Genomic DNA, 144,179 nt, shown 5'->3' with positions numbered 1-144,179 from the left:
TTTGCAAGTCTTCATTCTCACTTGTTACATCAGGGTAACAACAGAAACAATAATGGTCATAACAACAGCAAGAGCTCATCTTCATTAGGCTCTTACTATGTGCCAAACACCCATCTTGCACACTAAGTGCCTTAATTCATTAATTTTCACAACTCTTTGACATGGACTCTTATCAGCCTCATGTTACAGACAAGGAAATCAAGGCACAGAGAGTGTCACTTGCCCAAAGTCACACACTGGTCAATGGGGAATTCAGGCTGGAAACCAGGCAGCCTGGAAGCACAGCCTGGGCCTTTAATTCCATATTCTGCACCCTTCATGGGTTCACCCTAACATGCTGTTTTATTGCCTGATTTTTTTTCCCACTTGCCACATCATGAATATCTGTTCATGTTATTTCATATTTTTGCACAACATCATTTTAGGTGGCTGCTAAATGGTAGTATTCCATTGCCCGTTTTACAGATGGGAAAAGCGAGGCCTGGCTGTTTGCTAGAGGGCAAACAGTAAGAGGAACAACCATGCCCCGCCTGGGGGCCTAGGCTCCGTGCACCTGAGCATGCCCTCTGGACACAGAGATGCTGACTGAGCACATACCATGTGCAGGAATGTGCTGGCCTCAGTGGAGAATGGAAGACCAACAGGATTCTTACTCTTGTGGCCCTCACTGTCCAGTGAACTGAGCCATGCAATAAAGTCAGTAATTTTTTATTTGGACGAGATGATGTGAGATAACTACTAGAGAAACAATTCTACCCTGTGATATGGCGAATGGAAGGGCTGGTGATCATTTAGGAAAACTGAGGAGTTAAGATTTGAAGTGATACCCAAGTGACAAGAGGAGGGAATCACACAGTCATCTAGAGTCAGATTTATTTAAGTCTCTCAACGTAAAACCAAAGCTTAATGGTAACCCTAGGAAGGGCACTCAGAAGTATCATGTACCTACAAAATTCTCCTAACATGTAAGAGAGTGCAGGGTGGGAACAGCAAGGCTAGGGGGCCATCCTGGGTCTGTTCTCCATGCAGCCTTAGACAGTCTCAGTCTCCCCATCTGCAGAATGGGCTTGGGACACTTACCCGAGGGCAGGGGCGGGGCTGCTGTGAACATGAAATGGAACAACGTGGGAGACATGGGACACTCTAGTTGCTGTTGACCTTGACACTGAGTGTTTGGTTGACCTGGCTGTTGAAGGGTCAAATCTGCGCTATCGAGACATCAATATTCATCACAATAGTAGAATAAGGAGATTCCTGAGACCTCACAAGCTATACCTATCCGGGAGCGTGCTGGGCATTGCCACGTGTCATGATTAAGATTCAGATAATCCTTCCCACATCGTTTGCTAAGTCTCACCACCAGGGCAGCTTGGGACAATCTGAATAATGACTTTGGCTTCTCGTTTTATCTGTTTACTCTGGTAAACTGAGGGAGAAGCCTAACCAGGGCCCCCTGAGCACCTTTGACCTCTCTCAACTCTCAGGTGGTGTCATTGCTGAGGTAGAGGCTCGGAGGGGGGTTGGGGTAGGGATTCTTCCTCACACATCTTTGCTCAGGACAACAAATAACATTAACAACGGCCACTACCGTGCGGGCTAAACACTCTACATCCAGCGTCTCACTTGATCCTCTGACCTCTTGTCCTCTCCATTTTACAGATGCGGGGACTGAGGTTCCAAGAGGCTAAGGAGCTTGGCCAAGGCCATGCAGCCAGCCACGCAGCTAGCACTGTGCCGGGTCCCTTCCGCATCCCCAGGCCGGTCCTCACAGCAGGGGCCCCGCCTTCCCTGCACGGGGCCCGCTCCCCTCCAGGTTTCCCTGGTTAACTCGGACCTCGTTTGGACCCCAGTGCTCTCATTTCCTCAGCGAAATGTCCGTACCGTGGGCACCAGAGCTACAACTGCACGCCGCGCACACGATCATGGGCTTCCTGTACAACGTCGGGGTTGAGCCCAGCTCAGACGTCAGGCATCAGAGCTGGAGCAAGTGCCGCCTCTTACCAGCTGAGCGCCGGGCAAGTTCTCTAGCCGCCCTCCACCTCAGTTTCCTGGGCTGTAACACAAGGAACATAGGAATCACGACCTCACAGGGTGGCGGCAACGATGAAATTAACTGATGCTGCTACCGTGCTTGGGAAGTACCCTGCAGGTAGCACCCATAGGAAGAGGGCAGAAGGCCGACCCCACCCCCCCGCCGCCACCAGGCTCCACCAGGGCAGGACTGTGCCCGGCTCAGCAGAGCAGGCCTGCCACCAGCATCTGGAGAACTCAGTGAGATACTACGATCATCATCCCATTTTACATACCAGCAGTGAGTTCCTGCCCAAGGTCACCCGGCTGGTGGAGGGTCGCGCTGAGCCTGGCCCTGAATCCTGTGTGTGTCCCCTCTTGGCCACTCCCCGCTGCCCTTTGGGCCTTTCCCCCCGTCTGTGGGGTAAGAGGCCACAGTCTGGGTGGGAGAGGTGGCAGGGGCGTCGCGGAAGCTCAGAGGACGGCCCATCCTCACACCCTCTCCCCAGCATTCCCACCGCCCCGCCCCCGAGCCCGCACAGAGACCATGAAGATTTCACCTGGACCCTGTGGTTCCGAGCAGCTGGCAGCAGAGGAGCTGAAGGGCACTCCCGGGAGGGGGACAGAGGGGCCCGAGGCGTCCAGACCTCCCTGCCCTGGGCAGTGGGGTCTCCCGCCAGGCCTGGGGCTCCTGGGCACAGGATGAGGCCAGGGGACCTCCCAGCTGTCAACTGCCCTCGTGTTTTTAACTTTGTTCCTTCATTTCCCCAGGGCCTCGCGTGTGGCCTGGCCCTAATGATCTCCTGTGAAAGCTCCACCAGGGGTGTTTTCTGTGTCTTTAGAGGAAGGACTAACCCAGCCAGACCGTCTCCATTCCCCTCCCTTCCCCCCACCCAGACCAGACCAGCCCGGCCTTTTTTTTCCTCTTGAATTTAAGAGCCTTGCAGACACAAAGATCCTTTTAGCTTTTAACATATTTAATAATTTATTATTTATCTGATATTTTGGTAAATGTATTCCTCAGATCGTGCCTCTGCATCTCCAGTTTCCAATTTGCACCTACCTGACATGGTTTATATTACAATCCATTGATGCTCTCAAGGCAGGGTTTCCACCTCTTTTAACACTCCTTTATGGCCCTAATGAACTTCTATGCTTCATTTACTCAAGAAGATAGTTCTTTCCCCCTTTTATATTTTCCTGCTCACAGGCATACAAATCATATGTGTCACTAATACAGTGTTGGTTTTCCCTGCGTTGGTTCTTTTTTTAAACATGTTTGCCCTTCAGCCTGCTATTAACCAGTTTCTTCCCACTCTGAAAAACTTCCTCTTTTAAATTTCATCATTCAGTTTTTTTCCTCAGGGATTTTACCCTTTATTAAGAAGTCAAAACCAATTTTGGAGCGATCATAGACATCAAATAGTCTCATGAATCTTTTGTATCCTCCACTGCTCCTGACACAGGGGTGGGCACACAGCAGGGACACTGTAAACACTTGTTGCAACCAGGATGGTCGACAAGCGATTTTTGAAAGGCAGGGCGGTGCAATGGCTAAGTACACAGGAGCGAAATCTGACTGCGTGGATTGGTTTGAATGCTCATTTTTATCCCACATTAGCTGTGTGACCTCAAGCAAGTTACTCAAAGGCTCTGTGCTTTAGTTGCCTCAGCTCTAACATGGGAATGAGAGTCATTCTACCATCTTCCAAGGTTTGTTGCGAGGATTAAATAACTAAAGAGCTTAAGATGGTTCCTCACCGAGCAAGCTCTGAATAACAGTGACTTTTGTTATCACTGCCTGCCGACTATTTGCAACTTTCAGATATTATCGATTACCTTGGATCACAGATAGAATCAGGCAAATCATACTTCGCCCCTACCCTCAAAATTAAGAACCACACATGATGAAGGTAATAAGATCTTGTTCCTCACTGTCCACACAGGATTCAGGTGTGTGGAATGGCCCTTCTGTGTGACCTCAAGGCCAGCATGCATAAAATGGGAATGATGCATCGTCTCTTGCTGGGGAAAATACCTACAATCCCCGTTCTCAGATCTATCAATCACCTTCATTTAAATAATTTCTCGACTCGTTCGTCTAAACTGAATTGCCCACATACTAGTTCAGAACAGTTGCTAACAAGCCAACGGAAGCCATCGGTCGTAAGGATGGGTCGACTCAGGTGGCAGAGGCAGAAATGCCCACTAGGGGGCGAGCGCGTTCACTCCTTGCTCCCTGTGGTGGCTCAGTCCCAGAACCGGCTCCAGCCCCTTCTCTGTGTGCACTACCGCTATAATTCCCCACTGCCCAGCTCAGGAAGTTGTATTAACTCCATACCAGACCTGAGAAATCTCAGGCTAACCTGCCCAGGATCACAGCGCTGAGAGGAGAAACTGCAATGGAACCCAGATTTCTCTTACTCTACCAGGCTGCCCCCAGATCCCAGAAGAAGGCAGCCCTCAGCATTGCCCGGAGGAAGGGAAGGTGTGCAGACACCTGAAATATAGACACTGACAAAATGGTGGGTCACCCGCATCTTCCCCCCAAAACGAGCACAGGATTAGGCCTACGTTTCCCAAAGTGTGTCCCATGGAACATAAGTCCTGGGAGGTGCTCTGTGAAAAGGGTCTGGGGCCACACCAAGTCTGTGAAACATGGCATTGACTATTTTGTCTGAAATACAAAGTACACATTAGTTTGTTAAAGGTTCTCATAAGTCCTACAGTAAAGAAAACTCTTTGCTTGACTTTGTTTAATCATTAGCATTTCCCTGGCCTACCTGACATCTGGGTTTTTATATACATATGACATCTTTTAATGTTCACTTTGACAAATGCTGGTTTTGGCAAATAAGGAGCATAATGAAAGTGAAGAAAAGGAACTTTACACACGTGAATAATGAACTGATACAGATGTCTCAAGGACAGAGGAAAATGTGTCCAAGCAAGGTACTCATGGAAAGTCTGAATTATGAAGCAAACAGAACCAAAACCATAAAGAAACCTAAAGTCTTTATGATATGAAAAACCATTTCAGCATTCAGGATGACTCCCAAATATAATCCAGAAGACAAAATAAAATGGCAACCAGGTTGCTTCACACCATGGGGTACAAAACCTCTATTTCATTAGTTCATGCTCAGAGCTAAGATCTTCACATGCAATGATGAGATTGCTATGTTCACCAAAATGATCAGATGTTTGCTAAGACTCTGCAATGAATGGCTTAGAAAAGTACAGTCCATGAAGCATTATTTACACTAACCAAGACATGGAAACAACCTAAGTTGTAATGGCTTGTACATGTTTCCTTCATGAGTCTATAAGCTTCTCTTGCATATACCAAGAGCCTAAGTGCTATGGTTGGGGAGGACAGAGAAGCACCACTGCTGGAAAGGATGGATGGATGGATGGATGGATGGAGAAAATGTGGTATATATAATACAATGGAATACCATTTAGCCATAAAAAAGGGAATCCTGTCATTTCCAGGAACATTGATGGACCTTGAGGACAATCTGCTAAGTGAAGTAAGTCAGACAGAGAAATTCAAATATTGCATGATTTCATTTATATGTGGAATCTAAAAAACAAAAAAAGCAAAGCAAAAAAAAAAAAAAAAAAACCCTCGAAGAGAAAGAGATCAGATTTGCAGTTACCAAAGGGAGGGAGGGGCATGGGTGGGGAGGAGTTGGATGGAGGTGGTCAAAGGGTACATACTTCCAGTTATAAGATAAATACTGGGGATGTAATAGATAACATGATGACTATAGTTAACGCTGCTGTATGGTATATTTGAAAATTGTAGAAGAGTAAATCCTAAAAGTTCTCACCACAAGGAAAAAAAAGTTTATAACTATATTAAGTAAGGGTTATTATGTAAACTTACTGTGGCAATCATTTCACAATACATGTATATCAAGTCATTATGTGGTGCACCTTAAACACATACAGCACTATATGTTGATTACAGCTCGTTAAATGGAAAAACAAAAAGAATTTAAACCAGCATTTAAAGGATTACTCAGTTAAACAAATTCAAGAGAACTTGAAATAAATAAATAACCAAATAAATAAATAAATAAAAGCATCAAAACACACACACACACACAAAAAGAAAAAGAGAGAAAGAGGAAGGAAAAAAGGAAGAGGGAGAGGAAGAGAGGAAGGAAGGAAGGAGGGAGGGAGGGAAGGAAGGAACGAAGGAAGGAAGGAAGGAAGGAAGGAACAAAGGAACAAAGGAACAAAGGAAGGAAGGAAAGGAAAAGAGGGAGGGAGGGTGGGAGGGAGGGAGGGTGGGAAGGAGGAAGAACAGTTCACAGGGACAGATGGTGAGACCCATGGCTGGCTCTGAAACCTGCCTTCTCCAGTTCAGTGAGAGGCCAGCAGAGACAAGGAACCAGCTGCTGCTCCACGGCTGGAGCAGCTGAAGGACTGACCCTGAGTAGACCCGTGGTCAGCACTGGAGCCCAGCAGCTTGTGCTGACCTCATGCCTCAGCACATACAATAAAAACACTTGCTTTTCCTGGTGGGTTAAAGATAGGTGCAAATCCTTTGATACTTCTCCTTTTAGTAGGTGTGGTCTAATTTCCCTTCCCTTGGATCTGAACTGGCCCCAGTGACCTGCCTGACCAAGAAAATGCAGCAGCAAGAATGTTCTGGGACCTCTGAGGCTAGATCACTGCAGCTTCCGTCAGTCTCTTGGGACACATTCTTGGAACCTAGCCCCTCTTCTGTAAGGAAGACCATGCAGCCATGTGGAACTCCAGCTGAGCCCCAGCCGTGTGAGCGAGCCATCTTGGAAGTGGATCTGCCAGCCCCACTCATGCCATCTCAGCCATGGACTAGCCGACGCCACCCAGCCAAGTCCTTCCCAAATAACCTGACCCTCCATGCATGGAATATATGGTAAGATGGTTGTTTTAAGCCACTAAATTTGAGATCATTTGTTAAAAAGCAATAGATAACTGGAAAACAATTTTATTGAGCTACTACTATATGACAGGTGCCAAAGTAGGTGCTTTGTACGTTATCTCCTGTCATTTTCACTAGAGCCTCCATGAGGTAGATATTTAATGATAAATATATGAGAATAAGTTTTATCCTTGGGTGAATTAAAAAATTCACCCAAAGTCACATAGGAACACTGTTTTGTCTGCCTCCAAAATCTTTAATGACTAGGAAACTCTTTAGGGGAAGAATCCATGAAATATGCTAGGGATAAAATAGGTGGGAGAAAAGCAGAATGAATGGTGAGTTTGTGTGGGTGCAAGGGAATACACCTCAAATTCTGGCCTAAAATAAAAATAAAAGTTGTAGGCAATTGGAGAATTTTCATGAAAACACGCACTCCCTCTGGCTTCAGCTTTATCACTGCTATGCAATGAAATAGGAAAACGGAGGGAGGGAATATTTTCACAATGTTAAATATTTTTTTATTTTAAATTACCAAAGCTAGCATACCAACTGTGCCCTGATGCTTGTCTTTAATAACAGCACCCATGGACGTAGCATCTACTACAGGTAGGCATTGCTTCAGGTGTGTCACCTGTCAGATAACCACAGGCACATTTCCTTACATTTGTAAGTGCTTTTGAGTTTATAAACCACGTTTACCCACATGCTTATTTCAGCATGAGAGCAGATGCTTTTCCTGGGGAGCAAACAGAGCAAAATTAATCGACAATATTTATCAGGTACCACCTATGTGATTGAGAAATATGATCCTTCCTTGATTCTCCCTCCCCACTAGCTTATTTCCTTTGCTTTCTTACTTAACAGTTTGCATTGTAATGGCTTGTACCTGTTTCCTTCATGAGTCTGTAAGCTTCTCTTGCATATACCAAGAGTCTAAGTGCTATGGTTGGGCAGGACAGACAAGCACCACTGCTGGGAAGGATGGATGGATGGATGGATGGATGGAAGGAAGGATGGATGGATGGATGGATGGATGGATGGATGGTAGGAAGGATGGATGGATGGAAGGACTGTATGCATAATTAAGCGGTTAAGAGTGGTTATGACCTGTGGAATCACCCAGTCCTTACTACATTATTGACCATGTGATTGTGGGCTAGGGACTTAACCTTTCCGAATGGAAATTCTATTACTTACTTCCATAGAGTTACTGGGGATTAAATGAAATAATAGATATCTCTCATAGTGGCTGATACACTATTAACTCTCAAAAGCAGAAGCTGTGAAGAGGAGGAGGGGATGCTGCAGAGGGGGAAGAGCTGGAAGGACAGGAGGAAAAAGAAGTCAGCACAGGGAAATACCTGCCTACTGTAAGAAACAAGCAGATGTTTCTGGACCCTTCCCCTACGTATTTACATATAATGTGGTATCTGCTTTCTTGTTTGACCATTTCTTTACTAACTTGCTGGATTGACTGAGGCCACCCAGTCCCTCTGTAAAGCATGCTGACGACGCCCACAGCCCATGAAATGCTCAGAGCTGCTTTGCTCCACTTGAGTTCGCCCACATATTCCCACAAACTGAATCAATCTTTTGTTCCCCAAACCTGTGGCTGCCAGTTTAATTCATTCATACAACAGATATTTGAGCACCTGTGATGTGTGGGCACTGTTCTAAGCTCTGGTGAATAAGACAGAGAAGGCCTGCCCACAGGGACCTTCTATTCCAGTTATACGTCTTAGATTTCATAGTTTAATCATATATTATGAAACCTGTGGGAAAAAGAAGTTCTTGTTCCTATGAAAACCAAGTGAAATGTTTTGCCATGACTGAGTGGATGCAAGTTGCGAAAAGAAAATTGCTGTTGAATCTGGCGTGGGCCAGATGACCAGACAGTGTTGGAAGCATTGGTAAGAATCCAGGATTCTGCTTTGCAGGTGTATTAAAGTTCTTCCAAGCCTTTAAAGAAACCGAAAGCAGAAGTTAGAGATGACATATTACTTCAGTGCATGGCTTGTGCAGACAACAAACAAGACACTCTAATCAACAGACCTAGACAGCAAAGTGGGAAACTGGTGAGGCAAGCGAGGAACCCAGGGTGCAGAATTTCAGGAGGACTTGCCCTCAGCACCATGCGCATACAGGGTCGGCACCCGACAGTGAGTGCCTCCTTTTATTTCATGCCCTAAGTGCCTTACTTGCCTACCCCCTGGGGCCAGCCCGGCCAGGTGGTCTCAGATCTACGTATGTTTTAAGTTAAAACATTGAAGGGGTATAACGTTTTTAAATATCCATCATTTTATCAACCAACCAACTGGTTCCAATCTTATTGGAAAGGAGAGCTTCTGCAGTATCAAAAATATGTATTCAGCTGTACAATAATGGCAAACACTTATCGAGTGCTTTCCATGGATCAAGCAATGTTCTAAGTGCACCGTGTGTTAATTCTGTTAATCCTCTGCTTTGTTCTAGATACTACTGCTATTATTCCCATCTTGTAGACAAGGAAACGCACTACGAGCTCAGTTGCCTAGTCGCAGCGTCTGGCTGCAGGGTCTGAGCCAGCAGTATTTCTGATTTCTTTGAGGAACCCCTCACTCTCAGAGGCCACATGAGTCATGTGGGGCACGACTACCCCCGCCCCATGCTCTACCACTAGCCCTGCCCAGACAGTCAGCAGGGTTCCATCTCCCCGGCCAGAGTGATTGGCTCAGGAGTGGGTATGGATTCCAGCTGATGCATCCTGAGACCAGGGCTCCCAAGAAGAGCCACTGTCTTTTCAGTCAAGAGAGCTGCTAATGAAGTGGATGAGTTAGTTGGTGGTGTCCCCAAGAGGAGCCTGAAAAAGCCAACACAGAGAAGAAAGCAGAGGCAAGAGAAGGGGAGAGACCGAGTCCCAAAGCCATTGTCTGAGCTTTGGATCGAGCGCTGCCTAAAGCCAATGTACCCCTCGACTTTTCCACTGTACAAACCAACAGTCCCAGTTTTACTTAACCCTATTTGAGTTGGGTGTTCTGTCTACAACCAAATTTTTTCTAATTGAAAAATTTCTAACCACAATCCTCTTTTCTGGATACTTTGATCATTGAATGAGTATTTGTTGAGAAACTATTAGGTATCTGGTCCAAAACTATATGCTCAAAGGGCGATTATCCAGTTTAAGACAGTGGCCCTGCCTACCAGGAACTTACAGTCTCACTGGGAGAGATATGCCCACCCTACCCACCCCAACTCCATCAAAAGTTGGATAACATTAGAACTGCCGCAAGGCAGTATGTGCCAAATGCAAGGAGGGATACTCACTGCTGAGGAAGGAGTGCACTGGGGTGGCCTGAGAAGGTAAGGATGGGTCTTGGAGGACAGGGAAGATGCAGCTAAAAGATGAGTAGCACTTAGGCAGAAAGGAACAGAAGTGGTAGACCCCAGAAGCAGACGCTGAGATGACAATGCAGTGTGTGTATTTTATTTGGGAGATGAGCCCTGGAAATATGGGTAGGAAAGCGGGGTCAGGGAAGAGAAGGAAGCCAGTAAAAAGGGCACCAACAAGCTCATTACTACAAGGGCACTGGAGCTCTATCCAGCGTGCAACATGCTTGAGAATCATCCCAGCTGAGGAGAGGAGAAGGTATTTATCCGCAAACTTTCCACCCCATACTGGCTCCAGGCTGTTCCTGGGGCCATTACCTCACTGCTGGAAAATCAGGAACAGCCTGGGCAGCCAGGCACAAGTGCTAGTCCCACAGGTCTGCGACAGTCACCATTCTGCCTGACTGCCTTTGCACTGAGCCAGGACAACCAGGATTTTTGTCCCCAACGGTATCATAAAACCTGTCAAGTGTCTTACTGAAGCCTGGGCAGTTTGGGGCCAGCTGGGAGTGGGAGAAGGGATGTTGGGGAATGGGGTACTATTTTTTTAATGCTAGCGCCCAGGGAATATTTCAGGAGTCACATGGCAAAGGCAGGCAGTGAATCCAGACCGTCTCCCCAGTTCCCTCCCAACTCTGCTGATCTCTGATGGTGAATTAGGATGAAATAAATCTGCTCCTCCAGAGAAGCCCAGGTGAGCCATTTGATCACAGCCATTGGATTCGCCTTTGTCCTCTGCCCAGCACAGTGGCCCAAATCCCCACAATTATGGTTTTAAAAAGCTGCTGGCCTTGGACAGGTACTTCTTTCTCATTTGCAAAGTAGAATTAATGCCAATTTCTTGTTGGCAACCCACAGTGTGTTTGAAGCATTCCTTGATTTAAGCAAGAGTTCCTGCGTTTTAATGAAAGATTCAAGGAAGAAATCCACAAACTACACTAAGAATACAGGTGAGGGGGGAATGTCATTTAGGAAGCCCTTGAGTGAGAGGATTGATATCACAAGCAAGATCTTTCCTTCTTTCCTTCATTCAACAAATATTTATGGAATCCTTACTTTTTGCCAGGTAAAGTGAACAAAACAAGCTTCTGCTTTCATACAGAAATAAAAATATATACTTATATGTATATATTGTCAGGTAATTTGATGCTATGAAGAAAAATAAAGCAAGGTAAGGGGAGATATAGTGATAGGAGTGTGTTACTTGAAAAAGGCCTCTCTGAGCAGGTGGCATATGAATAGAGAGAGACCAAGGAAGGTGAAGAAGGTGGAGAAGAAGGTGGAGGAACCCAGGCAGGTAACTGGGGGGAAGGGCATTTTAGAAAGAAGGAACAAGAAGACATTAACATACTGGTTTATAGTTTTTTGTTGTTTTTTTTTTTGCCGTACGCAGGCCTCTCACTGTTGTGGCCTCTCCCGTTGCGGAGCACAGGCTCCAGACGCGCAGGCTCAGCGGCCATGGCTCACGGGTCTAGCTGCTCCGCGGCATGTGGGATCTTCCCGGACCGGGGCACGAACCCGTGTCCCCTGCATCGGCAGGCGAACTCTCAACCACTGCGCCACCAGGGAAGCCCTGGTTTATAGCTTTTACATAAAGCATGTGGTGCAGGTTGCATTAGCTTCCTATTGCTGCTGTAACAAATTACTACAAAATTGGTAAAATAAAACACATTTATTATTTTACAATTCTAGAAGTCAGAAGTCCAAAATGGGTCTTACAGGCTAAAATCAAGGTGTCAACAGATCTGTATTCCTTCTGTAGGCTCTAAGGGAGAACCTGTTTCTTTGACTCCTCTAGCTTCTAGAAGCCACCTGCATTCTTTGGCTTTTGGCTCTTTCCTCAAATCAGTCCAAACTCTCTCTGCCTCAGTCATCAAATCTCCTACTCTGTGAGCCTCCTGCCTCCTTCTTATAAAGATCCTTATGATTATAGTGGACCCACCAAATAATCCAGGATAACGTGCTCTTCTCAAAATCCTTAAATTAATCACATCTGTCAAGTCCCTATTGGAACGTAAGGTAATATATTCACAGGTTCCAGGGATTAGGACATGGATGACTTGTGGGGGTGGGTCATTATTCAGCCTACTGGTGTACAGCCAACGGTCATAATGCTGGGACCCCAGAAAAGGATGGCAAAATGTTAACTGTTGATGCAGGGAAATGGATACATGGGAGTTCATTACAAAACATCTATACTTTTGTACAAGTTCGAAAAATCCCATTAAAAAGTCTGAAATCTTTTGAGAAGGACCAGCTGAGGTTTAAGGGAAAACCTGGCTTTTGAATTAGAAAATTTAAGATCTATTTGCACATGAAGACATGTTCTAACTCATGAGTAATCAGAGAAACGCAACTTGAAATAATGAGATATGAAGATGGCGAAGATGAGAAAGTGGAATGCCACCAGCTGGCAGAGGTGTGGGGGTAGCGGAACCTGTGCAGCCATGCTGAGAGCAGCACGGCCCTGCTCTGACCTGGCGCCCAGCACAGAGGTCCTCACACGGACGCATAGGGCGAGTGCAAGGAAGTGTTCCATGCAGCTTCGTTTACAGTGCAGAGCTGGGGACAACTTGTGTGTCTGTCACTGGGAGCGTGGGTGGGTAAACCGTGGGGCTTGCAACCCACGGAGCACTATGGCGTAGTCAGAAGCAACAGGTTTGATGTACCCATGGCAATAATGGACCTTAAAGGCATCAAGTTGAAGGAGAAACAAAGTAAGAAACAAATTCTCTGTGAAAAGTCAATTCAAAATACTGTCCCACAAGACAAAAGTCCTCATTTGGAAAGACACATATAACCTAGGAAATGGGACTTCCCTGGTGGTGCAGTAGTTAAGAATCCGCCTGCCAATGCAGGGGACACGGGTTCGAGCCCTGGTCCGGGAAGATCCCACATGCCGCGGAGCAACGAAGCCCGTGCGCCACAACTACTGAGCCTGCACTCTAGAGCCCATGAGCCACAACTACTGAGCCCGCATGCCACAACTATTGAAGCCCGTGCGCCCAGAGCCCGTGCTCCGCAACAAGAGAAGCCACCGCAATGAGAAGCCCATGTACCGCAACAAATAGCAGCCCCCGCTTGCCGCAACTAGAGAAAGCCTGCACGCAACAACAAAGACCCAACACAGACATAAATAAATCAGCAAACTATGGCTCTCATGTCAAATCTGCCCTTTGTTTTTGTAAATAACGTTTTATTGGAACACAGTAACCCATTCGTTTAAGCATTGTCAGGGGAAGCTTTTCTGTACAAATGATGGTAACATGCCATACACTAAGGGCTTGATTAACTTAACCCTCTGTGCCAGAGGTTAAAAAAACAAAGAAGGTGGTAAGAAGATCTAGGCTTGAGTCCTCACTAGCTAACAGAGCCCTGGGAAGTCACGTTTCCTGTTTGTGCCTCAGTTTTGACAGCTGTAAAAATGGGGCAATATTCATCTTAGAGACAATATACCTGCAAGTGCCTTGTGAATTATAAATGGTTCTTCAAATGTGAAGGTTTCTTAGTATCAGGGTAACAAGAAGGTGGGAATGGTATCGCAAACGTGTCCTCCTATAATCCAATGTTGTCTTCTTCCCAGACTTCCTACTAACAGTGTCTTATCCTTTCTCTTCCTTGCCCACTCTATGGAGACGCTAACGATAAGGAAGTAGCCAGAAGGCAAGGCAAAGAGAAGGGAAACTGCAGACCAACAGGATCCACAAATGGGAAGCAAGCTGGGAAAAAAGTTAGAAAAGCTTATCAAGGGGAGATGGGTTGGACCTGACCGTGGCCACTGTCCATCAGGCCTCAGAAGAGAGCTGACTTATGACGTAATATCACCTCATGACATCTGATGTAGAGGGATGAGGGAAATTGGCAATTTCTGGTAACAAGGTCCAACAGCTACCATTGCTTAGATGCTGAGCACATAGCAGGTGTATGCTGAACACCTCACGTACATAACCTTATTTATCCCAAGTACCTCGTACCATGATCCTATATGACAGATGAGAATATTGAGGGTATCAAAGGTTCAGTAATTATTCCAAGGCCACACAACTGGGAAGTGGCAGAAGCAGTTCATTCAGTCCTCCCCAAAACCCTACGAGGAATCATCACCACCGCATAGATGTGAAGTCACACAGCTGCAAGTGTTTGGGGCAGGGCCTCAGAAAAGTGACGCCAAACGCCCCAACTTTCACCACCACTTCAAAACGCCTCCCTGAGACCCAGGGCCCAGACGACCATTTATTAGAAAAGCCCCTTCACTTTCTCATGCCCTGAGCCATGCCATCGAAGAGAACATTCTAAGAAGTAAAAGCACACTTGAGTGCTGCTGGAGACCTACCTGCGAGGGGCTGAGCAGCCTGCTGTGCACATTCCCTTCCTAAAGGCGTCCAGCTCCTTGCTGTCGGTAACTGAAGGGAAGGCTACCTGATGTAACTAAGAAGCTGAACTTTAAAGGGGAGATGGCATAAAGATAAGAAAATCAGCTTTGGAGGAGGAAACAGGACCCTAGGCCTAGTCGTGAGAACTTGGGCAAGTCGCTTCTCAAACTCTGTCTAGTTGGGTTTGCTTCTTTGCAAATGGAGACCTTCTTTCTTTCCTGCTTGAACCTGACCCACAGTTCCCAGTCATTTAAAAGTTAATCACAGTAATAATCTACTGGGCACTTGATGCTGGGAAGGGACTATGCCCTTTTACATACACTATATAATTTTATACTTAATATAAACGTATGAAGTAAATACTAAACTATCCTCATTTTATAGATGGCAAAACTTAAAGTAACTTCCTCTGTCAACTCAGGATTTGAATCCAAGACTGCCTGACCAAGAAGAGTCCATGATTTTAACCCAAGGTACCTAAACCCTAAATTCACATTAGAACCAAATGGGGAGTTTTGGGGGAAAAAAAAAAAACAAACCCTGATGTGTGGGCCCAATCTTAGAGATTTTGATTTCATTGGTCTAAGGTGGGGCTGGGTTGAGAACCACTGGCTTAACTGTATTACAAGGCAGCCCCCTATTAAAAACTGACCAGCTGCTCATGTTCCCATCCCACGTCCATGCACAGAAATGCACCAAGGTGCCTTAATACAGCTATATAACAAACTAACATAAAAAAGCTTCATAATGTGTGGTAAGTGACAATATTCTGAAGCAATTAAACATGGCTCTTATTCATACTACTTTATATAAATACAAATGAATATATTTGGCTTTTCAATTTTTAAAAAATCTGAATTTGAAAGGTGTAGCATTCTGATAGCATTTTAGGTTGCTGGGTTTTGTTGTTGTTTTTCTTTTTTAAGGAAAGATATAGTAATATAAATGAGGAAAATGAATCAAGCAATAAGAGAGAGCTCTGGTAAAAGAGAGTCCAGCCAACATTCCCACCCATACAGGAGTCCCAAATTGCAAGGATGACCCTTAGGGTTTTGTTATGTAGAAGTTTACATCAGGGTGACTTTTTTGCAAGGTCACAGTCAGTGAGGAAGGTCAAGGTGCAGTGGAGAGACTTACATTTTCCCTTTTAAATCCAGAATAAGAGTAATTAATCCTTAAGCTGTGCAACTAGACTTCAGCAAGTAGGTACTCCTCGCCAATTTCTAGGTTTAAGCTGAGATTGTCACTGTACATTAAAGTTGCATTCTGCACTCTCAAAAATAATTTTCTCACCTGCTTATTAGCTAGCTGTGTGACCCAGGCCATTTAGTATCTCTCAACCTTACTTTCTATATTGAGCAGTAGGAATAATACCCAGGGTTCTTCCCAGGGTTGCTGTTAGGACTGAATGTGTTCGTCTGTGCAAATCAGTCTAGCACAGCGGCAGGAAGAGAGGGGCCTCACCAAATATCAGTTCTCCACCTTTCCCATGAATGCTCATGCTTGGTTATTGGACATAAGGCATGACTCAAACATATCCTTGAAGGATCTTGGAGCTAACTTTTTCTGTTAAGAGTTCAAAAGTTTGTTTTAAATACAATCACAACTGTACCTTCACCATAAGCCTTGTTGATTGGATTAGGCTTATGCATAAAATAGCACAATCTCACATAAGACATGTAAGTGTTGTATGTTACCTGAGTCAGGATGAGCTAAAATATATTGTAGCAACAGAGTCCCCATACCCCCGTGGCTTCTACAAACATGGGTTTATTTCTTGCTCATTTCCATCTGGGATCAGCTGGGAACTTTGCTTTGTGTGGCCTCACTCTGGAACAGGGCCATGGCAGAGGGAGATTGGTCAATGGGAATCACACACTGACTATGCTCTTACAGCTTACAGTCTCACTTCTACACTGGCCTAAAGTGAGCAAGTCACATGGCCATACCTAACTTCAAGGGGGATGAAAAAAACTACCACCTGCCTGGAACCAGAAATATTTGGAGAATCACACTGATGACTACCACAGGGATCTTTACAGTTTACAAAGCATTTGTCACAATGATTGCCCAATTCTCAAAATATCCGAAGTAGCAATTAATTAATTATATGTGATAATTCAATTATAAGGAGTCAGCAAACACCAACAAAAACAGAGAAAACCCAATGTAAACAGTTTGGGCAACTCTGCCCACTATTCTGAGTGAAAGTGCCTCCAGCTTATGAAACGTTGAACTTGCTGTTTCCTCAAGACGTGTCTGCCTCTTGAAGTATGTCTTCGGTAATGAGTGGGATTCTCATTTTGATTGATATTCTCTAGTAAATGGCCTCTGAATGAAGGCCAACTATATCAATTCTCAGCTTAAAAACTGTGATCTTTCAATACTGAAGGAAAAACTGGCCATTTTTTTTTCTTGAAATAGCCCAGCATGCATCTCTAATACAGCACCTTCTTGGGGAGATTTAATTTGGACTATATAATGATTTTTGCCTTAAGGTCTGACTTCAGAGTCTGACCCCTGGATGAAAGATGAGACTTCACTTTATCCCTCTCCAAAAGATGAGGGAATGAACAAAGGCTCAGCAGTCAAATAACAAGGACACTGAGGAAGGAAGCGGCTAAAATCCCCGGCTCCTCAAGGCAAGTCCCCTGTGAAGGGATAGCTTAAATGCATCTCAAGAATTGTGTGGCCCTCTGGGTCTGGCCCCTGGCTCAGTATTTCACCCACCTCTTCCACCCTCAAGATCAAAGTGTGAGGCAGGAGGCTAAGAATAGTCTCCTCTTTTCTTAGTTAATCCTGGCAAGGAAGTGTTCTGGTTTCAAAGCCTGACCACTGGGTGTCAGGCTTAAGGGGGAAAGAAAATAGAGATGGTTTATCAACCCCACTTAATTATGCCAATAGAACCCAAGTGAGATTTGCTAAAGGATAGAAAATCGGCTGGCCCAAGTATGTCAATATGCCGGGGAATGCTCACTAAACTTTCACTCATCTGATTAAATCAATAAATATTTATCTTTTCTACATCTGTAGGAATAATTCATTAGATAGCACAGTGCTGTGCCCCTAATCCTCTCTTGATTTAAAGATTAAAGGGGGGGGGACTTCCCTGGTGGTCCAGTGGTAAAGAATCTGCCTTACCATGTAGGCGACGCAGGTTCGACCCCTGGTCAGGGAAGTAAAGTCCCACATGCCACAGGGCAACTAAGCCCTCCCACCACAACTAAGAGAGAGAAAACCTGCACGCCACAACTAGAAAGAAGCCAGTGCACCGCAACGAAAGATCCCACGTGCCGCAACTAAGACCTGACACAGCCAAAAATAAATTAAATAAATAATAAATCTTAAAAAAAAAGATTAAAAGGGAGTGGCCAATTTCTGTATCAAGCAATTCTAGAGACAGATCACCTGAAAGCTTCCTGCAACAAAACACCTGAGAATGCAGAAGAAATATAACAAGATCTTTTAAAATGCATAACAGAGCACAGCAGGAAACAGGGGAAATCCCCAAGATGGGGATGGGAGGAAGCAACCGACAATTCAAGGAAGGATTAGGTGAGTGGGTACACTTTGACATTTGCCAAACTTGGCAAGACAAGGACGGGAGGAATGGGACTAAGGGGTGGAGCACAACTGTGATTTCTACATAAAGCCTTGGCCTTCAAAAAAGCAAGCCTCTAGTGGCACAGATATGACAAGTTCAGTTCAGTTTTGCACTGGCTGGGGGTAGGGTAAGATGTTAAGGGAAATAACAACGCTGTAGAGATAACTGAGCTCTCCCTGCTCAGTTATCTGCTCTCCCCACCCTTTACCTCCACCTTCAAGGTTTGGAACCCAGGTCTCACTTAGGCTTGAAATCTTGGGCAGGTTACATAACCTCACAGCACCTCATAAATTTAGTTTATGTTAAGTGCTTAATTAACACAGTACTTGGTACATAAAAGTACCGTTCAAAAATTGTAGGGCAAATCAAAATGTGTTTGATATGTGTTTTTCTTCCAGAGTTCAACATATTTTTCCTTAAGAAAAAGTCAAAAAATGATTTCTTTCCTTAAGTTAAAAATAAAGAAGTCAAAATTTTCATTATTTGAAAACTGAACGAAAAAGTACACTCCATCTTTAGTTGTAAAGGACCAAGATTTCACATGCTTATACGATGCTAATCAAATTAGAAAAAAATAGCCTGACATCAGCAAAGGTTTGCAGCTCCCTCCACAATGAAATTACTAAAATAATACACACACAAAATGTTTTAGTAACTATTATCCAAGTTCCCTTAATGCCACTGGCATAGTTTAAAAACTAGTTTTTATTTGGGAAAAGAAAGAAATCAAAAGGGATTATAGGGCTTCCCTGGTGGCGCAGTGGTTGAGAGTCCGCCTGCCGATGCAGGGGACACGGGTTTGTGCCCTGGTCTGGGAAGATCCCACATGCCGCGGAGCGGCTGGGCCCGTGAGCCATGGCCGCTGAGCCTGTGCGTCCGGAGCCTGTGCTCTGCAACGGGAGAGGCCACAGCAGTGAGAGGCCCGTGTACAGCAAAAAAAAAAAAAAAAAAAAAAGGGATTATAAATATAAAAGCCACCATGTACATAATTGCACAGGGGGGAAAGCCCTCACTTGGAATGAGGAAACAAAGTTAACAAACTGAATGACCTTGAAGCAAACTTGGTTATTTCAGGGCCTTGATTTTCTTTGAAAATGAGGATTTGGAATCAATGGCTTGAGGTCCCTTCCGGCATTTCCTTTGATTTTGACGGCTGCTGCAACAGCGACAGAAGTTAGCCATTTGGCCCTCCCATTCCACAAGAACAAAACACGTTATCATTTTAAGAGTCAAAGAGTCAAATTCTTGTTTTGAATTTTAAAGCACTACATGACTGCTAATGTTAAAACTCCTCTCTTTCAAAAATCGAAAAGGTTGAATCATCAGAGGATAAAACCCATCACCACTGAAAACCAAAGTGGATTTTCAACCTAGTAGAAAATCTGAATTGACAAAGCATGCAAAAATTAGCTCAAATAGCTGCAGCCTTCCTCCATGAGTATCCTGGTAAAGGCCTAGTGGTTTAAGTGTTTATTGTTTATGCTGCAGAAAGCAATGAGGCTGGAAGCATGAATGTAATATGCCCAGAAACTAGAATCTTCATTCAACAGGGAAAGAGTTTTCTTCAAATAAAAATAACACAACTAAAAAATTCCAAATTCTTTTTTTTTTTTTTTTTTTTTTTTTTTTCTTTTTGCGGTACGCGGGCCTCTCACTCTTGTGGCCTCTCCCGTTGCGGAGCACAGGCTCCGGATGCGCAGGCCCAGCGGCCATAGCTCACGGGCCCAGCCGCTCCGCGGCATATGGGATCCTCCCAGACCGGGGCACGAACCCGTATCCCCTGCATCGGCAGGCGGACTCTCAACCACTGCGCCACCAGGGAGGCCCAAAAATTCCAAATTCTTAATCAAAAGGTTTAATTTTTTTCACAGGATTCTTTTTTTGGCGGGGAGGGGTAACACATGGGAGCAAACCACCAACTGTCAGTCATGTAATTCCAAAATTCCTGATATTTTACAGTCACTGGATTTACATACATTTGTAAGTGATGTTTCTCCACATACACATACAGTGAAAGACACTGTCCAAATAACTTTTGATGTAAAGTAGAACTTCGAAAGAGAAATCACTTAAGAAATCAAATCTTATAATAGAAATACTTTAAGCACAGCATTCACACATTTGACGGTAGATCCCAAATGCTTATCTAAACCAGAGGGAATGCAATTAAGCTGCCTTCACTCAAAATGGTGCCAGAGGGCAACTACCCCATTTACTAGCCACTGATAAGTCATGACAACACTATTTCACAGCCTGTCACCATACTTCTGAAGCCCCCCACCCCACCCCAGGATTCAGGATTTCCTCAACACTAGGGACTTATCTCAAAAGCCTTAGTTCAGAACAGTAAAATAAATAAAGATCGCAATGCCACATTCAGAAACTAGGTAATGGCTTGGAAGCAAAAAGGGGGCGGGGGAGAAATGAGGAACTGTCACTTATCTGTTTTTCTAAGTTTTCTATTTTTTAATAAATAGCAAAACTAAAAACACTAACTTAAAAAATAAATCTAGCAGACTTAGAAATTCTGTGGGAAACCCAATGGCCATGGAAAACTTTTAGACCACTTACTAGTAGGTCTTTCTTCAGATATATTGTTCAGACATAATTTTTTTTTTTTTTTTTTTTTTTTGTGTGTGTGTGTGTGTGTGTGTGGTACGCGGGCCTCTCACTGTTGTGGCCTCTCCCATTGCAAAGCACAGGCTCCGGACGCGCAGGATCAGCGGCCATGGCTCACGGGCCCAGCCGCTCCGCAGCACGTGGGATCTTCCCAGACCGGGGCACGAACCCGTGTCCCCTACATCGGCAGGCGGACTCTCAACCATTGCGCCACCAGGGAAGCCCCAGACATAATTTAATAATACATATGAACATGGTTACAGTATTTATATTTACTAACGAGAAGAACTTGGTAAAAGACACCATATTCCTTTTCACAATAAAAGTTTTGAAAGGATTCTTTAGATATCATACGTATACAAAAGCTATTAGTATTCATTTTTAATACAAAATAAGCTAATTTCCTTACTTATACCATTTAAATATTATTTTTCCCTCTTCCCTTATGGAACTGGGGGGAAAATACTACAGAAGAAAAACAACTGACGTTTCTGCTAAATAGTTCAAAAAGTCTTCCGTAAGTCTGAACACCTGCTCCTGCTTGCCTAGCTGGGTCTAAACCCTGTCAGGAGACTAAAAAAGGAAGGTCAAAACAAATAAGGTCTCTCCCTGGAAACCTCTACTGGACCCTCTGAGAGTGCACGACATCCTGAGTTTCTCTTGTAGACAAATGCTTCAGACATTTATTGTAATCAGATACTGACTTCAGTAGATTACAGCACAGGATCTATAAACAATCACAGTCACTACACTATCAATTCATAAATATAACGTGGATTATCCATGAAAAACTTGTGATTCCTTTCAATACATTCAATACATTCTTTCGGGATACTTCCCTGCAAGCATCCCCTGGCATATAATAAGGAAAAGAAAGCACTCAGGTTACTTAAATCTTCTTGTCATATTCACAGTAGTATCAATGTTTATACAGGGGAATCTCTTTCCAGGTGACTTTAGCTAAGAATCCTAATAGTCAGGGACTAATAAACAAGACAGACCTCTGGAAGGTGGTCACAATAAATATTTCAAAGTTCGTGTAAAGAATGGAGCTTTAGGGCTTCCCTGGTGGTGCAGTGGTTGAGAGTCCGCCTGCCGATGCAGGGGACACGGGTTCGTGCCCCGGTCTGGGAAGATCCCACATGCCGCAGAGCGGCTGGGCCCGTGAGCCATGGCTGCTGAGCCTGCGCGTCCGGAGTCTGTGCTTCGCAACGGGAGAGGCCACAACAATGAGGGGCCCACATACCGCAAAAAAAAAAAAGAATGGAGCTTTACTCAGGCCCCACGAAATACCCAATCATATTTGTAACAATGGAATAGGAAAAGTTGCTACTTACAGGCATCCACTGGACCAGGTGTTAGTTATATACTATTTCATTTAGTCAATCCAATCCTTTGGCAAAGTATTATAACCCATTTCCCTTAACAAATGAGGAAGCGGTTAGGTAAGTCACATCCAGTATTTCAAATCCCGTCGATCTGTTTCTAAAGCTCATTACACGATATTCCTACCCCATATTCCTCGGATAATCTGGTTTCTAGCCTGGTGGTTAAAAAAGGAGTAGGCGGGGCCTCCCTGGTGGCGCAGTGGTTGAGAGTCCGCCTGCGGATGCAGGGGATACGGGTTCGTGCCCCGGTCTGGGAGGATCCCATATGCCGCGGAGCGGCTGGGCCCGTGAGCCATGGCCGCTGGGCCCGCGCGTCCGGAGCCTGTGCTCCGCAACGGGAGAGGCCACAACAGTGAGAGGCCCGCATACCACAAAAAGAAAAAAAAAAAAAAAGGAGTAGGCATTCTAAGAAGTAACCCCATCACCAGTGAGGAAGCAACAATACAGTAAGAAAAGCAAACACAAGAAAGAAAGCCACAGTGGCTAGATTTTTTAAATATCTGCTGAAAAGTTACTGCATACCACACCTAATGTTAGGTACTAGGGACACAGTGACATGTGACACAGGCCCTGCCCTTAAGGAGCTCACAGCCTATCAGAGAAAAACAGCCTTAAATACTCAATACTCCAAGGACAGAAATGGGTAAGACAATCATCATAATGGCTCGAAATCACAGGGAAAAGCAGTTTAGCATGAATTAAGCAGGAGCGAACATGATTCACTTCGGTTTGGAAATATTTCTCATCCCCAAACTAAACAAGTAACTTTTGGATTACGTTCACTTCACGCTAGCGTATCACTGATCCACTTTAAAAACAAGAAATAGTTGCAGTGAAAATCCATACTACAATAAAGCAAGTTACTGGTTAAAAAAAAAAATCCCATGAGACCCTTGTAGTACCGCTCGAGCAAGAGGAGCACCAGAATGCAGTAAAGTTCCTTTTCCTATTTCCTTGTGAACATTACACCAGAACGGAAAACCAGATCCACCTTGCTCACACATGTGCCTATACATAATGTGGATAATGTTCTAAACTTAACGTGAGATCACAATCTGAGAACCATGCAATCAATCAGGGACTCCAACCAGGCTTTATATATCCAAGCTCCCTAGTACACAGCTCAGGGGAAATGCATCAAGCAGTGCAGGGAGCCCTTAGGCTGCCAGAGGAATGCCAGTTCCGCTGAGTGGCCACGTGACCTTGGACCTCAGTTGTTCTGGGGAGGAAAAAAAGGGGAGGGGGGGAAATGCAGTCTACCCTAGAGGTAGGAGATTGAGTTCTGATCAAGGACTCTTCAGAGTTCCTATGAATTATTTTAAAAGTTGCTATTGATTGCTTTCTCTTTTCCTCCACCATGCTCCCATCATTTCTACTGCCTTCAGTCTACCTGTTTCTTAGTGAAAACAGGACAATAACTGTCCAAGAGAGCTGTTCATGTAAAAGTCCTCTATACTAAAAGATATCCAATATTACCTTTCTCTATAGTAATTACACAAACTGTGGGAAATTTGGGCTTCAAAGACTTTTCTTAACCCTGATAAACAAAATACCTTGTACCAAAACTGACAGGAGCGGATCCCAAGCATCACATTACTTTAAGAAGACATCTCTAAAGCAATCAGGACTTTCTGTACAAACTCCTGTTTCTGAGGTAATTAAACATCTCTAATAAAGGCAAGGAAAAAACAGAATCAGGCATTCAAAGGTTAAAAAACACCTTTAAGTCATCGGTCCAGCCTCTCTCAAATGTAAAAAAGGTAAACAATAAGAAAATAAAATGTAAACTATATTTTAAATTACAAAAATTTCATTAATTAATCATGGGAAGTCATGATAGCACAAAGCAGCCAAATATAAAGCTTTTAAGAATTTCTAAGTAAATACTTTACAAAACAGTCTTCAGTACATGTTTTTGTACTAAGGAGAACTGAGGCTGTACAATAAAAAGCAAATATACTAAAGTAATACCATACGCTCACTACTGCAATTCAGAAATGAAATTCTAATCATTTCTTCTACAATTTACTGCACAAATTTATCTATCATTCCTTAAACATTAAAATGTTTCCCTTGTAAAGAATGTTAGCACTGGTAAATTCTCCCTGTGAGTCAAATACTAGGTTCTTTGACAAGGTACTATAATATATAATAGAACTAGTGCCAAAGAGCTGAAGTATTCCCCAGCATCGGACCTTAACAATTCTACTTCTTTATGTGATCTAAAATAAACAACACTCACCTCTGTAAGCATTAAAATAAATTTCCACTAGCATGCCTCTGATCGTGCCTCAGATTTGGCTAAGTCAAAATTTCTTTCAACTGCCAACAATTCTACATATGAATAACAAATTAAGCTGAAATTAAGACACCTCTCAGCAAAAACATGACATCTATTACCGAGTGGAGAATGTGTTCACCAATGCCATTAACCAAAAATCACAAGAAAACAAGGCATAAGGAAAATTCACTGCTACTTGATGAGTTTACGGGTATAGTTGCCATCCAAATCTAAATACATGGAATGCATTAAACTTTAAGTATAGGGCTTCCCTGGTGGCGCAGTGGTTGAGAATCTGCCTGCCGATGCAGGGGACACAGGTTCGTGTCCTGGTCTGGGAGGATCCCGCATGCCGCGGAGCAGCCAAGCCCGTGAGCCACAGCTACTGAGCCTGCGCATCTGGAGCCTGTGCTCTGCAACGAGAGGCCGCGATAGTGAGAGGCCCGTGCATGGCGATGAAGAGTGGCCCCCGCTTGCCGCAACTAAAGAAAGCCCTCGCACAGAAACGAAGACCCAACACAGCCAAAAATAAAAATAAATAAATTAAAAAAAAAAAAAAAAAAAACTTTAAGTATAAAGAACATCTGCTTTGCCTAATTTTTTTTTTTTTTAATGGCAAGATCTTAAAAGACTTTACCACTTTCCTCCATGCCTACTATAACCATCCTCAACCTGGGGCAGCCTTCTCCCTGTTTTCAGTTCCCAGGCTACAGACCACAGAAGAGGAACCTGAGCAGAGTGAATTTACTATCAGATTCCTAAGATCTAAACCTGCCCATGACGAAGGCATCCCTTTGATGATCCTTTGCTTACTCACAATCAAACCACTTACCAACTCTGTCACACATTACTCCCTTCCCTCAAGCCTAAACTTGATCTCCAGTGCACACTAAGATCAATACATTCCCCCACCCCCATCAAAACAGAGGCATTTAGGGCTTCCCTGGTGGCGCAGTGGTTGAGAGTCTGCCTGCCGATGCAGGGGACACGGGTTCATGCCCCGGTCTGGGAAGACCTCACATGCCGCGGAGCAGCTAGGCCTGTGAGCCATGGCCGCTGAGCCTGTGTGTCCGGAGCCTGTGCTCCGCAACGGGAGAGGCCACAGCAGTGAGAGGCCCGCGTACCGCAAAAAAAAAAAAAAAAAAAGAGGCATTTGAGTTAGGGTCCCTTAACCCTCTCTTCTATCTTCACCTTAGTCTAAGGAAGTTTTCTCATTTCCTAGGCTACCACCACCAAGCTTGGCCTCAACCCCAGTCTCTCTTAAGACACAGGTCCAGGATTTCCCTAAAAAGGTTAAGCTGGGTCCTTCTTTTAATATCCCTGCCCTCTTGATCTCAATCCTAACCATGCAACTTCTTGTAAAAAAGTAGCCTTGGCAAGCTTTTCCTAGTTCAAAACCCTCTCTCTCTCACTCAACAATGCCTAACAGAGGGCAGGTTGGCCATGCAAGGGACTCAGGCAAACTGAAGAAAATGTGCCTCCCTGCAGGGGCCAGACACAAACCCCACTGCGGATTACTGAGTGCCATGCTAAACATCAGGTAGGCCTGTCCTTGCCTGACCTATGAATATTTTGAAAAAACCTTATGTGATCATCTTTCCCTTTCTAAACAATGGCTCTACTTGGTTTGAAACACCCCATGGTCACATAAAACAGATGAGGAGCAGGCTGAAATCTGGCTCTTTGGGCTACCCATTTGCAGCCTCTGCCTTAAACACAAACTAGTTAATCCAATGATTTTGTAGATTCACAATTCTCATCTACCCATGAAAGTGCACTATCTAAACTGTTTTCTTGGTTTTTCACCTCTCCAATTCCCTTATTGTAGGTTCTATACTTGTAACCTCTGCCATTTCTCTCTCTACATGGCAACTAGGATCACAGTAAAAGGATCTGAAGCCTAGATTCGCAGTTGGCACACCAAACCATTTCATTCACTTGTACCCTAAACCAGCTATCTTTAATGACTCTGCTTTATGTCACTACTTTCTCTTGCCCTTTCACTCTTATTCTTCTGTTTGGGTTCAATCTTCTTACCTGGATTATAATGTTCTAAGTGGCTTCAGTGTCCCCCACTACTTCCAATCTATCCTCTATAGTGAACTCGGATCCACTTTTTTTTTTTTTTTTGCGGTACGCGGGCCTCTCACCATTGTGGCCTCTCCCGTTGCGGAGCACAGGCTCCAGGCGTGCAGGCTCAGCGGCCACGGCTCATGGGCCCAGCCGCTCCATGGCATGTGGGATCTTCCCGGACCGGGGCATGAACCCGTGTCCCCTGCCATCAGCAGGTGGACTCTCAACCACTGCGCCACCAGGGAAGCCCCTCAGATCCACTTTTAATCTAGCCTTTAAAGCCCTCCACAACTCAATCCCTACCTAAATTCACAGCCTCATTTGACCTCTATAGCGTATACATCATGCTCCAGCCAAAATGGCATACTTGCTGCCCCCTTAACACACCATCAAAACTGGCCCCTAATGCCAAGAGCACAAACCATTAAAGGGAAAAAAAAAAAAAAAGGATAAATGGGGACTTCATCGGTATTTAAAAGTTCTGCTTTTTGAAAGACACCCTTAAGAAAATAAGTCAACAGGCTGGGAAAACATTTGCAAAACATATCTCATCAAGAACTTGGATCCAGAATACATGAAGAACTCAACAATAAAACTAATTATAAAAAGGGCTAAAGATGTGACCAGTCACTTCACCAAAAGAGATGTGAATGGCAAACAGGCATGTGAAAAGATGTTCAACACCACTAAAGATTGGTCGTGCAAATTTCATCACAGTGAAATGCAAATGGAAACCAAAATGAGGGAGTACACACCTACTTAAATGGCTAAAATTTTTTTTAAAAATGGGGGACTTCCCTGGAGTTCTAGTGGTTAAGACTCCGAGCTTCCAGTGCAAGGGGTGAGGGTTTGATCCCTGGTTGGGGAACTAAGACCCCACGTGCCGCTCAGTGTGGCAAAAAAAAAAAGGGGGAGGGTGGTAATTACAAAACATTGGCAAGAATGAAGAGCAACGAAACACACACTGATGGTGGGACAGCAAAATAGTACAGTACTTTGAAAACTGTTGGGCAGTTTCTCATAAAACTAAACATGCGTTCCTAGGTATTTACACAAGAGAAATAAAAACCCATGTCCACGCAAACACCTGTATGCAAACAGCTTTACTCATAATAGCAAAAGCTGGAAATAACTCAACCTTCCAGCAACAGGTGAATGCATAAACAAATATGGTACATACATAATGGACTACTGAATATACCTATATATGCAACATGGATGATCCTTAAGAGCATTATGCCCAATGAAAGAAACCAGACACAAAAAAACTACAACCAGTCTGATTGCATTTATGACCTTCTGGAAAGGGCTAAACTAAAAGGACAGAAAGTTTGTGCACTTGCAAAGCTCTTGGGAGTTGAGCAAGGGGATTAGTGAACAACGGGACAGGGGGAAACATTTTTGGGGTGATCAAAATGTTGTGTATCGTTTATGGTGATGATTACACAACTGTATAGATTTGTCAAACTTCACCGAACTGTAGACCTAAATCAACAAGGCAGTTTGCTGTATGTAAATTATACTTCAATTAAAGCAGAACAACTGTCTCTGGACCATGACTCTTGGCCTGATAATGCTGTTAATTGTCTAAGAAATACTTAGTGCCTGTTGCAATCCTAATAATTGTTTGATGTGCAACTAAACCACAAAATTTCCTGATTACTTAACCCCAAAGTTGCAAATGGCTGCCTAGAATCCAGCTGTAAGAGTGAAGAAAAAAAAATCTAAAATTTATAATAGGGAGATTTAACACATAAATTCGAATTTCCAGCTTGGTTTAAAATACCATCAGGCAAAAAAAACAAAACAAACAAACAAAAAAAAACACCATGAGGCATTGTCACATGACAGAGCCAGGGATGTGAGCTTACCCCAGTCCTTAACCACTTCCAATGGACTCACACTTAACCATTTAACTTACTTGGCTGCTTATTTATCTCACTTTACTCAATACTTGACTAATTAATCCTTAACCCATCCTTCCTTTCTGATACCTATAGCTCTTTACCACATTCATCATACCTTGCTTTGTATTATGGATCTTTGAACACATTTTTAAAATCCCAACCAGACCATAATTCCAGATGGTCTCTGAATTATCAATCTATTTTTATAGACTCACACAATGCCTTCCAGACTTGGTACTTAATAAAATGAACAGTGATCGGTATTACAAAGTGATGTATACAAAAATTCTATGAAGGAATACCAGTAACAATACAACTTCTATCAGGGAGAAATGTTAAAAACAAGTTATAAATGTAGTTTTCCCATGAGTTCTCAATCAGGTTCCATTTACTACAGTCTATTATTAATTATAAATGAAGACTGTACAAAAAATAGCATCTTTTCAAACAGAATAAAACAGGCCCACGTATTAAAAGAATGCAAGAAACCTGCCAAATACAAGTAACTCCCAGGTTTGGGTTAAACTTAGCATATGACTGATAACAGAGGCTGCTTTTGCTAGGCTAAGTTCAAACACTTTAGAAATGAGCAATTAACAGTCCAAGCTAGAGAATTCACAGTAAGCCAAACAGGAAAGTTCCCAAAATCTAGCCAGTGTATATCAACAGAAGTACTTAAAAGTCACTACAGCAGTAAGTTCTCAATAAACACATTTGCCTTGATGATAGCAAGATAACTATCTAACCACTTGTATGATGGTTATCTTTTACCTATGGATAAAACATCCACCTATTTTATCCATAAGTATGGTACGAGGGCACCTCTAAAAATGCCTAGAACCAGACCACAATCCCCTCCTCTACTTTCACTAATACAGGGTAATATAATCTTAAGTTGCATTAACAGAAGCAATGGCATGTCTGGTCCCCTGGGAGATACAAGTTCCACGGCACTTTGCCCAGCTTAGACCACAGTATTGACTACAATCCAGAGAACACCCAGCAGAGGTTAAGCAGGAACATTCATGATATCTAGAAACCGTATCAGAGGAAGGCTGAGGAGGAAAACAGGCTATACAGCCTAAATAAGAATAAAGGAAGATGACAGTTAACTCAAATAACTAAATGGCATCATGCAGAAGAACAGCCAGGCTTATTTAACTTTACTCTAGAAGAATTAAAAACAATTAGTTACAGTGAAAGAGTATTCAGCTCAGCATTTCTAAGAGAACTATTAAGATGTCTTCTAAAGTAATGGTTTTGCTCTGAAGTATCTGAGCAAAGGGGATGGCCATTAAAATTATTCAGAAAAGAATCCCAACTATTTGCAGGTACCTTACAAACCTAAAATTCTAGAACTAAGTCATATACTATATTAAAAATTCAGCATAGAATCCTTTTATTTTTGCAATTCTGGCTAAATGGACTGATTACAGGGTATGTATTTTATCCTGCCCTATACCCCCAAGTTGTGTTCATTTCCTCGGCCTTTACAGGCAAATGTTCTACTTGCTGATCGTCTTCCTTCCTTATGCTACATATTCTGCACTCTGTATCTAGGGGTTCTGTATCCATGGTTGGTTGAATCTAGGGATGTGGGACCTGTGTTTACAGAGGGCCAACTGTACTATGCCATTTTATATAAGGGACTTGAGCATGCACGGATTTTGGTATCCACAAGGGGTCCTAGAACCAGTTCCCCACAGTTACTGAGAATGACTATATTCACAACAAAAAGCAGTTCTACTTATTTTAAACTGAGAGATAAGGAGACCTCTCCAGAAAATCTTCAAAAAAGATTTTCTGAATTACTATGGAGGGAATTTTAATATTTTGGTAGGCATGATAATAGGGAATAAAAAAAAACTCGGTTTGCTGTTTCCAGGCAGCCACTCCCAATGCACACTCATCACTTATAAGATACAAACAATACCAGCGATTCCCAGAAACTGCCAAATAACTACCTAACATTGTTCTACATATCGTTCTATAACTTGTTTCTCTATAAGAAAACCTAATGGTCGAACTCTAGATTTTAAAAAGCACAAGGTTAAAAAACACACACAACACACTGAGACCTATTTAAAATTGGATAGATGGCCAGATTATAAAGATATGCAACTGATTTACCAACTGTATACTGTGGTATAATTTTAACAGATAATATATTACTTTGGCAAGAGCTACCATTTTAGTGAAAACAGTCTTATCAAGTGCCTAGACTTTCTTAACCTAAAAAAAAATGCTAGCATATAATATTGCCAATAGTTAACGTAGGATAAATTTTTAAACAATTTAAATGAAACCTAAAATGTTACTTCAGCATGTAAATTACTCCATGGGAACAAAATTAAGCACTTAATAGAAGCATATTAACTCTTTCAAACCACTAGGCATCGTTTAACAATAACAGCTACCTACACTGAGAAGTATCCCAGTAACCTGAAATACTCTTAACTTGCCCAATTAACTCCCTTACACCATATACTAGTTATATGCCTCAAAGTATATTTAAATCCCAACTATGTACACCTATAAATTTAACATTTAAATATTTTTAAAGAGGGGAGAGGGAGAAGAGGCAAGTCCAGACATTAATGAGTACAGTATTTACTCTTCAAGTAAAAGGAACTGATTTACTAAGAACGCTTTGATGGGTCACACCCTAAAGATGGGTTGCATCTAAAGACCCTCTGATGGGTCATTTGTGGTTAAAAAAAGGGTTTTTAACTTGTCTGTGACCTGTTACAGGGAATGGAAAGTTCACATTTTAACACACTAATTACTTTGTACATTGCATAAAACACCCAACACTGAGAATTTAGTAAAACTGACCAAGATCTATAATATCATTTCCTATTGTCTATTTAATACAAACATTTGTTTCAGTGACTAGAGTGCTTAGGATGGTCTAAGTAAAACAAAAACATCTGCTAAAAATGTGGTAACAAAATAATAAATAATCAGTCTTATGGAACGAACTTTAAGATGAAGAGAAAACTATCCTTTTATTATTCTGTCTTTGGGGATCCATTTCTGAGCAAAAACTACATACTTTATCCCATTAGATCACATCCTGACCTAACAAAGTGCTAAGCTATGTTCTTTAAAACATTGCTGTAACGACTACTTTAAAGAGCAACCCTGTGGAAAGATGCTGAATATGTAATCATAGTACACTTACAGTTTAAGGAGAGAAAAAAAAAGTCCCACATTGGGGAAGAGAAGAAGCCATACTTAAAGAGACTAGAACAAAAATATCAAAGTGCTGTGGCCAAAATTAGTATAAATAGACTTTATTGAAGTCAGTGCCTCTGTACTGAGACAGAAGATTGTGTCTACATAAGCACAAGTTGTAACATTTCACAACTTCTAAAAGGAATGTCAACAATTACAACGATCATGCATACCATGGTCGATAATCACATTTTAGAAGCATTTTCAACCATTTCTAAAGAAATGCTTATAACATTGTTATATATAGAACTACTTTCAATAAACTGCAAAACATTGATCGACTTTTCCAGTATGAGCTACAGTGTCAACACAAAAGGGAGGCATAAATGTTTAATTTATGAAATCAGAATGGAATATTTACTGTAAAGAAAAATTAAAAAGCTTTCAAATAAAGGCCATTATTGAACCAACGTGAAGAGCACAACTTGAACTTTTGAATTCATTCATCTTTTAAAGCTGTCCTCTGAATAACTTCAGTTCTAAGCATTGAATTCAGTACTGTGAATATTCCTTGGATTGCAGTTTGGCAATGATGCGGTCCAACTGTCTCTTTGCTTCACACTGTGGGAAATTGCTCATGTCATAATACTGAGGGGCAATTTTCACCAACCTGTCCAGAAGGGGGGGAAAAATTACCAAATTAACAATTAAAGTACTGGAGTTGCTAATGGGATAGGCATTACTCATTAATATACTGATAAAGAAAGGCAAACCTACAAATCCAAATCAATGTTAAAATTACAAGTGCCTAATCCTTATAAACACCACTTTTGATATACATGTTTCTAATAAGCTGTAAATTTTCTGATGGTGGACTTTCCATAAACTTAAAAAAAAGATAAATTCTTATAAAAAATTCTTTCTTTACATTAATACAAAGATATTAACATAAGGTCATTCATTTCTTCACTCTAGAACACTATTTTGACCAACCTCTCTAAGGTTAGAGTACTGAAGGTTCTATACAAGAAACATCCTGGTATTCAAATGACTGGATCTTCTCATTTTCAAAGTTCTAATAACCATAAATATAACTCTATACCCCAAACAATACACTTGACTGAATCTTTTCTAACATTTAGCCATACAATTTTTTCTCAACAAAGCATTTAAGATAAAATGATAATGTCTTACACAATTTAAGTGTCAAAAGTCATAAATCAGTGTAGGAAAGAAGCCTCAAAGTATATAGCAAGTGACATCAACTACAATGAGCGCTTCAGTCCCATCATTCTTGGCTGACGTTTCCTATCTTAAGTTACAGAATAGATTCTGGCAAAAAAGGAAAAAAAAAAAAAGGACACAAGAGGGAGTGAGGTAGTGAGCTACTGAAATGGGTGGGTAATTTTGCTTAAAGTAAGTCAGTTCTGATTACATTTTGTGAATCAAATATGCAATGATACAAAGAGGTATCGTTTTTAATGCTTGCTTAGCTCCTAAAGCACCAACATATAAATAAATAATGGTTGAGAGCTAATTATAGTGGGACAGAGAAAATATAAAGACTGACTGACTTCTGGAACCAGGAGACTTGAGTTAATCACAACAGCAAGAGAAGGGCTCTAAAGACACTCTTGGTATCAGTTAACTGTAACTTTATATTTGGCTCCAAATCCTGCCCATGTCCGTACCAACAATCTCACCGTCCTCTTATCAAAGCAAAGATTTTAAGAGGTAACCATACCATCAGGTCAAAGCTCCATAACTATACACTGGACTATATACCTTATTGATGAAAACACCAAATTCCCCAGAGTGAAACGAAAAACAAGACTCCTTTCAGATTCCATTCTGAGCAAACGGTAACGAAAACTTTTAGAACGAAAGGCGCTGAGCTTACCATTCGGGCTTGATATCTGTACACGTCCGGATGTAATTCTTTGTTGTAAGAACAAACTCATTATAAAGCACCCATTCAGGCTTGTGGTCAAGAACAGTAGAGGGATGCAACTGAACCACCTGGTTATCTTTCACAGTTAAGTAATGCCCTGTTCGTTCTAAATGTGCCACCTGAAACCAAAACCCAGTAAATTAATACAAGACTTCTGATGTGCTAGTTACAGAACAAAAGTGGTGTAAAGCTACCTATATAATTAGGGACAAGCAAGCCTCACCTTTTGCTTTTTATCTGATGGCGATATTTATGTACCACTGCCTAATAAAAGCAGGAATCGGCCAACTACAGCAGGTCAAATCCAACTCACTGCCTATGTTTGTAAGGCCTGTCAGCTAAGAACACTTTATACATCTTTAAATGATTAGGGGAAAAAAATCACAAGAGAAACATTTGGTGACAATGGAGTGGAAATCACATGAAATTTACATTTCAGTGAAGTTTTATTGGAACGCAGGCATTCCCATTTGTCCAAGGCTGCTTTTGTGCTACAAGGGCGGGCAGAGTTGAATCGTTTTAATAGGGACCTACTGGGCCCACAAAGCCTAATATATACTATTTGGCCTTTCCTGCCTTAGACTATCTAGAGTAGGTTCTTAACGCCAGGTGACAACTTTGTGGTAGCTGAACAATTACTAAAAGATTCATTATCTACAATCAAACACAGCAATTGGTGGCACTCATCTAACATTTAACAAATACCAAAGCAGATGAAGACAGCCCTTTCCAATTCTAGAACTCTAGTAATATAAAGAATATGTGTGAATAATAGAAATGAATAATACATAATAGAAAATAAACTCAATTTTATTCAATAAATATTTACTAAGCACCTACTAGGTGCCAGGTACTACACTGCATGCCCTATTTCTAGAAATCCGTAACGCTTGAGTAATAGAGCAAGGCATGAAAATCCTAACTCTAATAAGATCTTATAAGATGCCACAGTAAACATTCTGTTGCTTCGATTTCAAATACAATGAGCCAATCTACTTTCATTCTGACTCAGTGCATTTAAGTCCATTTTATTTATTGAGCTCATCTGGCCTTAAGGCAGGCCACATCTTGCTTAAAAGACAGAGCCAAAGGAGACAATGAAAAAAAACAAGTGGGATATATAAGAGATAACTAAAACCAATCCCATCCCAAGTAAGGGACTGACTTGTTTTCATCAGAAAAACTTTGCATTTTTAAAAACATAATCTGTTTTAAGTCCCTTAAAATAAATACTCACTAGATTTACCTGACAAGTTTTACTTCAGCCTCCAATATAAAACACAAAGCTAAATGAAACGTTTTAAATTATTTTTCATCTCTATTACTTAAATCAAAAGACACGCCTGGCTTTCCCAGCACCAAGTGTCTTAAAGACTCCATTAATAAAAAAGTAATTCTAAAATTGATTTCTATATAACTGGATCACTAATTATGCCATTTAGTGAATTAATTTAGACACGTAAAAACTTCTCAGTATATCAGTTCATTCACGAATTTGGACATAAAATTTAAGATCAATATTTATAGGCATTCTTTAACTGAATTTTTGTGTTTACGTGGATTCCAAGGGCTGCTATAGAAAACAAACATTATGTAAACATTTAATTATGCACTTCTGTATTATCCACATACCTGCATAAAATACCCAGTAACCAAAGCTTTTCTTATATTAATATAATAGTCCCTGCTTGTAAAGTCAGTACTTCGACGAGGCAAATTAAATCTGTCCATAATTCTCGATAGCTGCTGGCGTACATTGTCTGCTGACATCAGGGACCTGTAGTTAATGAAGTTGTCATAACACCACTGAACCGATTCATGATCTACAAAGTTGGAGGGAGGGAAAATAAAAGGGGACATGAATCATCCAAACAGGTATATTATCTAATTAAAAACGGAAATCACTATAAACAGTAAGCTAAATAATCCAAAAGGGAATAACTCACATCATTTTTATAAATTAATCACAACGTTATCAACTTTCCTAAAAATCTGGAGTAAAGTTCAAAATTAGAAATGGCACTAAGGTTTCTAGCTATTGAATGACAAAACAATGGTTTTTGGATAAACTATTTTAATTGTACTGAGTTATTTACCCATAAACATCCACCTGATTGTTTTCCATAGTCTGACAGGGGTGGGTTGAGAAAATTTGGAAAAATGCCATGTCTTTCTCATTTTCAAAGAAAAAACAAGCTTAGATTAAGACTATCAAATACAATTTAAAAGTTATAAAAATGAACTTCAAGTGACTATTGTGTGCACCCCAAACTTAGTGTTTAGAAGTTTTACTGTGACCCATGTACCTCTTAGTGGTTTAAAATACAAGTAACATAGTTTACAAGGATGTCTGGAACACTCATTCTTATGTTTAATAAACAAAGCTTATATCAAAGCACTTAAAGTAATTTCACTACATGTATTTTGTTTATTATCAAAGGGATCTTTCTCCATTGATTAATCCTTCCAACTAACCTAGAGATGCTCATATAAGAGCTCAAACTGTAGCATCATGTAAAATATCACACAGTGTCATCTTTACGTCTCAAAGACAGTCACAATGGAAAACTGCATTATTTATTTCAGAGGCCCTTAGATAAATAAATCTAAGAGGGTTATTCTGAAATGGGGGGGGTCCTTAAAAAATTACAACTATGATGATCCTTTTCCAGCTATGTGATGTAATCTTTGGCATAGTCCTTCCTCCTTGGTTCTAGGATTCTACTAATTGTAATATATATATTCTTAACAGTTTGTCAGCGGAACAACAGGTATATTAATAAATGTTTATCCATTACAAAATGCAGCCACATTTCAGAAACAGGGTAGGTGGATAGATGGGGTAGTAAATGACCTTTAAATTGAAGAACTGACATGTTAAAATGTCCATTAATTAACCCATCTGGAATGAGAAATAAAAGGTATCCAACTGAACATACTGACATTTAAAGCAAAGCACTGAGTATCTTCAGAGATGAAACAAAGAAAGTATGTGTTTAATGAAAGGTAACGTCGAAACAGACAATAAAAAGGGGGACTTCTTAAAAGGGTTGTTCATTTGCTGACTCTGATCTGGGGTGTAGTGTTTCTGACGTGCTAAACTTTTCACAGAATTCATACACTAAAGAGTAACAGAACAGGAATTTTAAGTTGTCAAGATAAACAAATAGTATCTGATGGTTTTACTATGTCTCTAAATTTTTGAGAAATAGTTTGATAAATGGGAGGAATAAAATCTAAACATGGGAACATTTTATTAAAATAATTCTAGCTATATATTTCTCACAGTGAAACTACTCTTAAGATCTAAAGCCAAACCATTAGCACAGACACACACAAACAGAGAAGTTAAGGCACTGCAAAATAACTTAAATCTAGTTCTGTTTCCCAAGTGTTAAAACAAATAATATAAAGACTGATTTATCTTTACTATGTAATCAATCATTGTCTTTAATGAAATAGATCCTCTTGACTAATATCTGAAATATTTGCTAATATTTGCTAGTTTGCAAATACACAGTGTTTCAAATACAACACAGTGTCACTTAAAAAACAGTTAAAACACCCCAAATTCAATAAATGGATATGAAATGTCCAAATATTATGTGGAGATCAAAGTTTGATGTTATTTTTAGAATAGCTCTCCTTATTTGAAAAGGTGGCAGTGATTAAAGGCTAAATGTCCAGTCATTCTGTTTCCTTTGACCTTATTAAGAAAAGCGTATCGAGGAAAAGGTCTAAAACTAACCAACAGCTTACCATCCCTATGGCAGTGAGAAGCATTTAGCATCGAGTGAGTAGATGCTCCCATTCTACTTCATGACACTCCCTCTGCTTAGAATGGGTAGAATAAAGCTTTTATAGGTACCTACTGTTCAATATTTTCCTAGAAAGCTCCCAACTACCAAATATGTGTATAAAGCACAAGCATTCTTTAGCAATTTTATCATTTAAATCTTAAAACTCCTCTGATACTGTAATGTTACATTTATACGTAAAAATGAAAACACACAATTCCACTATAAATCTTAAATTTCATTTTCAAACCGAATTATGAAATCCAAATACAATGCTGTGCTAGTTATCATCAAAAGCTTAAATGACAGGGCCTCCCTGGTGGCGCAGTGGTTGAGAGTCCACCTGCCGATGCAGGGGATACGGGTTCGTGCCCCGGTCCGGGAGGATCCCATACGCTGCGGAGCGGCTGGGCCCGTGAGCCATGGCCGCTGAGCCTGCGCATCCGGAGCCTGTGCTCTGCAACAGGAGAGGCCACAACAGTGAGAGGCCCGCATACCGCAAAAAAAAAAAAAAAAAAAAAAAAAAGCTTAAATGACAAAATAACACAACCTAATTTTTATAAGAATTAAAATGTCCTATGAGAGAAACAGGGTTAAAAAACCATGCTGCTCCTACAGAAATCTTTTCATTTCCACTTAAAAACAGTACCTTAAAAACGTCAAGGGATTCTGAGAACCAAGATGGGTGTGAATCTGCTCCTTCTGAAGGCAGTTATCACAATCTGTTAATAAGTTACATGTCTGGTGGTCACACAGTTATCAACTAGCATGTGATACAGTTCGCACCACAACAGGAATATAGTGTATTTCTTGAATTGACCTATCCCATTGGGAATAAAGGCTTTAACATTATGCATTATCAATACTTTGGACACAAGAAGGATAAAATTAATTTTCTGAAGTAAACTATGTATTGGCCTTCATCTGTTTCTCAATTACTTTTCATTTATCTCCCTTATCTGCCCCAAATTTGTTAGATCCAGGAAGAGAAGGACTCTACCTTTTCCTTATCTGATATTCATCAATTCTATCAACTCATATCAGAGTTCGTGTGTAAGACACAGATGTGCAATTTGGCTGCTAAGGTCCTTGTTCCTCATACTGGCCCTCTAGCACTTCTGGACCCTGAATGAATAAATTCACCCCGATCCCCAAAGAGATGTGCCAAAGTCAACAGACTATTTTAAGAGTATAAATAGGATTTTTTGAGAAATAAAAATGAGAGTCAAACAAAACAAGGAGTGCAAAATTTGAATGTCTATATAATAAATTAGGAAACTAAATTCTTATCAGCAGAAACCACAAACTTTCAGAGTGATTGAAGACACCACATTCCTGGAAAAGGGTGATGTAGGGCTATCAGTCTTTGATAACGTATCACCCAACAGGTTAACCTACCGATATGTAGAAATCAAATACTTTCAGAATCTACTGCAATTGTTTCCACATTTTTTTCCCTTTACATTTCCTCTCATTTAATTTTTATAAATAGTGCATTCCAACAAAAGCATCTGGCAATAACTGTATTATTACCACTATGTTTCCTTGTTTTCAAATAACTGGAAAATGTTTTTCATGTTGCTAAATATTCTCTGAAAACATAATATAAAGCTAGAACAATATTTCATCACATTGCTTTAGCATAAATCACTGAACCATCTTTCTACTGGTGGGCATTTAGGTAGTTTCCATTTTCCTTTACTATGATAGATAACTGTGCGATAAAAAACTTGAAACATATCTCTGTCCACAGAATGCTAAAAGAAAATCTCACAGATTACCTCTGGGTCAAAGGGTTTGAGTTTGTTAAGGTTCCTAGTAACATAAAATCTACTGCTTTTCATAAACATAACATAAATTTACATACCCAGGTCTGCTGTAAGACTGCTCCACTAAACCCACTCCTACACAACTAAAGACTACTTTTCTTTAACCTTTGCCAATTTTATAGGTGAGAAAATGGCACCTCTCAATAACAATGCATTTATTGAACTACAAGTAGAGTTGAATTTCCCCCTCATGTTTATGGACCACTTATAGCCTGAGAATGGTCATTCACATTTATAGCCTGTATTTCTATTTTGTTAGTTTACTCTTTTGTAAGAGCTATTAGTAAAAATATTAGACAGTAATAATTCTATAATACAAAACCATTCACAAAAAATGCAAAATTAAAACAAAAGTATATCAAAATCTGTATGTTCATGGTAAATTTTATACAAGTATTTTATCTTTATTTCTCTGTATTTTCCAGCTTTCCAGTGCTTTTCCCCTGGTTATAAAAGTAAACAACTCTGGGGGCTTCCCTGGTGGCGCAGTGGTTGACAGTTCGCCTGCCGATGCAGGGGACATGGGTTCGTGTCCTGGTCTGGGAAGGTCCCACATGCCGCAGAGCGGCTAGGCCCGTGAGCCATGGCCCCTGAGCCTGCGTGTCCGGAGCCTGTGCTCCACAACGGGAGAGGCCACAACAGTGAGAGGCCCATGTACCGCAAAAAAAAAAAAAAAAAAGTAAACAACTCTGGAAAAGATGGGCAATTTCTATTTTAAATGCCAGTCATGAGTTTTTTCCTAAAGGATCTCTGGGTTTCTAATGTAAAGTTGTCATGGATAATAAACGAAAGTGAGATGAAGAAACATCTTATATGCTGCAAGTGACATTTAGACAAAAGAGTGCATTCAATCTAATTTATACTTACTTTGTTTAAAAGCGTGGTAGACATTCAGCAGTGTCAGATGATCTCCATCTATGTGGGCAAATCTCATCTTGGCCTCATCTGCGGCTTTCTTGGCCTCCGTGGGGCGAACAAAACACTGTGGGACTAAACAAGGTTGGTATGGGCCCAACACAAACGCCCATATCGATGAGTCACGCATTCACAGATAGAGGAACAAGGCCTAGCTAGGTCAGTTCACAGAGCATAGGGCAGGGCAGGATGGCCTCCAACTGCATCTTGGACTGTTTACTACCTTGATTTGGTACATCAACACCTAACCACATCTGTAAGACAAGAGGGTTTCAAAGCTACAGAGTACCTGATTATTTTTAACTAGATCTAAAAGTAGGCATCAAAACAGCTATTCTGAAGGCCATCAAGATACTAGAAAGCTAACTTATTTCAAAAACCAGTGCCGATAGCTCTACCAATAGCCAGAATTACGGTGTTAATAGCCTTTTAGATAAATAAAATTTTTTAAAAGGCCATCCATTGAATCCGCTGAATGGTTATGAAAGTGATGAAGCTATATTTGCCCACTGCAGAGCTAAAAACAACTTTCCAACCAGTGTACTGCCACATTTCTATTATAATTCTTCCCTAGTGCTGTGGCTATTACCAACTGGTGGGTATCACTATTAGCACTGGTGAGCAGAAGCATATGTAAACATAAAAAATATCATGAAATCTTGGGTTTTGATGATAGCAGTAGTGGTGGAAGGTTAAACCGCCTCTGAATTAAGAAAATTCAAAAAGGCTGGGAATATTTGGCCTAGTTTTCCAGCATTTTAAGAAAAAGATTAGAAAATAAAGTCCCAAGTTCTTTTTTTAAACTGTATTTGAAGACTTCAATATAAAAGCAGAATCCAATATTTTAAAAGTTGACAATTAGTCTGAAACGGTCATTATTTCAAGGGTCATCAAAATATGTAACTACAGTATTTGTTTAGAGCCTCAATATTAATTCACATAAAACTTTAAGTTGTTACATACAAAGCGTGTACTATATTTTTTGAAATACAACTTTCCTTAATTCACTTTAGTAATTCCATAGTCATAAAAGCAGTATGAAAATAAAAAGACTTAACAACTTGGGACTTTGTGAACACATTTTTAAAGCTCTTAAAACTTTGTCAATAAAAAAAATTATAAATTATCAGTTCAGATAAAAGATAATGGGAATAATCGACAGTGAGATCAAATACAGTATCAATTACTCTTTGCCATACAGTTTCCCCTTTAAAATGATTCCAAAGAAGCCAAATAGAGACAATGACACATAATCACAGTAAATACTAAGTCTTGCTTAATGTAACTGAAGCAAGGTAATAAATAAAAGTACAGAAACCTCTCATAGCTGTGAAAGTTGATGTGAACTAGCTACCAGAGTTAAATATTGGGTATAAGAAGCACTCCGTAAGGCCCCTGATTTGTACTATTTATATCAGGACCCGAAAACTTCAGAAACTCATTAAATGGAAAACAAAGCATTACAAGCTCAGCAAACTGTTTCAGTTCCATGACTTCTTCCTCACGCTTTAACATTTTCCCCCACAAATGCCATGCTTAATAACCGCTGCACATAAATGTTCACTCTCTTGATGTGCTAAAGATGACCAGTAAACCCTACGTTTTGTAGAACTATTACAAGTAAGAGATGTAGTTGGAAGATCTCAACTGCATCATAATGACCAATTTTTTTAAAGGGCTAATTTTCTAAACTCAAACAATGGTAACTGTATAGTATGCCTGATAAGAGAACCTAGAAAAATAAAAACTGGGCAGATAACAAATACACAATCTGTTAAACTCTTGCCCCACACTTTCTCTAAAAACTAAAATGTTGGGTTAACTACAACTGGGAGAATCTAGCAAAAACAACATATAAGAAAAGGCAGACAACAACCTACCACCACCTCCGCAAGAGACTACAATTTCATTAAAATGATTCGATACTGCCCTGCCCATCTGCTCTGAGTCTGATCAATCATAACTCTGCAAAAAAAACATTTTAGCTAGTTCTTAAATTAAAAATTCACACCATTAAAATATACATCTAAACTAAGCCAAAATTTTTATATTTAGAAATTTAAAAAATTTCCTCCTTTAACTACATTTAAGATTTTGAATTATTTGAGGCATTTAATTATAAATAATACCAATAAACCACTCTATGACTGGAAGTCAATTTTCCCCAGTACTGAAACTAGTATTAGAGTACTTTGATAGTAAAAACTTAATACGTTTTCTATTTTTCGCTGCAAGAACCAGTGTATATTTGTATGTTAACAATATTTCTCTTTTTTTTGGAAAATCTAATTTCCAAGTTACTATTTATTTGTGAATTAAGTGTTACTGCTATTAAAAACAATAGTATTTGTTCAGCTTAATGTTCTAATTTTTTAAATAAGCAATTTTATCTATTAGACATATTTATTTTATCAAGTGTTTTCCTGCCATTGTAAAAGAATTACCATCAGGTTAGATTTTAAACCTAGAATTATATATTACTACTTCTATTTATTTGATACTAAGTTTGAAGTAAATGTTTGATCGCCACTGCAGTACGATTTATACATGTAGAAAAAAGCTCACTCTTTAAATGACAGTTTGCTTTGTCTCAGGCTCACTTAATAGTGCCAGCTACTAGAACAAAGTTCTTCTGGTACTTTCAGCAATAAACTGCAAAACTGATGGACCTACCAAAGAACTCAGTTATAATGTCTTCAGACTTATTCTTCTCTTATTGAGATTTTTATTTGCACTCAAGAGAGCCCATGTTTTTACTATACTGTGTGCACAATGACTTAATTTACTTTTGTAAATACTATGTCATTATGAAGCTACTTTACAAGATATTTAGGAAACAAAATGAGTCCCTTAAAACCACCTATAAAATCCACTATCATACTAAGTATTAAAAAACAAAACCAAAAGTGACGTCCACCCAAACTCTGAAGAGCTGGGCTTTTTTTAGTTCCTTTCCCTCTATTACCTGACAACATAGCAGTAATAGATAGGACCTCATTAGAACAGTTGTAGTCACAACTTGCAATAACCATTTTAGCGAGCTGTGGATCTAGAGGAAACTCAGCCATCATGGATCCCAATTCAGTCAGATCTCCATCATCGTTTAAAGCAGCCAAATAATTCAAAAGTTCTAGGGCTCTCATCAGAGTTTCAGGAGCTAGGAGGAAAAGGCAATATAACAGACAAGCAAAAACATTACATAGTACAAATTATTATAAGCATTCTCATTTTTCATTCTACAGTGGACCAGACTCGAAACTCAAACTGTCATCAAATTCAACTACAGAGATCTAGCAAACTATGAATCATATAAAATTGCAAAACTTTCCTGTATAATAGTAAAACTGTCATCTTCCTAAGTACATTAAATAACTGTTAACTCAACAATGTGTTTATCAAACTATTTTTCTTCCAAAAAAAAACCTGGGAAAATTTTCACATTTTCATGCCCTGTCAATAACTCCCAGAATAATTAAGCTATTCTGAAGGGAAAAAAAAAGAATTTGCTCTTTTGTCACTCTTTTAGTTTTAATGCTAACACACAAAATTTATCTTGATGCATTGTAAGAAACAGGTAAAGTGTATTTAATATATATACTGAATAGGATGTAGAGAAAGAGTCAATTTTGGTTAAAAGGTTTGATAAAATATGCTTTGAGAATTCATACCTGGTGGATCCATAAAATCAAAATGCACCAAATCATCAATACCAAGTTTCTTCAATTGTAATACAACTGATCCTAAATTAGAACGCAAAATCTCAGGATAGGTGTTATCCTAGAAGAGTACAAAAACATTTGTTCTGTTAAATATTCCTTAATCCTCTTGCTCCAAAAAGCAAAACGTATCTGTTCTCTGCCCCCTTAGCCATTAACTTTTGGCATTTCTTCTAAACCACTGACTAAAGAGAAGAGAAAAACACTTGTGGACTAAAAAGACTAAAAGGGAATCAGACACTTTCCATGAACTATCTTTATAGGGTTCGAAGCGTTACTGCTGCTGCCCACCTCGACTTAGAACTGTAACAAAGATTTGTATTGGTAGACTACACCATAAATCTCGGAAAAACTAAAGAGATTATAGTGCCAAAAGGCAAGATAAAGTAAATGAAGTAATTTTCTCCTGGTAACAAATTCAACTTAACCTTCCACACACACTAGGAAGGACACAGTAAAACCCTTACCTGCATTTCTGTTTTGTAAGCTTTCTCTGTATAAAGTCTGAAGCACTTCCCAGGTCTGGTTCGTCCAGCTCGACCAGCCCTTTGCTGGGCTGAAGCTTTACTAATGGCTGTCACTAAAAGGGACTCGACTCTGATTCGAGGATTATATACCTATTGGAATGGAAATAACATTAAGAATGATTCTTCCTTCAGTTAAACACAAAACTGTGATCTAACAGAAGTATCCAAAGCCCACAGCTAACCCGAAAATAAACAAAGTAGTACTGATGACCACCATAAACCATGCTGGGACAGAAACAAAATTCATCGCCTTTACTCCTTAACTTTCTTTCAGGTATTCTGACTCCAGCATTCTGAGACCCAAGCTAACGTGAAAAGTCTCTTATCTAACACACAGATAGCTTATATCATCTTTACTCTTCCTAATTTAAAGTAATTTCAGCTTTACCTTACTCTTATATAGTAGACTGTGCTGAAGGTTTCTGCCTGAAAAGAACCTGTCAATTTCAACACCTTGGACATTAAGAAAACTATTTTGAACTTAGTCCAGAAGAAGTCAGTTATATGCTGCCAGTTTAAAGGACAGTTTTCTATCAAAAACATGAATACTATGTACAATGAATTCATGAATTTTCCCAATTATACCTATAAAATTAATCAAATGCAATCAAAGATCTTTAAATTATAAAACATAGATTTATTTATTTACTGAGTAGTCACTTCATTTGGTAAAAGTGCTTGGTATTCAGTACTGTTAAACTAGAGGTTAACATAGTACTTTTATTTCAAGTACTGTGCCTGGCACATAGAAACTCTAATTTAGTTGGGGAGTGACTGATATGCAGGTTACGATAATCAATCCTGTATTTATTACTACCACCATACTCCTTACATGAACCATACACTCACATACAAAACACTCACCATCACTACAAAGAAACCAATGCAACCGAAAAGAAGTCTAGGGTTAAATATTAAACATGGGCTTAGTATGTGAAAGCCAGCTAGAACACAAAGGGTTCATATCTCAGGAGTCTGAAAATGAAACACAAACTGGAAAATAATTCTAAAAAGTAAATTTCAGCCATTAAATGAGTAAGCAATAAGTACTGTTAAACTAATACTAATTTATAAAGTACTAAAGTAGTATAAAATATGTACCTTTTGTTTCGCAAATCCAGGATCAATCACAAATACCACACCATCTATTGTCAAAGATGTCTCGGCAATGTTAGTTGACACGACTACCTGTTAAGAAATAAACAGTATTTAACTTATACTACTGGCCAAGTACAATTCAAATAGTAAGATTAGCATTAACTTTCACTAAACAATCAGTTACAACCCACTAAATAAACCAGAAATAAGGTTTGATCTTTAATGACCAATGCTACAGAAAGACGAATATTTAAAAATTCAGTTTCATTTAGCTCATCATAGTACCTTCCTTCAACAAAAAATCTTCAGGTTATTACTCAATCACATCATGTTTTGATTATTCAACGAGCAGAAGAGCATCAAAAGAAAATTATCGATAAAGCAATATAAGCTTACCTCACAGAATGTCTCCCTGAGAGAACACTCTTTGGTTAATATCCAAACTCCACACAACATGTAACATCTTTCAATATTTTCAGGCAGCATTGACAAAGGAAAACTTTGTATCACCAAAACTCAACTCAGTATTTTAAACAAAATGGCACATAGGGATGAAAATCTCAAGTTAGAATCCAAGAATTTGCAGATCATCAGAACAGAACGTAGATGTTTTGTAAAGTGTATAGTCTCAAAGGGGGTGTCACTGCATACAAGGAAACTGTTAATCATTTCAACTTTTTATTGACAGGGAATAATGTTTAAAGCATTTACATACTAACATGATAGCTTGTTTTTTGACATGGGTGTTTTACTGTATTTTAAACAGGTTTTAGAAGATTAGGGGCTTGAGAATGACATGTTACATAGTTTTTCTTTTTAAACAATGGGAAAATGGGATCCTCATTATTATTTTCCCCAAAACATCTGATTTTGGGAACAGATTGCTGCCATTAAGTAGGAAATATGTGTATATGCAAGCAGCTGACACAGAAGATACATCAGCGTCTGCTCTTAAAAGCTTTTACAGTTTGTAAAGAAACATTAGAGGTGGAGAGGAAGTGTAATGACATCAAAAATGCACTGTAAGGGCTTCCCTGGTGGCGCAGTGGTTGAGAGTCTGCCTGCCAATGCAGGGGACACGGGTTCGTGCCCCGGTCCGGGAAGATCCCACATGCCGCGGAGCGGCTAGGCCCGTGAGCCATGGCCACTGAGCCTGCGCGTCTGGAGCCTGTGCTCCGCAACGGGAGAGGCCACAATAGTGAGAGGCCCGCGTATCGCAAAAAAAAAAAAAAAAAATGTGCTGTAAGATTTTTAAAGTGTTTATTTCCAAAGCGAAGACAAGGAAAACTTACTGAGAAAATGGCATTTAGGAGAGTTGTGGAAGGTAAGGTGGGATCTACCCACAAGAGGGAAGGGAAGAGCACTAGAAATAGAAGGTTCGGCTTAAACGAGACAGCATGTGGACAAGGCTGCCCATAGGCACATGTAAGAAAGGACTCACACTGCCAGGAAATCTTGGAGGTTTAAGATTACTAGAATGCCGCGGAGCAACTAAGCCTGTGTGCCACAGCCACTGAGCCTGCACTCTAGAGCCTGCGAGCCAAAACTACTGAAGCCCATGCGCCTAGAGCCCATGCTCTTCAACAAGAGAAGCCACCGCAATGAGAAGCCCCGAGCACCATAACAAAGAGTAGCCCCCGCTCGCCGCAACCAGAGAAAGCCTGCGCACAGCAACGAAGGCCCGACACAGCCAAAAATAAATAAATAAATTTATATATATTTAAAAAAGATTACTAGAGCATCACTAACAGGATAATATTCTAGAATCACTTACATGTCTAAGACCAAAACGCTCCCTTTGTGCATTGGTCAGTTGAAAAGACTGCTAACTAGCAAATGGACAATAAACCGTAAGTGGTTTGATGCTAATGAAATATATTTTCCAGAACATTTCGAAGACACGCACATTCAATAATTAAAGCTGAAGCAAGCATAAACAAGGTTAACAGGTGAACTTGAATAAATATAACCCGAGTTTATTTAATATTCTTCTACAAAGTCAGTGTGTTGTAGTGGAAGGAGCAGGGGTAGGTGGCAAAGCCAGGAATCAAACCTAAATAGCTAAGTAAGAGTGGAGAGGTTTTAACACCCCCAAGCTTTAATTTCCTTTTATAACTCTTGTATACTAGTCTAGCTGAGACAGAATTTTAAGATATAAACTTAGATAATGAATGTGGAAAGCCCTTATAAATTATACAGAATCACAAACTACATGCCTGTGATTACGTAAGAGGTCTTGTGGTTTTCTGTTATTCTGGGGTGAAAATGGTTGCCATTATGGATAAATGTTGTACTTCTAGATAGATGTTTAAAACATATTTTGGGTGGGGCTTCCCTGGTGACGCAGTGGTTGGGAGTCTGCCTGCTGATGCAGGGGACACGGGTTCGTGCCCCGGTCTGGGAAGATCCCACATGCTGTGGAGCGGATGGGCCCGTGAGCCATGGCCGCTGAGCCTGCGTGTCCGGAGCCTGTGCTCCGCAACAGGAGAGGCCACAACAGTGAGAGGCCCGCATACCGAAAAAACAAACAAATGAACAAACAAAAATCATATTTTGGGGGAAAAAAAACATTTCACATATTTCTAATACAACAAAATATACTCAATGTAATAAAAATGTATTGATGTGATTAACCCTTTGAGTTATTTAAAAACAATTTTTGTCCACCAAATAATTTCACTTGGTGTTCATGTGTTTTCTCTGGGTATGTGTGTGACAAATCATACACCACCTTATAAGGTGGTGTGGATGTGTGATTTCACAAGTGTTTAAGAATCAGGTGATTACACCAACTTTGGCAAGCTCTGTGTCATTACTGATGATAAAGTCAACTGCCATCCAAAAGTCACACTCTGAAATACAAGCATAAAAAGACCTAGAGAAGCATGGTCTTTAGACTTCTACCAAAGATTTAAAAAGTAAATTGGTTAAAAAGCTTTAAGGTGATAAAAAAATTTTTTTGAGTAGGACCTACCTACCCTATGAGAGGTGGGTTTTTGGACAAATACGGGGAACACTCATATAAGAAATTGTACAACTCTGAGGGAGGTATTTCTACTGACTCTACCACTAGAGCTGGATAAATAATACTAACTAAAGCTAAATAAAACATACACACCCACAGATTACAAAAGAACAGAGAAATAAATGAGACGATAAAAGTTATCTAGCTGTCTTGGAACCTTAGCAGTGGGGTGAGTGAGGCAAGCCCTAAGTATGTTCTAGATGTGTTAAGTGGCACATGATCTAATTAGGAAGTGGTCATAACACGGTGATACTGAATTTGTCAAGGGACTTACATAGTACCAACAGGAATATATATGTTACAAGCTTTCTAGACTGTAGCTTGGCAATAAGCGTTCAAAGAGTCTTAAAGAGTGTTCAAACCTCACTTGCAAAGGAATTATTTCAGGTAAATAACCCCATATATAGAATAAACACTATGACAAAAAGTCTGGCGATGCCAATTCTAATCTTTTTATATTATACGTGTTAAGAATAAACTCTCAGCTAGATTTATCCCTTTCTTCCTCAATAATCTGCCTTCTAATGGAATCCACATTGATTTATTTCAATAATTCCATTTCAAAGTACTTGAGTTGCTCTACTTGAATTCTATTTGGACATGGTAATGCATTTAGCTTAAACAAATTTGGATTTTTAGTCCCTAGGGAACTCGGTGGGGTCTCCAATTCAGTGAGGACATTAGCTTGTATGTAAATGTCCCAGCAGCACCACACTAAGTTATCTTCAGATAGTGTATTATTAAGCCTCTCTTTAAAACTATAGAGCCATCTCCACAAGGGCCATTTCTCTTTTTTATTGAGCAATGTATGCTCTGAGCATACACTGTTAATTAGTAAACTCTAAGATAAGCTACAGAAAAATCAGCTATTTGTATGGACAAAATTAATGAAAACTAAATAAAAACAAAAATAGTTGCTGGATTTTTAATAACACCATATCTATATAAAACAGCAGCTATAAGTCTTAGTCAAAAAATGCATACGAGTGACTTACTGATGAGTAAACTTTCATGCATGTACAAAACCACTGTAGCTTTAGCTTAAAGTCAAATATTTGAACAAATGTCAAGCATGATCAAAACAGGTAAAAGTCTCCACCCTCACATAAATTTATGAACTGTGTTCTCAACCTTTCTTTTAAAACAATATATATATTTATTTATTTATTTTTGGCTGTGTTGGGTCTTCATTGCTGCGCGTGGGCTTTTCTCTAGTTGCGGCAAGTGGGGGCTACTCTCGTGGTGCACAGGCTTTTCATTGTGGTGGCTTCTCTTGTTGCGGTGCATGGGCTCTAGGCACGTGGGCTTCAGTAGTTGTGGCTCGCGGGCTCTAGAGCGCAGACTCAGTAATTGTGGCGCATGAGCTTAGTTGCTCCGCAGCATGTGGGATCTTCCCGGAACAGGGCTTGAACCTGTGTCCCCTGCATTGGCAGGCGGATTCTTAACCACTGCGCCACCGGGGAAGCTGTCAACCTTTCTTGATTAAAAACTTGAAAGTTTACCATTGGTGCTATGTTACAAGTCCACATAAAAAGAACTCAGTAACTATTTGTAAAAGGAATACTAGTTAAGTACCCAGTGCCCATAAAAGATTACATTTAATATAGCCTACATTTAAAAACTTTGGTACCAAAAAGCTGTTTTGTTATTAGTTTTACCACAATCCTATTAGGAACCCTATTTTGCATAAATTAATACAATGAGTAAGATAACAAATAAGGTACTACCTTACAAAAAGTGCTTGAATATACAGTAATTTAACAAAAACATGAATCAAACAGTATTTTGTTTCACAATGGAAGCAGACTGTAAACCCCTAAATGTTCCTATGTAATTTTATTTATTTATTTATTTATTTGTTTGTTTGTTTGTTTTTGTGCTTTGTCACACTATTTTTTTTAAATTGGAGTATGGTTGATTTACAACACTGAGTTACTTTCTGCTGTACAGTTTACATATACATATATCCACTCTTTTTTAGATTCTTTTCCCATATAGATCATTAGAGAGTATTAAGTAGAGTTCCCTGTGCTATACAGTAGGTCCTTATTAGTTATCTATTTTATATATAATAGTGTGTATATGTCAATTCCAATCTCCCAATTTATCCCTCCCTGTAATTTTAAATGAACTGTGAGTATCAGTCAGTGACAGCACTCTTGAATAAAGTCCCATTCTAGCAACTGGCACAGTTATGTTTAATTAATGAATTCATGACAAAAGAATCAAGCCTTGGCCTCTAGTTCTTTATTTTATAATATAAATAGGATATTACCAAAGTTGTAGCATTTAAAAAAGAGAACAGGAAAATAGCAACTGAATACCAGTTCTTACTGGTATTCAGTATCTGGTATCCACCCACATTCCCTCATGTAACCTGTGTGCATCTTAATTCTTACCCTTCTTCTTTTCCCAATCCCACCAATCCCTTCTTCTATTCTAACTGAACCTGCCAAGCCCTGGGTCTGATGGTCACTTGCTCATCTCGCCTGCCAGTCACTGCTTGGCCTTAGTGCATTTCAACAGTCTCAGGTTTTCAGCTGGCACTCCCACCTTCCCTGACCAGCTTCAAAATACATGATTTGTTGAGTGAATCCTCCTCTATAAATTTCTATAAAAATTGTTCACTTTCCCTTAAACATGCTGGGCTTCAATGTGCCTTTCCTCATAAAGAATAATGCACCAATTGCCAAGGGAAGTCCTCCCTCCCCTGGGATCATCCAGGGAGGCCATGACAGCACTCTTCTCAACCTCTAAGATGCAGCTGACTCACGCCAGGAGATAACATGATTTCCCAACAAGAGATCCTACAGCTTCAGCTGAATGAAACATCATTAGTGGATGATGAAATAGCACTGTGTCCCTTAGTTTTGATTCTGAATTAAAAGGCTGAGATGGGATCCCCAGGTGAGCCCAAGCCCTGGGAACTCCAATGGCCTCCCCTCAACATCTGTGGCCATCACACATATATCCAACTGCTGCTGAATCACTCTTTTCAGAAAGACAAAATTCTCCTAAATATCCTAGGATTTACAAGAACATGAAAAGCAATAGTTTTAAAAAACCAAACAACTCATTCTATTCCATGGGCTTTGGTTGTAGAGTCTACAAAATGTACCACTGTACTGGACTGACACCAGACTGAACCTAAACTTCCAATATACTAGTATTAACAGAGCAAAGAGCTCAGATATGAAGTTTTAATGTGTGCGCCCAATAGTTCTCAAAGTAACTCAAAATGGAATGAAGAGAACTACATGAAAAGACAAACATGGCAAATCTTGCTGTAAGCCAATTTTACTCAAAGATAAATAAAAACACCATTTTAAAATTAAAACGAATGCAGATACACAAAGTGTATGATTTCAAGAAAAAATTAAATCACCTGCCTGGAGGATGTACTAACTCCTCTTTACTATAGAAAATGTTTACAGAACAGCTACTTTTATATACATCCACTGACAAAGAGTGAAGTTAAAAACTCCACAGAGAATGAGTACTTTTCAGTCAACAAATCAACTTCAAAATTATATACTAAAGTTATCACTTAAAACTGTCCCCCGAAGTTCTGAATGAACATAAACAGAAAATATTTTAAAACATATTCTAGAGACAGCACTATGACAAAAATAATTGTAATGTTGAACATAATGAAGCTATGATTAGACTATTTTTTTAAAAGTCATATTCACTACTCTTGTTGATCTATGAAAAACTCAAAACCTAATATTTTCCCCTATCAATCTCCTGTTAACTTATATACCACTACGCTGGTGTTGCCTATCTTTTCAGTAAGTTCTTTCCATTTGAAAAATGTATCTGGTTCATTTAACTTTTACACAGCCATGTGAAGAGATAATTAACCATGATACATTTAAATATCTTTATAATTTGTAATTTTCCAACAATCATCAAAAATGTTGGGAAAAAAGATCGAAAAAATACAGCAAAAAAAAATTGTGCATCTGTTAGGCTAGAATACAGACATAAGAAAGCAATAAATTCCAAATCTGACTGACAAGCAAGTCATAAGTGAGTAATATTTCCTAAGACTTTTCTATATGAATAAACTCAAGAAATGTGTAACAGTTGCCACGAGGGCCTAGACTGTTCTAGATAACCTGTATACAATAAGCTTAATCCCTGACAATCATCTCCCCAAGGTGATGAAGGTAATCAACTATACCCACTTTAAAATATGCAAACTTTAAAACCAGATCAAGAATCGTACCAAAATTCACATGCAGCTTATTATATAGCCTAATAAATGGCTGGGCTTTTTAGAAGCCAAGTTGACTCTAGTGGTTTTCCAACCTTTTCAAACAATGCAATCTTATTTTCAAAGGAACTAACAGAATCTCCATCTCTTAAAAAATAAAAGCATAGCTGCCTGTATCAAACTCAGATCTCCTTCCTATACACTCCCCCCCCACACAGCGCACCCAGAAACAAGGCTGGAATATCCCTGGCTCCCTTCCTGTGCCAGGCAGATATCCACACCAAAAGGATCCACAGTTCCTGCCCTCAAGAAATCCAAATATTTACGCAGTGTGATTAGTGCTGCTGTCATTAGAGATCTGTGCAGTCAACACTTCATACCTACAGACATGACATTTGGTTAGGTCTTGACAAAAATTCTAGGCAGAAGCCAAGGCACTGAAGAAAAAACTACTTAGTTTTTGCCAAGTGATTTAATGGGGAGGAAGACATTTGGCTGTCTTCCTCACCCCAATCAACCTTCCATTTGCTAAGGAGGAACTTCTGGGGAGAGAGGGAAGCAGTATCTGCTCTTACTCTAAGGTCAAAAGATATGCAAAACTCTACTCAAATACATTTCTTTCTATTTACTTTGGAAATACAGGTAACTTTGTAGCATACAATTCAGATGACAATCACCCATAACTTACTCCTTTGTAATTCAATATAGTTTGATATCTCACAGACAAATCTTTCGGCATTAATGCAATGTTTATAGAGAACATTTCAATGCTACCTTTCTTCCAATTGCTCCGTTCTGCTTTTTTGGAGGCGGAGGCTCAAAAATGCGTTGCTGCTGCTGAGGTGGGAGTGTAGAGTACAGTGGAATGATTTTAATGTCACCAACTTCAGGGCCCAAGTCATCAACCTCACGCTTTATTCTCTTACAGGCTTCATCAATTTCCTACAAAAGTTTGAGTTTGAAAATAAAATGAATACACACTGAAACATTTTAAGTATTTATCATAATCCTAGTTCTATGCAGCTTATTTTCATTTTAGTAATCAAAATTAATTTAGCAAATTTCACTGGGATTTCCAAAAATAATCCAAGAAACTGATTTCTGTAGTCAAATAAACACAAAATGGCCTTATTGGCATTCCACACCCTTTTTTCTTAGACTCGATATCCTAATTAATTCTCAACAAACTGTACTAAAATTGAAATTTCTCACCCAGGAATATTTAACTGCACTCATAACCTTTTCAATTTTCACAATCTAAAAGAAATTGATGTGCTAGATATTTTAAACAAGCCAATTAGGCTTTAATGTCACGTATCACTAATGCAATTATATGGAAGATTTGCTTCATTGTGCTTAATGAGAACACACACCTCTACAGTATCAACATAGATATTTAAGAACTAGGTTAACCCAAATATCTTAGATCCTCTCAAAAATTTCCCTACTACAGAAAACGATTCCAATACATTTGCATTCAAACCCAGTTTTAAAGAGAGGACACACAATGGATACTGAGAGTGTGTGAGCGACAGGTAGATGGGAGGCTCTAGAGGATGGCAAAGGGACTTGAAAATGGGAAGGGAGCCAATTTTAAATTTTACAGAAGCTTTGATTTAGTTAAACTCAGAAGTATGCTAAATGATTTGGCAGTTTGTCCAATAATCTCAACCAGAAGTTACCCTTATTGACAAATTATCTTTTATTCAATAGACAGAATGATTTTTAAACATTTATCAGGTTAATTTATTGTAGATTATAATCAAGCTAGAATAATTTTCCTTGAAATGATTGTAAATCAAAGTGCAACTGTTTCCATGTTAAAGAATACAAAGATTTTGGATACTTAAGAACAACAAAAAAAAGGTTTTTTTTCATCAATTTCAAACATACCAGTTTTCTTGAATAACAGATAAGGTCTTGAAAATTTTGACACAGAAAATTACTACTAAGTATTTGATGTAATAGTTTCCTTTGAGATCTAAAGTTTCCAAACGAAAATGAAAGTTTGCTATTCACTGAAAAAAATATAACAAATGAAACAAATATTTTTACCAAAAAACTGCTTTCAAATGCTGTACCTAGATTAGAATGCCCCCTGCTGGTATACAAATACAAAATTAGACCTCTTCCCCACCCCCGCAAAAAAAACTGAATGTAAATCCAAAACTAGATTTTATATACTACATATCTTATAGGAAAACTGACACCAGTATTTTCAATTTTGTTAATTCTATAATATATTCGACTGGAAAATAAATGGTCCGAACCCACCAAATCCCAGATTTTAGATAGAAAATTAAAAGTGCCCCAAATCATGCATTTGCAGACTCCAGAAATTTTAACAAGATTATTTTACTTGGAAGTACTGAAAGTATTTGCTAAGCATGTATGGAGCTAAAACAAAATCACTATTGCACGGGATATAAAGACTACTCTAAAGAGAAGAGGGGAACAAAAATGCCACACCATTTATGTTTTTATATGAAGTTCTGAACACTATGCTTTTAAACTCGGCAACAAAATTTTCCCTAAATTTAACCAAACTTCCAGAGTCAACACTGTCAGTTCTGAAGACCACAAAGCTTATTAACATTCATCAGCACAATGCAACCTTCTGCTTAGTCATGGATTGAGAACTGAGACAAAAGTTTAAGAGTTTCTGAATTCAGGAAAGACTTTCAGCTCCAAAAGCATCAATATGGATGTTAGTAAATTAATTTAGACCCTACTAATTTAATGAATCTCAACTCCTGCATGTGGAAAAGACTCAGTGAAATTAAAGATAAAAGAATGTACTGCTTAAAGAATGAAGGTTTCAACAACTTTAAGCATCTACAATTGATATTTCAATTATAATCATTCTTATCTAATTCAGTAGCACAGCTCCTCTAAGGAGTTCTTCTAGGAACACTTGATTTAATGGATTAACAAAAAAATAATACACATTCTAGAATTCACATGTTTTCCAACCTTTCATCAATTAAAAACTGGTCTCTCCCCTCTCAAATTAACTCAAGGGACTATAGAAACACAACTGTTTACGTGGTCAAAATGGTAACATGGTCATCATTTTTAAATGTCAAGATAGCTAAAATTTATGGATGCTATTCAAATTTATGGAGACAGGAGTACTGATTTCCCAGAATCTACCACTGAACTGACCAAGTAAAAATAACAGGTTCATAGACATGACGAATAGTAGTATTGCTACCTTCTCCTTAAAGGTCTTTACATTCTTCAAGACTTCATTAGTCTTCTAAAGGAAACTTTAAAATGCAACAGGACACAGGTAAACCTAGTTCAATTACAGTAATACTTTACTGAAAGATACACACATTTGAAAACCTTGGGGCTTATTCCCTTTCTTTCCCCAGCTGTGGGGTAGCTGCCAAAGTATCAACCACAGAAATCTAACTCATAGAAAAGCATCTCAGGTCGTCTCCATAAGGCCACCTGATATTTGTGAATAGAATTCTAATATGCTTGTCTATCTGAACATAATGACTATTTTGAATAGCCGTTAAAAAAACATGCTATGCACTTTGGAGGAAGTGAGAAACTATAGAGACCATACACAAAAGAACAAAATGAATACAACAGCCTCAACATTGCATTATAGGATAAACACTGTTTACATGCTATCTAAAAAGCATTTGGTACTCTTGCTTACAAAATATATATAAAAATTCTTCCATTCAAAATGCATACAAAGGAAGACTAATACGTACAGAGATCTATCTGTAAAACTGAATTTGCAACCCACCTTTCTTCCCAAAAGAACAAGTATGATTCTCTACTGCGAATGATTTTGCACCCCCAGAGGACATGTGGCAATGTCTACAGACTGGGGGAGTGTAACTGCATCTAATGCGTAAAGGCCAGAGACACTAAGAAACATCCTACAATGCATGGGGTACCCACAGCAAAGAATTAATCAACCTACAACATAAATAGTGCTATGGTCGAAAAACCCTGCTCTACAGAAAAGAAACTATGGCCAATGGGACAGAAATAATAAATCATATGGACAAATACTGAAAAAATGCAAGGATAAAAAAATTACTCAACATTTATAGCTCTTAATGCAACAGCATTTGATCAAATATTATATATCAAGCATCCCTGCAGACTGAACGCAAATAACATAGTTCACATTCTAGTGGAGGTGAGTGAACAGCACAGATACAGAACATTTCCAGATATGAAGAAAGTTGTAATGGAATAGCACTGCTCTAGAACCTTGCTAGGAATAGAATCTCAGGCCCTACCTGACCTACTGAATCAGAATCTACAAGTTTTCTAAGTGATCAGCACATGTATTAGTTTGAGAAGCAAGTTCTAGAAAATCCACAAAGCCTACTATAGCAAATGACAAGCTTTAAGAAAACCTCTAGAAAAAGGCTTTCTAAAACTATTTTATCCAGACAGCTTTCACTGAGCTTATTTAGCCATCAAGAATTTTTCAGCACACCTGTAAACATCCTGTTGGATATGAGTTTAGAAAATGCTGCATCTGAGAATAAAATTCCTATCTTAAAAATGATGTAAATTCTAACTAAGGAATTTCAGTGATTCCTTCCAATCCTCAGTAAACACATGCAAGAAGACAAAAACAAAACACACACATTTGTTTTGATGGTAGATGGGCACTTGAGTTACCTGAGTTCACTTACAAACTAAATTACTGACTATAATAACCAGATTTCACATTACCTGTGATTCAAATTCATACCTCAGCAAAACTGCAAATTAACACACTACTCACCACCCAGGTCTCTCCAAAGTTGAGACTACAATTGCTAAATCTTGAGATTCTAAAAGCATTTAATATTCTTAGGGTAATTAACCAGAACACAAAGACTAATAGTATAAAAGGGTATTCCTAGAGTACACAGATAAAAGGAGTTAATTATTTCATATATATATACAATCAGGTTGAAGAAAAACTTTAAATACTGGCATAAGAAATATATGGTTAATATATGCCAAGTTCTTAAAGTTATTGCCTAATAGAAACAATATAAATAATGAAGCAAATAATGACAATACCTCTTGACCAGTTAAGAAAAGTAGAAGATCTCCCTCCTCCTCTTCACACATATGAATCTGGATCACGGTTCGAATTGCTGCTTCAAGATAATCTCTCTCTGGTTCGGGAGTATAAAAGATCTCAACAGGATGTGTACGCCCAGGAATAGTTAAGAGAGGACAGTTATCAAAGTAAATCTGGAATTTTCCTGCATCTAGAGTAGCGCTCATAACTATAACCTGAAAAGAAAACAGTAAATTAAGTGAAGCTGTCTTCAAAGATCCTTACGTGGTTTTAAAGTAAAAAACAGAAGAGTAATGTTTACTGCTCCAAATATGTCAATATGCCTAAATAAATTGTGATTAAAAAAATCAAATACAGAAAAGCTATACTATAGTAAACTATTTACATTTTTAAAAAGTAGGAATAAACCTGGCATCCAATAAATAAACTAGAATACATGTTCATGAAGCAACACCTTAAAAACCAAAGTTTATATAATTACGTGTTATGTAAAAGGGATTGGTAAAAGACAACATAAATATGTAGTATGATTGAAGCTATGTTATTAAAACAAAACATGACAACCTTGCACATAGGGGAAAACAGGAAGAAAGCGCAAAAACAAAACAAAACAAAATATTTCTCCATTCTTCTAAACCATCCTTATTAAGCATATGCTCTTCAGAAAATTTTCTAAAACAGAGGCCTTCTATACTGCTGTAAAAGTCACAGTGAAAAAAGGTTGTTCAGGTACAGGGTTGCATGACCGTGCAGTCACCCTCCTTTTATTTAAATTATGACATTATATGACCCATTAAAAACGTACTTAAATAGAAGGCTCCCCCCTTAAAACATTCCACTACAGAGTTCTTAATTTCTACTTTGAGTTCCTACCTAAAAATTTCAGTAGCTCATAAGGTTTAATCAATAATGACAGTACTCATGTAGTTATTCAAGTATATTCTTTAAAAGCATACATTTAATATTTATAAGCCAAATCATACTCAATATCAATTTTTCTTAAGACCCAGAATCTTTCTGCCTAGTATACAAACCCTCTGTAACACATACACTAACACACGATACTAAGTTCCAATGAATGGTACACACATACACACACACAGACAATGCAAAAGGGAAACTTCATAAACTTGGGGAGACAAAAAAGTTAGCATATTCAGTCAGTTTTAAGCCCTTATCAACAAAGTAACACTGGCCAGGGTCTAAGTGGTATAATGGACAGAAAAACAAACAAACATACACAAGACCCTAGGTTTAGAGAAGGCATTTCTAAGGAGTGGTTTATTCTGGGTATAGTTATTCCACTCTCCAATGTTACGAGTTATAATGAGCATGTTTGTGTTGCGACAAGGACAAAGATTTGATCCTTAATGAAGGCGTTCCCTGTACTTAATAAAGTCAGGGTGAGCAGAAGGCTTAAAAACACCATTAGATCATTTAAAACAAAACAAAACAAAAAACTAGGTGGGTTAGAAACAAAAGATTTGGCTTAAAAATACATTCCTAAAATATATTACTAAAAATACATTACTAAAAAATACATTACTAAAAATACATTACCAAAAATATTTGGCTTAAAAAGGCATTACCAAAAATACATACTTCAAGTCTAAAAGACACAGCAAGGTAAATTAGAAAGAAAGGATAAACCACTACAGGTACTCTCATTGGTTGCTTCTTTTACAGGTGATTATTTTTTGTAGTCGATCAGAGTGATCATCATGTGCTCCCTGTTTTTTATATATACATACATATATAGGTATTTTTAAAGAACCAAACAAATAAATTAATTCACCTTTAAATCTGATCTCTGTCTAACAACCTCCTTCAGAACACCCATGAGAATATCTGTAGCCAATGTCCTTTCATGAGCCTCATCAAGAATTATTACACCATAACGCTCCAAGAGAGGATCATTCATAGCTTCACGAAGTAACATCCCATCGGTCATATACCTATATTGACAAAGAACATGTTAGTTAAGGTTCATTTAGTGCATTTTAAAACTAAACTTCATGACATAAATATGAAAAGCAAAGACATCAGATAAGTCAAAATTAAACCCTTATTCAAACCAAATGTGCTATTGTTTCATAATCAATTGCAAAATTAAGCTTTCAGAAAAACTTTTCAGTGAATATATCAGTTATACATTATCAAATCCTGTCAAGTGAGCCTGTAATACTGCAATGCATTGAGAAAACAAGGTAAATCTGATGATGGAATATAACAAACACATGGTTTCACACAAATGCCAAAGCAAAATTAGTCACTTAAATAAATTTCTTAAAAACAAAATAAAATTTAAAACAAATATTCAACCTGCGAATAAAACTAAGAAACCATTTTAAGTTGCTTTATCACATTACAGCACTAAAATGCTGTATTTCTTTAAAATCCTAATAACTCCCCACTTAAGCTAACAGACTCCCGGTTCAAAAGGACTAAGAGAGCACGAGTCTACCATCTTTCTTTCCCCAGCCCCATCCAATTCAATAAAATGATGGTAAAGAATCATAAAAAGGAATATATTCATGGAATGAGTAGCAGCATTAGCACTATGGAAATGCTGATAAATACATATGGAAGAGAAAAGGCAAATGGCATTAGCTGTATCAATGAAGCAAAAAGGAAAACTAGGCTTAGGGATGGCTCAAGAGAAGACAGCTAATGCGCAATTCAGGCACTCAGTAGAAGGGTGGTTTGCAGAATGGCTGTATGGGTCAGCCATCTACTTTCCATTCTATTCTGGCTGCTACTGTCACTAACACGAAATGCTATCCTACATTTGGCACCTGGACAGATTGCAAATGCTGAAGTCACAGGTCATTCAGTTAAAATACAAATCCATGGTTTTATTTACAGAATTAAAAGCAGTATAAAAATCTGATGTCATCATTTATGACTTCACTATTCTGGCTCTATTTTTGACAAATTAGTCTAATCTAATCTTTCACGGACCAACTTGATATTTTTAGCTAAGGCCATCTGTTGGAGCACCAAGTTCAGCAAAGTGACAGTATACAACCCACATGAAGTCTTCTCTTTATTTTACCTGAACTTAACTGTAAATTAAGACTTTTGGCAAAGAAATCCATCTTTACTCTTTATATGCTACGTTTCTTTCTTCTTTGGTCCTATTTTAAAAAGGAAGCTACCACACTCCTGGCATCAACACAGCATTACCTGCAAGATTATTTTATATTAAGGCCATGAAGCAAAAACAGAGCCAATTAAACTATGACTCAATGCCTTAACCACAGTGCACCACGGTACATGAATCAGCTACACTATCCTCTAGATGCTCTGAAATATCTTTGATCTCTTTGAGGACATGTGATGCTTTCTCCTGTCTTCAGATGTTACTACTGACATGAGCTGGGCAGTCCTTTTGCACATTATCTCAGTAGCAAAACATTCATACAGTTTCATCTACTTGTGGATAATTTCCTTAGATTCAACAAAGCTCTTGTCTGTTGCTTTGCAAGGCAAAAAATCCGAACTGGTCACTCTTTGAACAGCAAATATCTGCTTAAATACTATCAAATTTACACTCTACTGCTCAGTTTGCAAGCCAACTCATTTCAACATGGAATCCTAGTGTACTATTTTGAAGATACTTGAATTAACAAATGAACTCAACATATGTAGTTACAGCAATACATATTACTTATTTGAAGTGACAACTTGTACAGCTAGATCAAGTTCAAGCACTGACAACCAAACTTCCACCTGTTTATAAGACCCTCATAGACTGTAAAATGCATTCTAATTTCACATATTAAAATTGTGATTAAAAAGCCACTAAAGTATCAAACTTTCACTTGAAAACTCCTTAAAAAAAAAAACAAACCACCCTTTTATTTTGATCTTTTCTCATATTCCTCAAACTTAAGACGACCAAAACACTATCGAGGCATCCAAAAGGAGAGCTAACCCAAATACTCATTCTTTCATATTTTTCTGAGAAGAGGGGAAAGGTTACAAATGGCAGTTTATAAATATTATAAATTAAATTAATGGAACTATTATTTGCCTTCTTTTATTAACAACTTGTATTACCTATTACCAAGTTAAATGGTCAACTAAACCTGAACCCTCTCTCTGACTTCCAGATTCTACGGACTCCTAATAGTTCAATATTGATTAGATCATCACCTGGTGATCCAATTCTATGAGATGTTACAGTTAATTATCTCCTGCATCACCAGCTAATATGGGAAGCTTGCTGTTTGTACAACCAGAGAGAGCTTCAGGAAAAAAGATATTTTTGAAGTTGGAAAATCTCTCAAAGATACAATCAAATTTGCTGCTTTCCCAGTGAAGAAAACTGAGTACTAGCAGTTAACTTTTCCAAGGTCTCAAAACCAGTTAAATAGCTTACTAAGACTAGGTATCAGTGTACTGATTCCCAATCCCAGGCCCCTCCTACACTAACACACTCTCCTCAAAGTCCCAGATAAATAAATAAAAAAGCTACCTGGTGATTTGCTGTACTGCTAGATGTATGAAACCCTTTGCTAAAAAAAACAAAGTAACCTGAAACAGAGCACAAAAAAGGGAGAACCAGGTAGGTACTGGTGGTCCTATTAAAACCCTAACCATTTTCTTTTAGCTAGGTCAAGTTTTACTACCTTTCATAGTAGTGATAAAATACTTAACCCAGACTAAGGGGTGAGTCATAAAAATAGGAGGTCACAATAATAAATTTTAATTACATTATTTTGAAGTTTCAGTAATGGACTAGTAAACAAAAACTGCACAGGACGGCCAAACTCTACATTTTACTGGATACCCTATTCTCCACAGTGTTTTTTTAACTGTCTTAGGACAAAGACTAGCTTAAAAAGTCATCAGCATCACCTGGGAACTGGTTAGAAATACAGAACTGGCCTCACCTCAGACCTACTTAATCAAAAATTCTGAAGGTGAGGCATAGCAATCTGTGTTCTAACAAGCTTTCGTATGATTTTGATGCTTGCTAACTTGTGGAAAGCACTAGTCTAAATTAATCAAGTTAAACAAGAGGCAGGGTATTCCCTGGTGGTCCAGTGGTTAGGACTCCAAGCTTCCAATGCAGGGGGCCCAGGTTCAATCCCCGGTTGGGGACTAAGATACCGCAAGCCGCGTGGCATGGCCAAAAGAAAAAAAAAAAGTCTTTGGCACTATTAAAATAAAACTTAAAAAATGTACTGCAAACGTGTTATTTGGTTATAGTTTTCTTTACATATATTTATAATTTTTGAAACATCTCAAGTAGTCTGATTCAAAGAAAAGTCATAAAGGGAAAATAGATCCACAGAAAGGTGATAAATGCTTTGCAAAATGAACACCAGAAATTTAAAAAGTTTTTAATAATAAACTGTATTATTCATAACTTTAATGAATGTCAACAAGTAATGCTCAAGTTATGAGTGATGAAAAACTGACTGGGGCTTCCCTGGTGGCACAGTGGTTGAGAGTCTGCCTGCCAATAAGGGGACACGGGTTCGAGCCCTGGTCCGGGAGGATCCCACATGCCGTGGAGCAACTAAGCCCGTGCGCCACAACTACTGAAGCCCACGTGCCCTAGAGCCTGTGCTCCACAACAAGCCACCACAATGAGAAGCCCGCGCGCCACAACAGAGTAGCCCCAACTCACCGCAACCAGAGAAAGCCCCCATGCAGGAATGAAGAAAAATACCTGACTGTATGGGTAAGCAATCCTCGGTAACAGTGTTCTCGGGAGGTGTGGGGGGTAATAAAAGACTCCCTGCCTCAGCACCACCCCCCCAATTCCAGACTGATCAAAGATGTTTAAGACAAAAACATACCAGAATACAGAATACATGGAGGATTATTTAAAACAACCTTGGCCAGAGTGTGATGTAAAATCCAATATTAAAAAGTGGTTAAACATATAAAATTCATGTTTCTGCAAGGCATGAAATGTCATGAACAAGGCAAGGAAACAAATGGCAAACTAGGCAAAAACTGCAACTCGTATCCAGAATGTCAACTGCTAAAAGCTCATACAACTCAGTAAGAAAAAGGCCGACCAACCACAGGACAAAGAATAGAAAGTTACCAAATTTCATCAGTTCTATAATACCGTATATTTTTCAAATTTACCTTCTCTGTGATTGGCATGCATTTTATTTTTTCCACTCATGATTTTTTAAATTGAAGTATAGTTAATTTACAATGTTGTGTTAGTTTCTGCTGTACAGCAAGGTGATTCAGTTATACATATACGTACTTTTAAAATATATATTCTTTTCCATTATGGTTTATCATTGAATATTGAATATAGTTCTCTGTGTTATACAGTAGGACCTTGTTGTTTAAAGCGTACATTTTAAAATAGCACCTTACAAACGACTGTCAACCAGGTAGCAATACTCCTGATAAGATGAAAAAAGCATCTCAGATTCCGAAAAGAAATACAAATGGCCCATAAATACATGTAAAGATGCTCAATTTCATAAAAAAGAAATGCAAATTAAAACCATAATGAGATTCTATTCATTTACAATACTGACAAAGATTAAAAAAAAAAAGTTCTACAACAAAGTATTGGCAAGGGCATGGAAACTGACGCTCATTTGCTCATCCCTTACTGGTCTGAGTAAATAAAATCTCTGTGAAGGGAAATCTGGCCACAGCTAATAAATGCAAACACACCCTTTGATCCAACCAGTTTCATTTTTAAGAAATTCATTTCACAGATATACTCACCTGTACACATGCGTGAAAAAATGTGTGTACAAGATTGTAAGGGAGTACCTAGGGCAGCAACCAATTTTAATAACAAAAACTGTAAATTTGAGTGTCCATCAGAAGAATTAAACTATGCAGCCATTAAAAAGAATGAGGCGGGCTTCCCTGGTGGCGCAGTGGTTGAGAGTCCGCCTGCCGATGCAGGGGACACAGGTTCGTGCCCCGGTCCAGGAGGATCCCGCATGCCACGGAGCGGCTGGGCCCATGAGCCATGGCTGCTGAGCCTGCGCGTCCGGAGCCTGTGCTCCGCAATGGGAGAGGCCACGACAGTGAGAGGCCCACGTACCCCCCCCCAAAAAGAGGCAATTTTATGTTTATTGTTCTACAACAGCCTCCAAGATAAATATAAATGAAATCAGCAGCCATACGTCTTGAACCAGCCCTACTATAAACTCTGAATTAATCTGTTCTGAAAATCCTAGTTACACAGTGCTTTTCCAATACTGTTAGGGTTTTGGTTACCTTTCAAAGTATCGGCTTTATCCTGGCATGATTAAATATGCAAGTAAATCAAAACTATGTTTTTAGAGGATCCAAAATTTGCCTCAGCATGACCCAAAGACATTCTTGGTATCTGCTTCAAAGAGTATTCAGTATAAATGACAGGCACTGTTAATTCTTAGTAATTAGATTTACTGCTTCACAAATACTTACACATAACTATACGGAGAGATGAAGAATGAGGATGGAGAGGAGTAACAACACATACAGTGGACATACAGTGGTTAAGAACGCATCCTTGTTGCAAGACAAACTTTGATCAAGTCCCTGCTTTCTTACTGGTGTTCAACCTTGAACAAGTTCAACTTCTCTAACACTCCATTTGAAAAATGAGAATATGGTAGCTATTGTTTAAATTAAACAAAACAATGTATATAAAACACCTAACTGCACCAACTGCCTGGCACTTGGTAAGTATTCAATACAGTAGAACTCTACACTACACTCTTAACTAACCTCCACCTAATGAATGAATCCTTGGGAAAACCACCCTTACTCTACAAACATACTGTAGTATAATTACACTTTTGTCCCTGCCAGGTGGGTCAACGTAATATGTGACATGATCATCAACTTTCAGAACAGAAAAGAGAGTTGTACGTATGTATCCTAAGTTGTATGCTCCAGAAAAGCTTGAAAAAGATAAATCACACACACAAAAGCTATCAAATGTGTGAGATAACTACAGAAGAGTGAAAGGTGTCTGGAATTCCAGAATTCCAAAAGACTGAACTCTCTTAAATTCTAGAAAAGCAACACCTGTGTATTTTGCAAGTGTTTGAGGTTTAGATCCCACCTTTAGAACTAGACATTTTACTAAGTAATGGAACTCCAAAGGGCCCATATTCAAGGAAATGGGTTTGTCCTACATTAATAGATTGACGAATGAATGTATAGGTTTTAAGCTAAAATAAAATGTTTAACGTTTTCATAAATTTTTTGTTTACCACTGTTTTTATTTTATTTATTTATTTATTTTAAATTTTGACTGCATTGGGTCTTTGTTGGTGCACACGGGCTTTCTCTAGTTGCGACGAGCAGGGGCTACTCTTTGTTGCAGTGCACGGGCTTCTCATTGCGGTGGCTTCTCTTGTTGCGGAGCACGGGCTCTAGGCACGTGGGCATCAGTAGTTGTGGCTCATGGGCTCTAGAGCGCAGGCTCAGTAGTTGTGGCGCACAGGATTAGTTGCTCCACGGCATGTGGGATCTTCCTGGACCAGGGCTTGAACCCTTGTTCCCTGCATTGGCAGGCAGATTCCTAAGCACTGCGCCACCAGGGAAGCCCTACCACTGTTTTTAGATTAACCCACTACAATCCAGTCAAGTGACATATGTGTCTCTGTTAAAGAAAAGCTACCCATATTAAAATGCCTACACAAACAGGTTTGTGTCTGGTAATTTCTTCAAAGTTATAGTGGATCAAGACTTCTGAAAGAGACAATGACTAAAAGAAGTACTTACACACTTTCCTACCACATAACCTATTTTTGTTTAAAGCCCCTATCGGTAGAATAATTTTTTAATGACAATAGTAATGAACAGAAAAAGAACAAAGCTAAAACAGTTTGCATTTATCAGGAATAATATTAGAAGGCAGAACTACATATAGTACATTGATTTTATAAAATATTGTTCTTTTCACCAGCAAATATGGTGAGTCTAAACACCCTACCCTTCCTTCACAATGCCAACACTGTGAAATGGTTGATTACCCAAAAAAAGCAAACAATTTTTAAACATGCTTACAGTGAATGCTATTATACTTATTAAAGAACTACTGATAGTTATCAAATACCTTCATCCATCAAAACAATTTTTTTTCCAATATCAGTTAGTACTTCTGTATGCCATGTGCACAAAAAAAGTTGATCATACATTTTAAGTATATAGAAGTCAGTTTAAAAAATGAAAGTTTTTTACCTCTTTTAAGTGACCTGGCTATTTCTGGACTCATCACTAACTTAAGAAAGTCTTCTGTGCATCTCCCAAATAGCTAGCACTGTATGCCTCAGTTCTAACTTCACAAACCTGATCCACAAGAACAGTCATTTAAAAAAGCAAGACATTTTGTTGTTCAATATTAAGATCTCCTAAAGGACAGCTCACATACAATCCACTAAAGCACAATCTAAGTTTACTGCGTAGAAAAATAAAGGTGGGAGCATCCAATCTGATTCCGCAGACATTACATTAGTAAATAATGGTGGTTAAGAATGAAATAATGACTGAGTTTTTTCTTTCAATGTCCAATATTTGTTTAATAGGCTATTAAGTTTTTAGAACATAAATACTTATTAGGTTCTTAGAACTATACTACTAAATAAACAAGAATTCTGAGTTATTTCTTTAGGCCTAGGGTGTCATGAAAAAACTCCTGACATTAAGCATGCTGCGAACCAAAGCAGCATGGGAACTTCTACTCTACTTAAAATCTAGCTTATCTACCTAGTTAATCTGCCCATTTAAGTCTCTGCATCCTTCTCAGCTCAGATGAAATACCACCTCTTCTGTGAAATCATCTACACAATTCATGTGACGTTCAAACTACCTTCTTAATTGCTTCATAGCTTACCTCCCCAACCAAGTCAGAAAAGAGCCAGCAACACTCAGTTCCTTTATATACATAATGATCCTTTCACTGGTAAAGGGATAAAGATTTATATAGGCTCACGTTCAGTTTGACATATTCTTAGCAAAAGCATTATCCAGTATGAGCAACACTAATCTTACTATAACCACAACACTATATTTAGCATCATATCGGTTACAATGAGAACAAATCACCATTAGATGTAAACAGTCACATGGAAAGGTACTATACAGTACTCGGAATAATTTGCAATCTACAATGTTTTAATGCAATTCTAATATCAAAAAAATGGACAGGGACTCCCCTGGTGGTCCAGTGGTTAAGAATCCACCTTCCAATGCAGGGGACATGGGTTCGATCCCTGGTTGGGCAACTAAGCCCGCCCACCACAACTTCTGAGCCCTCTCGCGTTAGAGCCCACATACAACTAGAGAGCCCTCGTGCCAAAACTGAGCCCTCGCACGGCAATCAGAGAGAACCTTGCGTGATGCAACAAAAGATCCCACATGCCCCAACTAAGACCCAATGCAGCCAAATTAGTTAATTAATTATTTTAAAAACAGACCAAAAAAGCCAAACAGAAAACATCAAATCACACTTATCAAGTACATAGCCTCATAGTTATTAACTGGAATGCTGAAGATCAGCAGCCAAAGAATACAGCTTTATTTTTGGCAAACAGCCAAAATACATTTGGTGTGTGTTTCAGAGTTAGGGATCTAATCAAGCAAAAGAAATGAACAATTGAAAAATAAGGAAACTAAATCATTTTTTTCAAAATATACTGCCTAGTCTGCAAATTTTCATAACTTTTGAAGGAAATGTTCTCCCATCTTCACAACAGAATTTACAAAGCTAGGATCAATGTGTAGGTTCTACTTAGTGTTTTTTTTTTTTTAATTTATTTGGCTGCGCCAGGTCTTAGTTGCAGCAGCATGCAGGATCTTTAGTTGCAGCACGCAGATCTAGTTCCCTGACCAGGGATCGAACCCATGCCCCCTACACTGGGAGTACGGAGTCTTAACCATTGGACCACCAGGGAAGTCCCCTACCTGGTGTTTTTAAAGATGCTGGCACTGTAAACAAGAGAGACTTCTATAACTAATCCCTTGCGAGTGCCTAAGTATAAACACAAAGGTCAAATGTAATACTATATGCAGACCTTTAGGAAATCAAGTTAGCTTTCTATGAATTAACAAAAGCCAACAGAATTTTAATTCTAAGTGACAACAGTTATTTTTTTAGTCTCTATGACAGGAACTGCTTAAGTGGTAAATAGCCACATTTACTCTTTATTCCCACCCCTTTCTAAAGATCCACTAAAACTGCCTTTCCCTAACTTCAGTGCTACACTTGAATTAGAACAAAGCCTATCATATAACAGATGTTCAATAAAGTAGTTTATAATTGATGTTTGTATAATTAATGACCTCTAATGACCAGTTATCTGTTTCCACATCTTACCTCCAGTCCTAAAAGAATATTTGGATTCATTCATTAATTTCATATTGACAAGTAACGCCAACTTTTAATTCAAGCTAAAACCCCCGAATTGTAGTTCAATTGTTGATTAAAAGGAACTTTATTAAATTGGTTTTATAAGTCCATTTAAAATTAACCGGGTTAACTGGTTAATAAGATCCAATAATTTCTCAAACTGGAAATCTACCACCACTATCAGCAGCAGCAAGAGTAGAAATGTTGACTTAGCACTTTCTGGGTAACAGGAATTACTCCATGGGCTACACACAAATTACACATGTGATCTGAGAACAACCCTAAGATGTAGTTGTTATTATCAGCTCCATCTTCTGAAAAAGCAATAAGCTCAGGGGAGGTTAATTACGTGGCCAAAATCACAGCTAATAAGTGGCAGAGCTAGGACACAACTCAGGCACTGCAATCCTAGTCTGTACTCTACAATCTCTTTCCTTTTGATTCTCTTCTCAAGTCAACTTTTTAGAACAAGACTCTCTTGTTGGAAACCCACTCTGGAACCTCTAAGTAGTCCTTATGCAGCTGGTGCTTCGAACTGTTGTTTCCAGGGGTCCCAAAGAATTTGCTATGGCAATGTCTGATAAATCCTCCCCAAGGGTCAACCTTAGATATTCTATTTTACTGGGTTCTTACAGTTGTTAAATATTTTTGGATTCTCTCTCATCTTCTTGCCTAGACCGTCTTTCGGAGATTAAAAAATTCTGCCAGTTTCCGATCCATGTTGTGGAAAAGCACTTCCTTGGCTGGTTTGCTCAAAACTTCTCTCCCTCAAGTTTTACACAGGGCTTACCACACCTCAAAACCCAAGGCTTTATTTCTCCCCGTTACTTAATTAAATTTCAGCTATGTCCTGTGTTTTAACTTTCCTTGATTTTCTAGCATCTTGTCCTGAAGTTATATAAAAGATAAACATCTCAGGATAGTGCAGTCATACAGAGCTAAAAGCATGTGTCCTCCAATAAAGAGCTGCAACACTTTCTGCTTCATCATTATCCTGGGTTGAGTTCTTAGTCCTGTGACATCCCAAAACTGACATAAATCTGATACCCAAAAGCAAAAGATTCAGAATAAAAGGCAAATTATGTACATCAAATCACTATACCTTCTCCACCAAGACAAGTTTAAACAAATCAGGGAAAATGTCTTTCCATGAAAATTCTACCCTCTCCATGATTATATTTAAGATTCACCCTTAGTCTACATCGTAGTGACAAATTTTCACACTCCTCTGCTGCCCCTTCCGTGTCCTCAGAATTTTTTTTTTAAAGGATTCATGCACAAGAAATGTCTACAGATACAGACACAAACTCTCTTCCCAAAGGGTTTATGTTCCAATTAGGCAAGGAAAAAAACAAAAAAAAACCCCAATCTTTGATCATCCATACTGTCTACAAACCAGTCCTGAAATATCTCAAAAGCCATCTGCCATGGAAATGCTGATTCACACAAATGAGTTGGATACTTTAAATAATATGCAGACTACAGTGCATTCAAGTAAAAAGTACAATTTTTTTTCCCCTTCAGAAAATAAGTTCTTAAAAATGATGTTCCATGTGCCTAGAAAGATCTGCTTCTCTGTACCCCAATCCCTACTCCTGGCAAACCATTACTTTTAGTTCAGTCCTTGACTTAAAATTCTGCCTTCTCTTTTCTAGTCTCAACTGAATTCTCAAATGATGCTTTCATATACACTCCAAAATTCTCTTTCAGAGCCTAATCATAATTTTAAATTTTATATTTACTTTTTTATTTGCTTTACGTAGACAGGAACCAGGTTTACTACTATACCTAGCACTGCCCAACATACAGAAGATACTCAATTATTAATTGACTGAATGAATGACTAAGCATTACTTGTGTAAATTACTGGATTCCCTCAATATCACAATCTCTCAGTAATTTGGCAGTTTGAGGAAAAAAAACAAAAAGGAAGCATACCACCTAAAATAACAGTGAAATTAGCTACTAAATTAATAACTTAAATATTATGATGTTTTCCCGAAAGTTCAAGACTACTAAACTGCCTTAAAAGTTATCAGCTCCTTCACAAAGGATGAAGAATGGATTTCTTAAAATTTGTTACAAGTCCAACTATAAAGTGCTTAAAATCCTGTGCAAAACTGTTATCAACCTCTTCCTTATGTTAAAATGAATTAAGATATTTTTCACTGACTCATCACAAATTTGCCAACTTAATCTTTCTGACTATTCTGCTCTTCTTATAGCTATCTCATGAGGTACCCCTCCCAATAATGTGCATTCCAAGATGGCCAAAGGAACATAAATATACTGCAAAAGAAATACTTCAGGGAGGGGAAAAAAAAAAAAAAAAGATGGGAGCAGGCAAACACACAACAAACAAAATATAAAAACCATTTAGCAGTGGTGGTTTTGAAAAGTAACTTGCCTACTGGGACTGGATAACTATTTAAGGCTAGTCTAACATACTGTGCACTAATTTACACTAGATCCAATCCTCTAAAATAGCATAATATTAGACCTAGAACCTAGACATATATGTGTCCCAAACACTGAAGAAACTATCTTTGGACCATTAATCTGTATAAAGATGATTTAAAGATATAATTAGGCTAAAGTACTCTCAAACTTATTTAATTAATAAACACGTATTTATTCAGTATACACAATGAATGAGGAAGGACATGGTTAAATTCTCAGCTCCTGAGACAGAATCTTTATAAGTTAGTCCTCTTTACCATCCTTCTATGGTGAAAATTAAAGGCTTCTTCTGGCTACACAGTAGATACATAAGCATTTTATATCTATATATGAAAATAGTTTATAGAGATTACTGATAGTTGTCTGATGTATTCACTCTTCCTACCCAATTAACTATGTAACCGACCCTCATTAAGTTAAAGCTTTAAATGTTTTGAACACTGGGTTCTCAAGAAATGAGTTGATAGATGACTATACAAAATACACATAGGGATTCATAAGACACTGCACTTAATGAAGCATTCCCATGAGTTAAAACTACCACTAACCCTGTACTACTAGGACTTGATATCACTTAAAGATAATACTAAGTTAGCTTCTAGCTCTTCAGAAGATTCTAGAAGAAATTCCAATAAGCTTACCCTGTCAAGAATTAAAGTTTTTTTTAATTTTACTATAGCCTCCAGAAACCATTCCATTAAGAAAATATCACAGTGCCAAAGATACTTTCATTTTGAGCTTTCAAATCTGCTACTTGTCACTCCCTATTAACTGAACCAAAACCTTTCACAAGCACACAGCTTTTGAAAGCCTACCACTTCCTACTACAAAAATACACAACACACATTCTGCCCCAACACTGCATGTAACTTTCTCATCTCCGAATTTCCAAATTCTGTTCTCCCTGCTCAACTGTGGCTTTAAAAAAAGAAATTCAATGCATACTGAATCAAATTTTAGAATATTATTCCTCCTAAAGGTGAGTAAAATCTGCCTTTTATTATCCTCAATTGCTTGACATTATCTAATCTTAAAGTAGTAAAAAAAAATCATAAGTTAAGATTTTGCTTATGTAGTGTTTTTGTCAATTATATTGTAATTACAACCAACCAATAATGTGATTACACTAAACTAAAAAGATTTATTCAATGAAGATTAAGGTTTAAGCCAAAAACATGTCTCATAAAGACAAGCTGAAGTAAACACCTAAGTTCAATTGCTATTAAAAATGAAACAATCTGAAGTTCTAATGAAACAATATATCAAAGAAACTAAGAAATTGAAATGAAACTTGAGGGTAACAATGTTCTGATTATGGAAAAATTTTAAGTTGTGACATCACAGTTACATTTCAAGAAATCCTATCTTCGAGAGAGATGCACTGAAATATTTAGATGAAAGTGTATGATGCCTAGGATTTACTTCAAATTATATGGGACATATAAAAGGTTGAGATATGGATGAAATAGGATTGGCCAAGTTTGAAGATGCAAGACAAATAAACATGAGTTCATTACAGTATTATTCTACTTTTACATACATTTGATGTTTTCTGTAAAATATATAGTTTCCCCCATAACACAGTATGTACCTCTGCCATCAAAGACTCACGTCACTGTCCATGTAACATTTTATTCCCAATTGTCTTTTAAAAACAACCTGAGGGAGAAGATTGTATCATGACAAGGAAATTGTTTTTAAAAAATGATTGAAATGTCATACATACACAGAATAAACAAATTAAAAAAGGGGAAGATTTTCAAAAGAATTACCATCAGGCAACAAACATCACTACTTACGCAGAATGGAGGTGTTAAGATGAAGGTAAAGTATTAGGGAAATTAAAGAAAATGTTAGAAAAAAAGCTCAGTACGGCTGTCAATCATATGCACCACGGTATAATCAAGAGGAACGAGGTCTTTGAGGAGACTCCAAGAGTATATCACAAGACAAAAGATTCCTCCTTGTAGCTCATAACATATGCATGGTAATAGCTGTACAGTTAACATTAAAAGCTCTCTCACCCAAATAAATCATACCCCTTCCCACACATCATTCATTCTAAAAGTAACTGTCCTTTACTAAATGTATCACTTTACTTTTCTATCATATTTAAATGATCCAGAATTTCACCTAAGATATTGCACCAAGTAACTAAAAAATCTGACCTTTGAACTTCAATGACCACTGAATAGCTATACATATATTACTACCAAGAAAAAGAGTCCATATTAAAAAGTCAACTAGTAAGCATAAGAAGGTCTAATATGGATTAGTCTAAAGTTAGATGGCTTGAGACTCCACTAGCAAAGTCCCCTATCTGGTGGCAGAAAGTAAGAACAGAGGGGAAAAAAGTGTTCATTTTTAAAGATAGTACTTACTTAAGAATGGTTTTTGCACTACTGCAGTCCTCAAATCGAATGGAGTAACCAACTTCCTGGCCCAACATCACATCCATTTCATCAGCAACTCTCTGGGCCACACTCATTGCAGCCACTCTCCTGGGTTGGGTACAGGCAACTCCTCTTTTGGGTCCTGGTAATGATCGCATGTACTCCACACACCACTGTGGAATCTATCAAATAATTTCACATTTGAATTAATTCTACTCTGCCTGCGCATCAGGTATATTTAACATGAAGTGTTTTATCTCATTCTAATAATTTAAAACAAAATTCAATTTAGGCACACCACAAATTATTACTTATGACTTAAACTTATAATAGCATGAGCTCTCCAAGCCAAGGAAGGGTAATGTATAACACTGATATGTCATAACTGCATTCCTTAGTGAGCTAGGTCCACTGAGGCTTTGCTGAATATGCTCTATAGTGTCAATGTTCCACCACCAAGCATTTCTCTATGCACTGGAAAAATTCCAACTTAGGAAAATTCTACTTCATAACAAATGTTAGTTCCCAAAAATATTCTAAGAAACTGTAACTTAGATTCCTATACAATTTAAGTTACAAATTTAGCTCATACTTGGTAAGCCAGCAGAATCTAACTCCTATCCTTCTCCCCTCAGAAGTAGGCACAATGGCAACACCTTAAGTACATCTTAAAAGTTAATTTTAGTTAACTGTCAAACTCAAATTCAATAGGACCTATAGAAGCAGCAAAAGCACTTCCCTGAAGGAGGGCAATGAAGGGTAAACAAGGAAAAAAAAAAAAGACCAACAAGCATAGGTAGTTGGTTGTTGCCATGATGACACTGCATTTCCTAGCTGTTCCATTATCAATAGAAACTAAGAGATCTGCTAATTTAATGGTTCTTCTCTACTCACTTACCTGGGAAAGAACCATGGGAAAAATCTAAGTGCTTACTACATGAAATTGGAATCCACTCCTACAAGAAGGACATGATGGATCTCCATCAGAGCCTCCAAAAGCCTAACAGATTTTAATGCTACAGGAAACGTGGCATTTTTTTGGTATAGGATTTGTACAGTGATATTTGAAGAATACTAGTTGTACTATTACTACTTTTTTTTTTTTTTTTGCAGTACGTGGGCCTCTTACCGCTGTGGCCTCTCCCGTTGCGGAGCACAGGCTCCGGACGCGCAGGCTCAGCGGCCATGGCTCATGGGCCCAGCCACTCCACGGCATGTGGGATCTTCCCGGACCGGGGCACGAACCCGTGTCCCCTGCATTGGCAGGCGGACTCTCAACCACTGCGCCACCAGGGAAGCCCTATTACTACATTTTAGTTAGGTTCCTTCTGCAATTTTGTTTGGAGAATTTCCCTTTCTGATAGGCACAAAAAGATAACCAAAAATGGCTAACTATTCTTAATGGTTTTGAGTCAAAGTTTAATAGGAGTATGTGGAAAAAGCATTTGCGTGAAATTCACTATTTACACTGTTGTTTCCCTTTGAATCCCCCAAATCCCTACAATCCTAGGTATCCATGTACCTTAAGTTTTAAAAAAAAAAAAAAAATACTAATCCAAAAAAATCACAAATCTTGTTTTGAGTTCACCTGCCCTTCTTCTCCACTAACTGCTACTAAATAAACTCATCTCTGAAATAAGGTTAATCATATAAGACCACAGAAGGGTAGTATGAAATAAATATAACTTTGGCTATGAGACAAAGGGATAGAGTTTTAAATACTGAACCCACCTATATCTACTGTGTAACCTAGGGCAACCCACTAAACCTCTCATAAATCAAAGCCTCACTTTGCTCATCTGGAAAATGGTGATTAACAACTTCCTTGCATGGCTGTTGAAAAACTTAAATGAGATAATACAAAGTACACAGTGCCTGGCTTTACCCAACTGCTGACTAAATGCGTGCTATTAATACTACACAAACTAGATAAGCCAGTTGAAATAATTATTAAAAATATAATATTAATAATCTTAGAGTTATATCTTTTCATGTATTTAATTCTTTAAATTTCCATAAAGTGATAAAAATAAACGAACAGTTTTAGCTTCCAACATTAGCATTACATTTCCTCCATTTAAAAAGAAAAACCATACTAAGGCTCAGTCTTATATAACAAGCGCCTCCAATCTGGGTTGCTATTGTAGCCTTCAAAATGTCTCTATGAAATACTCAAATTGATAGACTTGTGGCATTGTGTAACTTAAATTATACACATACAGGATAACCTGTATATGCAGTATGCTCAAATCTAAACATGTTCATAGGTACATAAACATGGAAAATCAGGCCCATAGGAAACACAACGATCATTTCTGTGTAAGTTACTATTAAATTCATTTCAACACTTTCCTGAATTTTCCAAATTTTCTACAATAGCCAGGGGCTGCTATTTTTGTAAAATCTAAGAAATTTTCTGATGGGTCAGGCTCAAGCATCTGAAAATGAAAATATGGTTACCTCACTCATAGCAAGAACATGCAAATTAAAAAATTACACTGAAATACCATTTTTCTCCTGTCAGATTTGCAAAAGTTCAAGTTCAGTAGTACACTCTAGTGGTTTCCCACATATGCTCTCATACATGCTCACGGAACGGTAAACTGATACATTCCCTATAGAAGGCTATTTGGCTGTACGTTCCACAATTATAATCCATCTTCTGACCCAGTAATTTCTACTTCTGAGAATTTATCCTAAAGATATACTTGCCCATGCAAAACCATTAGAAGCAGCCTAAATGTCTATAACATGGACCTAGTAAATAATGGCTCATCCACGTTTGAGAAATATCCTAAATATATTTCTAATACAACACCAACACGTGTGTTTAGTTCAGGGGTGGGGAGGACGGGGACACTACTGGATGGAGGTCTCAAGTAAAAAGACTTTACTTAGCTCTTCTTTTTTTTTAAAAAGAATAGATAATATTCACATAGTTCAAAACAATTATAAAAACAAAAACAAAGAAATGAAAATGACAAAAACAAAACCACTCTAATGGTTCAGCTCTCTCCACCCAAGCACTGGAAAACCTTGTGCCCCCAAATATGTACCACCCCAGATTCAAAGTGGGTGGGACAGTATCACTGCCATAATTTACGTAATAAAACTGGAAAAAAACAGCACCGCTGTTTTTCCAAAGAGACTCAGGAAAATAGGTACTTCCCTACAGGATTCCGACCCCGTAAGTCACTAAAAATTGCTAAACATAAAAGCAGCTATGCTTCAAAAAGTTCTGATAGCCAGTGAGAATAACAACCAGAACCAAATACGCAACATTTAGTAAACGTAAATGTTAATAAAGTACGTACTGTGGTATTCAATAACTCACCTGTGTTGTTTTACCAGACCCAGTCTCACCAACAAGTACAAAGGATTGATGTCTAACCAAAATATCTGTAAACCTATCCTTGTATTCCCAAACAGGGAGCTGAAGCCGTTTCTTCAGAATATCATAGTACCGAGGCGTATGGGGTAAGTTGGTAAATGGATTAATGCACTGTGGAAGTGATGTGTGTCCTGCATGTCCTGTGTGTGTAGAATGAGCAGAATGTGTTGAATGTGCTGAATGTGCCGAGTGGGTTGAGTGAGCTGAATGGGACGCTTTTAAAGGTGGTAATCCAGCACTGATAAGCATAGCATTCGTGGAAGCTCGCAATTCTTTCTCCTTTTCTTTCTCCCTCTCCCGCTCTCTATCTCCTCTATCTCGTTCTCGTTCTCGATCTTTAGACCGATCTTCACGATCACGGTCACGATCTCGATCCTTCCTAAAAAAATAAAATAAAATAAAAAAAATTTACAACTCAGATTCCAAATTTTATGCAAAATGTTCATAGCGGCGTTATAGTCACAAGAAAGTAAATGTCCAACAACCAAATAAACTGATATAAAACTCGAAGTATCAGAAACAATGAAAAAGAACTTGTAATCAAGGATTCTCCATGCCTCATCCATAAACATCTTTCCCTTCCTTAACGATGTTTCAAATTCTATTAAGGAACAGTCTTTTTCCACCTTTAGCCATCAGCTGAGATAACACAAGAACTCATTCTGCATGTAAAATCCTTTCCTTCTTAGAAATTAAAGACTGAGGGCAGTGTGGGAAAAAGGTAGGGACAAATTAGGCAAAAAGAGAATGGCATCAGAGTCTTTCCCAGATTCTCCTTTAGGTTACATTAAAAGGTATTTTCACACTGAAAGTATGTTCAAAATTTAGCAAGAACTAAGTCTTTTATTGCTTCTGGCCTCAAAGACAATTCCACCTCACATTACAGTAATACAAACAAAATTCAGAACAAAATTCTGAGTTAAAGAATTAGCAAGTTTGTTTTCCTAAGTTAACACTTCCCAAATTTTGTTCAAAATGCATACATTGCTCTATAAGGAAAACTAAAACTTTTTATTCTTGTTTTCATTGTTTACTCTTGCATGTATCCTTAACAGCAATAGTAAAAAACACTGGAAGTACTTTGTAAAACCTATGTATACTTTGATCATGCATAAAGTGAAAAGTAGCTCATTTAAAAACAAGCTTCGGGCTTTCCTGGTGGCGCAGTGGTTGGGAGTCCGCCTGCCGATGCAGGGGACGCGGGTTCGTGCCCCGGTCTGGGAGGATCCCGCATGCCGCGGAGAAGGCTGGGCCCGTGAGCCATGGCCGCTGAGCCTGCGCGTCCGGAGCCTGTGCTCCACAACGGGAGAGGCCACAGCAGTGAGAGGCCCGCGAACCGCAAAAAAAAAAAGCTTCACTGAACACTATTAAGTTGTTTAAAATGTTTAAATTATGCAGATGACCACCATATTAATCTCAGGTCATTTAGCCAATTCCAGTATCTACTTCTAGTTACTAGAGATGATCCCTAACCAGTAAGAATTTTAAAATTATCTACGCTTATTCATTTTACTAATCTAGTTTACTTCAGACTAAATCCTATAGCAGACAAGTGTGCCACAAGGTGTTTGGACTCAGATTTGAAACAGTGAGGCAACATGGAACCATGACACAAGCTGCTAAACATGTCATGTTCCTTATCCATAACACACAAAAGACATACAAATTTCCCATGCCTCAATTATCAGTAGCAGACTAGGGAAGAACATTCATTCTGATGTAATGGCACATCAGCTGGGCAACAGTTACTCCCCTTCGTAGAATACAGCTAAATTGCTGAGCCCAGCATGAGTTAGGATGGTTCCCCAATTACAAAAATAGTAAACAGACCAATTATATTTGATATTGTCCCTTCTAAAATAAATAATTCTATTCCACAGGAACTTGCCTAAATAGAGAAAAGCCTTATTATATGTACACAAATATTCATACACACATATATTTTTTACATATATATAATCTTTTCATATATGTAGATATAAAAAGCTATTCTCCTTTCCCCCAACCCAATGTTCACCTTCTACAGAATTACAGGACAGACAAGCTAGGATCTAAGCTTCTCATCTCATCTGGCATGAACAGAAAGAAATCAAAGGAACCTAAAGGATAACCTACTCAGCATACAAAATAAAGTCCCCTAACTCAGAACTTAAGGTTCCTGGCCTATCTTCGCAATATACCGTCAACCATCCTTTCTTTGCTTCTCTCTTTCTGTTCCAGTTTAAGGTGCTTGTAATTAAATAAGTATTTGCACAGCCCCAAAATGTGAATGAGAAAAAGTTTACAACAGGATAGTTAGATATGTGTCCAGCAAAGTGAGAAGCACTGTAGTCAGGAATGTATTCAAAGACTAGACATTTTATAGTTCATAGAACATAAAGAATCCTTAAAGAACATCTGGTCTAAATAATACATGTTTTTCAAGGGCCTACTTCACCAGAAACTTTATTACCAAAAATAACTGCAACAGAGGAAGCATAAAATACATTCTGAAGACACAAAAATTAACTGCTGACCATGAATTGGGGTTTAACTCTAGTATAAGAGTAAAAGGAGCATGAGCACCTAGATCACAGTTGCATAACCACTGGAAAGGTATAAGCCTCAATTTACTAATCTGCAAAGCGAGAAGTATTAATAAAATAGTCTCTTAAATTAAAATAAGAAAGCAAATTCAATCACCTAGAAATGTTGCCTGTGATTCAAACTATCTACCTTCAACAGGAAAGGGAAGATAAAAATTAAGGGTCAGTTGGGGGGGCCCTCAAACCCACTGCTTCATAAATATATGCAGAATATTGTGTATATGCATGTTTTCTTTTTTAAACAAGCACCTTTATTATAAAGGAGTTTGTTACTTAGAAGATTTACTAATCGAGGTATAATGCTTAAAAAACTAATTATCAAAGCCGTGATCACTTAGCCACAATACTGGCAGGGAGAGACACAACAAGACACAGTTGTTTAGCACGTGGTTCAGTATTTTATCTCAGCTTAATCCTGGCTCAGCATTTAAGCTAACTATATGACCACATTTATTTCTTTCCTCATCTTTAAAAAGCTCTTGTGGGGTACTGCAAGGGTTAAATGAGTTAATATATGTAATATGCTTAAAGTAGTGCCTGGTACATAATAAATGCCCAATAAACATTGGTTATCATTTATTTTTTAAATTTAAAACACCACATTAAAATTCTACATGGAGTAACAGATACTAAAGAAATGCTAATGAAGATGTAAATTGGTTATCAAAATCAGAGTATTTTAAACAAGCATTGCTTTTAATCTGGTAATCTCACTTTCAGGGACTTCTAGGGATATAAGTACACATAAGGATGTTCATCACACTTTTCACTTGTAAGACTAGGAAACTACCAAAACATCAGTGCACAGAAAATTGGTTAAATAAGTTTGATACCCCTTTACAAGTGGAATACTATGCAGCCAATGAAAAGAATAATGTATATTCATTCCACAGTTTATGACATATTTCTGGGTGAATTTTTAAAAATCAAAGCACAAATAATATATTAAAAGATTCTACTGGTATCAAATAGAATACCTGTGAATAAATACGCAGAGATCTAAAAAATTTTTCATCAGGGATTAAATAAAGATGGGGATGAAGATTTCTGATAATTTTTTTTCCCTTTTCTTTATATCTTTATGAATGGACGTTTCTTATGTTCCCTGGGGCAAGTTACTTAACCTCATCACATAACTGCAGTGAAAACCTGTTTATAAAGCACCTGAAATATCGTTTTGGGAACACTGTATGTATGTTATCTTATCTATGTTTCACATTTTTAATTGAAAAAATTCTTATCAGGCAGTAATATCAGAAACTAACATCAAAGTGAAAACTGTCCCTGTTTTCAAATTTTTTTTCCATATTTCAACAGTAAGTTGTCTTTTGGTTAATAATTTTACAGAAAATGTTGTGGGAAAAATGGAAAAAGGAATAAGGTCAGTATGTAACAGAAACCTTCAACTTCTCTACCTGTTTCCAAACTTGAAATATATCAAGAGTAAATAAAGCCATATATAGTTTGGGAGCATGAATTTGAGTAAAATCTCTCACTGAATTACCTTCCCTTCTGAGTAGCGGGGAAAATGGGACATCCATGTTTGGCAGTGGAGTTCACAAGACTGACAGGCCTACCCTCTCAGGTAAAACCACCTGTTACTTAGCAGGGCTTAAAAAAAAAAAAAAATCTACAAGATTGCATGACAGTCAACAAAGGTAACTTTTTAAATTATTAAATATGGAAAAAAAAACCTAAGCACTAATAAACACTCCAAGCCCACTGCTAAAGAAAGTTCTATCAGAAATGACATTCAGGTGACATAGAAATGAGTATACAAATGTCCCTCCAAAATATCTCAGAACTTGAGCTTTATTCCAAAGATGAACTCTCGCTCATTTACAGGTAGATGTCATATATAATATCCAAGAGAATCAAAAGGTCACCATCAAAGACTTAAAAAGTCCACATTTTTACTAAGGATGTCGGATTTGCAAGGAAAGGGGAACAAACCATGTACATATTATGTGCCCGCTAATCCCCAAAAAAGCATTTAAATGGTGCACATACACACAAATATTAGTAAGTGAATTCATTCCTTCCCCGTATATTTTTTTCCAATCTGAATTCTGTGAGAGGCATTAGTTGCATCTTAGCCAGATGACAAGCAATTTATTTTTGCTTCACAGGAACAAAGAACCAAGTGTTCCCTACTTTACCAACCCATTGTAAATGTCATTAAAATAGGCTGTAATGACTCTTAACTACAGTCACAGTCTGTGTGCTGTATTGGAAAAAGCAAAAGGCTAACATTGAAAATTAAAAGATCAAGGTTCTAGATCCACCTGTAAACTGTAAGGTTGCACAAGCCACCTTAACAACTCTGGGTCTCCATTTCTCATCCCTCGAGTGGAGCCGAGTATACTCTCTTTAAAGTCACTTCCAGCTCTAAGGAGCCTGTGACTTGTAGCTCAAATGTGCTAAAGTTCTGCTGTGTGTGCTGGGGTGAGGGAGAGAAAGTTGACATAGAACACCGTAAACTAAAAAATTTACACGATTAAACTGTTACATATTTATGCTTTCCATATTCAATATACGGAAAGCCACCAAAAAGTATACCCCATCCTGGCTTATACTCCCCAGACACAGACATCTCAATCAACCGAAAGGAAGGACTTTGAGTGAACAAAAGTTATACGGACTTGACAGTGATTCTGCACACGTACACACACAATAAAACGCAAAATTATGCAAAGTATTGAAGATATTCAGACTTTCATGTCTCTGCCTGAATTATCCAAATAAATCTCTGTACTTCAGGAACGAAAAGTACACACTGGACAAGAAATGATTTTGATGCAATTGCTAAGGTTAACTGTTAAATTCCTCTGCACCTTTAAGAAAAGGTAAGTAGAAAGGAATCTGAAACACCACGGGCGTGGTCTATTTCAACTCCAAAGCAACCTCCCGACGGCCGATATTTTGCCGTAAACACTAAAAACTTTTGAAAAGGGCCTTCTCATTTCAAAAGCTACCTAGGAACGAGGGCGGGGGAGGGACACAGAAAACAAGAATTTATTGGATAAAAAGAATGCCTTCTAATTGCTATCCCGGGGATGCCCAATAACTACTGTTTCGGCCAAAGCAGGAAATAAAGGAGATGGCGGGAGCGTGGGCAGAGAGCGGAAGTTTGCCTAGTATCTACTTTGAAGTGTTTGAATGGACCGAGGCACGCACTCTCCCGCCAAAGTATAAACTCCGCGGCTCCAAACCACCAGCCCTCCAGCCCATCAGGTATACTCCACGTTTTCCTTTCTCCCGGCTGGCCCTCTACTCTCCCCTCCCCCGAGAACTCTTCGTCCGCACGCCTCACTCTACTCCCAGCACCTCCACCCGAGCCTACACCAGAATCCACGCGCTTCGCTCACTTTCCGGCCTCCGCTTCTCCCCTTGCTGGGCGCCCAGCCGCCCCCCAAGGCCCTCTCCCCGACCCCGCTGGCTGAGAAGTACCTGGTGCCCTTGGAAACGATTACTCCCGCCGCGCCCTCCCCCACCCTCTCCCCAGGCTCCAGGCCTTTCCAGGAGCCCAGGCCACGAGGTCCGCGGTTCCCTCCCGTCCGCTCCCCTCGAAGTGAGTCTTGCTCGACTCCGCCCGGGGAGGAGGCACCCTACTGGCCACGACAGGCCTCTCCGCTCTCCCGACTGGGCCGGGCGGCCACCGCGCCACTCAGCTCCCCGCGCCCTTGCCGGGCCGAACGCCTGGGGGTCCGCTCTCCCGCGCCCCGCCGCCAGTGATCCGAGCCCAGAGGGAAACAAAAGGGTCGGGGCCCGTGGCCCGCTCGGCCTAGCCCTCCCTGGCCCGCTCCCGGCCGGGACCCCAACAAAGCCTGAGCTCCTGCCTCGCGCCCCCGGCCTGGCTTACCCATCGGTCCCCGCACGCTTCTTGCCGGAGGGGTAATCCTCCCCCAGGTCCAACCGGTGTCGCTTAGACATCTTCGGACTCTTCGAGCGGGCGGTTACGAAGGAAGAAACAAAGAGAACCTAGCGGCTCTATCGGTGCAGTCGAAGGCAGCTACAAAACTCTGGAGGACCCCCACCCCTCCCGCTACAACAGCCTACACCGTGCGGCCGGAACCAGGAGCTAAAATGGCGGCGGCGACGAGGGCTGGGCCTGCGCGCGCGCTTCCGCGGTATGCTGTGCGTGCGTGCGTGCGTGCGTACGTACGTACGTACGTGCGTACGTGATGCTCGCGCACGCATAGGAGGGGGGAACTCCAGCCCCGCCCACCGCCTCGTTGACCCGCCCTTCTTCCGCCCTCCGTCTGGCAGGCACATTCCGCCCTCTGGGCGGGTGCTAGGCGGGCTGGGCCCTTGGTCCCTTCACGGCCCTCTGATTTAGGAAATTGAGAGAAGAGGAAGTCTAATCCTAGTTAGGAAATCCTATCCATCTGTATTACCCTGGCATTAGGGGAATCTGAGACCCACAGAGGTTGAAAAACTAATCGAGATTATACAGCTGTTAAGGGACAGAGCCAGGATTGGTACCCAACTATAACTCCTGATCTAGCACTTGAAGCCACTGACCAGACATTCTCAATTGCAGTGGGGAAACTGAGGTGAGAAAATGTCAAGACTTACCACAATGCATTTTGCCTTTTTTTTTTAATGTTTATTTTATACTATAGTTGATTTAACAGTTTGCCACTTTTTACCAAGCACGGACAGATTGCACTCAACCTATTGATGTTTTTACTGGAATAGGGAAAATTGGCAGTAAGGGCGTAACTTTTTCCTGTGTGCATATTATGTGCTTCCACGGTGTTAACCGTACCTCTATTCTCATTCTTACAGTAACCTTGCAAAGTAGGTGTTATTTAATAGAAGTGGACACCAACACTGAGAGAGGTTATGTCACACAGCCATTAGGGCTGTCCCTAAAGCCATAGCAAATTGTTGGGGCAGAATGACTTTATGACTTTTGTGACTCTCTCCCCCCAGAACCTATCTGCTTGCTCAGTTGCATTCATTCCCAGAAGAAGCACACAAGAAAAAGATTTGTGAACCAACCCAAGCTGGGTGATCTATGTAGTTTGCGCAGTGGTCATTTGGATGCCCTGGAAGACCATATTAGGGTTCTTATCCAGTCCTCAGAATTGCAATCTCTAAGGTTAAATACAACTCTACAATTGCAGCCTATAAAGAGAATTCTTTTTTTTTTGTACGAAATGCACATTCCAAAGTCAGCCCAAATAAAAGTGAGTATCTTCACTTATAAAATACCCAGTACAACTTTCTACCCTAAAAGTACATTAACAGCATATTGACTTTTGTTGGCGATCATGATGCATAATCACTGAATTGTAAACCTGGAAGGGTTTCCAGCTGATCTTCTCTTTCTGCTTCATTTTTCAAATGAGGAAATCTAAGCCCTGTGATGACCAGGTTCACCAGTTAGTGTCAATGTCAGAATTAAAATCCAGATTTCACTCTCACATTTCCAGGCTCAGGTCTCCAGTTTCCCAGTTTGAGGGATACTATAAAGTGCTCTAAAATTTTGGAGAAACAATGAGGGAAAAGCTTAGAATCCTACCTGCAGAAATGCTCCACCCTAAGAGGCATCAGCCTGTCATAAATGAGCAAGGAAACTTGGTAAAGGAGGAACTGAAATCAAAGTGATAAGACTTCTTCCTTGGGTCTAGTGTATATTTAAAGAAAACTGTAACCTAATCAATTGTGTTGTGACCTGAACGACTGAAGAGAGGCTGTATTTCCCTAAGTATAGTGGCCTTTCTGGAATCTACAACAGGGGAGCAAAGGGCCAGAATCTGCCAGGATGTTTACACTCTCTGTGAGGAGGGGTAGAGTTCTGGATCTGAATGACTCATACTGGATTTTCAGGCAGAACGGTCCCTAGAATAGAGAAGAGCTATCCACCAGCTCCCCTACAGCTTCCCAGAAATGTTGCCAGAGGAGATTTCCTTTACTCTTACTCTACCAGACAACTCTCCAGTCTATTATTTGGTCTATGGCATGACTTTACTCACCTAGAGGGAATGTCTTATGCAGCTAACCAACTCCAGGTGTCAAACCAGAGGTGTCTCCCAACCTAACTTAATAAATAATATTAGGTAACACATATAACACACACATATACTGGGTCCCGCACACTGTTTCTTATATATCTATTAACCTATCAGATCCTTACAGAACTTTAAGCTGGGTGCTATGAGTTAGACTTCTTTACAGGTGAGGAAACTGATGCGCCAAGAAGCTGAGTATTGTGGCCAAGATGACAGTTTTGGATTCATTCCAGAACAGTCTGTGTGCTTAAGGGGTACACAGTAGTGCTGCTGATAAGGAGGCATTCTTATTCCACATTATTCTCCTAGGGTTTCGTTACTGAGGATAAGTTTCCCCAGTCAGACAGACTCAATGTGAACTGATAAATTTCTACATTGTCAAAGGGGAGGACACGTTCACGGAGCTCTCAATGAACGGGTCAGGATTTAAAAGACGAACCCACTCTGTCTCCAGAGCCACGTGATTTACCACTGCACTTTGTCACTATTATCTATGCCTTAATTACTTCATTTACTTATTCACTCAACAAATATTTATTAAACTCCCATGCCAGGCATTGAATTAAGTGCTGGGAAAAAGAGAAGAACAAAATAGCCATAGTTCCTGCCTTCATGACACTTATCAGAGGGAGAGAGGCAGGCATTAAACAGATAAATACACAGGTAACTATATCTGGTAAGTGTTTTTAGGCCATGCAAAGGGAACAGGCACTGTGAGAGCATATAACAAGTGGCCCTCATCTAGAGTGAAGGTTAGGGAAGACCTCTCTGAGAAAGGGACATTTAAACAAAGAGCAGAAAAAACAGTACAAATTGGTCAGGCAAAGAGGTAAGAAAACATTTCCAAGCAGAGGAAGCAGCCTGTGCAAAGGCCCTGAAACTTTCAAAATTCAGGTGCAATCCACAGACAGAGAGAGCATGAGTGCAATGAGATGAGGAAGACATGATCCTGCAGATGCAAGAGGGGGCCGTTTCACGCAGAGCCTGAGTTGTCTGCTAAGGATATTAAGACTATCCTTCCCAAGAGCAATAGGAAGACATCAAAAAGACTTAATTGGGAAAATATGATCACTTGTGAGGATTTGCCAGGATCAACCGGCCAATCTCTCTTTTTGAATTCTTTTTAGTTGCAAAATGCTTACAAATTCAAAACAATCTTCAGTAGTGCTTTTAATCACCCTGTCCTCCCTCCACCATTTAATAGAAACTGTAACAAAGTGTAGTGGGCACTATGACTTGCCATAGAAATTCTGCTTCAAGAATGAAAGACATCCCTCAGTTTCTACGAGTGCTACTTGCAGATGGTACTCAACTGTCTGCTCCCTTCAGGAATTTCCTTGGTTAAAGAGAGCTGCCTGGGACTTCCCTGGTGGTCCAATGGTTAAGAATCTACCTTCCAGTGCAGGGGATGCAGGTTCAATCCCTGATCGCGGAACTAAGACCCCACATGCCGCAGGGCAACTAAGCATATGCGCCGCAACTACTGAGCCCACACACTCTGGAGCCCACACACTACAGCTAGAGGAGCCCACACGCCACAACTACTGAGCCTGCACCCTCTGGAGCCCATGCTCCACAACTAGAGAGAAGCCCGTGTGCCAAACAAAGAGCCCAAACACTGCAACAAATGTCCTGCATGCTGCAACTAAGAAGCAACACAGCTAAATAAATAAAGAGAGCTGCTCAAGGGCAGCCTGAAGACGTGGAGGTATAAACACCTGATCCCTTTATGTAACTAGGAACAACCATGAGCTTTGGCGCATCAGAGCTCCCTGTGGGATCAGCTGAGGCTGTTATTATTTATGACAGTGTCTCTTGTACCACCATGCATTTTGGCCACTAACCACCCGGAGTTAGCTCAGATGCCATGATTTAAGGGCACAGTCTCCAGTAAGACTGTCCTTACTCCAGATGCCATCCACAAGCTCAGGGACCCACAGGCTACCTGTACTTCTGACCAACTGGCTACAAATTTGGGGTTTCCCACAACCTACTCAGGTTCAGTAATTTGCTGGAATAATGATTCACAGAACTCAAGAAAGTGCTATATTTATGATTACAATTTTATTATTAAGGATACAAATCAGAATCAGCCAAATGAAGAGATACATAGGGTAAAGCCTGGGAGGGTCCTAGACACAGAGCTTCTGTGCCCTCTCTCTGTGGAATTAGGACATGTCACCCTCCTGACACATCAAGGTGTTGTTCACAAACCAGGAAGCTCCACTGAGCTTCAGTGTCCTGAGTTTTTATTGGGGTTTCATTACACAGCCATAATTGATTGAATCACTGGCCCCATGATGGAACTCAATCTCCAGCCCCCTTCCCCTCCCTAGAGGTCCAGAACCTAGGCTGATGTCACATGGCTGAAAGCCTCAACTCTTTTATCACATGGCTGGTCTTTCTGGCATGACCAACCCTCATCCTAAATCATCTCATTAGCATAAACTCAGGTGTGGTCCGAGGACCCACCATAAATAACAAACTCACTCCTATCCCATGGGAAATTCCAATGGTTTAGAAGTTGCCTCCCAGGAACCAGGGACAAAACCAGTCAAATTCTTTATTATACAACAGCATCACAGCCTAATTTTTCCCTCTGTCTGATCCTACTTTTATGCCTTTCCTTCCACTAGTGTACTCCTTAATAAACTCCCAGAACACTAATCTTTGCTTCAGAGTCTACTTTTCATGGAACCTGACCTAAAAGCTTTGGTGCCAGGAATGGTCCAAGAAAGAAGACACTATGATTGAATGTTGGAGTTGGCCACCAATTTCATTGGCTGGCAATGAATCAGTGGCAGGTGGAACATAGCTACCACAAGAAAGCAGGGCAATTGTTAAAGCTTTCAACTGTGGTGTACTGGGCAAGATCAGGCACTGTTGCCAAAGTATAGGGGAAATAGTATCTATTCTGTAAGACCATTGGGATTTGATTGGCTATTGCTAAGTAGACTTGATACTTTGAAGAGAGATAATGAAAGGCTGAGTATGATTAATCTGCAAGTCAAAGCTCAGTATGAAAGCCAGAAGATCTTCTGGAAGCATGTAAAGAGGTTCTCATCTCCTGCAGTGGGAAGACAGAGAAAACTGAGGACAGATCCCAGGACTTAACTGTAACAGTAACAGAAAGCCAAGTGGAAACTTCCAAAGAAGATTAAACTCTCCATTTAGGCAGGCATGATATTTCAAGAGTAGATCCCTGTTTGGGAAAGAGTGGGACTCTGACACATGGGATGAGGACATTTAGGTCAATATACATGAAAAATCTTGAACCCTAAATTCTCTACAACCTGCTGAGTCTGCCAAAATGCCCCACTACTTCCTATTAAAAGCTAGTGCTCCTTCCTTGTGAGATAATGAGAGGCCTTCTGTGCAAGATAACATGCACTTCCCTCAGGAGGCACCCCCCACATTACCTGCTGATCACTAGGCAACGATTAGAATTAAGTCACGATATATGATATTCCACAGACATTCTAAGGCTGATAATATTGGAAAGCAACCCCAAAGAAGTTGTAGAACCTACGCAACAAGTACCAACAGAAGCCAGGGAAGTATGCATGTGATTGAATTCTGAAGGTTCTGGATAAAAAGAGAAGAGGGAGGCGGAACATAAAGTCCAATGAGGGAGAATTTATCAATTTGGGTGTACTCTCCCAGGATACGGGTTCGCACAAGAACCCCAGATGATGGCGTGAACACACTCAAGATGTCATCTAGAAGCATGGCAAAAACAATGGCCCAAACTACATCAAGTAAGGTAGAAATGCCAGAACTGCTGTGGTTGACAGTGTAAGGGGGGATTAAACAGCTCAGGTAAGTGAACATGCTAGAGCGAAAATACTTACATAAAGCTGGAAAACTCAGCAGACGAATATATTCCACAGAAAAGTTCAGAGGATACACCACTTAGCAAATCAAAAAGGAATTTCGGGTGAGAGGCATCATCATCACTCATAAATTCAGTGGTGGCTGTCATCGTAGTCCAGGGCTGAAGATAGAAGATGACATTTCAGAGCTGGACGTCCTGAGAGAGGTAGAGGTGATAGCACCCTGTAACGCAGAGGTCTTATATGGTGGCATTGAAACATCCGGAACCAAGTGGATGCTATAAGGTACGAGTGCAGCCAAGGGGGCCTGACCCACAGAATTATGGAGACGGTAAATAGAACAAGGCATCTAAGGCAAAACAGATGGACAACCGTCAAAGGAAGTCCTCAATCCGAACAACCAATATAAATCAAGGGTGCAAGATCAGGAGGTTAAAGAAAGTTGCCCCAGTGAAAATTTGCCCAGTTTCTGGACCTGAACTATGTCAAAAACCAAATTCTTCACACTGAGTAAAACAAAGCAGAAAGATGAGTTTATTGAAAGCCTTTTGACCTGCAAGGTGAGACACTCAGGGCTACCAGAGCAATGAATTCTGAGTTGCTCACAGACAAAAGGGTTTTTTTGGGGGGGGGCGGTAAATGCAGAAGTTATTTGGATTTTTCAGCTGATTGGTTGCCTGGTGGTCTTCTTCCTTATTTTGATCAGGGGAACAAGGAAATCCAAAGATGGCATGAATAGACTTGGCATTTGGGGACTGGCCCGCATCCCCTGCTGATTTCTGAGAAGAGCTGTAAATTCCTGCAACTTATGTTAGGTAAAGTTAAGTTTCATTTTTCTTTAATGAACCTGAATTATCCAACTCCATTTTGTCCCTAACATAAGTGACTCCATTTTAGTTTGGGGTTTACAACCAGTTTTTGGACCTGGAATACATTAATTAAGGGAGAAATATGTTCCTAGGAGAAAGAACTCTACAACACCATAACAGTGTATTCAGTAGTCATTCCCCGAGTCCTTTCCTTAATGGATCTGTAGCCATTTGCTTATGTAGCCATACACTGGGAAAAGAGACTACCCAAACATTTCAAGGACAATTGCATATAGAACCTGAACTGACATTGACACTGAGAGATTCCAAGTGCCTGTATGGACTCCGTTAGAGTGGGGGCAGATGGGAGCCTGGAATGGAGGTCTGGCCCAGGTCCAGCTTGTAGCAGTTTTCCTGGATCCTCAAACACACCCACTTGTCATGTCCCCAGTCCATAAATGTATCAATACACTTAAGAATAGACATCCTTGGTAGTTTGCACAACCCCCCATATTGAATTTTTGGCCTGTAAGGAGTAAGAGCTATCATAGTGGGGAATGCCAAGTAAAGGCTTATGAAACCATCCCCCCCATCTCAGCCAAGATACTAAATAAAGAACAACCTGGGGAGGAATTTCCACTTACACCGCCAGCATGTAAAGAGCTTAGAAGTTATCACTCCCGTTCTTAGAAGAAAAGGCTGAACAAACTGAAAGCCCTTGGCTTTTCTTGAAACCATTAGAAAACTGAGGTTGCAGGGTAAACTGCCACCCTGAACTCTGGAGAGACAGGCAAGTTCAAAGAGTCATAGCAAAGATGTGATTACCTGGAGCAGAAGCCACTGGAGCCATACCTGGTTGGAATGCTCACCTCAGTGGTCATTTTGACAAATTGCTAATGGCTGAGTGGAGACTATCTAGAGAGTGAAAAACTCTTGTGGGCCTCGGTCTTAGGTGGGCTTTCACACTCCAGTGGGTTTTACCTCCAGGAATCCCACCAAGTTTTCACAATAAAGAGCCAAGAAAGATACTCTTGTGGCTCCGGAAGAGATGGGGAAGAGCAACCATTGTGAAATATACCCAGAACATTCTCCATAGCAAGAGCTTACTTTCCAGGAGGGGAAAAAGGCTCTTACCAGAGCCTTCCCACCTGGCTGGAGGGCATTTCTCCCACTCCAACCCCTTCTAGCCTTCCTGTTTTATCTAAGAGCGTAAAAAAAAAAAAAAGAAAAAGCTAAGAAAGGCTTGTGAAGGTCACAGCTCAGGAACACAGGCCCATTAAAAGATAGATTCAGTGATAAGATTAGAGAACACATCCCCTGCCCACTCCTTACCACCACCCCAGCAGGGCTCCAGTGTAACAGTACAACACGATTAGCACTGAAAGAGCTGCAAGATGAGGACTCAAACTGAGGATGATGATTCCATAGGGAAACCATAGCCAACCTGGAAGACTAAACAAGGACAACAGAGGAATTTGACACCTCTAGCACCTACAGGTACAGTAAACATTCAACACAGCCCAACTTCTGCCAGACTAACATAAAACCTCACACTAAAGACCTACTGTTTACTTCAGCCCCTGTTACCCAATACATCATGCTGGCTTTCAAGAAAAAATTACAAGGCTTGCTTAAAAAACAAGAGAAAACATAGTCTGAAAAGACAAAGCAAGTACTGGAACCAGAATCAGATATGACACAGATTTTGGAATTATCAGACAGGGAATTTAAAATAACTCTGATTAGTATGCTAAGGGCTTTAATGGAAAAAGTGGATAACGTGCAAGAGCGGATTAACATAAGCAGGGTAATACAAGTAGAGAAGTGGAAACTCTAACAAAAGAATGAAAAGGAAATGTTAAAAGTAAAAAACATTGTAACAGAAATGAAGAATGCCTTGCAAAAAATATTAACAGAAGTTCTTCAGGGAAAAGGAAATGATATAGGTCAGAAACTCAGATCTACATAAAGAATGGAAGAGTATTAGAGAAGGAATAAAAGTAAAATAAAATCTTTTATTTTATTTTATTTATATTTTATTATAGCAAATGGATAAGTTAAATGAATGACAGCAATGTTATAAGGGATGCGAGGGAGGAATTGGAGATATTCTGAGTTACCTGCAATAACTTAGTATGCATGAAGCAGTGTAATGTGATTTGAAGATGGACTTAGATAAGTTAAAATGTATATTGAAAAGTCTAAGCCTACCACTAAGTTTTTTTGGAAGTATAATTGATATGCTAAGAGAGGAGATAAGATGAATTCATATAAAATGTTCAATTAAAACCTGAGAAGGCAGAAAAATAGGAGGTGAAAAAAGAAACAAAGAACAATTGCAATGAATAGAAAACAGTTACAAAATCAACTGAAGGAAACAACAAGAAACAAACAACCCACTTAAAAAAATGGGTAAAGGACTTGAACAGACATTTCTCAAAAAAAAGATACACAGATGCCCAATAAACACATAAAAAGATGCTCAACATCACTAATCATTAGGGAAATGCAAATCAAAATCACAATAAGAAATCACTTCTACACCTGTTAGGATGCCAATTATAAAAACAAAAAAACAGAATATAACAAGTGTGGGACTTCCCTGGTGGCACAGTGGATAAGACTCATTGCTCCCAATGCAGGGGGCCTGGGTTCAATCCCTGGTCAGGGAAGATCCCACATGCATGCCACGACTAGGAGTTCACATGCCACAACTAAAGAGCACACCTGCCACAACTAAGGAGCCCACATACTGCATCTAAGGAGCCCCCCCCGCTGAAACTAAGACCTGGTGCAACCAAATAAATAAATAAATAAATATTTTCTAAAAAAAAAAAGAAAGAAGCTCTTAAAAAAAAAAAGAATATAACAAGTGTTGGCAAGAAATTGAAACACTTGTGCATTGCTGTTGGGAATGTAAAATGGTGCAGCCACCATGGAAAACAGTGTGACGAGTACTCCAAAAATTAAACATAGAATTACCATATGATTCAGCTGTTCCTCTTCTGGGTATATATGCAAAACAACTGAAAGCAGGGACTTGAACAGACATTTGTACATCCATGTTCATAGCAACATTATTTCACAATAGCCACAAGGTGGAAATAACCCAAATGTTCATTGATAGATGAATGGACAGAGAAAATCTGGTTTATATATACAATGGAATTTTATTTAACCTTAATAAGCCATGAAAATCAGACCGTCTATAATATAGATGAATCTTGAAGACATTATGCTGAGTGAAATGAGATGTGGCGATTAATGGCGGTGGAGGTTGCACAGCAATTTGAATGTACTAAATGCCTCCGAACTGGACACTCACGAATGGCTGAAACAGTGAATTCCGTGTTATGCAGTCATCCCTTGGTATTTGAGGGGGAGTAGTTCCAGGATCCCTGTGGCTACCAAAATCCACAGATGCTCAAATCCCTTATATAAAATGGTGTAATATCTGCATATAACCTACGCGATCCTCCCGAATATTTTAATTAATTAATTAATTAATTTAAACCAATGCTAATTTTTAAAAATTTATTTATTTATTTTGTTTTTGGTTGTGTTAGGTCTCTGGTCACTGCACGTGGGCTTTCTCTAGTTGCGGCGAGCAGGGGCTACTCTTCGTTGCGGTGCATGGGCTTCTCATTGCGGTGGCTTCTCTTGCTGTGGAGCACAGGCTCTAGGTGCACGGGTTGTCACTAGTTGGGGCACGCAGGCTCAGTAGTTGTGTCTCACAGGCTCTAGAGCGCAGGCTCAGTAGTTATGGCTCACAGGCTTAGCTGCTCCATGGCACGTGGGATCTTCCTGGACCAGGGCTTGAACCCGTGTCCCCTGCATTGGCAGGCGGATTCTTAACCACTGTGCCACCAGGGGATCCCCCTTCCATATATTTTAAATCATCTCTAGATTACTTATAATACCTAATACAGTGTAAATGCTGTGTAAATTGTTGTAAATACAATGTAAATGCTATGGAAATAGTTGCCAGAATGTGGCAAATTCAAGTTTTGCTTTTTGGAATTTTTTTCAAATATTTTCCATCCACCATTGGTTGAATTTGTGGATGCAGAACCTATGGTTATGGGGGGCCAACTGTATGTGTTTTACAACCCACATTTTCAAAAAACTGAGAGAAAAAAGGTAAATATGGTTGCCTCCCTTAAAGACCTAAGAGATGGATGGGTGGTGGTTCCCATCATACCTCTGTTTGATTTACCAGTCTGGCCTCTACAAAATCCAGACAAATCCTGGAGAATGGCAATGGACTATCACAAATCTAACCAAATAGTATCCCCAATTGCAGCTGCTGTGTCAAGTATGTTATCTTTGCTAGAGCAGATTAGTAGGGACTCAGGTACATGATATGTGGCCAGTGATCTGGCAAATCGACTCTTTTTCTATCCCCTATCAAAAAAAAAGAGTCAGAAATAATTGACATTCCTTTGGAATGTGCGACAATATCCATTTATAGCCTTGTCCTTAAGCTATGTTAACTCTTTGTCCTCTGTCATAACATAGTCTGAAGAGACATGGACCAGCTGGACATCCTGCAGAGTATCACACTGGTCCAGTAAATTTATGACATCATGCTAGTTGGATCAAAAAACAAGCAGTTGCTAGGATATTGGAGGCCTTGGTAATTTACATGCATCCTCAAGGGAGATGAACTCTAAAAGACTCAGGAGCCTGCCACATAAGTATTTTTTCAGAGTCCAGTGATCTTGAGTATGCTGGGGCATCCCTTCTAAAGTAAAAGAGAAATCACTGCATATTGTAGCTCCCATCATGAGCAAGGCAGCACAATCCCTGCCAGGTAGACCTCTTCAGGCTCTAGAAGCAATATATTTCCAGAAGTACTGCTCCAACTCACATACCTGGTGACACAGAAGGATGCCATTTTTCAGTCGGGTCCATAGCAGAAAAGGACTCTGCAGCAGGTCTAGGCTGCAGGGCAAGCAGCTATTGGCCTTTTGGACCACACAGCCCAGCAGAGACTATTAGGGGTATCAGTGGTGGGAAAATAAGACATGTAGGTTTTATGACAAGCCCCAATAGGAGAATCACAATGTAAATCCATAGAATTCTGGATCAAAGCCATGTTAACTGCAACAGAGAATTATACACCTTTGAAAACACAGCTCCTGGAATACTACTAGGCCCTGCTAGAGATGAGTGCCTCACCATGGAACACCAAGTGACCATGACACCAGAACTACCCCTCATGAGATATTTCTATCACACTTTGCAAGCCAGTAGCTGGGGCAGACCCAGGTGGAAGAGGTACATCTAGCATTGAATGTGAACAAGACCTGAAGGCACAAGCAAGATGCAAGAGAAGATAGCATGCAGGTAGCTCATAGCATCATGCAGGTGCTGCTATGCAGCACCTAGTGGTGTGCTGGAGCCAGTCTGCACCAGCTCATGAGAGCTCATTGTTTTTTCAGGAAGGGTTGCCATCTTGTCGACATCATATTGGTGGTTTGAAATTGACCATAGTGGAAGTATGTACACTATGAAAATTAGCTGATGTTATAAATCAGATATTTTTTTCTCCTTTTCAGAAAGCCAGTTGTTAAATATTTACCAGTATACCACTGCTCAGCTCACATCTCTTACTGCATGGGGGAATTTTTGATGATCAGTTGATGCAGGAAAAAAAGCCTGAGCTTGATTCACAAATGGCTCAACTTTGTTGGTGAAAGCTAGAAAGGGGTGATGGCTGCACTGCTGCCCCACACAACATGGTCTTGAAAGATGACGGTGAGGAGAATGCCTCCCACCTGGTCAGCTACTTTATGTGGAAAGAGAAGTGGCCTGAAATTAGAATACACAGGGACTCATGGACAGTGCTGAATAGCTTGGCCCTCTGATCAGGGGTCTAGAAGCAGAAAGCTTGGAAGACTGGGGAACAACAAAGACAAGGGTAAAGCCATGTGGATGAACATATGGAAGTGAGCATAGAGTGTGAAGATCCTTATTTCACATGTTAATGACCATCAGAGAACATCTATCATAGGAGACGTACTAAAAAAACACATATCCAGTTGATACAAGCCAGCCTCTGTCATCAGCCACTCCAGTGTTTGCATCTTGGGCACATGAATGGAGTTCCCACGGTAGCAGGGATGGAAGCTATACATGGATGCAATGGCACAGGTCCCTCTTAAGGGTGATCGACCTACTCTCACCACTGAATGTCTGACCTTCTCGCAACAGAAACCAACAACACAGTCCCTCCAAGAGACCAAGCAACCACCTGATGACAAGTTAACTACTTAGGATACCATCTACCCTTTCCCAAGGATAGACGTATATTCTAGGTGTGGATTTGCCTTTCCTGCCTGCCAGCCCTCATCCAGTACCATTATCCAAGCGCATATAGAATGGTTAATCCTCCAGCATAAGATTCCACGTACTACTGTGTCACACAAAGGGATTCACTTAACGTTAAAGGAAGTGCTGGAACAGGCATAATACCGTGAGATCCACTGTTCACATCACACACCGCCATAACCAGAAGCCACTAGCCTGATAGAAGAGCCAGCTCAGAGCCAATACCTTATGAAGATGGCACACTGTCCTGTGCAATGCAGGGGACATTCTAAATAAATGACCCTTATATGGTGCTGTTTCCCCAGGAGGTAGAATACATAGGCCTAGGAATCAAGAGGTGCAAGTGGGGGTACTCCCATTTTCCTTCACTCCTACTGCTCCATTTGGGGAATTTGTGCTTCCCTTTCCTGAAACTCTGGGTTCTGAACAGTCAAGAGTCTTGGTTGCTAGAAGGGAGTACTTCCACCATGGCTGCCAGCTGGGCTCTTTAAGCTCCTCCTGCCAAGGTGTTGGAGGACAAGAAGAGGAATCACCATCCTGGCAGGAATAATTGGCCCTAGTCACCAGGAAGAGGTAAGGCTGCTGTTAGACAATAGGGGCAAAAAAGAATATGTTTTCCACCTGGGTGATCCATTTGAGCATCTCTTGGTACTCTCTTGTTCAGTTTTGGTAATAAATAGACCAGTGTAGCAGCTACAGACTGAGAACAGCATTGTGACCAGGGACTCGGACTCTTAAGAGTTGAGGGTCTGGGTCATACTACCAGGTAAGCCACCAGGAGCACCAGAGGTGCTAGCTGAGGGTGAGGGTAAAATAGACAGCCGGTAGAGGAGGGAAATGATGAGTATTAACTGCAGCACTGAGACCTCCTACAGTGGTAGTGTCTGTAGTTGATCCCAGTAATGTACTTCCTCCCCAGGGTAGCCTATGTCTAATGACTGAACATCATGGAAGTATAAATCCTGGTCCCAGCCGTCATGATCTGGACTAAATTGGGAGGGCTACCCTTGCTTCAGAATTCCTATCAGGATCAACTTAGACCTATTAGGGGACTAACACAGCCAAACTTTTCTCTCTGCCAAATTCTACTTTCTTTTCTTTTCTTTCCACTGGTGTTGATCCCTGAAGCAATCCCTAGTAAACTTCCTACATGCTAATCTCAGGGTCAGAGTCTGCTTCCCAGGAAACCCAATTTAAGATACTAGGTTGGTTTCTTTATTTTCAATATGAAAAACCTCCAAACACATTCTAGATTAATTATCAGAAAGCTTGAAAGCCTCATATGTACATTGATTAATTCATTCATTCAACAAATATTTATTTAGTACCACCTATATATCAAGAACCATTCTAGAGACTAAGGCTATAGTGACAAAAAAAATAAAAAGATTCCTTCCCTTGTGGCACTTGTATTCTAGTGGAGGTTAACCAACAATGAGCATGAAACAAATAAGATAATTTTGATGAGTGCTATGAAGAAAATAACACAGGAGAGTATGATAGGAAGTAACTGGAGATGCTAGAGTTATGATGGGTTCCATCAAGAAGGCGGTTAGGTAAAGCTTTTCTTAGAAGATGGCATTTGAGCCCAGATAAGAGGAACCCAGCCTTTTAAGAATTTGGTAAGAATATTCCAGGCAGAGAAAAGAGCATGTGTAAGGAAGGAAATGAGTGTGAGCGTGTAAAAAATAGGACAAAGACCAGAGTGGAAGGAGCTGGTGACCAAGAGGGAGTGGGCTAAGAGGAGGCCATTGAGGTAGGCAGGGGCCACATTGTGTAGGACCCATGGGAAATTGAAAGGATTTTGGATTAATTCTAATCTCAGTGGAAATCCATTAGAGGATTTTAAACAAGGGAGTAGTATCATCCGTTTTATTTTTTCATAAGTCAATTTAGTTGCTGTTGGAGAATCAACTAAGGGGGAGAAAGGCAAAAATGAGAACAGGGAAACTGTTGTAGAAGCTGTTGAAGTAGCCCAGGTAAGAAATGATGGTGACTAAACCTGGAATGGTGGCAATAAAGCAGTTAAGAGGTAGTTGGATTTGGGATCTATTTGAGAGGCATAGCCAACAGGACATGCTAATGGATTGTCTCAGTGGAAGTTCAGGATAACAGAAAGGAGAAGAATATAGAATGTCTGATCAACTGGGTGGATGGTGGAACTGTTTATTAAGATGGGGAAGATTGTGGTGGGTGGGTTGGAGGGAATGAATCAAGAATTCTAATTTGGTGATGCTAAGAGACATGACACGGAATGATAGGTAAAGTCATGAGCTCTGGTACACTGTCCGGGCCCCAGAGAAAGGCTTCAGGTGGGTAAAAATTAATATTGGTTTCCCCCAGCAAGAAGTCAGGCCACCTCTGGATTGCCAGACAGTTTACTGTGAACATTTAAGCGATCTGGGGCAAGGATATCAGTGAATGCCCCTCGCCTGTGGCATACACACCTTCTCTCTCCTCCCTGTGTGGACACTCCAGCCCAACTGTGATGGCTCTGGTCCAGGTTCTCAGGGGCACAGACTCCAAACAGCCACATTGCCTTGGCCCTGTAGACACCTGGCCAAGTGGGTGAGTATTGCCTGAGAAGAGCCCCAGGGGCGCCCTCTGTAGCCCAGGGCTCAGGGCAGGAGCCCGGGCTCCCTGGGTCTAAGGGAGATCTTGCTCTAGGCTCTAGTAATGTGTACCAGTCTCTCCCCTCATCATGATAACTGTATAAATAGAGCAGTAGGAAGCTCAGGGCACCTAGTTATCAAGCCCCATACAGGTGCTGAATTATTTAAGGGGCAAGTAAGAAGAATGGGAGCTTATAAAGAAAACAAAAAGGAACAGAAAGTGAGGAAGGCAAGCCCACTAGACTGTGAGAGACTTGAGAACAGTGACCACATCATACCCAAGCTTGGATCCTCAGCACAATGCCTGGAACTTACTAGGAGCATGGGGACAGCTTCTTTTTCCAACCCCAGCTTTACACTCTTTTAAGGCACATCTTCCTCTTAGGGAAAGTACCAGCAAGGAAGATTTCACCATTTTCACCAACTCAGTAGAGCCTGACCTCCATTGGTCCATGTTTCTCAGTTGGGTGAAATAAATGTCACTGTGCAACCAGCCTTTTGGTTCTTGTTCTCTTGGATCTGCATGCCCACAAAGGGAGTCCATTCTCTTTCGGCACTCCCACTCCTCGGAGGAAGCTTGAAGAGATAAAGCACCCACACTGCTCTCACATACCCCTCCCCACCAACCCATTCCCCCAACAAGAGGAGGGAGGCCTGAAGTTCCCCAGGGGTGCTACTTCTGTTCAAAGAGGAAAGAAATATTAGCCCCACTATCAATCTCACGTTTAAGATGGTTCTTGGTCAGTTCTCCAAAAGCCAGTTTTCTAAAAGCCAACTCACTGAAGGCTGATTTACTGCATGGCCCAGTCTCCAAAGCCCAATCACCAGGAGGGAGTCTGATGTGGGTCTTTTCTGTATCTTCCATATCTCTCCTTAACATGCTCATGCTTTCCTCCACCTTCTTGAACATATTTGTTATTACTCTTTTAATGCCATAGTCTACTAATTTTATCATCTGTGTTATTTCTGGATCTGTTTTATTGATTGATTTTTCTCATCTTTATGAGTTACATTATTCTGCTTCTCTGCATGCCTAGTAAATTTTTATTGGATGCAAATAGTTTGAATTTTGTCTTGTTCAATACTGGATATCTTTTGTTCCTTTGAATGGTTTTGGGCTCTGTTTTAGGACACAGTTAAGTTACTTGGAAGGAATTCAGTCCTTTCAAAATTTGTCTTTATACTTTGTTAGTTGGGCTCAGAGCAGCCTTTAGTCTAGGGCTAGTTCTGGGGATTGTTCTGCCTGATCTTTTCTGGTGGTCTTCCCCTAACCTCATGTAGAGTTCTCACACACATTGCTATGGACTGAATGCTTGTGTCCCCCCCAAATTCACATGTTGAAACCCCAACCCCCAATGTGATGGTATTTAGAGGTAGGGTCTTCAGGAGGTAATTAGGTTTAGATGAGATCATAAAGGTGGGGCCCTTATGATGGGATTAATGCCCTTATAAAAAGAGGAGGAGACCAGGCATCTCAGTCTCTCTGAGACACCAAGGAAGGCCACGTGAGGGTATAGACAGGAAGAGAGCTCTCACCAAGACCCAACCAGACACCCTGATCCCAAACTTCCAGCCTGCGGAATTGTGAGGAATAAGTGTGTTTTTAAAAAATTTGAATGGAAATACAGTTAATTTACAATATTAGTTTCAAGTGTACAACATATCAATTTTTTTATAGATTATACTCCACTTAAAGTTATTACAGAATAATGGCTATGGAAATAATTGTCTGTTGTTTAAGCCACCTGGTCTATGGCATTTTGTTGCAGTGGCTGAGCTGACTAAGACACCTAGGTACTGATGAGTACTGAGCTGAACTCTCAAGGGGAACTCTCTGTGGATCTTTGAGCTCTCTTCATGTGGCTCTTTACTGTCTGGCCTGACTCACAAATTCTAGCTCCCTTGACCTCCTCAGGGGTCAGAGGCCACTCTGTTTAGGTGCTCCTTCCTGTGCTGCAGCTGAGAAATTCTCTCCAGGGAGTATGCTTGGACAGTCTTAGAGTTCACCTTGTTTGTTTTCATTCTCCGTGCTGCCTGTTGTCCAATGCCTGAAAACTATTGTTTTACATATTTTTTTCTAGTAATTTAATTGTATAGGAAGGAGGCTAAATCTGGACCCTGTTATTTCATCATGGTCAGGTAAACTCAGTCTATACTATAGACTCAATGCTCCAGTATCTAGTAGGGAAAGTCTTCCCTCATTTTTCTTTTTATTTCAAAACTTTCTTGGCCATTTGGGTCCCTTTCTCTTTCATATGAATTGTATAGCCAGCTTATTAAATTCCCTTAGAAAGTCCTGTTGGGTTTTGGATTAGGATGAATTAAATTTGTATAATAATATGAGATATAACTGATATCCTTACATTTGCATATATCTTGCCCTTGGATGGGGAAAGTTAATATCATAAAATACTACTTCTCAGCTGCTGATGCTTTGGATGGCCTGGAAGGGGAGGATGCATGATACAGTTGGATTGGGCATTTGAAGAACCAGTGGAGGACAGGCTGGCCATTTCAAGGTTGATAAGCTGGAAGGGGGTGGGAATTCTTTTGGATTAAAACCTTAAAATTCTAAGGTTAAAATTCTAAAGGTTAAGGAGATAGAGTGATCTCTGAGACAGTTTATAATGAGAAAACAAGATGGAGAGAAGTATATATGGTATATATATTTAAGAAAGGGCCTGCCGATGCAGGGGACACGGGTTCGTGCCCCGGTCCGGGAAGATCCCACATGCCGCGGAGCGGCTGGGCCCGTGAGCCATGGCCGCTGAGCCTGTGCGTCCGGAGCCTGTGCTCCGCGATGGGAGAGGCCACAACAGTGAGAGGCCTGCGTACCGCAAAAAAAAAATAAATAAATAAAAAGAAAGAGGAGATACATATACACATACTGTGTATGTATACATGTGCATAAATCTATAACTACTTAAATTTAAAAATGTAAAGTTAATTAACTATAAAACCAGTTTTAAATGACTTCCTGTGGGGAAGTAGTGAACAAGCAGAGACAGAAGCTGAGCTTTTCTGAATCTTCCCTACTTTTAGATTTGACTTTAAAACCATATACGTTTTACACAATTATACATCAAACTTAAATTTTTAAAATGCAATCCCTAAACACTGAAAGTAAAATAAAACAAATGAACCCAACTCAACCAGAATCATGTTGGTGGCACAGCTACCCAGAGAGAAGCTATTTAAAGTGAATTTTAAAGCACAGTAATTTGATAGTCCATCCCTAGTGGAACATGCCCTACGGACAAAAAATGAATTGCAAAAAATATCTTAAGCTGCCCTGAGAAATCCCACATTTTTTGAGGCAGTATTGAGACCATTATTCGCAGACTATAGTGTATGTAGAGTGGCCTAAAGGAAGCAAGTAATTCTGTTGAGATTGTCAACAACTGAAATTTTTCAGTGTGGTAGGAAGGAGGTCAATGAGTTAAGTAATAACCCTGTAGTCTTTAATTTGAGTTGAAACTATTAGTATAAACTCATGACATGTACTCTTACCAACAAACACCATTTTCTACTCTGTCCACTGAAAAAAAATTCCAGAAACAATGACTAAGCTGGTAACATCAAGTGCCCAGATGGTGGGCCCAAATTCAGTTTCACCTAGAAGGCCAAAGGGCCCCTTGGATTACAGCCATGACAGATCTAGGGCAGGAAACACACCACCTGCCCTGAGTAACTGAGCTTCCTGCTCTCTGGTGTGACCTTAAAGATTCCCAGGGCTGTGTCCAAAGGCCTCACAAGCCAACCTGAAGAGGCTCCCACAGGCCACTGAAACATGAATAATAACTTTAATAGATTTAAATATATCCAATATGATTATGCCCACTAGTTCATAACAAAGCAAACAAACAAAACAAAACAAAAGTTAGTGGTCACTTTCAGAAGATTCTAGGAAGTCAGCTCATCTGAAATCAATCCCTTATCTTGTTTTTTTGCATAACATGTACCTCCAGGTACCCAAGTAGTTGAGGTACTTTTGTAGAAGAAACATCTAAAGCTGCTTCCATTAACAATACAGAAGGAGTGATGGAGTCAAAACGTCACCACTGTGCAAGTTCTAACAAATCCATGGATAGAGGAGTGCTGAACAACAAAGAGAGAGAATCAGACATCCTGTGCTGTCCTCTGTGAAGAGTATTTGCCAGAAAATTGAACCTGAGTCTGATCAAACTTCTAGATCTAACCACTAATAGGCAGAAACTAAAGGGACAGAGGAATACATTACATGACACCACAGAGGCGCAGTTATCAAAATGCAGGCTAGGAAATGCTACTGGAAAAAACAACCCATTCTCTTCAGTAATTGCAAGAAAAAAGTGTGACAGGGGAGGAGTCTATAGATTCAAAAAAGATTTAAAGACCTGTCACAACCAACTGCAGTTTATGGCCTTATTTTGATTCTGAGTCTAACAAATAGACTAAATAACCATGGGATAATTGGAGAAATTTAAACGGTGACTAGACATTTAATTATCCAGAAATTGTTCATTTTTAAGATGTGATAATATTATTTCTTTTTTAAAGAAATAAATACTGAAATTCTTATAGATAAAAAGTAACAATCGTCCCCCTAAATAAATATAACACAATTCCATTTATTATCCTAACAGGTTTTTTGGGGGGGAGTGGAAGGAGTTGATAAAATTGTTTTAAAATCTATATGGAATACATATGGAAATATAAAAGCTTGAATAGCAAAGAAAACTATAAAGAAGATAAATAATGAGAGACTTGCCTTCAAATGAAAGCCATTGTAATAAAAATCACTGTAGTACAACCAGCATGGTATTGGCATAAGAGTAGACAAATCAGTGGAACAGAAGAGTGGATCCAAATATAGATCTCAGTATATATCATAATTTAATATGTGACAAAGGTAGTATTTCAGTTCTGTGGGAAAGAATGGTTTATTTAATAAATATTGCTGGCATAACTGGCTATTCATCTAGAACAAAATGAACTTGTATCCCAGTTTCACAACAATCCAAAAATAAATTCCCAGTGGATTAAAAACTTAAATGTAAACAGTAAATCTTAGAAGAACATTTAGGCGACTACCTGGAAATCTAGGGGACAGAGAACACCTCTGTAACTAAAACCAGAAATCTGGAAGTATAAAAGATAGACATATTTGATTATCTAAAAATGGAAAACTTTTATATGGCAAAAGATACCATAAACAAAGTCGAGTCAAAATATGCATTTAGAAAAGTATGTGTAATGCAGATAACAGATAAAGGGTTACTAATTCTTACATGCAACAAATTCCTACAAAGTGATAAGAAAAAGATAAGCACTTCCATTTTTTAAAAAGGGCAAGGGTATACACAGGCAATTCACAGAATACCAAATCCAAATGGCTAATAAGCATATTAAAAGGTATGCAAACTCACCAGCAGTCAGGAAACTGCAAATTAAAATAATGAGACATTACACCCATCCGACTGGCAAAAATTAGAAAGAATAGGACTTCCCTGGTGGCACAGTGGTTTAGAATCTGCCTGCCAATGCAAGGGACATGGGTTTGAGCACTGGTCCAGGAAGATCCCACATGCCACGGAGCAACTAAGCCCGAGCGCCACAACTACTGAGCCTGTGCTCTAGAGCCCACGAGCCACAACTACTGAGGCTCACGCACCTAGAGCCTGTGCTCTGCAACAAGAGAAGCCACCACAATGAGAGACCAGCACACCACAATGAAGAGTAGCCCCCACTCACCGCAACTAGAGAAAGCCCGTGCATAGCAACAAAGACCCGATGCAGCCAAAATATAAATAAATAAAATAAATAAATAAATTTATTTTAAAAAATTAAAAAGAATAATATTATCTATTGCAATCTCATGCATTGTTTGTGAAAAGTGTGAATTGTTATTGCCTTTTGGAAAAAAAATATCTAACAGCATCTATTAAAATAAAGAATCCACATACCCAATGATTGCACTGCTGGGAATGTAGCCAGTAGAAATAAAAGAACCAGTACAGAAGGCTATATGTAACTTGTTTACTGAAGAATTATAGTAGCAAAAAACTAAAAACAAAGTGAATATGCATCCATAAGGAAATGGTTGAATAAATTGTGCATGTATCTGCATCATAAAATACTATGCAGCTACTAAGAAGAAGGAATTAGAACTACTCCCCATGAATTAGAAGGATTTCTTCACAATGTTGAGTGATAAAGACAAGATGCTTAGAATTGTGTATATTATGGTTTCCAGCTATAAACTAGTATATGAGTGTATGTATGTACGTGTGTATATATGTAAATATATATATTTGTGTGCAAACTTCAGTTTGCTCATGATTACATGACCTTGGGGAAAAAGCATGGAATGCTCTACAGGGCACTGTTAACAAGGGCTATGCCAGGTTGGGGGTAGGGGGATTAGTTTTGGGTAGATGCTGGAAGAAGGTAGAAGGAAAAAAAATCAAATAGAAATTTTTTAAACTAGCATAATGATACTATATATATATATATATATATATATATATATATAACGCACATTAGTATGTATATACATTATATATACATACATATACATGTATAATGTGTGTGTATATATATATTAAGAGAAAAAGCTAGAGTTGAATCTATATCGACATATTTGCAGGGATGTTCATGATATGTTGTTAAATTTTTAAAAGCTAGTAATGTCTATGGTATGATTCTATTTTGTCAAAACAAAGCACATAAAAACAAACCACTATAACTGTGGGCTGCATAAATGCTTGTAATACTGAATGAACCATGAAAAAGATGTGAAGGGATAAATGCCAGTTGTTAACATTTGTCACCTCAAAGGGGGTTGAGATGGGGATGAAAAGATGATTAACTTTTCTTTACACATCACTGTACTAGTTTCCTTGTTGCAATAAAGCTGTATTGCTTTAAAATTTGAGAAACATAAAGCAGAGAAAACAAGAAAAAACTATAGTCTTTCATTTAGAGAACATATTATCTTTCATGATATATTGAAGTCTTTTTTTCCCCTTAAAGTTTCTTGATATTTGTTGTTTTCTTAATCGGGAATAGATGTTTATCAAATATTTTGGGGGCACCTATTGAGATGATCATCTGGTTTTTCTCCTCTATTTTCTCTTCAATATCTGTACTTTCCCATGTGGTGATCGTATTCATTCTCAAACATCATACATGTGCCAACAAGCCCCAAATACATATCTCCAGCCCAGACATCTCTTCCAAACTCCAGATCCTGGAGAACTGCCTGTTGACATCTCCCCTTGAATGTCTAATGATGTGTCAAACTCGACACAACTCTCCCAAATTCCACCAAACTTATTCTACATGCAGCTGTCTTTATATCAGGTAAGGACAACTCCATCTAGCCAATTCTCAGACCAGAAAATATGTGTCATCTGTGACATTTCTCTTTCACACTTTTATACTCAATGCATCAGGAAATCCCGTTCATTCTATCTTCAAAATACATTAGAACTGGGCTTCCCTGGTGGCGCAGTGGTTGAGAGTCCGCCTGCCGATGCAGGGGACACGGGTTCGTGCCCCGGTCCAGGAAGATCCCACATGCCGCGGAGCGGCTGGGCCCGTGAGCCATGGCCACTGAGCCTGTGCGTCCGGAGCCTGTGCTCCGCAACGGGAGAGGCCACAACAGTGAGAGGCCCACGTACCGCAAAAAAAAAAAAAAAAAAAAAAAAAAAAACATTAGAACTGACCACTTTCATTACCACCACTGCTTCCATCCTGGTCAGAGCCACCATCCTCTCTCACCTGCATTACTGGTGGTCCTGTGTCTGTTCTTGACTGTCTACAGTCTATTCTCAACAGGACACCCAGAGTCAAGCCCTTTAAATGTCCATGAAATCACATCACTCTTTTGCTCAAAACCCTGTTCTCTCCTCTCCCCGCCTACACACGTCCCCCTGACACTGCTCCCAATTCATTTAGATTAAAACCCAACGTCTGTACGAGGGCTACACAATCCAGCTCCCTGTGACCTCTCGACCTCATCCCCTTCCACTTCCAGTTTCCTCAAAGTTCCTAGAACATGACAGGCACACCACTCCCACCCTGGAGTCTTCATACTCACCGTTCCCTCTGCTTTGAATGCCCTTCCACCAGATAGCTGCTTGGCTAACTCCTCTCCTCAGCGAGCCCTACCCTAACCACTTTGTTCAATATCCAGCCTCCTACAACCACAGGACAAATGTCTCTCTCCCCCATCTACTTTTTCATCTTCCATGGCATTCATCCTCTTCTCCATACTGAAATGTTTAAGTTTATCTTTCATTGTCTGTCTCATGCCACTAGAACACACTCTCCAAGAGGACAAAACCTTATTTTGTTCACTGATGTAACCCAAATGCCTAGAACAGTGCCTGACACATAATAGATGCTTAACAAATATTTGTTGAATAAAAGAATGAATTAGTGAATTGCATTAGCTCCTCCAAAACCAGTCCTCTCAATGCTATGATTCCTCTCTTGGATGTGTTTTGAGCTGTAATGTTCTACAGGATTTTAAAATTTCTCCCAAGTATGACTCTTACTGCTTTTCCTCTTTTAGGAATCATTCCAAATTTCTGGCTCATTATTGAAGGTTTTCATTGTTTCCCCCACACTATTATAGATTTATTTTCTTTTAAAGTACCTCTATGATGATTTCATAGGATTTGGTGAGTAAGGAAAGGCAGATGTGTGTGCTCCCTCGTCCCACCCTTGACCTCAGAGAACTGGGAGTTTGTTAGTGTGCATCCGTCTCTCTGAGTCTGAGTGAATCTGATGAACCTAAGTTACTGGGCTATGGGCCCTAGTGACCCCATCAATACAATGTAGACTTATGAAGCCTGGCTTGGCCAACAGCTGGCCTTCCTCTAAGACCTCCAGCTCTAGCCTTTCAAATTTAACACTGTCCTCATTAACCAAGATATTATAAAGTATTTTTTTTTTCAATTCAGAGAGGAAATGAATTGCATAAAAGCTAGATAATAAAAATGAGGTTCTAATGCCTGACACCACATTTCCTTCTTACTAATCAACTCAAATCTTAAAATCAAAGATATCCACCCACATCCTTAGGGAACTCATTGAAAATCTTATGCAGTGGAAAAAATTTCTAATCTCCTTTTACCATAGCTCTACTAGTCAATTAAAGACTTTTCAAAATGTAAAATATGCATTTTTATGTCTATTCTCAAAGTCACTGAAGACCAGATTTTGACCATTGATTTATATGCTGAATATGCCTACACTATGAAAAGAAATTTGGTTAATTTGGGAGTTTGGGAGTGTGCTAAACTATTTTTATCTGACTTTCCTACTAGCATAGCATTTATAAACTGCAGAAAAACTTGCTCTTTATTCCCTCATTAAAAAAAAATTATATTCTCAATGCTTGTGGTTTTTTACTTTTATGTAATTTCATGGCTATGTTGGATTTGGAGGAAAAGTGTTCACTGTGAACCCATTTATCCAAGACCAAATGTGAATAAACATAGAACACGAAATTAGAAAACTGTGATTGAAATTATTATTTTTAAAAAAATATGACTTGGCCTTTGACTACTAATCTCAGCCAATATAGAGAAGAGACCTTGAGCTATCAGCTGAGTCAGCACCCCACCTGTCAACACCCCAACTATCAACTGGATAAACCAGTCTTTCCAGATCTTTCTGTTGAATCAATAGACCCATGTCCTTGGCCTCCTGCTAACAGTCTTATCCTTTTCCTCTACCTTCTCTAAGATACACCAAATAAGAACTCCAGTTTGTAAACCATTGGTATAAATGGTTTCTATTATCTTGGGAAAACCTATGCGAATGGAGGCTCTCATCTTATTTTGGAGTTTATTCTATTGTTCTAGCACCATGATTGTAAATAAGTTCTTCCCTGTGCTCATCCAAAATGTTGTCCTTTGTTGTAAACTCATTTTCTCTTAATTAAAATTATTGGACATAGAAAATTGTTGCTCATCATTCTCTGTATTATCCTTGGAGACAATGCACAAGATCTCTCTTTGGCTTATTCTAATTTTTACTTGTGAAAAACTGGAAACCTACTTTTCATTTCTCATCATTTTTGGATGCTGTTCAGCAATTCCATGTGATTATTGAAATGTGGCCAAAATGGGACCCCATTTACTAGATCTTTGTAGAGATGGTAGCTTTTGAAAGATTGAAACAATAAGAGAAATTAAACAGGAAGCGATAGATTTAACTGTCTAAAATTTTTGAATTTATATACCATGAAAATTAATAAAGCTGGCTAGGAAACATTAAAATAGTAAAAAATTCATATCTATACAATCTAAAGAATTTACTTACTTGTATGAAAATCTGCTTATATATAAGATCAAATTTTTAATGAATAATTATGTTCATTTTTTAATGCTTTGGTTATTTTCATTTAAAAGCATCTTTCTGAGTAATATCCAGACGCCAGTAGATACATGAATCATGAATAGACAATATTCTTATTGGCCAAAATTCACTTTTCCTCAAAATCTAGTTGATGTGTCATGTCTTGGAAGTCCTCAAGAAACTCCTAGGGAAAGTAAGCTCTTCTTCAAACCTGTGATTTTGTATTCCATAACACACTGTACTGCCCTTGTTTAATAATCACAACAGTATTCTGCAATTATTTATATGACTGTCTTCCTACTAGAAATAACCAACCGCATGATAAGATGTCAGAGCAGGGACGATGTCTTTGCTTCATTATCTTTTCACTGTCCAACGTGGTGTATGCTATATGCAGTAGGTGCTTCATAATTGCTTATAGAATGAATTAGTTCACATTAAAATAAGTGTAAATAGTAATTATAGAATTATAGAAAAGACCACCCTTCTCAAGCTCTTAATCAAAAGTCTGCAATATAATGCAATATTATTTTGTTCAAGAAGACTTTAATGTGTTGAAGGACATGTGTTCATTTTGCCTAGGAATTTTAAAAATATGAATATTATTAAAGATATGAAAAGATAAGTTTTCCTGAAATTAATTTATAAATTCAGTATAATGACAGTTTACAGGGTTCTTAAAACTTAGCACACTCATTCCGAAGTCCACCTAGAGAAACAAACATAAGAGAAGAGCCAGATAGAAAAAAATAATGAAGAGAAATAGCCCTATTAAATATTTAAATGTTTCACTAAATTACAGTAATTAACATGCTGTGGACTGCTGTGGAAACAGATTCTATTAAACAAAGAGAATGAGAAGTTCAGAAATGATCAGAAGTATGTATAAACATTATTTTACAATAAAGTTAGCCTCTCAGAAGAAGTGGTGAAAGGTTGGCCTGTCCAATAAAGTATATTATGAGAAATGGAAAGGCATTTGACAAAGGTCATCTGAATCTCTACATCACTTCTTTCACCAAAAGAAATTCAATGGCTTAAACTCTTAAAGTAATACAATGAGAGCAACAACAAAACCCCTAGAAGAACATGTGAATAAAAAAAAAAAAGTTTGAATGAGGAAGACCATACTAAGCATGACATGATATTAAGAAACCATGAATGATTAGATTGACTATTTAAGTTTTTTAAAAAATCCTGAAATTTCCATTCAGCAAAAAAAACCAAACAAACCCTACAAAACAAACAAAAAGCTCTCCATAGACAAAATCAAAAGATAAAAAAGAAACAGAAAGAATAATGTTTGTAATACATGAAGCACTAATCTCTTTAATATGCAAAGTTCATACCAATCCATATAGGAAAGATTAATGTTCCAATAAAAAGACGGGCAAAGGATATGAACACAAAATTCATAGGAGAGTAGTAAATGGCTAATAAATCTATAAAAATATAATAAAAGGGTATCAAAGTAAAACAATGAAATTCCATTTTTTACTTAGCAGATTAGTAAATTAAAAAAAATTGATGACATACATTATTGGCCACAGAGAGAGGAAATTAATACTCCCCCCAAAATTGGTGGAGGGGTGAGAAGATGCATAAAATATTCTAGAGGGGTTTTTGGCAATAGTAATAAAACATTCACATTAGAACAAACAAGCAAAAATATGTTTAAGGGTGTTTATTGTAGCATTGTTTGAAATAATAAATGCTAGATACAACCTGAATGTCTATCAACAGGGAATTAAATTATTACAGAGTCATACAATGGATCTCTATGAAGCTCACAGAGAATGTACTAGAATAGAAGAATATGAAAAGGTGTCTGTTATATCATTAATCGAAAAGAAAACCAAGTTGAGAACAGTGGTAGAATAGGATCCCATTATTTTTGTGTTGTCATTTTTGGTTTTTTTGACTACATTGGGTCTTTGTTGCTGTGTGTGGGCTTTCTCTAGTTGCTGTACACAGGCTTCTCACTGCAGTGGTTTCTCTTGAGGAGCATGGACTCTAGGCACGCAGGCTCCAGTAGTTGCAGCATGCGGGCTCAGTAGTTTTGGCACACGGGCTCTAGAGCATGTGGCTTCAGTAGTTGTGGCACATGGGCTTAGTTGCTCTGCAGCATGTAGGATCTTCCTGGACCAGGGCTTGAACCCATGTCCCCTGCATTGGCAGGCGGACTCTTAACCACTGCACCACCAGGGAAGTCCCCCCCGCCTTTTGTTTTTTAATGAGTATTAACAGCATGTATACTTCGCATGTATTTATATAAAAACTATCTGAAAGGACATACAATTTACTAACAGTGGCAACTCCTGGAAACGGGACTGAGAGGAGAAAGTTATGAGAGAATTTTACTTTTTACTTTATACTTTCTTTTACTTTTTATGAGTATGTGGTACTTTTGTAATTAAAGTTTAAAACATTGTAAAATAAAGCTCACATTTTACATAGCAAACATTAGAGGCAAAACCCTTTGACAAACAATCTGGCAACAGGAGATGACCCACAGGGCTGGGGCTAGGGTGGGGCGAGAGAGGCACTTGCTTTGGGCACAGAATTTAAAAGGACATCAGAAAACCCAGAAATCAAGATGAGTGATATTTTAATGCACTATTTAAAAACTTTTTTTATTGAAGTATAGTTGATTTACAATATTGTGTTAGTTTCCGGTGTATAGCAAAGTGATTCAGTTATACACATATATACATATTTTTTCCAATTCTTTTCCATTATAGATTATTACAAGATATTGAATATAGTTCCCTGTACTATACAGTAAATCCTTGGTTTTTATCTATTTTGTACATCATGGTGTGTATCTGTTGGTCTTATACTCTTAATTTATCCCTCCCCCACCTCTTTCCCCTTTGGTAACTGTAAATTTGTTTTTTATGTCTTTGAGTCTGTTTCTGTTTTGTAAATGAGTTCATTTGCATTATGTTTTAGATTTCATACATAAGTGATGTCATGTAATATTTGTCTTTCTCTGTCTAGTTTACTTCATTTGGTATTATGATCTCTAGGTCCATCCATGTTGCTGCAAATGGCAATGTTTCATTCTTTTTTATGGCCAAGTAATATTCCACTATACATATATATATATTTTTATATATATTTTTATATATATATATATATATATAAAATGAAATATATGTATATACCACATCTTCTTTATCCATTCATCTGTTGATGGACACTTAGGTTGTTTCCATGTCTTGGCTATTGTAAATAACACTGCTATGAACACTGGGGTGTATGTACCTTTTTGAATAGAGTTTTTGTCTTTTCCAGATATATGCCCAGGAGTGGGATTGCTGGATCATATGGTAACTCTATTTTTAGTTTTTTAATTTTGTCATTTTAAGAATGGTATATAAGGCTTCCCTGGTGGCGCAGTGGTTAAGAATCTGCCTGCCAGTGCAGGGGACCCGGGTTTGAGCCCTGGTCCGGGAAGATCCTACATGCCGTGGAGCAACTAAACCCGTGTGCCACAATTACTGAGCCTGCGATCTAGGGCCCTGCGCTCTAGGGCCTGCGAGTCACAGCTACTGAGCCCACACACTGCAACTACTGAAGCCTGTGCACCTAGAGCCCGTGCTCCGCAACAAGAGAAGCAACTGCCGTGAGAAGCCTGCGCGCCACAACGAAGACTAGCTCCCAATTGCCCCAACTAGAGAAAAGCCCGTGCCAGCAGCGAAGATCCAACACAGCCAAAAATAAATAAATAAATAAATTGGAAAAAAAAAAGAATGGTATATAAACGGAATCATACAATATGTGACCTTTTGAGATTAGGTTTTTTTATTCAGCATAATGACCTTTTAAAATTCATCCATATTTTTGTGTGCATCAGTAGTTTGTTTTCATTGTGGAGTAGCATTCCATGGTATGGATGTTACCATGCCATTTTCAACCATTCTCCTATTGAAGGAAATTGTAGTTCCAGTTTTGGGCTATTAAAAATACTGATGCTATGAGAAATCATGTGTCAGCTTTTGTTCATTTCTTTAAAATAAAAGCCCCAACTATCAAACTCTTAGAGGAAAACATAGGCAGAACACTCTATGACATAAATCACAGCAAGATCCTTTTTGATCCACCTCCTAGAGAAATGGAAATAAAAACAAAAACAAACAAATGGGACCTAATGAAACTTAAAAGCTTTTGCACAACAAAGGAAACCATAAACAAGACCAAAAGACAACCCTCAGAATGGGAGAAAATATTTGCAAATGAAGCAACTGACAAAGGACTAATCTCCAAAATTTACAAGCAGCTCATGCAGCTCAATAACAAACAAACAACCCAATCTAAAAATGGGCAGAAGACCTAAACAGACATTCCTCCAAAGAAGATACACAGATTGCCAACAAACACATGAAAGAATGCTCAACATCATTAATCATTAGAGAAATGCAAATCAAAACTACAATGAGATATCATCTCACACCAGTCAGAATGGCCATCATCAAAAAATCTAGAAACAATAAATGCTGGAGAGGGTGTGGAGAAAAGGGAACACTCTTGCACTGCTGGTGGGAATGTAAATTGATACAGCCACTATGGAGAACAGTATGGAGGTTCCTTAAAAACTACAAATAGAACTACCATATGACCCAGCCATCCCACTACTGGGCATATACCCTAAGAAAACCATAATTCAAAAAGAGTCATGTACCACAATGTTCATTGCAGCTCTATTTACAATAGCCAGGACATGGAAGCAACCTAAGTGTCCATCATCGGATGAATGGATAAAGAAGATGTGGCACATATATACAATGGAATATTACTCAGCCATAAAAAGAAATGAAATTGAGCTATTTGTAGTGAGGTGGATGGACCTAGAGTCTGTCATACAGAGTGAAGTAAGTCAGAAAGAGAAAAACAAATACCGTATGCTAACACATATATATGGAATCTAAGGGGAAAAAAAAGGTCATGAAGAACCTAGGGGTAAGACGGGAATAAAGACACTGACGTACTAGAGAATGGACTTGAGGATATGGGGAGGGGGAAGGGTAAGCTGTGACAAAGTGAGAGAGTGGCATGGACATATATACACTACCAAGCATAAAATAGATAGCTAGTGGGAAGCAGCCGCATGGCACAGGGAGATCAGCTCGGTGCTTTGTGACCACCTAGAGGGGTGGGATAGGGAGGGTGGAAAGAGATATGGGAACGTATGTATATGTATAACTGATTCACTTTGTTATAAACAGAAACTAACACACCATTGTAAAGAAATTATACTCCAATAAAGATGTTAAAAAAAAAAAAAAGCCCCAGAGAGCAATTTCTGTGTTACATTGGCTGTACTATTTTACATCCCCACCAGCAATAAAAGAGTGATCCAGTTTCTCTGCATCCTCTCTAGCATTTGGTGTTTGTTATGGGCTGGATTATGTCTTTCCTAAATTCATATGTTGAAGCCATAACCCCCAGTACATCAAAATATGATTATATTTGGAGATAGGGTCTTTAAAGAGGTGATTAAGGTTAAATAAGGTCATTGGTGTGGACCCTAATCCAATACGACTGGTGTCCTTATAAGAAGAGATTAAGACTAAACATATGCAGAGAAAAGACCATGTGAAAATACAGGGAGAATATGGCCATCTACAAGTCAAGGAGCAAGGCCTCAGAATGAAATCAACCCTAACAACAGTTTGCTCTTAAACTTCTAGCCTCCAGAATTGTGAGAAATAAATTGCTGTTGTCTTCAGCCACCCAGACTGTGGTATTTGTTACAGCAGTTTTAGTAAACAAATGCAGTATTGTCATTTTTATTTTAACTGTCTGACAGGTGTGTAGTGACATCTCATTGGACAATTAATTTGCATTTTCCTAATGCTTAATGACGCTGAACATCTGCTCAGGTGCTTACTTGCCACTTGTATATCATTTTTGGTAAAATGTCTCTTCATGTCTTTTGCCTGCTTTCTAACTGGATTGCTTGTTTTCATAATGTTGACTTTTAAATGTTCTTGGATATTCTAGAAATGAGACCTTTATCTAATATGTGATTTGCAACTATTTTCTCCCCATCTATAGCTTGCCTTTTCATCCTCTTACCAGGGTCTTTCACAGAGCAAAATTTTAATTTTGATGAAGTCCAATTTATCCATTTTTTTCCTTTTATGGATTGTGCTTTTGGGTTATGACTAAGAACTTTTCACTAAGTCCTAGGTCCTGAAGACTTTCTCCTATATTATCTTTTAAAAATTTTATAGCTTTACTTTTTTTTTTTTTTGCGATACGCCGGCCTCTCATTGCCGTGGCCTCTCCCGTTGAGGAGCACAGGCTCCGGACGGGCAGGCTCAGCGGCCATGGCTCACGGGCCCAGCCGCTCCGCGGCATGTGGGATCTTCCCGGACTGGGCACGAACCCGTGTCCCCTGCATCGGCAGGCGGACTCTCAACCACTGCGCCACCAGGGAAGCCGTATAGCTTTACCTTTTACATTTAACTCTATGATCCATTTTGAGTTAATTTTTTTATAAGGTGTGAGGTTCAGGTCAAGTTTTATTTTTTGTTTCGGAGGAGTTTTTTTGTTTTGTTTTGTTTTGTTTTGTATTGCCTATGGATAGCCAGTTGCTCCAGCACCATTTATTAAAAAGACTATCCTTCCTCTATTGGATTGCACTTGACCTTTATCAAACATTACTTGATGGTACTTGTGTGGGGCTATTTCTGGGTTCTCTATATTGTTCCACTGATGTATATGTCGATCCCTCTGCCGAAATCACACAACCTTGATTACTGTAGCTCTACAATAAGTCTTGAAATCAGGTAGAGTGATTCCTTCCATTTTTTTCTTTTTCAGAATGGTTTTAGCTGTTCTACTTTCTTTACCTTTCTATATAAATTTTAGAATTATCTCGCCTATCTACAAAAAATATTGCTAGGAATTGCATAAAAGCTGTATATCAGTTTGGAGAGAATTCTCATCTTTAGTATGCTGAGTTTTCCAATCCATGTATATGGAAAGTCTCTATATTTACTTAGATTGTCTTTGATTTCTTTCATCAGAATTTTGTAGTTTTCAGTATACAAGTCTTGTACATGTTTTGCTAAATTACACCTAAATATTTCACTTTTGGGGAGCAATTGTAAGTGATGTTGTATTCTTAATTTTGATTTCCACATATTCATTGTTAGTATGTACACAATTACTGACATCTCTACTAGTATACAATTTATTTTATTTTTTATAAATTTATTTTATTTATTTATTTTTGGCTGCACTGGGTCTTCGTTGCTGCACACGGGCTTTCTCTAGGTGTGGCGAGCGGGGGCTACTCTTCGTTGTGGTGTGCAGGCTTCTCATTGCAGTGGCTTCTCTTGCTGTGGAGCACGGGCTCTAGGTGCGTGGGCTTCAGTAGTTGTGGCACGCGGGTTCAGTAGTTGTGGCACACGGGCTAAGTTGCTCCGTGGCATGTGGGATCTTCCCAGACCAGGAACTGAACCCATGTCCCCTGCACTGGCAGGCAGAGTCTTAACCACTGCGCCACCAGGGAAGTCCCCTAAAATATATTTTTAATACATTTATAGTAATGTTTCAATAGTAAGCGCATTTAGTTTTTTTACAACATTAGTAAGTATTTTGCCATTGCAAAATATAGCAGGATGATGACTGGACCTTTGCAGCTTAACTCAATCGTGTAATAAAAAAGACACTTCCCCATCCATACCATCCCTGAGGAAATGGCTTCAGTAGCTAAATTCTTATCAACTTCCAGTAACTTTTGCCCATACAAGAAATCAAAATGAATTAAAAAGGGGAATTCTCTCTCCAAAGACTAAATTTCTGGATTCATATACTTTTTCTATTTTATCTTCTTTATCTCCAGTGGTACATTTCCCCTTCCTGTCTGCTCTGGCCCCGCACACAGAACTCAAGATTATGGTGAGGAATATGGGAATACAACAGGATGAGACCCAAGGGAGTCACTTCCCTCAGCCATTTGTACGTAGAGCCACTTACCTGGTTGAGGCCCTTATCATCTCTCCTGGGGGAATATTGTAACAGCCTCCAATTGGCCCCCCTGCCTCCAGCCTCATTCTCTTCCCATTCATTTTCTGTACAGCTATTGCAGTGTTTTTTAAACAAATACATTTGCTCATGAGACTTTCCTATTTAAATCATTTTGTGATCCCCTCGTGTGTACAGGATAGAATAAAACACGAGACCCTTCATAAGGCCCAGCCACTCCAGCCAGTGTACTTTTTCTGTCTCCATCCTCATAAAGCCTAAACTCTAGCCATTAAACTACTCAGAATTTCCTGAATAAGCCAAATATTTTTTTCATTAATATAATTTTCCTCTAATTTAAACTCTCATTACTCCTATGACAAAAATGTACCTATCTTTAAAGACAAACTTAAAAAAAAATCAACATTTCAGAAAGCCAATTAGTTTCCTTCATCTCCTGTTTCAACTAAAATTTACCACTCCCTTTGTCATGTCCCATAGTCCTTTACCCTTTTACCTGTGACCTTATCTTCCTAATCAACAAGTGTGACACATTTTCTGATAAATATAATTATACTAATGAGGACAATCAGACAAAATACTTTAAATTAAGACTACATAGCACATTTGATAATATATTATAATCATAAACACATTTGATGGTATAATATCATCTTGATTTCAAGACATTATTGATTTTAAGATGGCATATTTATTTAGTAATACATTTTTTAAAAGACTATTAATCTACATCAATCTACATTTTTTTAACTGCCAAATTTATCCAGATAATTACATTTTACTTTTTTTGTTTAGTATTACAGAGTTTAAGTCTTCAACATAATGAGAATCTAAGGGTCCTTCTGAATCACATCTCATCACCTGCAGTTTGCATGGCATCACAGTTTATATCATGATCATTTTGTAATCTGTGCTGGTGATAGTGACCCCTTTAGCATCCTTAGTTAAGATCATTAAGTATGGAAGTATATTAAAGATTATCAAAGTTTGTCATTGTTTCTTATTTGGTTAAACTCAGAGTCTTGTTTGCCATTTAATTAAATGATGTATTGCTGGAAGTTAAATGGTTTCTCTTTAAGTGAGAGGAAGCTTTGAACAGAGAGACTTGTAAAGCCTGAGTGATATTCCTTCATGGTGTGTGAATTGGTTACACCTGCCTCTCCCAGGTTTGTAAGTTCTATCAGCTATTACTGAGAGACTTGGTCATTTCTACTGTCTTTAATTGCATTGCTTGTTGAAGAGAGGAATTTGTTCAATTTTGTTTGTTTTAATTCTTCATCATAAAATAATTTTTTGGAAGACACTTAAGCAACAATTAGGAATCCAAAGTTAGTTAAAATTTTATCACTGATGCAAATAAAGGTGAGAAAAGGGTAGCATACTCACTGTGCATCACTAAATACTCCTGTGCTCAAGCCTTCTCACTTGTGTTACCCCAGCTGGTGACAATTCACTCTTCTGCCCGGCAGCTTGTAGGAAAGTAAAGATTGGCATTGATTGTAAAGGCACATTTCAATTCCAGAAATATCAAAATTTAACAAACATTTGCATTTATCATCACAAAATTAAGGTATTGTTTATGTGTTTGTGTCCTTCACAAGACTATAAGCTCCTTAGTTCTGCTATTTTTTCAACTTCATCTCTGTGTTCCTAGAGTCCAGTATGGTGCTTGGTATGTATTATGTGCTCAATAAATACTGTGGAATGAATGGGAAAATGCAAACTATACACTAGTTGGATAACTAATTTGATACATGTTCATGTATCAGTTATTTAGTTGGACTGACATAGGTTTGAAGGGGGTGATTCTCAATTTATTCTTCCTTTTTTTGTGAATTGTGATAGACATGTCTTGTTCCTCAATTTTTTTTTTTTTTTTTTTTTTTTTTTTTTGCGGTATGTGGGCCTCTCACTGTTGTGGCCTCTCCCATTGCGGAGCACAGGCTCCGGACGCACAGGCCCAGCGGCCATGGCTCACGGGCCCAGCCGCTCCGCGGCATGTGGGATCTTCCCAGACCGGGGCACGAACCCGTTTCCCCTGCATCGGCAGGCGGACTCTCAACCACTGCGCCACCAGGGAAGCCCTTGTTCCTCAATTTGAAGAATGTTTTTCTCCCATTCAAGAGGAGAAAAGTCACATAAATGGATAGAATTTTCTTGCTTAGATTGCCCATGAATCTTTGGAAGCTGCTTCTACTTCTCTGATAAGCGCCAGTTCACAAACAAGTGAATAAACAAGTAGAAAACAAATATTATCAGGACATTTTAGAAATATCTGATAGTCTGTAAGTCCAGAGACTGATTTTTCAAGGAAGAGTGTGCTGAAAGCTGTGCTTTTTTATTGCACACATGTACTCATGTCATATCTAGGCTACTAAAATTGTTCTTGGTTCATATGATGGAATTAAGTAAAGCAATATTTCATGGTGCTATTCAAAGAACCTTCTCAACTGTTTAGGGGTTAGGACTAGATGCACTGTTTGCCCGGAGGCTCTTCAAAGAGGGAAGCATGAAAAGCCTGGGAGTGAGTGCGGTGTTCTAGTTATCCATTGCTTATAACAAACTATCCTGAACACGTAGCAATCATTTTATTATATCTCATGATTTCGTGTGTGAGGAATTTAGGCAGGGGTCAACAACAGTGCTTCATGTGGCATCATGTAAGATCACTCGGCAACATTCGGCTGGAGGCTGGGCTGGCCAGGAGGGTACAAGTCGGCTTTATTCTCATGTCTGGTGGCTTGGTGAGTCGGATGAAAGGCTCAGCTAAGCTGGGACTGTCCGCTGGAGTGCCTATGTGTAGTTTTTCTCTCAAGGTGGCCTCAGGATAATTGGTTTTCTTACTAGGCAGCCCAGGGCTGCATGGCTGTTTATGACCCAGTCTCAGAGCCATATAGCGGCCCTTCCACCCTATGCTATTGGTCCAAGCCTACCCAGATTCAAGAGGCAGGGACACAGATCCCACCTCTGGAAGGAAGGAGTGTCAAAGATTTTGCAGCATTGTTTTAAAACTGCCATGAGTGTGGATGTGGGGAGACTCCAACAGGAAGCCCTGTGTATAGGGGGAAAGACTATGTGCCCATCAAGCCTGAAGGGCATGGTGAGGCTGCAAGTGGGAGGATGAAAAGTAAGGTCAGAATTTATCAGCAAGAGTCAGAAACTACATGATAGGACGAATTGTTGGCATCACGTATTCAGAAGAAAAATCTATGAGCAGCAAGAAATGATGGAGTTTTCCTTTAGAAGTGGCTCAGTGTCTTGTGTGTGATATGCGTGATATTGCCCATCAGAGGAACTCATGATCATTGCTACTTTATGCTCGGACATCTGAGCAAGTTTGCTAATGTGGTCACTGGAAATGAGCATTTCTTCTTCTCAGCAACTCAGCCCTTTTTCTGTTCCACAGATCCCTTCTGTAAACCCTGACCAGGGATCACTGTGTTCCTGGCCTTTCCTCAAACACAGGCTTCTGCTCAGTTCCCCAGTGCCCCCCTAGCTTAACCTCAGGGGCCACGGGGCAGAGGGCCATGGACAGATTTGGGGGTTTTCTGGCTTCTTTAAACACCCAGTGGACCTCCATCTTCCTCAGCAGGTCTCAGATCTGTGCCCTGAATTCTGTCTTCCTTTATTATTTCCTCCACATCCTTCTCTTTCCTATTCTGCTGTTCCCATCCCCACGTTCCAGTTCACTCGGGGTCTTCTTGAGGCTTTCTCTGAGCTGATATTTTTCACCCCAGATTTCCCCACTAGCAACTCTCAGGATGGTTAACTGTTGAATTGTCAGGAAATTTGCCAGCTGGTTGATTTCACATGGATAGTTTCAACTTGGCAATGGTAGAATAGTTATAACCCAGCCCTCCCTACCCCAGAGCCAGTTGTTAAACACTTACCAGCACGTTATTGCCCACTTCTTTATGATTTTATTTTCTGTCTCTTGCTTCAACTCACCTCTGTCTGAATTTACTTCAGAAATCACCATTTCCACTCACTGTGGAGTCACAGAACATTTGCATTTGAAAATATAAAATGGTTAAGCGCAAGTGGCTTCACCTTCTTTAAGTTCTCATCTCCTGTCTGTAAAGTTGTGATAGCAACATCTTCCTTGGAGGTCGTGATGGGACGAGACCAGGTCACGTAGGTCCGGGCTCAGCAAATACTCAATACTCGTTGACTCTTGTCACTGTGCCGGTCCCCGCCCCGCCCAGACTCAGGTTACTCCTTCATCCACTGATAGTTTTTGGCACTCTCATGTTCTATGAAAAGCTGGCACTAATGATTCATCAGTGCAGTGTGTTTTAAGCTGACAAAAATCACTTCAATGGTGGAAAAAGCTCACGACAATCAATCCACCCTCGTTTATACTTCTGTGGTGAACTGTGAAACCCAGGTCTCGTTCTGCAACGCTAGATCCTGGGCAGTTTGAGGGATCTCAAACTGTGAATTCTTGGATCGTTATCTACGTTGTCATTCTTTCACTTGGACAAAGCTGTTCTTCTGGGAATACCCATCTGGCACGTGTCTATATTCAACTGTGCCCTAATTTTGTAGGAACAGCTTCCCTGAGTTCATTGTGCATTGAGGTCAGATAAGAATCATTTGGGCAAAACAAGCTGTCCTCTCTTCTCCAGAGTCTGAAACACACACATCCCATCCTATGCATCATCTGACATGGGTAGTGGCTGTTAACATGTTTTGCCCAATGGAATTCATATCTGATTCTTCCTGCAAGGCTACTTTAATTTGGAAAAGACATTTTTTTATCCTAAAGTTATTATATTTGATGAGATTAATTGCCCCCTGCTTTCAAAAATGCATATTTCAATGGCTAACAAGGATGTCAAGAAATGCATAAAATAAAAATATAAGGTAGCAGTTATTTGTTTGACATTGGAAAGTGCCAAGGTCCTTTAATCTGCTGCTTCATGGTCCCAATGGACCATTTCAATGTAAAGTTAGGTTTACTGAGGTGTAATTTACATGCAGGAAAATGTACCTATTCTGATGTAGAGTTCTATGAGTTGTTTTTTTTTTTACATCTTTATTGGAGTATAATTGCTTTACAATGGTGTGTTCCTTTCTGCTTTATAACAAAGTGAATCAGTTATACATATACATACGTTCCCATATCTCTTCCCTCTTGCATCTCCCTCCCTCCCACCCTCCCTATCCCACCCCTCTAAGTGGACACAAAACACTGAGCTGATCTCCCTGTGCTATGTGGCTGCTTCCCACTAGCTATCTATTTTACATTTGGTAGTGTAGATTTGTCCATGCCACTCTCTCGCTTTGTCACAGCTTACCCTTCCCCCTCCCCATATCCTCAAGTCCATTCTCTAGTAGGTCTGTGTCTTTATTCCCGTCTTACCCCTAGGTTCTTCATGACATTTTTTTTCTTAGATTCCATATATATGTGTCAGCATACGGTATTTGTCTTTCTCTTTCTGACTTACTTCACTCTGTATGACAGACTCTAGGTCCATCCACCTCATTACAAATAGCTCAATTTCGTTTCTTTTTATGGCTGAGTAATATTCCATTGTATATATGTGCCACACCTTCTCTATCCATTCATCCGATGATGGACACTTAGGTTGCTTCCATGTCCTGGCTATTGTAAATAGAGCTGCAACGAACATTGTGGTACATGACTCTTTTTGAATCATGGTTTTCTCAGGGTATATGCCCAGTAGTGGGATTGCGGGGTCATATGGTAGTTCTATTTGTAGTTTTTTAAGGAACCTCCAGAATATTCTCCATAGTGGCTGTACCAATTCACATTCCCACCAGCAGTGCAAGAGTGTTCCCTTTTCTCCACACCCTCTCCAGCATTGATTGTTTCTAGGTTTTTTGATGTTGGCCATTCTGACCAGTGTGAGTTGATATCTCATTGTAGTTTTGATTTGCATTTCTCTAATGATTAATGATGTTGAGCATTCTTTCATGTGTTTGTTGGCAATCTGTATATCTTGGAAACACAAAAGACCCCGAATAGCCAAAGCAATGTTGAGAATGAAAAACCCAGCTGGAAGAATCAGGCTCCCTGACTTCAGACTATACTACAAAGCTACAGTAATCAAGACAGTATTGTACTGGCACAAAAACAAAAATATAGATCAGTGGAACAGGATAGAAAGACCAGAGATAAACCCACGCACATATGGTCACCTTATCTTTGATAAAGGAGGCAGGAATGTACAGTGGAGAAAGGACAGCCTCTTCAATAAGTGGTGCTGGGAAAACTGGACAGGTACATGTAAAAGTATGAGATTAGAACACTCCCTAACAACATACACAAAAATAAGCTCAAAATGGATTAAAGACCTAAATGTAAGGCCAGAAACTATCAAACTCTTAGAGGAAAACATAGGCAGAACACTCTGTGACATAAATCACAGCAAGATCCTTTTTGACCCACCTCCTAGAGAAATGGAAATAAAAACAAAAATAAACAAATGGGACCTAATGAAACTTCAAAGCTTTTGCACAGCAAAGGAAACCATAAACAAGACCAAAAGACAATGCTCAGAATGGGAGAAAATATTTGCAAATGAAGCAACTGACAAAGGATTAATCTCCAAAATTTACAAGCAGCTCAATAACAAAAAAACAAACAACCCAATCCAAATATGGGCAGAAGACCTAAATAGACATTTCTCCAAAGAAGAGTTCTATGAGTTTTGACAAACACATGTGCTGTGTAATCACCACAATCAAGGTATAGAACATTCCCAGTCCTTCTCCAAATTCCCTAAGGCACTTTGATGCTGACTCCCCTCCCTCATGCCCAGGCCCTGGCAATCACTGATCTGTTTTCGGTCTCTATAGTTTTGCCTTTTATAGAAAGTTGTATTAATGAAACATTACACTATGTAGCCTTTTGAGTCTGCCTCCTTTTACTCAGCTAATGCATTTGAGATGCACCCATGATGTGCCTGTACCGGTGGCTTGTTCTTTGTTATAGCTGAACAGTATTCAATTGTGTGCATGTACCACGGTTTGTTTATCCATTCACAGTTGAAGGACATTTGGGCTGTTTCCAGGTTTGGGTGATTATGAATCAAGCCACTATAAATATCTGCATACAGATTTTCATATGGACATAGGTTTTCATTTCCCTTGGGTCAACCCTATGGGCCATTTTCTCAGCTCCCCCAAACTCCTGTGGCTGCTTCACATCTGCCTGCATTATCCTCAGAGCCCCAGCTTGGTGAGTTGAGCACCGTTCTTACTTCAAGCAGAGATGTGTGAGTTCCAGAGCCAGGGAGCAGTTTTAGAATTTAGGTCTCTAGACAACTGACCTACCCTCTCCTCTGAGGAGACAGGGAAATAAATAAAATGCAGAGAAATAGGTGAATGATAGATAGAGGGAGGAGAGGTGGGCAAAATAAGGTGAGTGAGCACAAGACAGATCTCCTATATCAGGTACTGTAATTAAGGGCTTCTTCTTAATTAGCAGCCCAGCTGCCTATAAAATTGAATTGTGTTTCTCTGCTTATAAACTGGAATTGTGACTCACTAAGTTATGATTTGCTTAAATCCACTCTTGCCATTTGTGCATAGGAGCTAATGTATTTATTGCAGCTGATATCTGGACTAAAGTGAGATGATTAGGAGGTCTCTGGTCATCAGAGATTTCTATTAATAACTCGATTTGAAGAACAATAATAGCTAACACTGAGCACTTGCCATGTACCAGATACTGTTCTAAGGACTTTACATATTCAAACTCAATTAATCCTCATGACAACCTTAAGAGCTAGTGGTAATTTCCCCCAATTTACAAATTTTATATAATCTGATGCACAGAGAGGTTGAGGACCATTAGCAAGTGGCAGTGCTGGAATAAACACAGGCCATCTGGCTCTCCAGGCCAATTGCTTAACCATGAGGCTATTCTGCCCCTAGACTCCTGCCACGAAGAGCCAGACTCTTTGTGCGCCTTCTCTGTTCTTCATACTCGCCCAGCAAGGTGACTCTTATTATCCCTATTTTACAGATGAGGGAATTGAGACTCAGAGAAATTAAGTAACTAGGTCAAGGTCCCCAGGCTTGTGGGTCATGGAATTGGGAATGGAATCTGAGTTAGTGCACATGCTCTCCACCACTTCTCCCTGCCTCTAATAAAATCCTTCGGTTCGCCATGGACTTGACCTAAGTTGAGAGGCTGTCGAGGACATGCACTGAAGATGAATCTGTCTGAGGCTGTGTTAACCTGCTCTCCAGGCTCAGCACGTGCTGCCTGCATGTTCCTGCTGGGACTTGGCTCCATGCGTCCTGCTAGCCCCAGAGAGGAGCTCTCTGGGGACCAGGAGTCAAATCGTAAAAATATTCTTATTTTTTCCCAGGACTTTTCTCAAACAATAAACTCCCTTAGTAAAGTTGGGGGAAACACACACACACACAAATAAATACTTATTGAGAATATATTTATAAAAGATGTCTTTTTGCATTCGACTCAACTTTCCTTAATAGGCTGCTTATTCTGGGCATCATGCTTGCTCTAATTAGTTTTTTCATCATGTGATGGTTGGTCTCTGGAGGAAGACAGAGCTTGAAAGCATGAGCCGCAGCCATATTTAGCTGTAAAACCACCAAATAAGCTCATCATTGCCTTGGCTGTGCTTCTGTGAGGTGGAGGTGAGGGCTGGCCCAGCCCTTACAAATCTCACCTTGCATAAAAATGCCCTGACGTTGGGGATGCTTGGTTTTCATCATTTATTTTATCATTGGGCATCTTCTCCGTGCTCAGCTCTGCGTTCAGCACTTTTGGACTTTTGCTAGCTGTAGTCCCCACAGCCGACTTTCTGTACACATCTGTCCCCCTACTAAATTATGGGTTCCTGAGTGTAGGGAACCATGTCATCAGGGATGAATTGGGTCTGGTTTCCTATCATCCAGGAGCCCCTAGTTTAGTAAGAGAAACCAACATATATATAAATAATCAGAAAACATGGCACACTGTGATAGTGTGATAGTTTTATAACAATAATAATTAACATTTGAGGAAGGGGTATCATGGTCCTGGCCCTGTGCAAAATCCTGCAGTGTTTATATATATCTTTAATCCTTAGGGAAATCAGTGCTGTATCAGTTATCTGTTACCATAATAAGGCTGTGTCACAACCATAAAACCTCAGTGGCATGCAACAACATTTATTTTTGCTCACAAGTCTGAGCATTGGCTGGGAGCTTCTGCTTCTGGGGCAGTGGGCTGTTGGCCGAGGCACCTTGGCTGAGTTCTCCCATGCATCTGGGTGGCTTGGGGCTGGCTGGTCTGAGAAGGTCTCAGATGAGACACTTTGCTTCCATTTTACTCTGTCTCTCTTCCTCCAGCATGCTAGCTCTTGCTTATTCTCATGGCAGAGGCAGGATTCCAAGATACACGTGGAAGCACACAAACCTCTAGAGGATCGAAACTGGCACACAGTCAATTCTGCTTCATCTGCACTTGGCCAAAGCAAATTTACAAGGGTAACCTAGATTCAGGAAATGGGGTAGAGGCTCCACCTCTTTTTTTTTTTTTTTTTTTGCGGTACGCCGGCCTCTCACTGTGTGGCCTCTCCCGCCGCGGAGTACAGGCTCCGGACGCGCAGGCTCAGCGGCCATGGCTCACGGGCCCAGCCGCTCTGCGGCATGTGGGATCTTCCCGGACCGGGGCATGAACCTGTGTCCCCTGCATCGGCAGGCGGACTCTCAACCACTGCACCACCAGGGAAGCCCCGAGGCTCCACCTCTTAAAGAGAGGAGCTGCAGAGTTATTCTGTGAAGGGCATGGATGCCAGAGCAGTAAAGAATCGTAATAGACATTTTTGTAATCTACCACAGGAACTACTATCATCCCCATTTTACAGATGAAGAAACTGATGCATAAAGAGGTACCTAAGCTCACACAGAAAGCAGTGGCATCATAAAGAGAAGGGCTATGGAAGTAGTGATGAAGGAAGAGATTGATGCTTTTATGACAGGCTTGAAATCTTCTTTGGTATGGGGATAAATCAGAACTGGGACACTGTAGCAGGTGCTGTTGATGCCTCACCCCAGTTCATACCAGGACCACCTTTGATCTCACCAGCATCTGTGGGGGACAGCCTGCCAGCTTCTCACCTCAAGGGACTCTCTGCTTCTCTGCTTGAGGCTTTCTCCAGGGTCATCAAAGTTTGCTCTGTCCCCTTGCAGGGGAGCCTGCAAGTGTCAGAGTTAATGCCCCCAGGGGCAACCCTCAGCCAGCGTGAGATAGGAGCTAAGGAATCCATACCCCAGCTTCCCCATCCTGGGTGGAAAAATTCTGTGGCACATTTTCAAAATTCCTCAGATGACCCCCTTGGGGACTGAGCCCCAAGTTACTCTCAGTAGTAAACTGCTCATTAACACACACCTTATCACTCTCCTCTTTCAAGGAAGACACCTGCACCCAAGCCCTTGTCTTAGGGTCTGCTTTTGCAAGAAATCAAAGGAAGACACCTTGAAGGACGGACAAGATGTTGACAGATAGAAGAAGCCTGGTGCAGTGTTCCAGGTAAAGGATCTCATTTGATAATGTCTTGAAACTGTTCTACACTCGTCTATTTTGTTTGGTCAGAAGTGCTTTTCAGAACATGGGACTGGTTTTGAAACATGTAGCGCACAAAGCAAACATGAGGGATACCACTTAGCTTGTTCTCATTAGGCACATTGATGTTGTTTTGCTTCTCAAAAAATTAACTTTTCTAGTTATAAAAGAAATGCAGGCACATTGTAGAAAAATTGGAAATGCAAAAGAAAGTAAAAAGAAGAAAAACACATAATCCTACCACAGAGGCAGTTCCTCCTACAATTTTTCTATATTTTCTTCTGATTTTTCTTGTATGTGTATTTTAATATGTTTCAGGTATACTATTTATTCAGTTTTGGACTCTTCTTTTCCACTTGATATCAGAGCAAAAGCATTTAATAACATTATTAATAAATTTACAGAAATCTAACTTCTAATGGCTGCTTTATATGACAGCATGTGAATGTGGCATAGATTTACCTAACCATTCCCCCAGTTCTGGACATTGTGTCTAAATTTTCCTTGTGCAAATAAAACTATATTCACATCATTGTGCAATCACATTTTATATTAATTTCAGATTATTCCTTTTAGGAATGATTCCTAGAAATAGAATTAGTAGGTTACAGGGTTTAAACATTTTCAAAGGCTTTTGGCCACCAAAATCTTAACTTTAACATTTAGGTTTTGCCCAGCCCAGTTATCTGTCTTAGTACCTGAAGAGGGTTTTAATTCAGAACCTTATTCGAACAATCAACATATATTTATTGATCAGGCATGGTTCTCAGTACTAGAGATACCAGTGAACAAAACATACAAAAATCCCTCCACTGGGAAGTACAAGATGAGCCTCAGACATCTTCTAATGAATACTAGAGCGTAAGGAAGTGCTTAAGAAAATGATGAGTGCATGTAGGGAGGACCCAAGAGCTTGCTTGAAAGGGTTCCCACCAGCAAAATCTGGGATAATGTGAATATCAAATAATTAAGGAAAACAGTGAATTATAAACTATTGAAAAAATAGAAATTGATGAATCCATTGTAATAATAGGTAGATAAACAAACACACAAGGGAGAAGGGAAGGCTCTTGCTTATAGTAAAATGCCAAATTCTCACCAGTCAATGGGCAGGGAGTGCTGAAGTGGGAAATTACCATTTTATTACTATCATAATAAAGATTGGCTTAGGCAAGAATCACCAGTAGATTAAATCTAGGAGGTAATTTTCACAAGGAACAGGAGATCTGCATGGCCTTAAGTGTCTCTCTAGAGACTGGTCACCATTTGCAAAGGAAAGAACAGAAACTATTCAGTGCAGAAATCGCACAACACCTCGACCAGATGATAAAGATTGATATCACCCATGAGGGGCAGAGGGATGGTGTGTGCTTTCAAATGTCATTCATTGGGCTTCCCTGGTGGCGCAGTGGTTGAGAGTCCGCCTACTGATGCAGGAGACACGGGTTCGTGCCCCGGTCCGGGAGGATCCCACGTGCCGCGGAGTGGCTGGGCCCGTGAGCCATGGCCGCTGAGCCTGCGCTTCTGGAGCCTGTGCTCCGCAACGGGAGAGACCACAACAGTGAGAGGCCCGCATACCGCAAAAAAAAAAAAAAAGAGTCATTCATTGAGAAGGACACATCAATGATGTATTCTGGTCGGGAATGCCTAACCTGAATGTAACTATGAGGAAATATCAGACCAATCCTAAATGAGGAAAGTTCTATTGAAAGAGAGAGAGGGAGAGAGAGAGGCACTATAGTCTTCAAAAGTGTCAGTGTCATAAAATACAAAGAAAGGCTGAACTGGGGAAAAAATGCTATAAAGAACAGTATTAGGTCAGTTGACATCATTGGGTCAATTATCAGTTGGAATACCCTAAACACATTAGATAAGAGTTACATTCACTGAAGTTGATAGTTGTGTTATGGTGATTTAGAATATCCCAATTCTTAGGAAATACACACTGAAGTAATTAGGGGTAACGGCCATGATGTAGGCAACCTACTCTCAAATGTTCAGAAAAGTATTATATAATTATATAGTATGGTTGTATAATTAAAATAATCACATATGTTTTATATATGAGAGGGAGTAAATTATAATGCACATGAATAAAATGCCAGCAATATGTCAATCTGGGGATAGGGCTCATGGGTGTTCTTTGTCCTATTCTTATGTTTGCCACTTTTCTGTGCATAAAATTATTTCCATTTCAAAAATTTTGATCTCATAGAGCCCACATTCATTAAGATTACAAAAAGATTGGGGGAGAATCACTGAATCCACACTGGAATGAAAACTGTGTTCAAACACTTCACTAAATGTTTGCTTAAGCATAACCAGCCTTCCAGTGTTACCTTCCAGTACCCTCTCTCTAGGTTGGGATGGGGTCCTTAACCAGTGGGGTGTAGGTCCTTGGCCTGTGTTCCACTTCTTCATGGTTATGCCTACAACGTCTCATCCCCCTATTGTTCTGCACGATGATATTTCCTATTTCAGGGCTATATTGGCCAGGTTCTAACCAGGACAGCAGAAAACTTCTGGATATTTTAAACAGAGGGAGTTTAATGTGGGGAATTGGTTACATGGGTGATGGAAATGTTAAGAAGACAAATGGGAGATCGAGGCGACCCAGAGATTTGCAACAGCAGAAAGCCACTGCCGCCTCTGAGCTGGAGGGACAAAGGGGGAAGGCAGCATTGCTGGAGCCCAGGGGCCGGGGTCACCTGGAGACACAGGAACCGCCACAGGCCTAGCTGGCAGGAGCTGGCAGCTCAGACACAACCCTTGCTAGAGGAAGTTCCTGCTTCTCCCTCCTCCAGCTCCAGTCTCCCACAACTGCCTCCCCGTGGCCGAGCCCAGGGCAGCCTAGGAAATGCAGCTGCAGGGTCAGCCCATCTCTCACCCTCTTAACACAGACACCTTGTGGGATATAGAGCAGAGCAGGAGGAGGATGAATAATAGATCTTCGGGCAGCCACTCCTGTGCCCTCATTGCTATTTGCAGAAAGTTCTTGGCATTGGCATCTACAATGTTCAAAATCCCCTCTATGTATATTGTCTAGGCAGGCTTGGCCTCTCTCCTGTCCTTTCTGTAAATTTTTGGTCTAGGTTCTTGGGCCTGTGACTCTGTCTCTATTCTGAGCCCTCTCTATTTTGGCCATGAGTTCTCTCAAGTTGACCTGTGTCAGCCATGGTTTCTGCAGCCAGGCAGATCCCTTTGAAGTCCTGCATAGTTTTCACATTAACATTTATATTGTGGCTGCACCTTTGAGGGTGCTAACCACACACTTCTATCCCTCTCTGTGGTCTAGTTGCTGTTTCCTAAACACCATCTGTAATCGTGTGAGCAGAATTTTGCACCCCTTTGGTGGGAAGAGTCTCTTTTTACTTGGGACCTGGCCTGAAAGCAGAGTTCCCCATTGGGTGGTGCTATGGCCCATCCTGTGTCCCATTACTGAGAACTACCCTAGCATCACCACTCAAGGATACTGCTGCTCTTGTCACCTCAGGCCCAACGGCTTGTTAGCCTGTGCCTTTTCATGGTCTTTTGTCTAAGAGTGGAAACAATGGGACCTGACTTCCCATTTTTCCTGGAAAATTAATTTATTCTTTCCATGTCCATGCTATGGATGGCCAGAAGATTGAAACAGGCACATATTGGAAATACCACTGGGGGAAGGGCAAGTACCCCTATCTCAGAGTGACTAAATGTCAGTGATCTAGATGTCCCCGATTCTCTCAGCCTGCAATCACCTTGTGTTTAAAGATTTAAAGATCAACTCAAATTCCTATCTCACTTTTGCCAGAAATCAGCATCCCTCCCAACAAACCATACTATTCTCTGACTTTCAAGTTCCTCCCAGTCACCTCTGGCTTCAGTTTCATGCTTCCATTTGATTCTCAATCTCCATTCTACGTCCTCTATGCTGTTCCTTTTCCACATTGCCCGATCAATGTCATTCTTAACATCATGCAGGTCCTTGACCTTGGAGGCCATGTGTTTCAAATGCCGTGTCTTCATGGTGGCCAGGGTGAGAAATGAAGACGTGTTGTGTTCAGGTTCATTTGTTTCGGGGTTTATCTGGGATTGCAGCCAGTACTCCTTACTCAAGTACATGCACTTCCCTAAAATCGCATGTTGACACAGGCATAGCAAACTACTACTGAAATTTTGAGGGTATGGGGGCTGCTTTTAACTCAGTGTAGCACATGAAAAATTAAATTAAATTAATTAAATTAATTAAAATTAAACATTAAACATCCCTATTAAATCCATTGGTCTTTCTTGTACCATGAACTTCTTACTGGCCAGTCTTCCATATGAAGACATGATCTATCCCCATATTCCCAATTCATTTCTTTTTTACATCTCTTTTTTCTTATTTCTGGGATTTATCCTCCATTTTAGAGGATAGCCTCCAACCCAGGCACCCTCTCTTTATATCTTCCTGAGCCAAGCAATTCACTACCCCCCACTCTGAGTGCTAGCCTTCCATAACCAGAATGGTTTATCAGAATTTTCACTAAATAAAAGACGTTCTCTCTCTCAGGTACCCCATAGCTAATGTATTTGTAGAGATGGGATGGGAGTGGGGATCAGAGGGGAGAACACAGGAAGGGGGTTTGACAAATGTCCCTTGTGAAGGGGACAAAATAAACATGTTAAGCTTGAGAGTAATCTGGACAATTTTCTGCTCTCCCAAATATCTACCTCACAGTCTCTAACTCAGTACTTTGTTCTTTCGGACTCTGAAAGTTTTTGGTCTTTGATAATTCTCTATTAAAATGCAAATACCTACTGGGAGTTGTTAAGCCTTATCAGTTAATAGTTGACTGTTGCATGAGCATAGGATCCTGCTTTAATGGGGCCAGGATGGCAGAGGGATGGGGTGATATTGTGGAAGGACAAATAGATATAGGACGAAGGGGAGAGAATATCTATTGAAGGGGTCATATTGGGGTCTTTCTTCTATTTTGACCAGAATAAACTCAGCTCACCATTTTCCATAGCCTTTTCCTTTGCCTTCTCAAGAGGAGACATTTTTAAATGGTTGGTTTATTTCCCCTTGACCTGAGACTAAGTTGAATTAAGGAGGGATGCTGGAGCTTCTCTCCTTTGTCATGCCTAAATTAGAAAGAGTAAAAGTAATCCAAGGAAATAGCTACAACAGAACCCCCCTCCAGTTTAAATTTAGCTCTGTTTGATGGCATCAGTCCCGTGGCAAACATGTGGCTTTGGTGGCTCAGTGGGTGGCAGCAAAGCCTGGATATGGCCTGGATGATGGTGTGCTTCTTCCGCGGTAGGAGGTAAGCCAAATTCCTACCAGCGCCCATCAGGAAGGACCAAAAGAGAGTGCAGATGCACACTGCCAATCATCCCAACTCCCGGGAAACCACAGAAAGCTCACAACCTCCAGAAGAAATGAAGGTATTGTCAGCTGAGTCCCAGCAGCCTTCCAGCTAGAGCACCTTCTGCATCACCTGTGCACTCTCTACCTACTGTGTGTGTCTTCTCTCCCCTGCTGGACCGTGAATGTCTTCAGCAGGAGCCAAGACTGCTTCATCTTCAAGTGCAAGTCCAAAATGCTTTCAGAATAAATGCATTCATAAAGAATAAGCAACAATGCGGGATCATTCCAAAGGAGAATGTGGAAATAAATGAAATCTTTGCCACCCTCCCATCCCTTTCCGCCAGGATTCAGTTTTCCCTTACAGTGCTAATATTAAAATATATAACAACCAGGAAGGCATCAACCAATCAGAATAGAAGAAGGCTTGCTCAGAAGCTGAGTCCTGGGCCACATGCTGTGTGGGATTAACCCTTTAGTTCCTGGAGCATCAAGTTTGGGAAAGGTTTGCCCAGTTGGCTCAGGATAGCATCAATTTACCCACCAATGTGGAAACATTCCAATAGTTTAACAACCTTGTGGCTATCCTGATGTGTCCTGCCTGAGTACCAGCCCCCGCCCCTTTCTAGGTACTCTGCTCCCAGCTGCAAAGCTGGGGTGAAGCTGGGCCTATGAAAGCTCTACCTTGCACTGGCCTGTGCACTTTGGTTGGGGGGAGCTGTCAGGGGGCTCAGTCCTAGAGCAGGGGTCGGGGTCGTTCTGAAGAGGCCCAGGGCTTGGTGGCTCAAAAGGCAGTGTCTGTGTAGCTCTGAACTGACAGGACAGGGCACATCTTTTCCTCAGGCCCAGCAGGCATATGGTCACTGACTTTGGTGCCAAATTCCCTGCGGCTTGTAACAGCTCCAGAGAAAGGCTTGCTCTGACACTAAGACATCAGCTTTCTATTCTATTTTTTGCCTTGCTTATTCCCACTATTGAAGAAAAAAAAAAACAACTTCCCTTCCCCCACAGCCCTCATCCCCCTAAAAAAATTATCTTTAGGCAAACCCAGTTCTGCTGCTTGCTGCTGAAAGAAAGGAAAAGAAACTGTTTTAGTTGCATGCATATTAGATCCAGTTTAGGGTTCACTTTTACTATCTCTGTCCTCATTCATGCATCAAAGCTCTCAGTCTAAGACAGGGTAGGGGAACCCTGACTCTTGGGGTCTTTGTATGTAATCGTGAACCTTGTGTGGGGGGAGACAGGAGGAAGAGAGCAAGGAAGTGAGCTATTTTCAGTTTGTCAAAAATCCAAATGGAAATTATAGATGAACACAGCACCCTTGTGTGCAACTAGAGAAATTCCACTTGAGCCAGCTTAGGGGGGAAAAAAAGTGGAATTAATTAGCTCATGAAATCAATCCACAGGAAGAACTGGGGTGTGCTGAGCCTCAGGGACCACTGGGACCAGTGCCTTAAATGTCACCAGGACATTCTCAAGTTCTCCTAGCTCTCACCTGTGCTTTTCTCTGAATATGGGCTTCATTCTCTAGATTGGTGGTTCTCGACCAACGGTGGAGAGTGACTTTACCCTCCAGGGGACATTTGTCAATATCTGGGGGGAGATGCTACTGGCATCTAGTGGGTAGAGGCCAAGATGCTGCTATACATTCTACAATGCAAAGAATAGCGCCCCTAAAACCAAGGATTATCTGACTCAAACTGTCAATAGTTGTTGGGAAACCCTGGTCTAAGACCAGCTTCCTCCATATGGTTGGAAACTGGCTGCTCCCACGCCTACATCCAACAGCTTTGGTAGCCCAAGGGGGACTGAGACTTGTTCCTTCTGATCCGAATGTCAACAAACCCAGGAAAGCTCCCTGATTGGCCCAGCTTGGCCCAGAGGCTCACCCTAGACTAGTCAGTAGGTCCAGAGAGGTGGGATTTTCAAAGACCAGAGAAGCCCTTTCTAGAACTTCATGGTTGAAGTTGGGAAGGAGCTTTCTCAGAAGTAAGAAAATAAACGGCAGGGGAACCATGACAATAAAGTTACAAATGCTACTATTGAGTAAGTTCAGTTTATTTGGGAGGCAACATCTTTTAAAACTAGGGATATGGGGGAGCCAGTAAAGAGAAGTGAGCTTTGGTGGAGTAAAGGTTGGGAACCATATTCATACCAAACCCTCCACTAAAATACTGCACAGGCCGGTGTCCTCCAATCCAGACCCTGTTTTTCCCATTCCTCCCTTGAAGACAATTCCTGGGGGACCCGTTCTCGCTCAGAGTCTATGGGTGGTAAGTGGCTATTCAGACAACCTAATTATCACTAATATTTAGCTAGCTAATGAGTTATTCTTTCCAGGTATTCTTTCTTTCCAGATGACATAATGCCTAACCCCATTACAATGTGCATATCCTTTAAAAGGTCCTTAAAGGAGGAAATAATGGTAGACATTTCAGGCAAATAGGAGCTTGGTGGGAAGGTATTTTTGTTTTGGTGTCCTCTAGATTCAGGAGGTAGCAGGTTACACTATAATTGAATAAGACATGTTCAAAGTCAACATATTCTGAAGTATGTTCTATGGAACACTGAGTCCCTAGGATGGTAGAAGGTATTATTGAAAATAAAGATTTCATAATCAAGTCAGTTGGGCAATGCTGGTTTAGATGACATTTAGTGGGTTTCTTTACTATAGGACTCAGAGCTTTTAAGAGTATGGGTGTTGTGATTCTCAAGAAGAAACTATATAGTATGCAGACTTCCCAAAATTTTGAGGTCAAGGGACCCCCTTTGTTGAGACATATTTTACATAGGGTGACCAGTCATATTTTACACCTGCTGTCCTTGCATAATTGCTAAAGGCATCTACGTTAATTCCCCAAAGTGTACCAGTTTGGAGAGTAAATAATATGGTCACCCTATTCTAACAGAAACACACTTTGGAAAATGCTTTTCTATCTTTATTTTGAGAGAGCAACTTTTTATACCACCTTCGATCAGCCTTAGGAATTCTTCTCGCTGGAATATTTATCACTACTTGGGCATCAAACTTAGAGCGGATTCTTAGTTCTCTCTAGATGAACACAGCATGAGAATTATCTGGAACAGTGGTTTCCCATCGTCCCCCAGAGCACAGTTTAGAACACTAAATTGACTCCTCCAATCAATGTTAATATTAGAATCCCAGAATCAAAGCACAGACTTTTAAAATTAGACAGACCCTAAGGTCATTGCATTATTTTTATTTATTTATTTATTTATTTATGGCTGCACTGGGTCTTCGAGTGGGCTTTTCTCTAGTTGCGGTGACGGGGGGCTACTCTTCGCTGCAGTGCACAGGCTTCTCATTGCAGTGGCTTCTCATGTCGCGGAGCGTGGGCTCTAGGAGCTCGGGCTTCAGTAGTTGTGGCTCGCGGGCTCTAGAGCGCAGGCTCAGTAGTTGTGGCACACGGGCTTAGTTGCTCCGCGGCATGTGGGATCTTCGCGGACCAGGGCTTAAACCCATGTCTCCTGCATTGGCAGGTGGATTCTTAACCACTCTGCCACCGGGGAAGCCCAGGTCACTGCGTTGTTTGTAAGAGACAGAAACTCAAATTGAACAGCCAAAAAAGGGAAGGAAGGAAGGAAGGGAGGAAGGAAGAAATTTAGGGAATAAAATTCTAGAAGCAGAGGACAAAATTCAGGAACTAGAACACCTTTGAGTCCCTTGAGGGCTGGACCCAGTTTCTTGCTGTTTCAGGATTCCGTCTCCAATCATGGTTTGTCTCTGCCTTAGTGTCAATCTGTCCCACCTCAGACCATGTTGCCTCTATAGATGCCGGTGATTTGAAGACAAATTTATGACCTGCAAGTATTCACATAATAAACATCAGACAAAACAAAGACAATCACTTAAAAATTAGAACCATGAGCAAAATCATTAAGCAATGTAGAGTGATTTCAAAGGAGGACAGGACAAAGGGGTTTTGTTTTAAGGTCAAAGTGCAGGACAAAAGCAAATTCCTATAAATAATGGCCCTTGGAAGTCCCTTAAATCACCTATAAAGTACAATATGTATGGTTTTACATCCTCAACTCTTGATATGTACAAATGACAGAGGCATGCAGTAATGTGAAGAAAATAAGGAATAATGTACAGAAAAATAATGAGTACATGTGTAAAACATAAACTTCCAGACTTTTTACTTTCATAGAGGAGAGCTGAGAAATGGAAGAATAAAGAAGAAAATAAAGGAAAACTACAGATGGTTTCTTCAATTGAGCACCAGATCAAGTACTCAGTTTAGAATTAAGGGGTATTTTGTACCAAAAAAAAAATGTGTCTTTAAATACTAGATGATATTTAGGGCAGAGACCATGAAACACTTACAGGGAGAAGAGCTGCATTAAGTTTTCAGTCTCAAGCTCACACTGAGCTTGGTTCCCTGATGGGAGGTGGGGAAGAGTCATCTGCCCTATTTTGACTCTGTTTACTTTTCCTTTTGATTTTCTTCCTCTCCTTCCCCTTCCCTTTAGCCCTCCCTCTCTCTCTCCCACCTCTCCCCTTTCCCTTAAGCCAGTGTGGTAGGCAATGTAATATAGTAGTAAAAAACACAGGATATGGTTGCATCAATTTGAATCCCACCACTCTCACTGTGGATCTTGGAAAAGTTACTTAGCCTTTCTATACCTCATGTATAAAATGGGGGCAATGATAGAACATGCCTCCATGTTTTGTGATGATTCAACAAGATAATTCATGCAAAGCACTTAGAACAGTGAAGATACTTATCACCACTATTCCAGCTATTACTACTGCGACTACTATTAGCACTGTATGATAAAGCCAAGAGGGTCTCAGTTCTCTGGGGACCTTTATTTATTTTCACTTTGTTCATTTCCTCCCAATCCCCAGTGTTTGTTTTGTTCATTTGTTTGTTTTACTTTTAAACCCATCTTTGACTGGTTTGTGCCTTATGGAGAGAAAGCCTCTTTTGATTCTTTCTTCAGGAGTTACACTCCATTCCTCATTCATTCATTCAACATATGTTTATTAAGTGGCTTGTATGTCCCAGGCATAATTCCAGGTGCTGGAGATATAGCAGAAAACAAATCAACACGAATCCCTGACCTTGGGAGCTACTATGCCAGTAGGAGAAGGAAGCTGTGAAGGGGAAATTTTCAAGCTCCCTAGTTTATAATTCAAATGATGTTGTCTTTCTCCCCTCTCCTGCTCCAGCTTGCTTGTCTCTAACTTCTTGATGCCACCTTTTTGGTTTATGTGTGAATACCCTAGGTTGTCCCAGAAAAGATTTCAGGCAGCTTCCTTGGCTTTTAATCTCATTGCTTCCAAATGACTTGTTCGGTCCCCTGCCACGTACAGTGATGTTTTCCTAGATGCTGTTCACTTTTCCAAGCTGGATCCATCTCCTGCCTGGTCTTTCAGAGTCCCTTCCTTTGGTGGAGGCAACAAATCCCAATTTAGTATCACTTGTGATTATAATTAATGCGCTGTTTACTCCCTCTTCCAGATCATTAATGAAGATGTTAAATGAGACCAGAATGAAACCGTGTTTCAGTGGCATCCTGCTAGACACCTTCCAACAACTTGACACCCTGCCATTTGCTGTTTCGTTACCCTTTGTTTACCTTGCGGGCCCAGGCCCTTGCTTCTCAAAGAGACAGAAAGCTTGATATTTCTACTGCTGCAGAGATGCCACTTAAAGGTGGAGCTATTAAAACCTGGCAGATTGTCAATACATCCTTTTGAATGGGAATTAAATGTGGATTATGAATAGAGCATTGTCAGTAAATACTTGGTTGCTCTCCCTCCTCTCAGATGCCTTTGTTTTCCCTGGACTTTCTGCAGCTGTTCTGTCTTTCCTAGAGCAGGGAAGAGTAGATGATTGGATCAGCTTAACTATGAACTGGAAAGTTACTGCTACATGCGAAGACTGTGCTAGATGGATTGCATTCATAGCCCCTGTTTTTCTCCCTTCCCTGTAACCATGCCCTCCCCATATAACTCTGCAAAGCCCCCTTCCACTCTGATTCTGGCCCAGCCATGGGACTTTCTTTGACAGAGGGATTTTAGCAGACATAATGCAGACATTGGCTTGAAAAAAGTCACTGTATCTCTCTGCTTGCATTCTTGCACCTTCCACCACTGTGGTGAAAACAGGCCTGTGAGAGCATGTTGGAAGATAGGACACACAGAGCAGAGCCCAGTCACCCCAGTTGCCCAGTCAGGACAACTAGCTGACCTCCAGATGCATGGACAATAAGTATATTGCGTAGGAGGGCTTGTGGTGTTTTGTTACACAGCAGTAGCCATGGTAATAGAAAGCTGATAAAGTAACACACATCTGGAGTCTCATGGCCTGGAAATGCACTGATTTCTTTTTTCTTTTTCTTTTTTTTAATGAGGGGCATATACTATTATTTTTTTTAATAGATATTTATTGGAGTATAATTGCTTCACAGTACTGTGTTAGTTTCTGTTGTACAACAAAATGAATCAGCCATATGCATACATATATCCCCACATCCCCTCCCTCTTGCATCTCCCTCCCACCCTCCCTATCCCACCCCTATAGGTGGTCACAAATCACGGAGCTGATCTCCCTGTGCTATGCTACTGCTTCCCACTAGCTATCTATTTTACATTTGGTAGTGTGTATATGTCCATGTCACTCTCTCACTTCGTCCCAGCTTACCCTTCCCCCTCCCCATGTCCTCAAGTCCATTCTCTATGTCTGCGTATTTATTCTTGCCCTGCCACTAGGTTCCTCAGTACCATTTTTTTTTTTTTTTTTTTTTTTGTGGTACAAGGGCCTCTCACTGCTGTGACCTCTCCTGTTGCGGAGCACAGGCTCCGGACGCGCAGGCTCAGCGGCCATGGCTCACGGGCCCAGCCGCTCCGCGGCATGTGGGATCCTCCTGGACCGGGGCACGAACCCGTGTCCCCTGCATCGGCAGGCAGACTCTCAACCACTGCGCCACCAGGGAAGCCCCATTTTTTTTTTTTAGATTCCATATATATGCGTTAACATACGGTATTTGTTCTTCTCTTTCTGACTTACTTCACTCTGTATGACAGACTCTAGGTCCATCCACCTCACTACAAATAACTCAATTTCATTTCCTTTTATGGCTGAGTAATATTCCATTGTATATATGTGCCACATCTTCTTTATCCATTCATCTGTCGATGCTTCCATGGTCCTGGCTATTGTAAATAATGCTGGTTTTCCATATAGTGTGTTCTTGACGCAATCCTTTATAAGAAAGGAGAAGGAAAAGTTTTCTAAGTAGAGATTCGGAAGTACAGAATAGATCCTAGCATCTGGCTTCAGGCTTTAAAAAGCAAAACCAGAATACAACTTCCATTGTTTTCAGCTCAAGATTGTTAAAGCAGGTACGGAGCACAGCTACTGTGTGTGGCGTGTCATAGGAATTCTGACAAGTACAGTCACCTTTATGTGGGGAGGGGCAATGGGAGCTACAGCATTTGCAGTGCACTGAGAGACTCCTTTTCCCAGTGAAGACAGAAAAGAGAAATGAAGGCTGTCGCAAGAAGAGCACGAGTGCTCTTACCACCCTCAACCCTAAACAATTGTTTGCTGCTTCCCTTTCAAATATTTACCTCCTGAAACTACCCCATCACTCAGCCCATGGTCGAAAAATGTCCCATTGGTTTGTGACAACCTAGTGATACGTGGCCTTAGTCGGATGGGCTAAGCCTGGAAAAGCTCTGTTTGTGCTGCTGTTTATACTTCCGGAGTGGAAGCCACACGCTCCTGAAGTGTGGAAGAAGGAGCCTCTAGTTACTCCCTGGGGGCTTTCTCAGCCAGGGCCCCTCTAGGCTTCCTCTTCAAGGCTAAGACCCAGCCCTAGGACCTTGCTAGCAACAGCAGGGTGGGCCACAGCCTGTTAGACAGGCAGAATCCCAGGTCCCTCCCAGATCCACTGAATCCATATCAACATTTTCACAAGAACCACAGGGGATCCGCGTGCACGTTAAAGTGTGAAAAGCAATGCACTAGGGGAATTCAGAGCTTTTCTAGTGTAGTAAGTTATTTCTCTTGGGGTCAGCTACCTCCTCTAGACGGTGGGCTTCTTGAGAGCAGGATCACATCTTTTGGATTTCTGTATCCCCAGCACTTCGCGCTGTGTTTGAATATAGTAGGAGCTCAAAACAAACCTGTTGAACCATAGTGAGTGGATGTTACCGGGCAACCAGACGCCTCAGGCTACTCCACTACCTACAGACACACCTTTTCTCTCCATGATTCCTGAGCCTCCTGGAGTGGACGCCACCTTGAGTGTGCAGATTTGCCCAAACGAAGCGAACTCTGCACGGGCTCTGGGCAGCTCTGCACACTCCAGAGATTTAGGTTGGAACCTTGTGATGTAAAGCACGACATCAAGTGCCTCGGAATAAGCGAGGTTGAGACCAGAGTCCTGCATATATTGGAATGTCAACACTGGACCTAAATTAGGGCCCTAGTGAAAAACTCGCTAGACCTTTAAGAGAGGACATAGAAAGAGACCAGCGGGCAGGAAGGGAGAGAGAGTGAGGAGGAGGATGGTAAGAAACCAGGGGGAATGACAGCAGGGGAGGGGAAGGAAAGAAAAAATAGGCCAGAGCTTCTGGGACCTAAATTTTACCTTCTTATTTTCTAGTGGAACTTTGAATTTTTTCACCCCCCCACCCATGGTATCATTGACATTAAATATCCAATCTCCTCAGGCCCACATCAACTTGAGTAATATACTACAGCCAAGGTTGGCTGCATCTTCTCTGTTTCCCCTTACTCAATTCAGGTTAAGAATGCTCCCACTATACATTACTATTGGGATTTAAAAAACGATTTATTTTGCTACACAATTCAGACCTTTGAACCATGCTGGATGCTGGGTGGTTTGTTGACATAGTAGTTAGGGATAAAAGGAGAGTTTGGGGGATTGTGGAATTTTGACTTTCTATACATCATTAATTTTATTGTAGTAAATAGAGGTCACCTCCTGGAACTTCAATAGCCTGCCTTGAAAAATGGTATGAAACTATCAAAGTCCATCAAAAGGAGAAATAGGACAAATGGAGTAGAGGGGAAAGAATATCTTCTCAGTTTCAGCCAAGACCACAGAAAGAATATGGTGAGTACGGTCAGAGCTACTGTTAAGAGGTCGGCCAAAACCTTTCCCTTGCTTCTTTGAGCATATTGTATATCACCCCTGCCCCAGATGAGAAACTAAAGATGAAGAATGGGGCAAAGTAGCTGAGGAGGGTGGGGCCTTGGATGTTCAGTTCTGCCATCAGCCTAGAAAGGTTTAGGCCAGAACATACTCCAAAACCTATGCCCTGACTTGGCTGAGGATGAGGATAACAAAAACCATATATGACAGGAATTGCAAACACACATACAGGTATGGGGGCCATGGAGGGCAGGTAAATGATAAACCAGACTGGGAAGGGTGTATTCTGAGCTGAGATACTCTAGCTTGAGTTATACAACACATTTTCAACTGCCTTCTTTCTTGATAATAGAGGCAGTAATGAAAGTTCCATTTCCTAGCCAAACTTGCAGCCAGGTGTGGCTGATACAACTCACTTCCAACCTTTAAGATGTTAGTGGAAGTCCTTGGGGAGTCTTCCTTTCTCATAGGAAAGGACAGCTTTGCCTGAAGAGATTTTGTCCTTTGCCCCTTTCCGTCCTCCACCCTCTTTTCTTGTCTGAAGCACATATGCTCTAGCTGGATGTGCAGCAGCCATCTTGAGATCATGAGGACCAAACACCACATGCTAAAGACGGCAGAGCAGCCAGCCAGAGGAGCCTAGGTTCCTGATGGCATTGCTCAGCCTCGGTGCCAGCCTCAGACTTCTGAATCCTGGGCATCTCATCGTGCTGCATGAGAAAAACGAATCCCTTGGTTAAACCCTGGTGGTCAGATTTTCTCTTATTTACACAGTGATATACTGCCCCCTAGCTCTATCCATTGTTGCCATGTAGGAATGATGGCCCAGTGTTGCCAGATCTGATTTTTCAAGAGAAGATGTAAGTCTAGATGACTTTTTTACATGTAATTTCCCAGTTGGCAGTTGGGAATTGAGCCTAATAGAGATAATTAATTGAATTATTTGAAAACACACTTCCAATTTTTGTGACCTCTGATTTATAGAATGTTTACTCGGGGCCAGGTATGATGTCAAACTCTCTCTATATCAATAGATTATCTCATTTAATCCTTACAACAATGTTGAAAGTAATGCTATTATTTCTTCTGTTTTATAAGTGAGGAAACTGAGGCTCAGAGGTTAACTTGCCCAAGGCCATAGGGTTAGTAGGGA

The 144,179-nt window shown here is 40.0% G+C and overlaps 1 protein-coding gene across 1 annotated transcript; it reads right to left on the bottom strand.

Annotated features, from left to right (window-relative positions):
- Window positions 1-31,822: 31,822 nt before the first annotated feature.
- On the bottom strand, window positions 31,823-84,127 carry DHX15 (DEAH-box helicase 15). Its single transcript, XM_081245488.1, has 14 exons — window positions 83,891-84,127; window positions 77,387-77,822; window positions 74,041-74,234; window positions 59,648-59,807; window positions 57,849-58,067; window positions 53,571-53,738; window positions 45,556-45,642; window positions 44,395-44,544; window positions 43,880-43,988; window positions 43,177-43,368; window positions 40,164-40,286; window positions 35,303-35,493; window positions 33,620-33,789; window positions 31,823-32,389 (listed from the first exon to the last, which is right to left on the bottom strand). The coding sequence occupies exons 1-14, from the start codon at window positions 83,959-83,961 to the stop codon at window positions 32,272-32,274; spliced, it is 2,388 nt and encodes a 795-aa protein (XP_081101614.1). The 5' UTR covers window positions 83,962-84,127; the 3' UTR covers window positions 31,823-32,271.
- Window positions 84,128-144,179: the final 60,052 nt, after the last annotated feature.

The sequence above is a fragment of the Mesoplodon bidens genome, assembly GCF_964165515.1.
Source record: "Mesoplodon bidens genome assembly, chromosome: 1".
Taxonomy (NCBI): domain Eukaryota; kingdom Metazoa; phylum Chordata; class Mammalia; order Artiodactyla; family Ziphiidae; genus Mesoplodon; species Mesoplodon bidens.
Note: the sequence above shows the minus strand (reverse complement) of the source record. Positions and strands in the feature narration are given on the sequence as shown.

Coding starts and splice junctions, on each gene's coding strand:
- DHX15 (XM_081245488.1), bottom strand. CDS start 83,961: ATGTCTAAGCGACACCGGTTGGACCTGGGGGAGGATTACCCCTCCGGC. Junction 77,823..83,890: donor AAGCGTGCGGGGACCGATGG/GTAAGCCAGGCC, acceptor TTATTTTTTTAG/GAAGGATCGAGATCGTGACC. Junction 58,068..59,647: donor GACAGAGATCAGATTTAAAG/GTGAATTAATTT, acceptor TTTTCTTTTCAG/GTTATAGTTATGAGCGCTAC.